This window comes from Parasteatoda tepidariorum, chromosome 2 (genome assembly GCF_982258835.1).
Source record: "Parasteatoda tepidariorum strain Cologne lab strain chromosome 2, Ptep-v5.0, whole genome shotgun sequence".
Taxonomy (NCBI): domain Eukaryota; kingdom Metazoa; phylum Arthropoda; class Arachnida; order Araneae; family Theridiidae; genus Parasteatoda; species Parasteatoda tepidariorum.
The window spans coordinates 76,942,965-77,077,641 of NC_141756.1; the positions used below are offsets into that span (position 1 = coordinate 76,942,965).

General features: G+C 27.7%; 7 protein-coding genes across 7 annotated transcripts; all 7 read left to right on the top strand.

Annotated features, from left to right (window-relative positions):
• Positions 1-13,987: 13,987 nt before the first annotated feature.
• LOC107454125 (uncharacterized) lies at positions 13,988-20,068 on the top strand. Its single transcript, XM_016071195.4, has 5 exons — positions 13,988-14,440; positions 15,834-15,963; positions 17,147-17,292; positions 18,297-18,432; positions 19,739-20,068. Exons 1-5 carry the CDS (start codon positions 14,404-14,406, stop codon positions 19,989-19,991), a joined length of 702 nt encoding a protein of 233 aa, XP_015926681.1. The 5' UTR covers positions 13,988-14,403; the 3' UTR covers positions 19,992-20,068.
• Positions 20,069-33,349: 13,281 nt separating this feature from the next.
• On the top strand, positions 33,350-43,645 carry LOC107454122 (uncharacterized). The gene is made up of 5 exons (XM_087156080.1): positions 33,350-33,478; positions 35,801-35,936; positions 39,323-39,489; positions 40,961-41,081; positions 43,347-43,645. The coding sequence occupies exons 1-5, from the start codon at positions 33,439-33,441 to the stop codon at positions 43,528-43,530; spliced, it is 648 nt and encodes a 215-aa protein (XP_087012206.1). The 5' UTR covers positions 33,350-33,438; the 3' UTR covers positions 43,531-43,645.
• Positions 43,646-55,722: 12,077 nt separating this feature from the next.
• Positions 55,723-61,043, top strand: LOC107454126 (uncharacterized). Its single transcript, XM_021145706.4, has 5 exons — positions 55,723-55,780; positions 56,893-57,019; positions 58,154-58,296; positions 59,092-59,227; positions 60,568-61,043. The coding sequence occupies exons 1-5, from the start codon at positions 55,744-55,746 to the stop codon at positions 60,815-60,817; spliced, it is 693 nt and encodes a 230-aa protein (XP_021001365.1). The 5' UTR covers positions 55,723-55,743; the 3' UTR covers positions 60,818-61,043.
• Positions 61,044-73,131: 12,088 nt separating this feature from the next.
• LOC107454127 (uncharacterized) lies at positions 73,132-81,630 on the top strand. Its single transcript, XM_016071197.4, has 5 exons — positions 73,132-73,416; positions 75,857-75,995; positions 78,135-78,280; positions 79,826-79,961; positions 81,308-81,630. The coding sequence occupies exons 1-5, from the start codon at positions 73,377-73,379 to the stop codon at positions 81,567-81,569; spliced, it is 723 nt and encodes a 240-aa protein (XP_015926683.1). The 5' UTR covers positions 73,132-73,376; the 3' UTR covers positions 81,570-81,630.
• Positions 81,631-86,124: 4,494 nt separating this feature from the next.
• Positions 86,125-87,216, top strand: LOC107454121 (uncharacterized). The gene is made up of 2 exons (XM_016071192.3): positions 86,125-86,340; positions 86,575-87,216. The coding sequence occupies exons 1-2, from the start codon at positions 86,125-86,127 to the stop codon at positions 87,214-87,216; spliced, it is 858 nt and encodes a 285-aa protein (XP_015926678.3).
• Positions 87,217-91,429: 4,213 nt separating this feature from the next.
• LOC107454129 (uncharacterized) lies at positions 91,430-99,716 on the top strand. Its single transcript, XM_016071200.3, has 5 exons — positions 91,430-91,521; positions 93,338-93,476; positions 94,897-95,042; positions 98,051-98,186; positions 99,383-99,716. The coding sequence occupies exons 1-5, from the start codon at positions 91,488-91,490 to the stop codon at positions 99,636-99,638; spliced, it is 711 nt and encodes a 236-aa protein (XP_015926686.1). The 5' UTR covers positions 91,430-91,487; the 3' UTR covers positions 99,639-99,716.
• A 10,948-nt stretch (positions 99,717-110,664) lies between these two features.
• On the top strand, positions 110,665-121,037 carry LOC107454128 (uncharacterized). Its single transcript, XM_016071199.4, has 5 exons — positions 110,665-110,925; positions 116,147-116,291; positions 117,633-117,778; positions 119,228-119,363; positions 120,696-121,037. The coding sequence occupies exons 1-5, from the start codon at positions 110,889-110,891 to the stop codon at positions 120,949-120,951; spliced, it is 720 nt and encodes a 239-aa protein (XP_015926685.1). The 5' UTR covers positions 110,665-110,888; the 3' UTR covers positions 120,952-121,037.
• Positions 121,038-134,677: the final 13,640 nt, after the last annotated feature.

Below are 134,677 nucleotides of genomic sequence, written 5' to 3' on the forward strand. Positions count from 1 at the left end.
CTTCTTAAAATTCGATAATAATTAAAAATAATTTGGTAGGATGCAAAATCAAACATTTTGCACCATACCAAAACTCACAATGGGAAATCAAGCGGTTAAACGGTTTCTTAGAATGAAGAAAAATTTAAATACTATTTAAATTAAGAAATGTAATGTTAAACGTTTTAGAATCTTTTAAAGTTCTTAATTTTTGAATTTCAAATTAAGCCCATTAGATGCAAAATTAGAACTTAATACTTCTTAGTACTTATTTATCATTTAAGATTTCATTAATCTAATTCGTTTTATTAATTTTATATTCTTTATTTCGACATTGTTTATCTGTATCATTTTTATATTTTCTTTTTCTTATTTCTTGCATTATTTTATTGCTTCATATCTGAGTTTTTACTTAATCCTAACATTACTAAATTATTGAAAGATTTTTAAAATTGTGACAAGCATTTTTTTAGCTTTTAAATTATTATATTAACTTTAAACAGCAATGTCACCGTATTATTTTATTCCTTCTATACATTGAAATCATTTTATTTTAATACATAAGCGCAAAAATTATTTTCGTAATTGAATTGAAAGTGCAATGCTCAAATTATTCGTGGTGACATCTAGGAATAAAGATATGTACTAAATAAAATGTTTAAATTTAATGAAACAATATTTCTTCGTTATTCTCATAATTTATTAATTTAAATTAAAAATAGGAATATTGCAACGATAATAACGCGATGATATTGTAGTAATGACTTAAAATAATCAACATTATAAAACAGTAAACAGTTTTTAAACAGTACTGTCGGAAAGAGTAGTATTTTCTGCCAAAAAAAACAGTCTAAATAAAAACTCCCGGAAATTTACATCGTCCGAAATTGAACTTTTCAAAAATTTATTGCCCTTATTTGTCGGTGTAAATATTGTATTTTTAAATGGCTGTGAAAAAATAACTGTAATTAGTACCAGGAAAAAAAAATAAAAAATAAAAATAAAAACTTTGAAAAATAACTGATTGCCCAGTTGAGTAGATTTTCATTGAGTAGATATTCTTTTTGCTTTGGAATGCATAAGCATTTAAGTTTATTATTACTGCGTATACTGTGTAAGAATTGTGTTTTGTACAGCACTAGCTTTCAAATGTGTTCAACATATCAATTATTCTTTTATAACAACACTATCCGTAAAACACTACATAGAAAATAAAAACTATACGCAAAATACAGAAAAAAGCTTAATGTTAGGATCACGCCATGTTACGAGAAGTCCGTGTTAATACACTGTTCTACCGTAAAGTGCTCGACTTCGCGTGCGGGCTACCGAAGCTGGGGTGCTATCCCCTCTGCAGAGGATCAAAATTGTGATGGCATGACTTCGGATCATCCTAAGGGATGTTTCCCGGACAGTCGCCAATAGCCCATTGTGCAGCTCTAGGGTGACGTAACTGAGCTAGAACCACAACAACAACCGCGTTAATACGACAAGTTATCAAACCACCGTTAAAATGTTCATATTAAAGATACAAAAATTCCACGCTTAGATCGATTTAAAATAGCCGCTTTTGTGACAATAGGTTTTTTTCAACTTGAGAAGAAGTGAAGAGATTATGATTAACCATGTGACTCAAATCAGATTTAATTAAACCAGTAAGCGACGTCATGCGCATGTGTTGAACCTGATTTAATCTGACAAATATCACGATTTACCTACGATGACGTCACTTGTTTGCAGGGCTCGAAAAACCTCAGAAATTTTACCCGTCCACGAGGACAATTATTGCACAATGAATTAGTAGTTACTAGGATTACATTATACAGTAATAAAAGAAATGCAAGGTTGCTAATAGTAATCTACTATTTCTTTCATGAAATGATTTACTTCTTTTATGAAATAATTTAAATGACAAAGGTCAAATTATCTGGAATGTCAATTTATCCGAGAGTACTGCTTTTTTTAAATGAATCAAATAATAACGTTTGTCAGTTTCACAATCAAGCCAATGATTTACAAAGGTTTCTGCTCAGAAATCTGAAAGGGGTTTTCCATTTAGGTAGATGCTCATAATTGCATTTAACGCTTCTTGTTTCAGACCAGTACGCAATGTGTGTGTTTTTTTTCCTGTAAGTTCATTGCTGAAAAGCCCCTTTCGACAGCTGCAGTACTCCCAGACTGAGAAACATCAATTCCACCATGCGCAGAATGTTGCTGTATTTCTAGATTAGAGGTTCATTTTAGAAGTGTGGCGCTAGACTCTTGTAAGATAACAAAAATTGAAAATATATCACGACCATTAACGGGAAAATGGCCGTCCGCGCGGACGTCGGATTCGAGAAATTCGTTGTCCGCTAGGAATTTTTGACCGCCGAGGACGGGCGGACGGGTTGTTTTTCGAGCCCTGCTTGCTTGTACTCAGTTTCTCTTATGGATGTTTTTATTTTATTTTTTTCTATTTAAATATAATATTTTTCAAAAAAAGAAAAACTGGAAATTATCTTTTAATTTCTTCCATTTTTTATTGTTATTTAAACATTAAATAAGTATGCCTGCTTATAACGACCAGATCACTATAATGACTATTCTATATACTGTGAACAATGTTTTGTAACGAAAATTTATCGTAATCATATTATTATACTCATCATAACATAATTGCTTGAAAAACTTGAATAAAAGCTTGAAAAAGCTTTTATTAAAGAGTTACTCCTGAATTTGTAAATTTTAACTCAGTTTTTGCTTTACTCGTATAGTCCTATATTTCAATGCTAAAGAGTCAGCTTCATTAAAATATTTTTTTTTCATGCATTCTTTGTAAAAAAAAAAAGACCGTTTTACGTAACAAATTCCCTTATTTAAATACATGAATAACATTCTTAATATATGCTATTTATTTCAAAATGTAAAAAAACAATACTCAGAATTGAGATCTTGAAATAAAGTATATTATCTAAATAAAAAAAAATATTTATACATACATAAAGAATAAAAATATTAAAAGCTTTTGAAATAGATATCTAAAGAGATACCTAAATTTATGGACCAGAATAACATGATACTAAATTGAAATACCATTATTTTTTTTTTCTTCTTGGATATTGTATATTTTTTTGTTTGATTCTCTCAAGTAATTTAACGAGCTCAAACGACCTCTGTGTTTAAATGACAGGTGATTATAGTTATTTAAAATGAAAGAAATAAAACTTTAATGAAACAAATTGACCTTGTATACTTTCCGGTTATAATAGTTTTATTTTGTTCTTTATTAACTTTCGAATCGTGACTAACAATTTAAACGAAGTGAAATAAATTTAACGCTTTCATGTCGCCATCTATCTTAGGAAATAGAAACTATTTCTGTGCATGCATTCAAAGTTTTTTCTCGATTGAAAAGAAATAAATTTAACAAAATAAATATTAAAAAAAAGGCGAGAAATAATTTTTTTCTGATTTTTTTTTATGGAATAAATACAGCAAATGCTATTGGATAAATTAAATAAAAGATGGTACTATTCTGCTGTACTACTCACTAATTTTACGGAAGAAATTTAAATTTATCACACGAAAATCATTTTTAATTAATCCGACATTAATCTATCCAATAATATATTATTAACCTTTAAATTATAATTTTTAAGTAAAAGAATGCATTCAAATTGCTTTTTGTGAATTATTTAGCCTCCAGAATTCGCACTTTTCCAGTGAAAAAATTTTATTGAATTAAATAAATAAAATACTTTATATTTTCTTGATAAGTTTAGCTGCGAAAAAATGAAATTGATGTCAGTTTTAATGCGGACCCAGAAATTTAATGTGACAGTACAAATAGAATTGATTTAAACAATTAGTGCTTCTTATATATTTCTTAAAAACAATTTTTTCTAATTTTATTAATAATTTTTTAATTGGGTGAATAATAAATAATTTGTAACTTGGGTGAAATTATAAAGTCAATTATAACTAATATCTTATTAAAAATGTAAATGCAGTTTCTATCGTGTATTCCGAACATTGAACCACAATAACGTGAAAAATTGTTAATTATAATAATGCATTGTTAATAATTTCTTCTTAAACTTAACTTGAACAGGCATGTTAACAAATTATAGTGTTTTTAATTATCAATTTCCATCGAAGTTGTAGCAAAGTAGAGAAGAAGTAAAACATTGTGAGATGCTTAATATTTTAAAACACGAAAAGCACTCGGTAAAAGAAAAAATTTCAAAAAATGACAATAATAATAACAATACCAGAAGTCATCAATAGGGGAAATATAGACTATTTAAGCGTAGCTTGTATAATACATATTTGTGAACTCTGTAACAATGAATAACTTTTTAAGCATAAACTTTGAAGCAGTATTTCGACTAAACGGAGATTTTTGGAGATTTTGTGTTTTGTTAGTATTATTATTTTTAAGAATTGAAATACCATGCTCAGCTTAACATGTTCTAATTTTTATTCATTTATTTGACTTGCCTTTTCCACACAAAGTAAATCACGTATAGTTGGTTTAGAACTTTTTTTATTTATGCATTATTAATACGCTGTATCATTAAACAACTTATGTTATTTTATATGAACACTGCGTTACTAATTTTTATTAAATTTGAAGTAATTGTTCACACTCTAACAAATCTCCGTAAAATTCGGAGATTTGACATTTAATTTATACAGCCATCTCCTTTTTTTTTCTTCTTTTTTTTTTCCTTGACAAAAAAGCGCAGTGTACACGTATTTGTAAACCCTTGCACGAGAGAGTACACCCTTTTTCCATAGAACATCAAGCTACTGTGATAAAGGTCTCGGGTTCAAACCCAGTCTGTACCAAATAATTTTTCTCTCGCATTCTTTCGACATTGATGTTCCCGTATAGCGAAAACACAAATATCTAACTCCTTGACAGACGACAGCACCGCACTAATTCACATTATTGCACAATCCGCCTTGATTCGACAAGCAAGTCTCAAAGAACTACAAGAACCAAACTTAATATACCTTTTGCGGGCATAACGTTAATTTATAGTCAGTAGTCATGCATTTTACTAGAAGAAAACTTAACGATCAGTTAAGTATTTTATTAATGGTGATTTTCATTAGAGGAGAATTTTGTTTCGATGTTATATTTTAAACACAAATATTGTAATTTATTGCTAAATTCATTTTTCTGAGAATTTTTGTTATACTGTTAAATCTTAAGCATGTGTGTGTGTTCCATGCATATATGCTTAGTTTAGAGAATTTAAAATTACACAGAAGCTTTTGTTTCACTCTTAGATGATATTTTTAGAAAATTGTAATGCCAGGTATGATATAACTACGGGTTTAAATCCTTTCACAACGAAAATTAATTAGTTTTTAGCTTTAAAATTTAATAGATTAGATTCTTACAAAATTAAAATTTAACCTAGGTCAGAGACAGGATATTGAAAAATTTAAGCTTAAAAAAGATTACGTCACAGATAATGTTGATTGATTCCGTAAATGTTTAAATTTTGTGAAAGTGCTAGGTAGAAGTCTTGGAAGAACAATTTATGTCGGGAAATGTTTATAATTATTATTTTTTTATTGAATACTTAAAAAAAAGTAATTATGTTCTAAATGTCACAGTGATTTAAACAAGATTCATTGTAAAATTTGATTCGTCCTTGCAACAATCAGATTATTTGATAAATTAAATTTGATTCATTGTGACATCTGACTCATCTCTGTCTAATCAAAGAATGAAACTGATTTACACAAATTTAGAAAAAGACAAAATAAGTAAATAACATTTAAAATAATAAATCAAAATGGAGAAGAGCTAGAAGCAGCTAAAACCAAGTTTTTCTTATTTTAATTTAGAAAGTCAGAAATACGAAGAATGTTTTAAGATATGTGTGTTAGCAAGACAGCACTTCATCAGGGGACAAACTGCCTGCCAACACACAGGAGCCATTTTGTCGTCAGTGGTAATACTGAAAACTGGCAGTGAACCCCGTAATGGATAAACAAATAAGAAAAGCAAACAAACACAATTTAAAAATACACTGAGTAAGACTTACTAATGATACGCTCACATATAAGAAAAATAAGCGAAGATAAAGTTACAGTTAGACTAACCAAATCAAAATAAAATATAAATTGCCAAACCATTAAAAAACTTTTGAAATAAATCAAGTGCTAAACCCTTTTGAAAATCTTGAAAAAAAGCAAAAAACATTCAATGAGTAAAATTTCTAAAAAGGTGCTGTCATGTATATGCTCCAGGAACAGAAAATACTAAATTTAACTGCATAGGCTTATTTATGCGGGCTTCAATATCGGCCTAATTATTTGAATGTCTTTAAAATATTTTGAATTAAAATATCATAATTGCAGTAATTAAAAGGAAAATTATTTTTCTCTAATGTAATTTTGTAATTCCCGATAGCTGATAGAAAATCTGTTTTATTATTATAAATAAATTTAAATCTAATAATTTAACCAATTAAAATATTCTTAAGAATCATAAAGTATAGGTTGGAATTAAAATGTGCTTAACTAATAGCATTGAATGTAAAATATCTTCTTTTATCGTATAATCCGACGAAAATTTTTTGGATATCTTTTTAATGGTATTTGTTTTTACAGACAAATTCAAGGTATCTCAATAGGAAATTGTTATTCAAGTGCATTTGCTAATATTTTCTTACATTTTTATGAACCAAAATCTTTACAACATAATTTTTTTTTATGTTCAGATTTATTAATGATTTAATTTTGTTTTATTGTAATGATTTTCATTTAATTAAAGATATTTATCCTAAAGAACTAAATTTAATAAAAACTCATCCAGATGAAACTGGTGCTTATTTTTTAGATCTTGATATTAAACTTCATAGCCAAAAAATTCTCATCGGATTATATAATAAAAGAAGATATTTTAAGTTCATTGCTATTAGTTTAACACATTTTAATTCCAACCTATACTTTAAGATTTTTAATAATATTTAAATTGGTTAAATTATTAGGTTTACATTTATTTGTAATAATGAAACAGATTTTCTTTCAGCTATCGGAATTATATTAGAGAATAATAATTCTTCCTTGAATTACCGTAATTATGATATTTTAATTCAAAATATTTTAAAGACGTTCAAATAAATAGTCCGCTATTGAAGCTCGCATAAATTGGCCTATGCTGTGAAATTCAGGATTTTTTGTTCCTAAAGCATATAGATGGCAGCACCTTTTTAGAAATTTTACTCATTGAATGTTTTTTTTTCCCTTTGAAGGTTTTAAAAAGAGATCAGCACTTGATTTATTTCTAAAGTTTTCTTAATGATTTGTCAATTTATATTTTATTTTGAATTCTATCAGTAACTTTATCTTTATTTATTTTTCTTATGCGTGGGCATTTCATTATTAAGTCTTATACCCTGTGTGCTTTTAAATTGTGTTTGTTTATCATTAATTTTTCATTGCTTTTACATTTCAATTTTCTAATTGCTTTTTCTTACTGGTTTATTCATTATGGGGCGTGTCAGTTTTGGTATTACCACTGACGACAGAAAGGATCCTGTGTGCTGGCAAGCAGTATGTCCCCTGATGAAGTGCTGTCCTGCTAACACACAGATCTTAAAATATTCTTCGTATTTCTGACTTTCATCTTTGTCACAATAGCATCGATTCATAATCAAATTTGTGACATTTTCCTTCTGACAATTACTATAAATCAAATGTGATTGTTTGTAATTATCTCAAAATTTTCTGAGACAATTACAATGTATTAATCAAATACACTCTATAACAAAAAAAATCGACGCACCAAAAAGAAATCATCCGATTGCTTTGAAATTTCGTATGCATGAAAGTTTTGAACAGATCAGGCTGGAATGATGCCGACTGGGGACGTATAGTCTTTAGCGACGAATCCCGCTTCCAACTGTGTCCTGACGATAATCGAAGACGTGTTTGGAGACGCACAGGGCAGAGGGGGGATCCTGACTTCACTATTGCACACCACACCGGCCCTCAACAAGGCATTATGGTCTGGGGTGCCATTTCCTTTGACAGTCGGACCCCTTTCGTCGACATTAGAGGTACACTTACTGCACAGCGGTACGTCGACGACAGCCTAAGACCTGTTTTGCTACCGTTCCTTTTGCAGCGCCCTGGGCTGATTTTTTAGCAGGACAATGCCAGACCACATATGGCAAGTGTTGCTATGAACTATCTGCAAGCTTGTCAAACTCTTCCTTGGCCTGCTAGATCACAAGATCTCTCTCCCATCGAGCATGTCTGGGATATGATGGGAAGGCGATTGCATCTGGCACGGAATGTTGATGACCTCATTCGACAATTGGATCGAATTTGGCAGGAAATACCGCAAGAGACCATCCGGGAGCTTTATCGGTGTATGCCACGCCGTGTGGCAGCTTGTATCCAGGCTAGAGGCGGGTCAACACCTTATTGAACTTGTTACTGTAACTCTGCAATAAATTATTCAATTGTTCTGAAATTTTAATCATTTACTATTCTGTACATTGTCTTCCTATCCACCAATTTTCGTTTCAATCGGACAACTCTTTCTTGGTGCGTCTGTTATAGAGTGTTACAGAGTTTTCGTTATAGAGTGTATTTTGTTTTCTATTTAAATTTGAGGTTTACTCTGTATACAAAATATAAATTAATATACTAACATTCTAACAAAATCTAAGTTGAGAACTTTTAAAAAAAGTCTTCGTTGTTGTCGTTTTTGTTACACGGTGTATTTTTAATTATTTATAATTTTTTTTGACCTAACTATTGTAAGATATGATTATAACATTGCTAAATACACGTGAATTCTGATACTAACTATAATTATTAATATATTAATGTACTTGTTTAATGCATTGTAACATACATACATTACATTTGGCCCGATTGCTATAATAAGTTACAGTTTTTTTGAAACTAAATTTTAAAGGTGTTGTATCCAATAATTTGAATTTTTTAACTAATTTCTAAACTGGATTCAATATATATCTTGTTTCCGAAGCAAATCGATGCAAACAGTAAATTTCTTTGAATCCGTACTTCTACATTTTTTTTAATTCTTAATTCAACATTCCTTTTTGAGATACATTGTTAAAAACGCAATTACGATTTATATCTTAGTCTCCAGATTACAAAAATATTATCTTCATTAAAAAAACTGGGATATTTTTGTATCGTGGTCTGACACACCAACTACAATCACTAAGGTACCAAATGGATTTTTAACTTGCTTTTTTGAAAAATAAAGGAAACGAAAAAAAAAACCTATAAAGGTTAATGTTTTCATTAGGGTAGCTACGTATTATACCCTTCGAATTGGTTCCTTTCTGTGAAACTTTTTTAAGTTTTTTTGCGGGGGCTGCTGCCCGGAATTTGCTATGACTTGGCGATTATTCTGACCCTGATTTAGATACGTAAATCTTTCCTCAAAAACAATAACGTTATTTCTTCGCAAAATTCTGATGATTTCTTTTAAATTTCAACAATTTTTAGCCTGATTAAGAAAATACCACGTGAGCACTCCCTATTATTGATTAACTTTGGTATTCAGATGTACGGCATTAATAACTTCAAAGGAAAAATAATTGGAAATTCTGAAATAAATAATTACTAACCTATACCTAAATAAATCAGACAAAATCACATTTCTAAGATAACGCCATTCTTTCAAACAACGGAGAAATAGTTTTTAAACTTTTTTTTAACTTTTCACTACTGTCCTTGAAAAATGATGATTCATTTATCTAATTAATATATTTAAGTAAGAAAAACAAAATACATGTTAGTCACCTACTCAAAAACGTGACTACAGGGACAGCGTACTTAGCGAAATCACGTGTAAAGTCTTCCATTGATCGACATAGTCTAGTCACATCTGCTTGCATGAATTCATAATTAATTGAAATTGTTATTAAAATAATTCTATGCCGGTAAAAATGGATAATACAAATGTTGTTTGACGAATTTTTCCTGATTAGCATATACGTTGCATCGAATTATCAGAAAAAGTTTGAATGGTATGAAATTTGTTACCGTCTTTTAAGAGGACCTTGAAAAAAACCAGTTCATCCACCAAATCTCTAGATGTTTCTGGTTTCTATTCTGTAGAAAGTCGTTGACGAAATAAATAAACAAGCATACAGGAGGAAAAAGGCCAACAGAAATATTCAAATATGATCTTCCTTTTGAAAACAAGTTTTGTTTTCATCATCAGATAAGCCCTTTCATTTGAGAATTAATGTTTTGAAAGACATAGTTAAGTAATGGATACCTTCTGAAAAACAAGGAGTAGCATTTATTAAAATGCCTTTGGTTGAGAAGGTTTGTTAGGTCTTCAACTCTTACAATTCAACGCGCTTTCAGTTCGAATTGAATGAGCGTTAATTTTGAATTTGAGGATTGACAGTTTGAATAAATTAATAGTTCGTTAACCTTAAACTCAACGACAGCTTAGCTATGAATATGTACGTTTTGTCTTAATAATCAAGGCAGACGAAATACTGTATTTTTACCTTTTTTTTCCTAAAACACCAAACTATTAATTTATTGACTGATTTTCGAAAATTATCATATAGTTTTTATTAGAATAATGCTGCTGATTTTATTTAAGTACTTTTCATGCCATTGTAATGCAATTTATGCAAAAAAGAAAAGAAAAAAAAAGATGTAATAAAATTTTCTTATTGGCACACGTAAAAAATACTGTATTTTCACTTTTTTTTTTATAAAATACCACATTATTAATTTATTGGCTAATTTTCAAAAGTCATTATAAACTTTTTATCTGAATAATTCCGTTGTTTTTAATTTTCTGTTGAATTTGTTTATATTTTACGTCATTGTAATGCAATGTATGTAAAAAAAATAATCTTACATAGTTTTGTCACACTTTATGTATATTTCCACATTCTAAGTTCAGAAAATATTTGAAAGTATGCATTATTTTCTTATTCTTATAACATATGAGAATAAGAAATTGATACATACTCTCATGTATCATTTTCTACTTTTTATAATAATGCTTTAAAGAATATTCTCTTTTTCATCAATGAAACATTTATTTACGTTCCAATTGTTGATACATATTTTTATTTGTCTCACACTTTTTTTTTTTACAAATTTTCAGTTGTATTGATTTAAAATAATAAACTTGTTGCAAATACATAAAGGAATTTGAGCCACTTCAGGATATAGTTTATTCGGAGAAGTTTTATTTTCTAGACAAACTGCCAAAAAGATAAATATTTTTTTGTTGTATTTTTGATGTATAAGAAACAAAATAATGAAATCTAAACTTTTTTTCTAATTAAGTTAAGGCAGAGCAAACGTCATGACTAAAATATCTGCTACAGTCAAGGAATTGAAATAACATCCTAACACCTAAAGGATATCACCCCACCTAGATATTAACGATTTTTTTTTACAATCCTGACATTAGGATTCTTTTTTTTTCTTCTTATTTTAAAGGAAGAAAAAAGAAACACAATATTACTCTCCGTCTGTGTGATTATATATTAAGAGAAATAATAATTTACACTTCAACAATATAAAAACTTTTTTTTCTGATTAATACAAGAGTTTGTGAATATATATTTGGTTGTTAACTAATAAGAGCAATTACACCAATAGCTGTTATAATTTTTTTCTGTAATTATTTTTATCTCTTGATGTAAACCATCGATTCTATTTTTAATTTTTCTAATTTTTTATAAAATTTATTCTTCTGATTTTAATTTCATTATTATTTTTAAAGCTATTTAATCCCAAATCCAATTATTTTCTCTCTTTGGTATGTTATCATGCTTGAGACTTCGCTTGCGCTACCGTAGTAATGGTGCAAATAGCCTGACGAGCGTGTGGAAAGATGGTTGAGGTTCAATCGTGAGTAAGACCAAAAATTCGGAGTAAATCGTGTATATGAATCAAGATGATCTCTAAATTATTTTTACGTGTTTTAGATTGAATTGAAAGGCAGAGATGACTGGGTTAATGATCAAGTTGTTTGTTCATGAAAAAAATATGAGCATCTAGTCCTGAATTTAAAAAGTGTCATGTGTGAGTGGTCAGGATGCTCGCAAATTACCTAATTCTTTAAAAGATTAGAACTCTACAAGAAAACTGCATTTCGGTGAAATGTTTAGATCTGTTTAAGCACTGTGTCAATATTGTTAGTGGTTAATATTATTAGCTGTAAAAACAGAATTTTTAATTAATTTGTTTGCTAAGATAAGGAATCAAAGTCCTAATAGAACTGAATGCCATTTTGTTAGGTTAATATTATTAGTTGTAAAAACAGAATTTTTAATTAATTTGTTTGCTAAGATAAGGAATCAAAGTCCTAATAGAACTGAATGCCATTTTGTTAGGTTAATATTATTAGTTGTAAAAACAGAATTTTTAATTAATTTGTTTGCTAAGATAAGGAATCAAAGTCCTAATAGAACTGAATGCCATTTTGTTAGGTTAATATTATTAGTTGTAAAAGCACAATTTTTAATTAATTTGTTTGCTAAGATAAATAATCAAAGTCCTAATGGAACTGAATGCCATTTTGTTAGGCTAAAATAGATCTATCATCTACAAACGAAGACCAAAATAATTTCATCTAGCCTGTTTAGGCTTAAAATAATAAATATTATTCAGAATACTAAGTACTTATGTTCTGTATTTTAAATTCCAAATATAGAACCTTTTTTTTAATCAGAGTTTTGCGATTTTTCGCTTTTGTATAGTATTTTATTATTAAATTTTGCATTTATTATCAAATTACAATTTTATTAAATATTTATAAAAATAAATGACATCCATGAGTTTACTATTGAAACTAAACAGTTTCCATATTTACATATTTTAAATAATATATAAAGAATAGAAAAATATATTTTAAATATTGCAATATTATTTGACTAAGATCTCTTCGAAATTGCGCCCACATAAAGTAAGTGAGAAATCAACTCGATGAGTAAAAATAAGTATTTTTATTTTTGCGCATTACGTTTTTACTTTCTAAGTTACTTAATTCTAATTATAGTCATGAAGATTGGATTAATAACTTTTGTCGAACAAAAGAAAAGGCTTAAAAAGGGTTATGAAAAAAATATTTCAGGATTAAAGATAGTAAAGAATAAAAACAAACGTTAAAAAAATGATGTTAGTACTTATGTTGTTTTGCATTTGTTTTGCTATTGTTTCTATGCTAAAGACATTTTAGAACTATAATCATTTCAAATTTTAAGATTTCTTAAAAATTGATGGAAAAATAATATTTTTAGTAATTTTCACACTGTGGCACATTTAACCATGAGGCATATTTAACCATGAACCACTTACTATACAGTAAGATATATTTTAAGACAAAACGTACATTTTTACTTTTATATTTAAGGATGATAATCATAAGAAATTCAACCAAAAATGGTAACAGGGTAATTATTGTAATAAATATCAAAAAATAACAATGTCTGAAATAATAAAGTGTCTTTAGACCTTTCATTTTCACAAATTTAAAATCAGGAGCATTTTTTTTTTGTATAAACTTCAATTTATCTAATTGTATGATTACATACATAGTATAAATCATAAAACACTAATCATGTTAAGTTACCGAATCTGACTTTTTAATACGAATTGTTTTGCTGACTTAATTCACAGTTCTGAATCGACTTTAGAATAGTTTATGATTAGATATCAAGACTTAAAACTTGAGATAATGAACTCAATTATCCATTCAAGCATGAAATTCAACCATTAATTACTTGATTATTCAAGGCGTTAACATCTGACGTGAATTGGAAGCCAAAAAGTCTCTCCAATATGTGTATAAATTAACCTTCAAATCATGGAATAATTGGTTATTTCTTCAATGAAGTGCAACAAGAGGTAAAACAAATTTTAAAAAAAAAACTATCTACAAGGAAACGAAATTATGTAATAGGTCATTTCGGGTTTCTGATCAAAAAATGCTGCATTTTTACATAACAATTAAATAGGTTGTTTAGTTATAGTGAATATTCTTAATTTTCTGTTAGTCCATGACGTATTCGTAACTCTAAATATTAAATTTAAAAAAGAAAAAACTTAAATTTTTAAATCAATCATTTTTTAATCGTAAAATTAGACCCACACACTAACACTGATAAATGTCTGATTACCTTTACGCTTCGTTAAATTCTTTCAAATAATTTATTTCTTTAACAGGAAAGGCAAAGGCAAAAAAAAAAGTAAATTTTTCCCTTTTTCTACTGTCAATCTTTGTTTGGAAGAATGAAACAAAGAAATATCACGTGACACGTGACGATTTCATTTAGATGACCATTTGATGCAACTGCAAGAAAATTTCCTTATGCAAGTCATAAAAAGGCTTGAGGGTTAAACTTTTAAATAAGAAGACCCTTTTAGTTCCCTCAATAGCCTATCAACATGTTGCTCTTTCTTACGGGTTTCGTGTGTATTTTGGGTAAGTTGATAGAATAATTAATTAAACAATTATGTTGTAAATAAGTGGAATAATTATAAGTAAATTAATTAAAATGAAGTTTTTTGATATACAATAGAACAAAAATACATTTTATATAAAATCTAACTTGTCTTTTTAAAAAATAATTATAATCAAAATTACCTGCTTAGCATTTAATAAAAGAAAATTATATTAGCATATATGTTTAGTTTTAAATGTCATTTTTAATTTGCAAAATGTTCCATATTATTTTTATCACTAGTTAAGCTTTGTAATTATTTTTTTATTTAATTAATTCTTATGTGATCAATTAAAAACATTGAACTGTAATAAAACAATAGCATTTTATATGATCTAATGATATGATCTAAAATAATAACAATCTGAATTACTAGCTAAATATTCAATTACAGAAAATTATAAGAGGTAAAATTTAATATTAAATACAAATGGCAATAGAAAAAAGATATTTATCATTTATATTAAAAGATATATTTATTTTTTGCAAATTACTTTGAAATATATTAATTTAAAGTTTAATAAACCAAACTATATTTTGCATGAAATCAAATTCATAATTTTAAAATTAATTATGATCTTAATTATAAGTTAAACATTCAGTGAAGGAAAATTGTAAGAGTTTATACCTGAAATTAAAAATTAATTATAATAAAAATCATTTTTATTCAACTTCATTATTTATTTTTATAGCTTTAACGCAACCTACATATGTATCACTGGTTAATTTTAATAAGATTTTTTTTATTAGAAAACAGGTTACGTTCATGAACAAATTTCCAACGCAGCTGATTAAAACATGTTTTTTGCAAATTTGAAGTTCAGTGTAAATCTCAAAACAACAAAGTTACTCATAACTAAATTTGAACCAGCTACGTCTTTCTGCCATCATTTGGAATTCAGAAATCACGTCATATAAAAGTTGAAATTTTAAATCAATTTTTAATTTCTTTGCTGTAATATGTAATATGAATTAGTTACATTATTTTAAAGTTATTGATTCATTAAATTTACAGTAAACATTTATTTGCAGTTAAAATGACTTTAAACATCAAATATATTTAATTAATTTTCTTGGTTTAAAGTTCAAAAGTTTGTAAATTTTTCATATTGTCTCGGATACTATGTATTTTGTTTAAATAATCCAATGAAAGCTACAAAGTTTAAATAAATTTTTACTGTTGATAAAAGTTCAAATGACTTTATAGCTTTCAAGAAAATTATTATAGACTCTTTAAAACGACAAATAAAAAGAAAAAAAAACACAATATTAGATCCCCCAATGTATTCAATGGGAAGTAAATTATTAAAAAAAAAATTAAATACATATTCATCATCAACCATCTGTAACTTTTATTTCTTAATTTTTTTATAGGGGTTACCCTTCAAACTACAGACGCTGCTAGTTGCCATTTGAGAGAAGTAGATCTTTGTTTAGCTACTGTTTTACTATCAGCTACAGAAGGAGTACCTGGAAATGATGATGATCTTGACAGAATTTGCGAGTAAGTCTCTGTCATTAAATTGCATAAGAAAAATACTTTAGTTAAAGATTATTGACCCTTATACTTAAAATAATACCTATTTTAATTGAAACAATGTCTATTTTAGTGCAATGATATTCCCTTGTATTTTACCACGGAATATTCTGCGTATTTAGCAATTATATCAGGTGTAAGTCTCAACTTTATCATTAGTCTACATCTTTGAGAAAATAGTTTGCTAAAAATATTGAAATTTAAATTTTAATGAAACAAAAATGTTATTTTTAGTGTTATAATATGAACCTCAAAAAGTTTTGCAAGATTTAATACAATAATTTTAGTTAATATTTCTTAGCATTGTGAACTAAAATTTTGTTGGTTAAAACGCTAAACTAGTAATTGAGGTAAAGGCTGAATGATATTGTATTTATATAACTTGAAAAATCACATCTCTATGACAACTTAATTGGTATTTTAAAAGTATATGTTGTTTATAGAAAAAAATTCTCTAACGATATTTTTTATTTTATTATATACGATTATTAATTTTTTTCTTAACAAAAATACTATGCTGTTAATATTTTAAATTACTTTAGGATTTAAAGACATCTTTAAATCGTAAAACATACTTTTGAATCTTATAATATTACCCTGAAATTTAAATTATTCGTCTTGAGTTTTATATAACTTGCTATAGGTTTATAACATTGTCAGCTAATGTAATATTACCTTGAAATTTATAATGTTCACTTTAATTGGTTTTGGGCAATCGAAAATTATTCGAACGTTCAAGTCAATTGAGTTCTTTCAGTGCATTAAGTCTGCTCTTATCTCAATTAGCAATGTATTTTAGTTTATTTTTTATTATATATTTTTCAATATGCAAAATAATTTTATTAAATTAAATATTAAATAACATCTTATTAACGTCGTCGAAACAGAAAAAAACATAAACATATCCTTTTAATTTATTATTTTTTTCATTTAATAAAACATAAATCTAACACACATTTCAACTTTCCTTTTAAATTAGTTGATGAAAAAATACGAATTTGTTCTGATATAGTAATTTTTTTTTGCAGTTTATTTAAGACAAAATTGTCGACTTGTACTATTTTAACTGAACTTACTGCAAAATTACAGTATAGTACAGAATAATACAGTAACTTAGATGAAATCTAAAATTTAAACTTCCCTTTACTAGGCCAGTTCAGGAGGGTATGGAATGTATGGGTAATTATTCCGCCTCTTGTTTTACACCATTACTCCAAGAAGTCTACGACATGCTAATGGCAGAACCCAAGAAATATCAAAATTCAATTTGCTCAAGAGGAACTGATGAGCGAGCACGTGAGTTTATTTTTCTATTTATACATATTCATACAATTATTTCCAATCTTAATGCACACCATTAATACAGCTATTTCTAAAACTGTTTATACATATGAATACTTACTATATAAAATGTATATAAAGAAACTACTTACAAAATGTATTGCCTCAAGGAATGTTTCTCCTTTTCCCTCTTTGTGATAATAAATAAATTCATCAAAATTATTTTTTAAATACACTTGAAATTTATTTATTACAAATTCCATTAAAAAAATTTTTTCTGTAATTAGAGGAGAGCGAAAAGCCTTAAGACAGTTCAATTTTATGTTATATTTATGCACTGTAAAATTATATTGAATGTAGTCATAGCATGAAAAAAATTTAAATTATGGAAATTAAGCAATTTCAATTTGTAACTGCATTCATAAAAATATACAATGGTTGATGAAAGAAACAATTAAGTTATTTTTGCAATAATTGATCAGGAATGGCGAGAAATTAGCCCGTTTAAAAATCAAAAATTTGAGAGAAAAATAAGAAACTGATCTTTTTGGAAAAAAAGTGATGTATAACTATATTGCTCCAAACTTTCAATGGCAATGAATACTAAATAATTTCTTTAAATGCTTAAATTTTAAACTCAAACGATTAACAAAAGTAATTGGAAATACTAATGACTTACTGTTCTATGCGGTTATTATTTTTGCAATATAATTGCATAAATGGTGCCTCAATGTTTTGTGAACGTTACATAATTCAAACCTTGATTCACGTTCGTCTGAAATTAGCGTCAGATTTTTATGAAAAAGACAAATTAATTTCCATTAATATCACGATATTAAGGTGTGTACTTAGAATTTTTATGAAGTTATTTATTTGCAACGATATATTTAAAAACTCAAGTTTGAATTTCAGTTTTAGTGATCTTATTTTGATACTATGATACTGAATTATAAAGGAATAATGAATAGTAAAATAACAGTCTCAATATTTTTTAATTTTTTTTTCCTTTTCCATTTCAGTATATCTAAAACATGCACCTTGCTTCCAAAAGGCTCTTTCAACCGATAATGTAAAACCACATTTAGAAGATTTAATGGCTGCTCTTGAAGCTGCTGCAGAAGCGAAATTCCAACAAAGAGTCCCCACTATGTGTTGGTATGTATCTTTACAAAATCGTAAAAACTACTTACAAATAATGTAGTTGAAAGAAACTATTCAAAACTATTCAGTCGAAAGAAACTATTGAAAACACTCTAATAAATTGTTATTTTTATGAACATGCAAACAGCTGTTTAAAACTAATTTCTGAAACAAGTAATGAGTATAGCTGGAAGCCACCAAGTTAGTGTTAACAAAAAATTCTGTAAAGTCAATTGATTTTATAATAATTAATTAGTAACGTCTGTTTCTATCTAAAACAATTTACTGTCTAGATAGCATTGCTTTAGTTGTTTTAATATAAATAATATAAAATTCTTACAGTTTGTTGAATTTCCTCTTTTGTACTTAATCAATTTTTTAAGATTAAAAATGGTGTATTAAAAAGCAAAAATGATGAAAAGAAACTTTATTTAGTTTTCAACAACTTATATGTATGTCACAAAAATGTAAATAACAAAAAATTTATAAATAAGTTGCACAATTCTGCTATTTTTTGAAAAAAAAATATTATTCATAGAAGATTCTCAGAAATCAGTGTACAAGATAATAAGTAATTTGATGCTGAAAAAGTAAAGCAATCTAAAATCATTCGAAAGAGTTTGTATTATTTATGAGCAACGTTTTATTTAAATGCATAAATATTTTTACAAAAATTTTCTGTGAAATGTATAAAAGTGCAATTTATAGAGATCAGAGATAATTATGAAAGTTTGTAAAATTTTCCTTTTTGACAGTATGGTCTCCCAGAACATTTTTTTTTCGTTTCAAAAACCAATAAACTTAGATGTTTCAGAAACCTTTATATACAGATGTATTTTAAATGAATAATCTTACGTAGCGCTAGATAAAAATGAAAAGTAGTAAACACCATGTTTTTCATGACAAAATTAATTTTTTGCAAGGTTCATTTTGAACTTGAGAGCCCTACAATAAACTCTCTAACAATACCATCAATGCGGATCTATTTTAAGAAGACGGGATTATTATTGTTACTTTTTTTTTCTTTTGCATTTAGGAACAATATCGTACTTGAAACTTGCACAATTAATACTTTAAAAGCCACAGATTGCTTTTCCCAATTACATGAGAACTTGTATATGTTTTTATTTATTTAAAAAGCAAAAATATTTGCTAAATACAGTGCTGATTATTTATTATAGGCATGCAAACTCCATACACTGCTTTTCCCAAACAAGTTGTTTTTATTTGTGATTATTTACTTTATTGTATCGAACTTTATTGTAAACTCTTGCACATTTCTTTAAACTTATCTGAACTAACTATAAATTCGTTTTTTCAGTGGTCTACAACGATTGTACAATAACATGCTTGGTATAGTGAAATCAAACTGTGGAGATGAAGTTCTGAAAGAAGGCGACAAGCTGATTGGCATGTCAGTTTCTAGCTTGTCAGATATATTCTGCAGAGGTTATGAACCCGATTCTCCAAAATGCAATGGTATCCTTCCTCCCTCAGGCACACCTTCAAAAGGCGGAGAGTCTAAAGTTCAGATCATCCAGTTTATGAATACCGCCATAGCCAACTGGCAATAAAAACCTTTTTTTAAAAAGAGAAACTGTGATTTTTTTTTCCAATCTTGAACAAATAAAAAATTGTTTTGTTTTTTCTATATGATTGTGTTATTCTAATTTAATTTACATAGCACCTGGTACACATTCAAAAGACGGAGAGTCTGAAACTCAGATCATCTAGTTTGAAAATATCGCCAACATAGCCAACTGGCAATAAAAACCATTTTTTTAAAAAAAAGAGAAACTGTGGTTTTTTGATCAAAAAAGAATTTGTTAATGAATAAAAAGATTCTTGAACAAATAAAACGTTTTTTTTCTATGTAATATTTCATTATTTTAATTTAATTTACATAAAAATATTTCTGACATTTTTTATTATACTTCACTACATTAATATTTTCTTCTGTTTAATGATTTGATGAAACTTATAATATTCATAATAATTTAAAATGCTGTAGCAATTTTTGTTTTTCATGAGAAATAAATAAATGAATTCTAATTAAGTTAATAATTCCCCAAAGGATAGTTTTGCGGAAGTCTTAGGTGAATAGTTAAAGTTACTTTGGTTTTACCCAATATTTGCTTTATAGTGCAGTTATTGTTAGAAACAGTTTTAATATTGTCTTAAAAGTAAGCATTTGATTAGTTTTGAAAATGTTTAGAAAAAACTAAGTTAAGATTAACTAAACTCAATTTATTTTGAAAAAATTTTCAATTCAGACATCTCATTCATTTTTAATTTTTAACTAAAAAATGGTAAAATATTGTACATAACACAAATTACTGCAATACAGTAACTAAAATAAATGTGCACTGAACATAAATTAGAGAACATTTTTTTTCTTATACAATTTTTTAAATTTTTAATTTTAAATGACGTTTTCAATGAAATTCAGTTCAAAATTACGGTAGAAAAACGAGAAAGTATATAGAAAAAGTTTTCTCAACTTAGTCGATTTTCAAAACCATCATTATATGAAGTAAAATAAAATAGTTGCTTATATGCTTGAATCTCAGCTTACTCTTTCAATTTGACAAAATTTTTGATAAGTTGCATGATCCGAAAAAATAATTAATACTGTAAGTAAAGAGCAAAGTGCAGGCTCAAAAATTTATAACCTCCCTATTTTTTTTTTTTAATGAAGTTTTAGAAAAGCTGTATTTTTTGAAACAGTTTTTTGGGCAAAATCGCAATTTAAGCCCAAATAATTTAAAAGGGCAGTTATTAGTTTGTTAAAAAGCATCGTAAATTTCTGTTTCACTAATAAACCAAAGTAATAAATTTATGTTTATTTTTTTCGTACATTTATAACGTTAACATGATAATGTTTTTTTTATTTTTTATTTCGCTGAAATTATTTTTCATATAAATAATATATTCATAATCGTATTAATAATTTATTTTTCCTATTTTTTATTTTCATACCGAAAAATAAACTATAATAAATATCAAATTTAAAAAAAAGGTAAATTTAATTAACTGAGAAAATTCAATCAATTTTTTTTTTTTTTTAACTTTCGAAACAAAAAATAAATTTTTTACGTTTTAATTCATTGAACATTAGCTTACGAATACATAATTGATAAGGCATGATACTCTTTTCTAAATGCTAACTAAGGCTTTTCAATGTTAGTCAATCTTTTTTACTACAAATGTTACCAAAATATTAAAAACGAAGGTTATAAAAATGTAACAAGTGATATAAAGCAAACAAGCGTGTCACGATTCACACTGCGAAGATCTATTGGGAAATCTTTAAAAAGACTCTTCACTGATTTTAATTCAGTTCACTAATTTTAATTTAGTTTAATTTAATATGAATAAATTTTGGTTCAGTTATAATTATTTGCAAGGCTCAGTACCAGATAGAAAAAAGAGCCTGACTCTCAATAAGGTGACGTAGGCTCGAATCCCAGCTGTAACTGGTAGATTCAAATCTGATCCTGACACATACTTACCACAGTGCAAATGTTAAATATCCTCAATAATAGACGAATCATAGGTTAGAAACTCATTGCCATTGAACTATAATGTGAAACTTTCTTGAGAATTTAGCCACCGTATAACTTTTGTGAGTTAATACTTATTTATTAAATCTGTTATGCGAAGTTTTGTCCCTTTTAAGCCAATGCAGCTGATTATAAAAAAAGGAGCGAAATTATGCAAATGAGTTAAAACTATTAGTACAATCTATCTCTTAAAAACATACACAAATTAAGAGGGACATATTTATATTGTACCTTTGAAATATGAGTTTCAATAAATGGTACGAGAGTGTAAAATTAGAAGCACATTCTGCCGTTAAATTTTAAAGGAACATTGTACCTTTTAAATACGGAGACAAATACGTAACACTTTCATCTCTTAAATCAGGGATACTGTTTTTAGGGAGTACGCACCTGAACATTGATAAACTTATACCCATTGAGAGACTTTTTTTTTCTTCCAATGCCCACCTGGATAATGACCTAGGTCATACAGGCACCTGAAGTGCAGATTTGTTGGCCACTCTTTCAGGGGCACCGTATTAGGTGGGTGAATATTGCTCCCACAGTAAGGACAGATAGTACAGAGAAGGAAGGAACATCCATGCCTTGTCCGGGATTCGAACCCAGAACCCAGAACCTTTCTGATGCAAGGGCAGTTCCCTAACCCCTACACAGGCCGGTCTGCCCTATTGAGAGACTTAAACCCATAATTTCGAAGCACTGAGTCATATATGAATCTACAGATATAAAATTAACCAGAGGTGCTAGCAAAGATTTTGAAATTCATTATTTATATTTTGAAAAAAGACCCAAATGTAGTTTATTATTTTTTTTAATTTTTCATCTTAGAGAAATTTTGTAAACGCGAATTTGTAAATAATTGTTATAAATGTAAATAAATTTTGAGTTCTTTCCATAAGGCTAGTATTTCAAGGCAATTACGTTAGGTAATTAACATGATGCTTGAAAAACATTTATCACGATATGAAGTTCTTAAAACCTTAATTATGCAACTTCATAATTATTTATAAACAACAGCGGAAAGTTATTTATAAAACCAGAGTAGTTTCACAATTTTTATAGAACCACAAGGGAAAAAAAATATTTTTTTTAACAATTATTTAATTATTTTGCAAAGTTCTAAAAATTATTTGGATTTGGTGATCTCCAAAACCTAGTTTTCAAACGTTTTAATTTAACAATCAAATTAGAGATCGTTCATTTTTGTTAAAAAATTTTTTTAAATATATAATAAAGTATATAGATTTATTTCCGACTGATTAAAATTTTTAATGAAATTTATTCGTACGGCTTACAGTAAATAATATAGAGTTTTAAAAATACCATATTATTGTAGTTTTAAAAACTTCGTAAATGCCGTCTGCGTACTATGTGTCTGGCTCTATAGGAACATAAAGAAATCGACAATTCTTACCTAAGTGCTTTAGTAATGATTTTAATAATAAGATATGGTTTTATAATCTGGGAAAAAATTTGGTAAATGTGGGAAAATTTGATCATTTTGTATCGCTATTACCATGATACCACAGGGAGCGGCGCAAAAACCATTTATTCGGTTAAATTTAATTTTCAGCTTCGTACTTTATACTAAAGTTGTGAAAATATGCAGTATAATTTTCAAAGGCTGAATTTTCGATATACCGTTACCATATGAACGGAAAAGAAACTACCGAAACGGAATAAAATGGTTTAAAAACTGTACATTTTAGTTTTATTAACCAAAATTATGATTTTTATTTACTTATTTATTTATTTATTTTACCAGAAATGCACTTACTATACAGTGCGGTAATTTTTCTAGAATTTTTCTGTGAAGGCACTGATGCATTTTATTGTGTGTTCAAATAATTATCCCCATGTTTATAAAAAATAAAATTTAGTCAACATTCGTGTTTTTTACTAATTTTTCTATGTTGCACGCCAAATAACAATTCAATATTGTGAAATTTGATACATAAATCGAAAGATTTGCACAGAATACAAGGAAAAAAATGATATGATTATTTGCTGAATAAACATTCTGTGAAAACTTATCATAAATATCTCAAAAGAGAAGGCGTCTCAATAACTAGAATAATTTTGTGAAATTATTTATGAGAGAATATTCTTCGATGATTCTTCAGATGAGGCAGAATATTCAAAATAATCAAATAGTTTCTGAATAAAATACATACTACATAATTTTAGATTTGAGAAAAATAAAAATTTTGATGACAGTATAATTTATGAGTAAGATATCTTCAATCAAATATATCAATATTATGTATATCAATGGTACATCTGTTTAAGCAATAATATATCTCTCATACTTTAAGAGATATATTTTCTCACACTCAACTAAAAATAAAATCCATCTCACTGGCTAAGCCGCAAAGTTACCCCAGTTTATTAAAGCTATATTGAGCTCCAGTGAGCAAAGTCTAATGTTAAGACAACTTAAGATATAAAAACAAGAGGAAGAAAATAACAAAAGGAAAAAAATGAATGAAACACCAAGATACACCGGTATTTTAATTATATAAAGCGAATGAAACATTTGATGATAACATATAAACATTGATTAAAAATATGCACAAATAATTTTTTTTCAATATAAAATTTTTCACTTGCTTTAGTTCTTTTGTTTGCTAACTTTTCTTCCTTATAATAAATTCAAATTTAATACTAATATTTAATAATACATTTTGCTCCCAAATTAGAGAAAATTATTCTGAAAAGAATAAAACTATACATACATACATATATATATATATATATATATATATATATATATATATATATATATATATATATATATATATATATATATATATATATATATATATATATATATATATATATATATATATATATATATATATATATATATATATTTCATTACAGACTCCATTTTTTTACCATAAAATATTATACCGGGATTTTTCCAGTAATAACATTTTTAATATTCAGTGATTTTAACGGTATTTCATACTTGAAAAATTACGGTAAATCAGATTTTTTGTTCCCAAATACGCCCAGGGAAAAATATTTTTTACCTAAAAAAGTACTGCCTCTCAAGTACCGTAATTTAATCCCGAATGTTTTACAATGAGTCTTGAATTTCTTCCAATGTGTTTTTACAATTGTGGATTTTTTACAATGTGTCTTCTTAATTTTAAGGCAACCATCAAATAAGCTAATCATACGTATATACATGCGTAGTTTTATTATTGGATTAAACATTTTGGTGAAGTTTTGTATACAATTTTATTAATCATTTCTAAAAACTATTAAGTGTGATTTATTAAAAATAACATAAAATTTGTTTAAAAAGTAGCATGCCGAGGTCCGCGTGATTTTAATAACCTTGGTAATAGACAAGCAATAGCCACTCCAGGAAATTTAAAGCGGCAATAGTTGATTCATCCCTAATCAAAAAAGCTGTTCAAACATTACTTTTCCTCTACAGACGGAAAATGAAGTATTGAAAAATAAATTTTTTGATTTTAAATTATCTAATTTCCTTATTGGATTGCTTTTTAAACAGAATATTTAATGAGTGGAAAATGGAACAACAAAAGGATAGATTTTTGTACTTTGTTTGCCTAGTTTAAAAAGAAATCCAAATGATTTCAAACTTTTAATCTTAACTACAGGAACAAATTTAACATATTTAAGAAATGATTGCACATTCACAAAACCTTGTAATGTAGGAGAATTGATAATTGTAATTACACTGTTAAAATTTTCATTCGAAAATTATTGGAAAATAAATGGTAGCTGTCTGCCCATCCGATTACCCGTAAAGTTCACGGTAAAGAACATTTTTTTCCTTCATGGTTTCGAAACCATTTACTAAAAATATGGTTATAGAACCATGAATAAAAATCTATACTGTTTTTTTAACCATTTACAACTAGCAATTTTCAAAAACGTAATTTTTTTTATTTTATTTATTTAGAAATAGGAGCTCAGCTTTTCGTAAAGTAATGAGCATTGGAGAGTGCTGGGCACTGGAAATTCTTCATGTGTACAAGAGAATGGAGGAAATATTGTGGTGTCAACACTAGGACTCGAACTCCAGTTCTGACTGTCATGAGATTGACAGATAAGCCCGCTCCGCTTTGACATGCACACAGTTGCAAGGAACTAAGTAGCTTCATTAGTTGGTGCGATAGAATTCTGGTTGTTTAACCGTATTAGGTGAAAGCAGTTATCAACAGTTTTTCTCAAACTTTACAGTTTGATAACCATTTTATTTATGATTATTTGACTGTTTTTATTAAATATGGTAAAGTAACCATTCAATAAATTGCTATTTAACCATTTTTCGTCCCGCAGTGGACTGATCGTTAAGACACGGTTCTCAGCAGATCACCGAAGTCAAGCATCACTGGCTACGGTCAGTGTGCGGGTGGGTGACCACTTGGATCAGTCTGCGTAGGGACCGAGGGTGTGCGGTATTGGTCCTCGTTAAACTGTGCTACCGTAAAGTGCTCGACTTCGCGCGCAGGTCGTCGGGCTACCGAAGCAGGGGTGCCATCCCCTCCGCAGAGGATCAAAATTGTGATGGCATGTCTTCGGATCATCCTCCGGGATGTTTCCCAGACCGTCGCCAATAGCCCATTGTGCAGCTCTAGTGCGACGTAAATTAACAACAACAACAACAACAATAACCATTTTTCTCGAGAAATTTCTAACAGTATAGATGATAAGAAAAAAGATGATCTTTGTAAATGGCATTTTTTGCACTATTTAATAGCCGCACTAATAAAAAAGTTAATAAATAAATGCATAAAAGGGTACTTCTAAATATATGATTTGAAGTAATAATATTCATTTTTGTGTCTTCAAACTTTCAATTACAATACCCAAAGTAACTATGTAAAAACTATTGAAAAGCTAGCATACGATGCATTCCGAAAATAAGTTTTGATTAACATTCAATTTGACCAGTATAAATGAAAAAAAAAACTCTATAGGTATAACAGGATTATTATGAACACTTTCTTTTGAACAGATCATTGCACTTCAAAAAATGTTTCAACAGAAATGTGTCAAAATAGCTCCTAAACAAATATTAGTCGAATATGAAAACTCCATGTAGTCAACTTGGAAATAACATGTAAAATACTTTTATTCAAAAATGGATATTTTTGAAACAAAAGTGAGTGGGGAGGGGGAAATAAGTAGTAGAGACGAACGTTGGCTGACTGCAGGTTTCGAACCACGTACCTCTATGTTCGAATAGAATGCTGTAAGGTTGGTCACGTCAGTTCAGAACGAGTTAGATGGCTATAGTTGCCACTGCAGAGACTCATTTTGACATACGTTCCATCCGCTTAAGATTTAAGATATAGCGAAGTAATCAAAAAGTGAAATGAAAAAAAATATCCTGTTTAATCTATAGGGACCATGTTTACAAAATTAAAGCCCTTTGAACAATTGAAATTGGAAATAAATGCGTCTCTTGATGCAATGTTGCGGTAGCCTCATTAGGAAACTTCCTAATTCTCACTGGATTGAGGTGTACAATGTTGAATACATGCGGTTTTCAAATTCGATTGTTATTTGTTTCGAAGCTATTTTCACCACATTTTTGGTTATTTTTAGAAATCCTTTTTTTCCAGTATATAGTTTAAATTGGTATAGTGTGAGAAACCGGTATAATGATTGGTGTTTATGGGAGGCAATTCAATTGGAACCCTCGAATTAAACTGAGTCAATATTCGGGGCACTAATACCAATTTTTAAAAACTGAAGGGATAAAAAAAAAACTTAACTTCTCTTCAGCTGCTGTGTGCGATTAAAAATATTATCCATTAAATAAAGGATGGGGGATTCTAAATTAGAAAATAAAGGTTTTAAACTAGAATCAAAATATTTTATTAAATGATATTTTTTTATTAGTTTTCGCTCTGTAAACAAAATGAGTTTCAGTATAAGTACCCTAAAATATTCCAAAAACTTAATTTTGCGTAAGAAAAAATATTAATGGGATTTTAATTAGAGCTAAGCTGGAAATGGGATGTACCTTGAAAGAATAGCAAGAAAAAGCATTCATTGCAAAAATCATTTTTGTAACAGACATTCTGAGTAAATATTTTATACTGCTATTAAAAGAAAAGGAGCATTCGCAAGAATATATTTTTTTTAAATATTTTTTTTTTACATTTCATTTGTTTCATTCTTAATTTCTTTCTGTTCTTTCTTAGTTTAATTCAGTTATTTATTAGGATTAAAAAAATATAATTTCTTTTGCGCTTTTCCTTTTTTATTATTTGAGTTAAAGAAGATGCAAATATTTATGATGATAAGTTTAATTAATATAAATTTTAAAGTAAAATTTGAGTAATTGTAGAGAAGCTGAAAGCAAAAAGAACTATAAGCACTTGCGCATTTAAATTTGTTTTTTTAACTGTATTTCAATTTCGTATGGGTGGTTCAACAGCGTAAAATATTTGAATTTGAAGCAATATTAAGTCAAATATTAATAAGTCACATAAGGAATTTTATAAGGCAAATAACTATATTACATTAAATTCATCTGGTGAGAATTGCATTTTTTTAAAAATGGAACAAACTATGTATAACTCATAATTCAATTATATTTTTATCTATTTTAAACTAAATAATAACTAAATAAGTGTTTACTAATATAATATATTTAAGTAAAAAGGCTTTATATCGATATCAATGAGGACAATTTTTTAAATAAAGGAAATTTATAAAAGCAGATATGACCAATAATGAACAGAATAATATTACCCACATGAGCATTTATGGATGAAAAGACGCCAGACAGAGCAAAAGTAGGAAAAATGCAGAAATATAGGGGAAAATAGGGAAAGACAGGGTATTTAAGATTCGCAGACCTGCTGGAGCTAAACTGTTCGACCTAAAAATTATCAGATTCAATCATGGTATACATTATTTAGTTGTGTGCAATATATTCCTTGAAATTTCTAGATATACACAGCTTTCTTAAGAAATTTTCTTCGTAAAAAAATTCAAATCTTCTTCTCTTACCCAGCTAATGGGGTAACACCGGATACACATATTAATTCTATGGAAAATATAGAAATAAGAGATTTTCAGTAAAAGAAGTAGCAGGTATTCCTCTTTTATATGACAATTTAAGAAAATTATGCATGTAATTTATATGTGATGCACTCAAAAGAGAGATAGTTCTCAATGGGACAGTACTCGAAAGTGGCTGTAAAAGAGAAATGGGGTATTCTCCCGAGGCCCAGGATTGCTTAGGGCCGTACCAAAAATTTTACAAAAAATAGTTTTTATTAATTGGTTCTCTTAAAAGAAAATTGCAGAGAATTTCGTTAAATCTATATAAAAACTTTAATTTTATATGAAGGGTCTTCAAAAATTCTACAAATATAAAAAATATAATAAAACTTTTGTGCTTTGAGGAAGGATCCCACAGTAACTTTTGCTTTTGTTCAGACTTGGATGTGGTTATATTCTTCCTTTACTGTATTGTATTTTTCGTAAGCCTAGCATTGTGTGTGTGTGTGGGGGGAAACCGGGCAGCTTCCGGTCTAGCAGAGTTTATCGAAATGTAACAGAAAAGTACTAATATTGAACAAAATTCTTTTTATTTGTTAAGGTATTAATCTTAAGCAATCATGTCCAATAAGCTGATCGAAAAATAATTTTTTAACTGTGACGAACAATAAATAAGAAGTCAGAAGCAACGAAACATTAGAGAGCTCGCAAATTAAAAAAAATTTATCTATCCAGATGTCATGAATTAGTCAACAACAATACTCCAATGCCGTAGGTCCTTCTTTTTTTATTGATAAAGTGAAATTAAGAGTTTATCCGTTAGAAAAAAAATTTATTTCGAGGCAATTGAGGTACCCGGTCTAACCTCCCGGACCACCGACAATCTTTATTTTTTTCTGAAATTAATGTTAACTCATAATATATAAAACATCTTTGCATTTTGTTAGAAATGCCTTATGATATGTTGATGTTTTCTGAATAAATAAACAAATATAATACTTTTCGTTATTTAAGAAAGCATTTAAGTTCATAGAAGTTCGTTGGTTTTACATATAAAAATCAATTTTTTTGAAAAAAAGTTTCGGACAATTGCAAAATTTGTAATGAATTTCGGGCATTATTTACTTTTTGAAATATTCTCAACGTTTATACGACAGGAACTTTTGTCAAAAAAGAAAACAAAAACTACATTAGAATATGTCATATTTATGATAATGAAGATTGTTTAGTTGTCAATATTTTAGAAGCAAACTGTCAAAACGTATTTCGAAATAACTAAAAACAACTGCGTACTGAGATTTACTTTTCATTTAGTAAACGTTTTAATCTGTTATGTTCATTTCGAAATCAAAAGCTATTTGCATTTACGTTGATACGAAAGCATTATAAGGTAAAAAATTATAATTTATTAATTAACTCAAAATTTTTTTTAAAATTATTCGCCCATTGCGAATTACATTAAAAGGAAGCAAAATTGTTCATACTTTACATGTCATTATTGAAATTATTTTTTATCTATATACAGAAAAGTAGTGAATTATTATTGCTTTTCATTTGCTTTCACAAGAAATAGTATTTTTTTCCCTTTCCAATGCCAACCACATTTGGCAACATATATCATTGCAGTACTAAGTTGTCGGTAAAGTAGATCTCTTTTTCATGGCACCCCATAGGTAGACCTACGTCATCCCATCAATATAGGAAAGAGACATATGACAAAGGGAAATTGCATCCATGCCAGTTGGGATACGAACCCGCTGAAGCTTTTTGACATGAGATCAGCCCTCTGACCATATAAGAGGCCAGTCGACTGTTAGAAAATATAACTTCACCTATAAGAGAGAGTTTTTGAGATTTGAATAATTTTTTCTAGAAATACACGAGACCTTCACTAATCAAAACGTTTCTGACAAAGTAAAACCTACACAAATGAAAAAACAACTTTTAAATAGTTAATTTTTCAATCAAGAAGTTAAATACTTCACGCAGTTAACTTGTATAGTTATCATAAAAAAATAAAACAAAGTTCGGAAAATTTTTCTATTCTAAATGATTTAAGGAAGAAAAAAAAACTATCGTACTCAAATTTAAGCAAAACTATTCGATGTAAATGCGAAATAATTATTAAGTTGAAACCTTAAGTAGAATAAAATCAAAACATGCAAAAAACTCAAATTTTTAGGAATAAAATATTTAAGGAAGATTTTTAAGAGAGAAATGATTCCACATAGTTAAAATTTCAGAACTAATTTTAAGGGGTAAAAAATACAATATTAAATTATAAGCAAAAAATGGCAATGTATTTGAGTTGCATTGAGAAAGTTTGAAGGTTTTAAAATAAAGTGGGCGTTGGAGTCACAGGTGATAAAAATAAAAAGAGGACCCATAAATAACTTTGCCCAGAGCAACTAATAACGTATAAAAGTTCATTTATAAATTATGAAACGACGTAAATGACAGACACTGTAAGAAATTCTGGATCAAATTATGGTTTAAAGTACCGGCACTTTAGGTACATCATTCGTAAAAACTATCTCAACATAAATTCCATTTTAACCATAAAAAAATTATACCTTAAATTTTGCAGTAATATTTATTTAATTAGACATACTCAGTGATTTTTTGTTGATTAATTACTATAAAAATTCCGATGTATTAGACGGTTGCGGTTTACTGAATTTTGAAAACAATTTTAGAAATTTATTTCTTTATTTAACTGGAAGAGATCTGTAAAATTCTTAACTGAATTAAAATGGATGTTAAAAATTTTTATAATAAATATTGCTGAAGTTTTAAAATTTCGTAGTAGATTATAAGCTTTGGTTTTCGTCTAAAACCCAGGACTTTCCTTTCATTCATAAGAAAGCAATGTAACTATATTGAAACATTTTCTGAATACTAATTTACAAATTTATTGAAATAACAGTGAAAATTTTCAAACAATCCCAGGCACTTTAAGAATTTCTGCAATTTTTGAAATTCTACGGTTTAGAAATTTCATTTTTAAAATTTAAAAAAAGAAACTTTTTTCGCCGGTTGGTTTAAAAGTTTGAAGGAAAAAAAACTTTCATAGACGAATCGTAAAAAAATAATTGGTCAAAATTTAAAATATATATATAACTTTAAAGTTATATATATATTTGACTTTATATACATATATATATAACTGATGACATAATCAAACATTTTCTGAATAGTAATTTAGAAATTTATTGAAATAAGTAGTGAAAATTTTCAAACAAACCCAGGCACTCTAGAAATTTCTGAAATTTTTGAGTTTTTATGGTTTGGAAATTTCATTTTTAAAATAAAAAAATAAAAATAAACTTTTTTCGCCGGTAGGTTTAAAAGTTTGAAAAAAAAAGCTTTCATCGAGGAATCGTAAAAAAATAATTGTTCAAAGTTTAAAATATCTGTATAACTTTAAAGCTAAAAAAGAAATTGAAATGTTACTGATCTGCATAAATTTCAAAGTTCTATAATTAGAATTTTATAAACAAAAAAGTGACATCCATCTGTCTAGAATATATTTATATAACTAGCATATTTGAGATCAACACCTCGAACTATCAAGATCTAATCCTAGAGCATGAAGATTCGATCATTAGATCAAAATTTGTTGTGTTAAGAGTGAGATTGTTTTGTTCACTGTACATCAATTGATTTTTAAAAAATAATCAAACATAAGAAATAAGTGCTAAAAATTTAAATAAAATATAACTATTGTTGAACATGACAAAATATAATTGACATATGGGCAATATCAATGTAATTGCATTATCAAAATATTGATGCACATTTAATAGTGGAGAAAAAAAATTTATTAGGGTAAAAAAATACATACATATATATAATTTTGTTTTTTACTCTCAAAAACATCACAATTCCCTTGATTGGTTTCCTTCCCTATCATAAATTCTCATACTCCAATTTTATAATTGCATATACTCCTATTTCCCACATTCATTTAATCAAATTCCTACAGTCTCTTCACTTAAAAAAATATTTTTTAAACTTTAAAAAAATTCTAAATGTCTTGATTGTAAATTAGTTTTTCTATCTTTTTGTAGATTTGAAGTAATAATGTGGAACTAAATTGTTATTGAGAGGCAAGATCTATATTTAGAATAGTGAAAGGAAAAGTTTTTTATTCTAATTCCTTCCGTTTTTTCACGAAATAAATGATAATCTATCTTGATAATAAAGGCCTTTATATTTGACTACGATATTTTTATAATGTCACGCAATATATTCCTATTATGTTGAAAGCAAAAATTCATGCTATATGAATAGCACATGCAAATTTTTTTGTTTCATTCAGTAGAAAAAAAGGAGCCTACATTTTACATTGAGCAGCTAAACAAATTTTAGAAAATTTTTGACTATAAAAATCAAGAAATTTCTCAAAAAAGATACACTTTATTTGATATTTCTTTAGAAATACCATACCTCAAACATGAATTCTTTATTCAATGTAATTTTGCTCACTGCTTTTGGTAAGACTATATTCTTCCAAATATTTATTTCATGTTGATTACTATTGTACTATAATTAAGAGTTTCCCATAAAATACAAAATTTAATACTGAAATTAATAGGACTATAACGTTATAATAGATTATAATATGTACTATTAATACTACTACAGATGGTATAATTATGAAAAATTAATTGCTTGGCATTTTGTTTAGTTTTTTCGAAATTAAAAAAAAAAAAACAAATTTTCCTTAGATTTCATAAACTAATGTAAACAGAAAGAAAAGCTTAAAAATATTATATACTGAGTTATGTATTAATATTCGTAACTGAAAATATTACTTAATGTGATATTTTGGGAAGCTAATGATGTTAATGAAGTTAAATTCAGTAGTAATCTTTTCATTTGGGATATTAAAAATAACTTTTTAAAAATTTCGTGAAATTTCCCAATGTTATTTATAACTTTCAACGTGTTTATGATAAAATATGAATTAACACTGCATTTTATATTATTAATTATCTACATTATTAATTAATTTTAGATCCTTATTTAATTATTAATTTTTTGTTTATAACTTTTTTTTTGAGAAAAAGCATAAATAATTACGTTTATTTATGAGGTATTAAAAAATGACAAATTTAAGAATATAAAACTAATAAAAATATATTTAAACTTATCTTAATATGACTGTTCAATTGCATTTGATCTTATTTGATTAGTGACCCAACTACATGCCTGAATACATTAGCTTCACTTTCACACAAATCTTTGCCTCTTCAGCTTATTTTTGCTCCCAAGAAAAGATAACAAATCAAATACGATAAAAAAAAAACATTTTATTAATTTAAGTTAAAGAGTGTTCTTTGAAAGTTGTGTCTTAACATGAAATAACGCGTTTTGGCGAATATGCTTTTTTTTACATCAGCTGCAAGTTTGCAACAGCTGTTCACAACTGTTTGGTCTAGTTTAGTTCATCCATGACCCAGCATCTTATGTTTATTCTGAAAATGGTGCAAAACGTTAATACGAAGAAAAGTTACAGTTTGATGAAAATAAAAATTGCGTTTTTGATCTAACTTTTAGTATCAAGTTACTCCAGCGTTACATGATCCAGGCACACAAAAAATTTACAAAACTGAATTATTATTCATTGATTTCATTAATTCCGGATGGAAAAATTTCTCCAAATTTGCATTTTTTAATATTCAATTACTTGTAAATATTTAAGCTATTTGTCTGTTTTAAAGCCCACATAATTCTTAGCGGCAAAATTTTTTTATCTATAACTTTAAATTATAGCTTTTACTTGGCTAAATAACATCGAAACACAATGTTGACATTATGTTTTACGAAATGACAGCAGGTGATGTTGTACCGTTTTGGAATACCATTAGAAAGAATATCATAACATATTAAATTCATTAAAAACATCGCATGTTATTTTTAATAGTCTATTTAATATTAATTTCCTATTTTTTGTACTGAGACATAAATAAAATTTAATTCAATGAGGCCCAAAGGATTTTTGTTTGGAAGATCTTCTTAAAAAAAAATTATTGATCTGAAGCGTGGTTTTCTGCGAGATTTTCTAAAGTTATTCAAATAAACCTTCAGCGCATTTAAGGAAAGTAATTTATAATTATTAGGATATTTTCAAAAAAGAAATATTTTATAAGTATTTACTAAAAAACGCTTTTATTAAATTTATAAAGTAACTGTTATTATTTTTAAAAGTAGTTTAAAAAAAATTTTAAGAACTTCATGAAATCACTTTGTTATAACTTATTAAAGTTTAAAAAAAATGTTACATTCAAAAGTAGATTTAAGTTGTTCTGAGAAATGGTATTAAGAAAATGTTATGTAGACTAAAAAATTGCCTAGGTAATACGTTCTGCAAAAATATTATTACAAACAGATATTGCATCATCATCTCCCAAATATGACCAAGCACATAACCCAATAATCAGGACTTTATCATGGCCATGGTTAGGACGTTACGTTATTTTGATCATTTTCAGACGACGTGGACAGTGCCTAAACTGGTACTCCTCTCTCCAAACTTCCACACCACAGCTGACGTTAGAACTCGCAGCCACGACATATTTAATCTGCAACCTGCTGCGTATAACACTGGCTGTTTTGTCAACCACTAGGATCGAACTCACTACCAGCTGTGTGAGATATTATTCAACCAAATGCGCACTTTTATTATGTCATTACAACTTCAATATTCTTTAAAAAAAACAACTTTTAAAGTCAGGATATAATATTTTAATTTTATTTTAATATTACAAAAATGAGTGAAATAATTTAATGTTATGCTTTGTGTATTTTCTTAGTCATCAGTTCTGTTCAAAGCTGTAATTGGCATGAAGCTCGAGACTGCATGATGAATGATCCAATGATGCAAGACCTAAAGGATTGCGGTTCACCGGAAGAATTCATGAAGAAACTTAGTGATATGGACATATGCAAGTAAGTTGAAAATTAAATTTTAATATATTAAGGTTCTGAATGCTTTTTATCCTATGCTATATATTTCTTGGAAAAGAACTTAGCTTGAGCTAATTTTTGCCTGAATGCCTTGTTTAAGAGCAGAAAAGTTGGTACTAAAAACTTAGTAAACTTCAAGAATAAACTAATAAAGACCTAATAAGACCTAAAAATAAGCACTCAGCATGTGTAGAATCAGTTAAAGCAACCCATCACTTATTCTATCGTTTTTTTTTTTAAATAATAAAACGTTTAATGATCTTAATACACCAATGCAAAAAGACTCTGGAAAAAGGAATCTCTCCTTTCAAAACTTTGATCCTTCAGAATCCAGCAATTTGTCAGACTTGATATCTGATATTCAACTATATTGTTAGTAAAAATAATCAATCAACACATAAAAAAACAAGTAAATGTAAACACAGAAAAAAAGAAATTTAATAAATAAAAATAAATTAAATTGAAATAGCTTTTTCCCAATCTTCAATAAGTAAACAAAATATGTTTTAAAAAAAATTTAAGTTATTATTTAAGAAAGAGTGTCTCTGATAAAATTATTTTATTAAATAAATGAACAATTTATGTTAACAATATCCAATAACATTTATCAATAACTAGGAACTCTAAATATTTCACTTTTCTATGCACTGCTAAAAAGTTTCCTTAATACGTAAAGTTTCATTTATCGCTTTCATGCAAAGACGTAAGCAACCTTCAACTTCCCGCTATTTTAGTTTTAAGTTCGCTGAACAATTGCTTTCCTTTTTCTACCTATCATCATCACTTTAAAAGTATAGTATCATTCGTATGGTCAATCCATCTCAATTAAAATACGAGATAAAAATTGGTTCCATTTTATTCCCATATTAAAGTTAAAATTATATTAAAATGACAAATGCTATTTTTTTCTTTCAATTATGAAGCAATAGACGTCATAACCAATAAAAAATAACTGTTTGAAATTTGATGAATACTTTTATTCAAAGTAAGTTATGTAATTTTAGTATCGAAGCATAATATTTTCAGGTGCATCAAAATCTAAAAACGTCTTTTTTTTAAAAAAAAAGGGGGTTTTTTCATTCTTTTTTATACGAAATTTTATTTTGAGTGTTAGAAATTCGCCTTACTTAATGAATGCAATAACAGTTTTTAAAAAAAATGTGTTACTTTTTAAAAATACAAACAAGTATTCCTTTAAAATTAAGTCTCTAATGAAGATTCAGAGCTATTTTAAATGGGCTATTTTTTACTTTGGCTTCCAAAATGTAAATATATAATATAAAGCAAACAGGGTAGAAATTATTGAAAAGAATTATTGGTGGAAATTATTGAAATAAAAAGTAGATTATTTAAAAACTACTGTATACACAAACTTTATTCAACGTGTAACTGTTGCCACGAATATTCAGATTCGGGATTTAGGTTACAACATTTGATATGAATGCCAAAATTGGGTTTGGTGTGGTTTCATACGTATAGCAAAATTTTGCATCACTCGCTGAAGTGTCGAAACATAAATGCTGTCTTTAGGCTCCTGAGTGGCAGTTTTCAGCTTAAAAATGGTTTTGCATTTATTTCTGTACACATTGTCGTTAATATAGCTCCACAAAAATGAGTCACATGTGTTCAGATCAGGAGAATAGGACGAACAAGTGAGTTCCATTTTAGTGGTCTGTGAATACCTTAGCACCAGAATACGGTCCCAAAAGTGTGCTCCTCCAGATCGCAAACAATCTTTTGGTCTGATGAGTTTGAACTCCGTCTTCAGAAAACTAAATCTTAAATCAGGGGTGCTTACGATAACGGGGATGGAAACCTTCCTTCCAAAACCTTCACGTATCATTCAGTTGTCACTATGCTGTCAACGAATATCGTATAGATTATTCCATGATTAGATATTGCGCACCACACAGTCACGCGTTGCGATTTCATGATCGTGAAACGCGGATTCTCCCAAATGCGTTGATTTTGCTTATGGATTGTATTATTACAATTGATTTTGCAAATTTGCTTTTGCTTATTTGCTTACTGATGTATTATTTTTACATCCAAATTTACTTGGGCGTAGTCACTAAACCGAACCATATTCACATCAAATTCCTATTCGTTAATTCTCTTGACAGCAGTGTTCGCAAAACATAACCGCAGTTCTATGATCATGAGCTTAAATGGCTGATAGGTTTGAATTTTGTCTTGAAAGAAATTGAGCTCTTCTGCTACAATGTGTCGCAGGGTATCCCGGTTTATTGTCACCAGTAGTGCAGCTCGTCTGATCGAATTCCTTGGTCTATTTTGAAACATGGATCGTGTCTTCTTGATATTTTCAGGTGCTTTGGCACTTGCATGCCGAACGACTTTTCCAACACTTTCGTCACAAACACTACCAATTCTCTCAAGCTGCGAATTAAATTATTGATTGTTAGAGCACTTGAACCAGACGTCTTCAGCTTTTATACGGTTTCAAACTTCCTTTGAGCCGCAATCGGGCTTATTGCTCACATGGTAGGCCTTCACAAGCGATATACGCTTTAGCAAACCTTATCGTGACATTTCCCCATGAAAATGGTCGACAACAGCAAGTTGGTTGAGTGCGTATGAGCAAACTTATTCCCAGCATGCCCTGCGTCAAACCACAAAGTTAGAAGATCATCGCGCAAGCCGCTCAGAAGTTATGGCTGTTTTATTTCATGAAGTTCAATAATTGTCAAAGATTTGATATTTAAATAAAATAGCTTCGAGAATGTTCTATAGAAACATATGTTAAACAATCGTATTGTTAATCATATTTAAAAATAATTACCATTAAAAACGATGCATTTTTTTAAATTGAGATTATTAATTGCTAATGTGGAAATTTATTCTTTATAGCCTCTCAAATTTTATCTAAAAATGCATTCTCGAAGAAAATTAGAGCATAAATTTCAATTTCAAAACATGCCGGTTTATATTATTTATTAATGAAGTATTAATATTTAAAAATATAACAAATTCAAAAAAAAAAAATACAAAATAAATAAAATTGAAGGACTTACTTGAATGGTGATCAAATTCTACTTATCGCAAAATAAAGTTCACCTTGCTTTGATATTCATAAAGCTAGTAGAAAAAAGTTTGGTACAATTTCCGTACTTGTATGGTAATGATATTTCAAGTAAAAAAAATCATAAGACAAAACAGAATTTATGGTATTTAAACCATTCATTCGTTAATTTCTTTCGTCGTGGTGACAATTTGATGGAAATTCAATTGGGAATGGGAATTGATTAAAAAAAATTGTGTTTGTTCAGCAAATATATTATAGTAAAATTACAGCACTTTTAGTTCGTACATTTCTTAACAATACATAATATTTACATATTATTTTATAGCGCTGTCCATAATCTCCATCCCTGCCTTAAGAATATGGAAAAAGGATGTATCGATGCCATGCCAGAAGGTCCAAAAAAACTAATACTTTCGATATTGGAAGAGGAAGATATTAAGAATATGTTGACAGATGAGCAATCGTGCGCATTACTTGAAATATTCACACAAAGTATGTCATTTGGTGTCACATTTGGTTTCGCTTAATTCTCTTGCATTGGAATTGTTAGGCTAAAATTAAGGTAAAGCAACAGACAGTAGTCTGTTTATCCAATTAACTATAAAGTTGACGGTAAAGATCATATTTTACCTTTACGGTTTTGAAAACGTTTACAACTAGTATGGTTAGAAAAGCATGAATACAAAATTACACGGTTTTTTTAGCCATTTGCAACTTATTAACCGTATTCAGTGATTTATAACTTATTAACCGTATTCAGCTATTTACAACTTAATGAACTGTAAAGAAAGAAATCTAACTGAACATAGGACCTAGGCTTTTTGTTAGGTAATGGGCATTGGAGTTTTGCGGTTAAGTTGTGTTTTATCAAATGAATCGTGGACTGTAGGTTTAATTGGCTTATCCGCTAAAAGACACCTCGGTTTTTGTATAACTTCTTTATAAAAAGGAAAGCTTTAACAAATGCATTTATCGTCTCAAATTAACTGAAACGCATTCAGTCCTGCATGTTTCTTTAAGAGAGCGTTTATTGGCAAACCCATACTAGGATGTTATAATTAACATTGCTTTGCCTGCTTTTTTTTAGTGTGTTTTCTCTAGTAAATTGAGCAAGTTTGGGTGGTTTAAAGCACACAAGTCATTTTTTCCTCATATTTTTTTTAAAAAAAAAATGGTATACAATGTTATTTTTATATCATACACGATTTTGTTGTAGATAGATAACTAGTGTTAATCATAATTAATATCTATTTCATAGCCACAGCATTTATTGTCTTCTTATTTTGAGGCGGATATCTGTTTTCCAACTTTTTCCTAATAGTCTGTAAAAAACTTTTTTTTTTCGTAAATAACGTTATTTTCATAGCATATACTATTTTGTTGCAGATAGAACATAATAATTATAAAATAATTCTTAGTTCTTTTTCTTGTTATTTCCAGTTATATCTAGTATAGACAGTAGTAGTAGAATAGCAACTTTTTTTTTTGTAAATGACGTTATTTCATAAAAAAAAAAATTTTTCATAACATATACTATTTTGTTGTAGATAGAACAAAACAGCTATAAAATAATTCTAAGTTCATTTTCTTGTTATTTCTAGTAGTAAAATTCACTTTATACTTTAAAAGGTATGTTATATTCATAACATAAACAATTCACATTACATTATAAATTTATGGTAATAAAAGCTCTAGCTATCAGTTTTCGTAGCTATAACATTTACTTTTCTTCTTAATTCTAGGACATAGACAAATATTTGCCTATTATCTTGTAAAGAAAAAAACCTGGCTATTTTTATAAAATGCAACATACAATGCTATTTTTATAACAGTTCCGATTTTATTGTAGACACACAATAATACTTATGAAACATTACTATTTACATATTTATAAAATATTACTAATATTGAAAAAAACATTACTATTATAGAGCCATAATAGTTACTTTCTTCTTATTTCAAGGTGCAAAGCCACTAATGGATTGCGTCATGGAAGTTAAGAAAAAAGAAGAGTACAAAGAGGCAGAAAAATTAGAAAGGTTTATCATACAAACACTAGAAGACGCCTATGTACCAATATGTTGGTAAGTTAAATACATTGGGTACGCTGTCATACATTATTCTATCGGAAGTAAACTACTATTTTTTCCCTTTTTTGCGCAATGCATTGCAGCATTTAACAATGGCACCCACAAGGATATAATTTCCCCTCTTACTTATCGTTGGTTTTTATTCATTAACTCGTACCTATAGGTCTGGTTTCTTAGGACAAGCGCCTTATCTGAGCGTCAGCGGGACGTCAACGTCCCGCTGACGCCAACAAAATACTGGTTTGTTAGCTCAAGGCCTGGTTTCTTAGAACTAGCGCCTTATCTGGGCGTCAGCGGAAAGTTGACGTAGATCTGACGCCATAAAAATACTTTTTTGTTAGCTCAGCGTGAGCAGTCGGTCCAACGCAGACATTATTTCTAATTGCGCATGCGTTAATAACGTAAACAAATATTTATTTTGAATTTGTATTGATTTTGTTATTGTCGACCAGTGTTTTAGAGAACAAATAATGACTTCGTCCAAGAAAAAACACATTATAGCTGAGTTAAATGAAGAGTGCTATGTTTAATAAAGAAGCTATGTATAATGTCAAAATCAAAATCTTGGCTGATTTCAATGTGCTGTTGGATGTTGTCCGCCATTACTTCTGTGGTTAACGTCACGCTGTAATCCAACTGCAGTTGAGTTGGACGGCAATTGTAGTTCAAGATGAGCGTTCGATGACGTATACTATCAAACTCACAAATGGACCAATCAGAGGTTAGCGCTGATTTCCAGCTGACGGCGTCCTGTCCTAAGAAACCAGGCCTTATAATAGGTTTTTAATGCTTCTGTGTGTCCTTAAAGGAATACAAAGTAAACAGTAACGTAAGGGCTTGTTTAAGCATTACGTATTAACATAATACAGTTTTTGTCTTTTCAATCGCCCGTGGTAGCCACCCGAGTTAAATAAGGCAATTGAATTGCTCTGTATATATTCTTCTTTTTTGAGTTGCTTTAAACCTTTAAAACGTTCAATACCAAAATCAAATAAAACTACTTCACCTGGCAGTCAAAAATGCCATATAAGTATGCATAAGTAATTTGAAATGTGCTATATATATATAGTATATATATAATGAAGAAATATTGCTCGTTATTTAATTTATAATAGATTTCTGCACTCTCAGAAATAAAGCCCTTACTTTTGATGATTCAACAATCCTTGAGCTGCATTTCATAATTTCTGAGAATCATTTCGTCCCGAAATTTCGTAATTTAAGAAAACGCAAACTCTCAAATATATTATAAAAATGTATTCTCAACTCGAAAATTTATCACAGTGCATTGTGATAAATTGTTAACTAGAATGAAAAACAGAATGAAACTAGAACGTGCGAAGCAAACCGACCGGCTGTATGGTAGTCAAGGAGTGTGTTTTGTAGCGGAAAGATCCCGTGTTCAAATTCTCCTTCATTCGCTGGTGTTATTTCTCTCTCTATTCTATCTATCCTTGTGTTGTTGGTGTAACATTGATTCACCTGTATGGTATCCTCAGAAAAGTGATCAACAGTACTATGATACTATGTTAATAGTTAAATACCATGAGGTACTATGAGTGCCGCATGATGTTATTACCTATTATCAAAATGGGCGTTGCTTTGGGTTGATGGCGTGCGCATCTCATTTGGACGTCATCACACTTTTTAATCGTGCTCAAGAGTAATAATAAAAAGATCACATGCGTCGTCATTCCATGCGTTGCTATGGCGACTGTTGCTGTTTGATAATTTTTTTAGAATTATTTATTTTTTTCACTATCGATTTTGTTCTACATTAAGCTGGTGAGTTTATTTATTTTCTTTTGAAAACTATATAATGACGAAATATTTTTTTTTTACTTTTGACGAAATTCCTTTCCTCAAAGCAGTGACTATAGTTATTTCGTCAATCTGACGAAACGTTCGTTCGGAGCATATACCGGGAAACTTTTTTGCTGTGAAATTTGTGTATTCATTTTCCACAGTGTTTGTACTTTATAGCCTCACATCATTTAGATAAAATGCACCCCCAAGTATACAAAATATAGATTAAAATCGCATCGTTATCAGAAAGCCTGGGAGTTTCGTTGCAATGAAAATTATGGTTAGTCATACTTCAAAACTCTTCTACACAGTTAAATTAATTGGATTCAAAATTAGAAGGTCTCAGTGTTAAAAACTTATATAAATACATTTCTGTTATGAGAATCTAGTGTTCATTGCTGACAATGAAATAAAATCCATGCTAATGATTGACATCTTGTCTGATATTTTCAGCGCCCTTTCAAAATTGTCAAAATGTGATGAGAAAGACAAACTGATAGAAGACTGCGATCAGATGTCTCAAACTATCCTTATGTCAGTTGACGAAATTGGAAAGAAAATGGTACAAGGTTTTTGTGGCCCAATAGATTCTGATATGGATGTGTGCCAGCAATGTCTAGCTGAAATGGAAGATTAACTTTAAACTGTCACAAGAACAATACAGTGTAAAAACTGAACTGTGCAGCAAGCTGTTAAAAATATATATGAAGTGAATAGTCAATAAATGTTTTTGAATAAAAGTTTTCAGTTGATGTTTTAAGTTACTTGTTTTGTGCATACACAATTAAAATTAAAAGTGAAGTTTTCAACCCTTTTTTATTGAAAAAAATATACATAACACTACTCGGATAAAAAAAACATGCTTTATGGTAATGACATTTCTTTAAATCATAATTCTGATGAATAAAACCATAATATAAGGTATTTAAACCATTGGAATGGCAAATTTTCCGTTCAAATGGTAATGATTTATCTTAATTCGGCTTTCAAAATTATTATTCTTATTACCCCATTTTTAGTAAAATCTTGATAACTGAAAAAGTTCGTTAAATTTTACCCAAGTTTTTGGTGTTACCGAAGTTTTAGAAACACATTTTATTTTGGCAAATTTCCCCGTACTTTCCTTTTTCATTGTAGGAAATATATGTTATTTGGACCTGTTATTTCAAATCCTGTTATCACGCTATACAGAATTAAATGCTATCGGTATTATTATTTTTAACTTGGGCTCTATTGTTTGTTGATTGAAACTCCTTAGAAACTATGTAGTTTAAATTAATTGTTCTTATTTTTGTAGTAATATGACTATATAATCTAAATTGACTGAATAATCTTCCAATTATTAATTTTCATCTCTTGTTTCATCTAATATATAAATGTCAGATACTTTTCAAGCATGATCGAAGTATTTTATTTTATTGTTTTTTTTACAATAAAAACAAAAATGGTATAATATTCACCTCATATTTCTCCATTAACATAAATTGCATGAAAAATACAAAATGTCATTTCTGTAGTTTTCTGTATAAAATGACCACGATGTTTCCCAATTATCCACAAATTATTAATCAGCCATCCTCTCTTCCCTCTATGATAATCACTTTTCGATAATTGTATGGTCCTAATATTGATTTGAATGAAAGAAAAATTTGTAATTTTGCACGAAGAAAAAAAATTCTGGTAAAACTACCGTTCTATATTTTTGACATTAATAGCCAAAAGATACAGTATTAAAACCGCTTTTTGTAATTTTTCAGTTCATGTGGTAACGGTTTGATGGAAATTTAGGTTTTTAAGATAATGCTTATTTTTACCAAACATTTAGCAAAAAATACAAAACAGAAAATTTAATACAATTAAATAAATGGTTTTAGATAATGATAAAATTTCTACATTTGTTATATTTTATCAAATATTATATAACTATATTTTATGTTTAATTAAACCGAAATCATTACTGGTAAAAATTACCGAGCTTTCTGATGTTGGAGTAGAGCCAGAAATATAGCAAATTGAACTATTTTCTAGTGGTTTTAACAACACTCTTTTTTTTGGCACACCAAATTCATACAAGAATCAAGAGGAGATATTGAAAGGTTTAAAAATAATATTTCTGAAGCATTGCACTCATAAATTGTGAAAAAAAGTCATTAAAATGAGTGTTGTTTGGGTTTTTTTTTTAAATTTTCGAACTTAATTTTTACAACTTACTGTTGCATACCAGCTTTCATTCCCTAAATACCCTCTGATAAAAAAATATTTAGCAACAATTGTCGAAAATAAGGTTGAGAATCAGAAAATTGTAGAACAGTGAATCATTCAAACTTTCTCGGAAAGGTTTCGAGAATTTTCCATCCTCACCATTATTTAGTCGAAACTGCTACTAAATATTTCTTGTTTACGGTTGGAGATTGGTTTGCAAAAAAAAAGGACTACACATTTTGAATGTCTAAAAAAAATTAAAAATTGCAGAAGCAAAAAACAGGAATTATTAGTCATAGTAATTCCCCCTTCCCCCTCAAATCTAAAGACAAAAGACAAATCCTCTCAAAATCTGTTCACTTGCAAAAATGTGATGCTTTCAATTTTTCTTCACCACAGAAAATTTTAATATTACAAATAATCATTTTAATTTCAACAATTATTTTATATAATTGTTAATTTTGCATTTTCAGTTAAATAATAATAAAAATTGATAGTTAAAATAATCGTTTAATACTTAAAACAAACCAAGAGCTTTCACGCGGAATGCTTGGAAGATTCATTGTAAGAAGGCTTCCTGACCCCTCATCCCTGCTTTTAGCCAAAATTATTGTCTTTTTGTTATTTGAGGATATATGGGAAAGAATGGAGATTCTGCAATCTAAAATTAGCAGTCAATTATTTTAAAAGTTGCGAAAAAATCCAAGAAGAAACGGTTATTTATAAAAGCTTTTAACCGCTCTTACTCCTCTGAGAAGAATAATGCGAAGTTTTTTTTCCTTCCTTCAAATCAAATTCGTGTCGGTGAAATAATCAAAAACATGGGTTGGTCCCAAAAAATGGAGCTTTATAAGGAGAAATGGGGCTTATATTTAGATTCCGAATGCAATTTTGCCTAAAAATCAGCTACTGTTGGATTTTTTTTCCTTGCAGCTCAGTGTACAAAAAATACAAAACCCTGTGCAATTCAGAATATAATTTTGCGTAATTCCTCTACCTTAGTTCTAGAGATATTCAGATTTTCATTTGCTTCACCAAATACAATAATCTTTGATGAAAAACAGCATATCATTAAAAGATTTGATACAAGTATTTTTTTCGTACTCTTAAAATTTAATTTCTGAGAAACTATTCCACCGATTTCACTCAAATTTTGTATTTTGCCATTCAAAATTGCACCTCTAAAATGGGGCAGAAAATTGTATACCATGAAATTGAAACATTTTTCGACAAATAATAAATATTTACTAAAAGTTATATTTAATAACGAAATATCTTTGGGCATACAAACTTTATAATTTCGTGCAAGAAATTTTCGATTCGTTTAAAAATTTCTCGAGTTGTGGTGAAATACGCAAAAAGTAAAATTAACATTAAGGAATCCAAATCATATTTCCCAGATTGCGGCCATATTTTGGGTGTCATAAATCCAAATCTGTCGAAAATAAGGCATATTTATTCAGAGAAAGTAGTACGTTTTTGTTTCTGATTTCGTAACCTGAAATATCTTCTGAACTAATTAATTAGCATATTTGAGGTCACCTTTTTCGAACCATTAAGATTGAGTCTGAAAACGTGAAGATCCGATTTTTAGATCAAAAGTTATTCAGTGTGGCCCATTTTTTTTTAATTTCGCCTACTGAACAATTTGAAACAATGATATTGTTATCTTGAACCATAATGAGACGTCGGATTTCTGCAACTTAATAAAGTGTTAAGTTGAACCATACTTTGATTCATGCTATGCTTCACTTACCCAAGTTAGCAAAACTTTTGAACAGTAGTTAATTTTAACATTAAAAAAATGTCTATTCGTGTATAATAAAAAATACTGTACCTAAATATTTTTTTGCTCACTGTTAATTCAGTAATCAACTGGCAATTTGTTTTTAATGAATATTATTTTGTTACTATGCACTTCCTTTTTTTTAAAACTATATACACGTCTGTAATATATAATAATAATGTACTCCGTCTAGAAACATCAGAGGCAGCAAAATAATGAATGGGTCACCTGTAGTGATAAGGCAGAAGGTTAAATTGTAAATGACGTAGAAAGAAGGCTACAATGCGACGTTTTAATGCTACTTAAGAATTCAGTAAAAGGTTTAGAAAAAAAATATGAATGGGAACTCCCAATATGTAATTTTCAACCCGAGGCTGTTTATTTCTTTTTTTTTAATTTAGAGATTCCTATGTCGTGCAGATTTTGAAAATATGAATGACAATATGGTATAGGGAGCACTCAAAAATTGCAATTAGTGGTTGTTGGGCAAAATTTCAACTACTGAATCTAAATCACTTCCCCATTCCTTAGCAATTTTAAACACTTTTTCATTTCTCTGGAAATTTATAAATAAAGACCAACATTTTATTGATCAGAAAAGCTTTAAAAATTCTTCTTAAATGTTATTGATTTCACGTCTATTTTATCTTAGGAAAATATGAATGACAATAAGGTTTAAGAAGCACTCAAAAACTGCGATAGGTGAGTGTGGGGTAAAATTTCAAGGATTGAATCTAATTCATTTTCCCATTCTTCAATGTTTAACTCTTAATTCAAAAAATAAATTAAAGAAGCATTTTATAAGTCAGAAAAACAAACAATAAAATTAAAAAAAAAATTTTTAGATTTTCTGCCTAAGGTACTTAAACTAGGTAATTAAACTAATTATATTTTATACTGGATTGAGTTTTCATTTTTTGGAATTAAAAAAAAATTGAATGCTACAAAAAATAAAAATAAAATTTTGACTTCAAAAATTTGTCTTTAAAAATATTTCACCTATTCCATCGCCTAAGTAGTAATTTTTCGAAAAATAAAGGATTTGTTAATTAGTTCTTGATGTCAAACTGCATAATTAAGCAATTGTTGTCAGAAATAATTTAGAATAAAGTACATAACTTTTTCAATTAAAATTTTTAATACAGATTGAAAATTTACTACTTTTTTATTCAGTTTCTTCATTACTACTTTTCATATTTTGGTTAATTATTTTACATTTATGTTTTGGCATGCGCACCCATTCGTTGTTTTCCTGATTCTGTCGTTCGCAAGGAATGGTCCCTAGAGAAAGTTCGATTGTTTTTGTTTCATTTTGTGCTTATAATAAAGTAATGTCAATAAAAAACAACTTGTAAAATAAAATGAATATTTTTACAGCCCTATTAAGCAGATAGTCTTCTTTTAGATATCAGAATATACAAAACAAAGCACCCACCAGATCCTTTTTCCCTCAGCTATTTGTATTTTTTTTTTATTAAATATAAGATTTCGTTGAATTCGATTTCTTATGAGCTATTCGGCCGACTTCGCTCAACTTTTGTATTTTGCCATTTCAAATTAATTTTTTTTTTAACAGATTGTAAAAAATTGAATACCTTACAATTCAAAATATTTTTGACTATTATCAAATAAAGTAATGAACAATAATAAATACTTACAAATAATTATTTTTGCATGGAATTATCATTATCTCCGGATAATTGAATTTTAAAATTAAATGCAAATTTTTTTCAATTCTCTTAAAAATTTCCTGAGATATGGAGAAATACGCAAAAAGTAAAATTATCATTAAGAGGTCCAAACTTTGGATTCTCTTGTCTAATGGGTCCATATATTGCAGACTGCTGCTACACCCTATACGTTCGGGGTTAGAAAACGGCATCCGTCTAAAAAAATGCTAATACTGAAAATGTACAGTCCGCAAAAAAAAAAAAAGATATCACCCTGAATAACTTTCGTTCTAATGATCCGATTTTCACGAACTAAGTGTCAATCTTAATGGTTCCTGGGGGTGACCTCAAATATGCTAATTAATTAGTGCTAACTATTAATTATGTTACGAAATCAGACACAAAAACGTACTTTCTCTGAATAAACATATAATTTTTTTTACATATTTGGAATCTAGACACTTGAATTAGGGGGGGTAGACAAAATTTTGAAACAATTGGGTCGTAAATTGGGTTGCAATAAAGGTTTATATATTTGGCGATAGTCCAGAAAACCGCCAAAAAAAGTCGCCTGCGCAAATAAATATTTTAAGATAACCTATCGACTGATTCAAAAGAGAAACGCTTAATTTTACTAGGTTGCTAGGCAACCAATTTCTGACTGTAAAAAAATTGAAATAATGTTTTGTGATTGCTCTGAGAGGTTTAATTAATAGTTAATAGAAAACATCTCGAAGTTTCTAGGCAATAGACAATTTTTAAGTTTATTTATGTCCAAAAAGCAAAAAAAAAAAAAAAAAAAAAATTTTTTTTAATCTCCTTTGAAAAGAAAATTTGAATCGATTTATAAGTTTTTAGAATTTAAATACATGAACTTTTTATCTGATATTATTTAGATTATGCTGTTTTTGCTATGTTTATTCGAGGATTTCATACTAAAATCAAATTAACGTAACTTATAATAGCTATATACAAAATTTTAGGGATAGAGATTTTTACAGCTTTAATCGAGTCTTCTAGGCATGAAAGTTTGAAGGAAAAAAAAAGTGCTTGAAAAATAAAATGTAGATTGTATAGTAATTCTAATGCACATTCACAAGGTTTTCTAGAATTTACGATATTTCTTTTTTCTATAACTCAATGAATTGCTGAATGTTTAGTGGCATTTTAAAAACATTGAAATATGTTATGTTTAAGAATAAGATATTGAAATAATATGTTGCATATTGTATGATTCATTGTTTAAAAAATTGCTTCATTTTGCTAGATATTTACGTTACATGGTTTTCTTTGGATAAAGATGATTAGCAAATAGCATCCACATGTTTCGATACATTCTGAAACTTACGTTCGCAAATTCACCATAAAATGTCGCACAGCATATTCTTCAATTACGATAAGCTACATTTACCACCAAATACTGCTACTATGATTATTTTTGTTTTCTTATATATATATATATATATCTGATATGATACTCTCTTTTTAAACAGAGCTCGTTAGGCCTTTAAGATACTGAAAGGGGGGGGGGGCACGAAAACTTAAAAGATTTTTTTTTCCTAATGCCCGCCTGTGTTAACAGCCGTCAATTCAGGCATCTACAGGGCGACAGATATCTGTGTGGCCTAAGGATTCCTAACGAGCATCAAACATTCTCAAAATTAAGTGTTCATTCACTGGAAAATTTAGTGTTTATTCAATTTAAGAACTGTTCCTTCACTTGGTTATCTTACTACTTATTATTTAAACCACCAAAAGCTTAAAACAATATTATGTAAGTTATCTAAATTTTTTTTACATAATTTGCATTTAATAACAAATATGTCGGCATGCATTTAATAACAAATACGTCATTCAGCTAAAATTACAAATTTTGAAATTTTTATGATTTTTTTTTAAAGACAAGCTAAGCTTAAGTATTCCTTCACTGGTTAGTTTACCCTATAAGATTTTGAGAAATTTGCGATGGTGTGAGAGATGCTTAAAAATGTTGACTACGTACTTTTATTAATATTCATGAAATATATATTCAAGAAATTGATGAATATTTTATTCCAAATTTATTCATTCGTATGTATATTATTGAAATTTTATCAGTTATTGAGAAAAAAAAAACTAAAAAATAAAAAAATAATCACATTAAAGAAGCACAATCTGTTGTATAATCATATTCTATCAGAAGCATGCTTTTATAAAACTCCACATTCTCTGAATAAAATGTATTTTATTCAATAAAATGTTTTATTCAATAGAATTTTAGACGACTAAAAAAGAAACATCGTATTTTATAGCTTAAAAAAATAAAAATGAAAAGATAAGCAAACGATTATTAGCGAAAAAAATATGAATGAAATTTTATGCTAAGCGCGCGAAGTCAAGTTCCTCGCAAGTTTATCACATTTTAATATTAATCGCCCCATTTAATCATTTCTTCACTGTCGCCAAATTATTTTTTTAAAAATAATTAATTTTAATTTTTCTCAGCTTCTAATAAATAAAAACAGTTGAAACTTTAGATTTTTCAATTGAAAAATATGTAGATTAATATGGTATAAAAAAATTCATACCTTATAATTCAATATTTTTTCATCCTCACTTTAATTAAGTAATAAAAAATAATTAACAATTATTAAAAATTATTAAAAATTATTTTTTTCGTGAAATTATCTTTTGGTAAATGAGTTTTATGACTGGGTGAAATTTTCTTCGAATTGCTTTATTAGTTTTTAAAATATGACTAAAAACGTAAAAAGTGAAATTAACTTTAAGGGGTACGAACTTTGGATCGCTCTCCTGACCAAACTATGGGGACCATATTTCCCAGATTGTGGCTACCCCCTATATTTTGAAGGTTAAGAATCCAAATATGTAAGAAAAAATATATGTTTATTCAGAGAAAGTACGTTTTTGTGTCTGATTTCGTAACTTAATTAATAGTTAGCACTAATTAATTAGCATATTTCAGGTCACCCCCAGGAACCATTAAGATTAACACTTAGTTCGTGAAAATCTGATCATTAGAACGAAAGTTATTCAGGGTGATATCTTTTTTTTTTTTTGCGGACTGTACGTGTTTCTGATTTTGAAATTTAAATTATCGTTTGCATTAATTTATCATCATAGCATATTAGAGGGTACTACCGCAAACCATGAAGACTGAGTCCAAAAACGTGAAGATCCGATCATTAGATTAAAAGTGATTTCTGGTGGACCATTAATTGTTTTGTACACTCTACAAGAGCCAAAAAAACAGACCATCCTGAATAATTTTTGATCTAATGATCAGATCATCGCGTTATAGGACTCATTTTTAATGGTTCGAGAGGATGACCTCAAATATGCCAATTAACCAGCGCAAACAATATTTTAGGTTACGAAATCAGACACAAAAACGTACTTTCTCTAAATAAAAATTTTTTTTTTTTTGACGGACTCGGATTTCGGATTCTACAAAATATAGGGGAGGCCGCAATCTGAGAAATATAGTCACCCTAGTTTGGTCAGGAGAGCAATCCAAAACTTGGACCCTTTAGTGTTAATATTACTTTTTGCGTATTTCGCTATGTCTCAAAAACTTTTCAAGTAAATTGAAATTTTTTCGTCCATAGTTATGAAATTCGTTTATCCAAAGATAATTCCAAGCTAAAAATTTTTTATTCAGTATTAGTTGATTTAAGCATATAGTATTTCCATCAAATGATTATATTTTCCATCAAATTATTATAAATTTAGATAAATATCATTAAATGTAAACTTAAACTGAATTACTGAAATTGCCAATGAAATACCGTCAATTTCAGTAGTTCAAGTGATTCCTAGCTATCTGAGTTATCTAAATAACAATATCATAATAAAAATTCACTTAAAAGAAAATGCTTTGCTCATTTAAAATGAATAGGAATTTTAGTTTCAAAACTAAATGAAACACTTTTTTATTACCACTTTTCAAGTTGCTTATTTCTTTTATCGTTTTCGAAATGCTTCATCATAAAAGTGTGAAAGACATCTTAAATGCTACATTTTCAATAATGTAAACATTTTATTAAAATTTATACCAGATACTGACACTAAAAAACTGTTGCTAAAATGCAGTGTGGATTGAGATAAAAAAAGTTATAGAAATATGTTAGATGCGTAGGGTGGTAGACATTTATTTCAGAAAATCCTAAGAAAAGAAATTTTTAAGAGGGTTATTTTTCAGAAATTTTTAAGATAATATTTTATTTGTGTCAGTCCTTTTGTGTGTAAAGTTAAACTCTCGTGTCTGAATTATAAACACAACTGACATGAAAAATTTTTATTTCCCTATGATCTTATTATTCAAAGAGATATGTAAGTGCTCCTGAAAGTTGGAATGACTATTTTGAGATCTTGAATAATTTTTTTTAAAAATATAATAATTTCTGTTTCATCCCGTTGATTATTTTCGTTAGCATTTTCGAAATTTAATGTTACATAGTAATTGATCATAAAGAAATAGCTAACATACAAATATAATTTATTGTATGAAAAATGAAGAAATATTTAAATTTGTGCAACTTCCAAATATTGCTTATTATTTTTATACTTTTCTATATTGTTTTTATACTATATTGGTTTTATACTTTTTCAGAAGATTTTACTTTCAAATGAACAAACATAAAGCATTTTACAGCCTATTTGGCTGTGTTTTTCTTAAAAATGCTTAATTTTTAATACAGTTTAACAAATTGCAAAATTTGAAAGCTAGTTAGATTATGGGTTTAATCTGGCATATATTATTGTTATTAAAAAAAAGAAAGCATTAAGTTAAATCAAACACAATTTCGAGATTTGTGAGTTAATTTATGATCCAGAAATAGATAATTTTTATTTTTATCATAATTATTGAATGATGCAAATTTTCTTTTTATTTTAAAATTCAAGCACTGTTTCAATCACGTTCAGTTATGTTGAAATTTAAACAAAATTAAGAATAAAATTGTCAAGTTGAAACCATAATATAATGTAATTTAATCGCGATTAAATTAAATTGCTCATACTATGGCTTAATTTCAAATTAAGAAAATATTTAATTTGACCAGCAATTAAGGTTGCAGTCAATTTTCATATTATTACTTGTAAGTTTGTTGATATACAAGTATCTAATTACTTGTATATCTGGATTCAATGGAATCTTATTTTTAATAGTAGTCTTCACCTTTAATCAATAACGTTGGATTCTGTCTTCTGGTGTCAGATAAATTATCCGATTTACCTGATATTATTCATGATATAATTAATAAAAAATATTTGCAACGTGGTTTTCAATTTTTTCAATAATACAAGGAATGTTAAATTCTGGTCAATTACCGTACTATGTGCTAATGACATTTCTGGTAAAAGAAACCGTAATTCTGGGAATAAAAGATAACACATACAGCATTTAAACCATCAATTTTGCAGTTTTTTCGGTTCACTACAAATTCTGGTTTTCAGAATAATAGTTCTTATTAACACATTTAGTACAAAGTACACAACAAAAAAGTAACTTCAACCAAATAAATGGTATCTAAGCCATGCTTTTAGATAGCATGATAAGATTAAGAAACTTTACCCCTAATTACCATATTTTATCATACATTGCAAAACCATATGTTACTATTAAATTTACAAAAATCAATACCAAAGCTCTTTGGCAAAAATTGCCGAGTCTTCTGGTTCCTCCATAGAATTAAAAACATGGTAAATTTTATCATATCAGGTAGTTTTGACCATACTTTTTTCTCATTTACACTATTGCTTTAAAAAATATCTATAAGGTAAATCTCTTAAATTATTTTTTTAAAGGAAAAAAACTATTTTCAGAAGTTGTTTGCAAGGAGAATTGGAGAATCGATATATGCAGGTGTTTAACTCTATATTTTTCTTTATACTCCATACAAAACAAAACATTTAAAAACGATATTCCACTATGATGTTACAAGAAGGAACTTGATTTTATTCGCATAACTATAATTCCTTTGCGTAAAAAAACTGAGATGCACCAGATGGACAATAACTATGATTGCAAATAAGATTTAATTAATTTTTCCGTACTCTAGGTATGCAAAATTAATTAATTTGAGGCATAAATAGTTCAAAAAAGATCTTTATTTACTCGTGGGACTTAACAGATGGTCATTTTCTATCTGACATTAATAAATATTTTTCTTGGTAAACATTTTTATTTCATAATTGGTTTTAACTTTCACCACAGTTGTTTATTTATATCCTTAAACATCTAATTATTTCTTCCAAAACTATTCATAAAATAGGTCGATTCGTTTTTAATAACATTAGAAAGTGTTGTGTAATAAGTTTAATTAATTCTTACTATAAATAATTAGAACATAACTGACTTTAGAATTAAAGGAGTACATAATACTAATTAAATTTTGCAGAGATTTTTAAACTCTTACTAAATTAATTCATTAGCAATAAAATGAGTTCATATGACATTTTTTTAAAATTAAAACTCTAATGGCATTCAACCAGCATTTCACAACATGCATTTATTTCATTAAATGCCCAATTTGGCTCATTTTCTAACAAAAACTCATCTTTAGAGGACATCATTAAAATTATGAGGCCATACTTTGAAACTAATGTTTAAATCTTCAATGTCAATGATAAAGACATGTCTCTTACAAGAAATCCAATTCTTTTTTTAGCTGTAATCTACCTGAAACACAATCACCTTTTAAGTATGACGAAAGTCAAAAGTCTCGCCTAATGTACCAACCTAAGAACAGTGCAAGTATTTGGAAGGTCAACCCCTTTACTAACAGAAGATCAGATGTGCTATCTTCAACTTTCTCAAGGTCCAGGGCCTAAGGCCAAGAAACAATTTATTTTTTGATCCAAGCAATCGTTATATTTCTTGACATTTGCGCAACGTATGGGAGGGGCAGTAGAGTATGTACTGCATATACATGGTGGCCAACAGGGATCAAAGGGAGACTTATTTGTCAGTTTTTTTCTAACTTTTCAAAAAGTGACGAATCATAACAGCTTGTGACGTTGATAGCTTGCACGAATTTTTTTTATTTTATATTAATTGCTTTACTTTCTTAGGTGAAATTTTCTGACGTATTGAATAAATAAATAGAATAACATCTAAGAAAGAGTATAAAAGCGGCTGGCTGGAATTTCAGAATCATCATTTTCGGATAACTGATCTAATTATTTAAAGATGAAGTTATTTATTTTAGGAATTCTTTTGGCCGTTGGTAAGTTTTGAATCTTTCGTAGCTAGATGAAAAATGCTAGTATGCCTATTTAAGAATATCTTTAACAGATTTTCAGCATTTTTTTTAAAAATAAGGAATATTATTTATTTTGCTTACGTGTAACATTTGCTCTGTTTAACATTTTCAAAAATATTTTGACAGTTTGTAAATTAATTTTATATTTTAAATGAAACCACTTTTAATCGCTGTTAAATAATTTGTTTACAGAAAAATTTTAGCATCGAATTTTTGCAACGTTACAATATTTAAAAACATTCATTTTGTTAATAATAGGGTAAAACAAAAAAATTTCTTTTCCAAGCATCTAGACTTTTCAACGTAATATACTATATATGCTAACATTTTACATATTTTGGTAGCTAGTTTAGCTTCAAAAAGCAAAGAAAAAATTTAAAATATTTCAATATATAAATTTTATTGTCAAAAAAATTCGACGATCCAGCATTTACAAAAATTATATTCCATAGTTAGTTGGCTTCAAAAACATAATTTTGGATGCAAATTATTGACTTAAAACATTGGATATTTTAAAAATATAGAGAGGAATACATGAGATATGAGATAGATAGGATAAGTTAAAATTTTAACGATAAGATGCTGAATTCTATTTTATCCTTAAACTAGCTTTTGTAATATTTTAACCAGGAATTATCATTCAAATAACGTTTTACACAATGAATATTCATTCGAATGCTCGTTAAAAATTAAATTATTAACTCGATATAATTACTAAAGTTTTTAGTCTTCTCTGAAGTTTTAAGAACTTCCGTAAGGCATATTTTATCATTTTTTGGAGATATTTGAGTTACACCATAATTATGTGACATACGAAACGTAACTATTATATTTAACAATTCACAGATCAGCATAGAGAGAAATTGTATTTTTCAATCTTTAATTTTGAACAATGTTTTTTTCCTGATAAATGTTCATTTTCTAAATAAATTTGTTATTCTAAAAAAAAATCGCAATTTAAAGGAAGACAAAAATGCTATTATGGTATAAAAGCTTAAACTTTTGGAACATTATTTAAGAAATCGTTAAATTAAATTAATCTCTTGCAAGACTGAAAATGAAATAATTTTTTCCAGCTGCCACAGAAGTCTATTCCCAAGCATGTCATATGCGGGAAGTGGATCTATGTATGGCCATAGGTATGTTCCATTATCAAAGCAATGGAGTCCCAGCTGATGAAGAAAAAGTTAACGAATGGTGCGAGTGAGTATCTTTTAAAAATCTTAGAAACTTATTCCTAATTCCTATTCCTATCTTGAACTAATTTCCACTTATTTTTTTTTTACTTCCTGGCATTGTTCCTTAGAAACTATTTAAAAATGTATCAAACAGTTATCACAAATATTTTAACAGTATTTTTTATTATTAATATTGTATGAACTGTTTCATTGATCAAGCAGCAAAAAATGTTGCCTTATTTTATCTTCAGTCAGTACTAGTTGTATACTTTTTAAAAGTCCTTAGTTTCGTATGGCCAAAAATTAGTATTTTTAAAAAACTCGAAAGATATCTCGTGTGTCTGAAATTTCATATTATGTTGTTGCTCTTCTAATAACAACAACAAAAGAAATTTCCATTTAATAAGTTTAAAAAACGAAAGTAAATACAAATTAAACAAAATAGAATAATTATACAAAGTAACACTCTAAATCGCTTAGGACATGCGTCATCAAATTTATTAACTCAAAGGCAATGCTTTAAAATAATATCGCCAACCAAAATAGATTATTTCCGAATTCCCTTATGTTATTTATTTAAGTTAAAAATAAATATATATAAGTTATAAGCTACTTAAATTTTTAAATCTAGGAATCTGTTTTTGGGAAGAAAAATTAATAATATTTTAATTCTTACACAAAATACACATTTTTTTGATTTTGCAATATTTTTTTTTCACACTGAGGTAAAAAAGTATGGTCAAAACTACCTGAATACTATGGAATTTACTGTCTCTATGAGAGCTCGGTATATTTCACCGAAGCGCTTTGGTAATGGATTTTGTAAAGTTAACAATTAAATATGGATTTATAATAAGAGAAAAAATTAGACAAATGTAGTAAAATTTGATACTTTTATCTTGATACCTTAGCGCTTGGCATAAAATCCATTTATTTAGTGCAATTTACTTATCAGTGTTGTATTTTTTACTACATGTGTAGTAATAAGATCTATAATTTCGAAAACCAGAATTTTCGGTAAACTTTTGAACAACAAATTTACCAAATTATTTTCTCTATGTACATACTTTGAATTCTTCATTATTTTAAGCCTTTTATGTATAACTAATTTTATAAGTGAAAAATGAATACATATATGAATATATATTTTATATTTTAGAACCATGCAGGAAGTTACAGAATGTATGGGAAATTTCTCAGCCAAATGCTTGTCTCCAGTCCAAAGAGAATTAATCAGTCTTTTAGCCGGATCAGAAGAGCCAGCTAAGAAATTATGTATTGCCGGATCAGAAGAAAGAACAAGTATGAATATTTTTATAGAAATATATCATTAATAGTATTCTTTTAATTAAATATTTCATTTATTATTTTTTTCAATAATTTTCATTAATTCGTTCAAAGTTTTACAAATAAAACCTAGTATTTTTATTATAAAGTTTTTCTTAAAAAACTTTTTATTAACGGTATTACTCGAAATGTTACACACTGCAAAAAATTCCGCATGAAATTAAGTACCTGCACTTTAGGTGCATGAAACTATTTTTATCGTAAAATATTACAGAATTAATTTTTACCGTAATATTTATACAATAAAAGTGATTCAGTGATTTTACGGTAATCATTACTGTAAAACCTACTAAAACTAATTTTTTTGGCTCTGTAAAATGTTTCGGAAAATAAATTTTATAGTAAAAAGTACCGGCATTCTGAGTGCTGGTACTTTTACAGTAATTTTATCCGGGTTTATTTTTCTACAGTGCATATGTCATTTTATTTCTCAATTTTCGAAGTATATCTAATTATAATTTAACGAATATATTATAATTTTTTTGGAACAATTTTAAATATAGTTTTAAAAATAATACATATTAACTTTTTAATTATATAGTGATTTAAAATATCATTTCTGTAAAAGATTTGATGACCAATCTGTTAAATAGGTTATTATTATTTTTTCAATTTACTGTTAAGTTATTCTATGATCACGAGTATAATAACTTAAGTAAAAAATTAAAGTAGAGAAAAAAGAAGCCATTACCCGCACGTGTCAATAGTTTCTGAAACTAATTTAAATGACGCCCATTTTTTCACTTTCAGGTTACTTAGCTCATGCTGAATGCCTTGCTGATGGAGCTGAAAAAGACGATTTCAAGACTCAAGTCAGAGATTTACAAGTTATGGTTGAACAATTGTTCGATGTTCCTTTCAAACAGAGGTTCCAATTGATGTGCTGGTAAGAGAATATCTTAGCTTATTCAAATTAAACTGCAAAAGAAATTAGCTGCAGGAGCTAAAGTTGCTTTATATTTGTATTTTAAAGCACCCATAATCTTTTCACCACATTATCGGCCCATTGCATAGAAAAAAAAAACTGTTAAATTGTTTTCATATTTACTGATCACGTTTCTGAAAAATAATTAAAAAGTTAGGACTTGAAATTAACGACTCTTTACTTTATTGTTTTTCTAAAATCGTAATTATTTTATTTCTGATAAAAAAAAACATGAATTTTTAAATTTAGATTCATGTGCAGCTATTTGATTAGATAGAACAACCATTAGACATAAATATTTTAAATATCGAAATTGAGGATTTATTTTCTTATTGCTGAAGTTCCTTTCTTCCTGGATTTTTTTTTGCACAAACATTGATTTTTTTAAATTTTATAAAATTACCAATATTTTAATTAAACATGGTACTTATATAACTTAATTCTTACTATATGTAACTCTCATCTTAACTTAATTGCCTTAGTACAAAACAATCGGTGGCACTGATTAATTTAGAAATAAGGTATTTCATTTTTTGATTGCCTTGTGCTACTGATGAATAAATTTTATAGTAAAAAGTAAGCTTTCAGCTTAGAACTTGTCACTTTGAACATGCTTCGTAACTTAACAGTTAATTCTCTTCAGAATGGATTTGGCTTATTTCAATCTTGAAGTTTATAACAATAATTTAAAATAGCAGGAGTTGATACTTAAAATATTGCTTGGTACTTCAGAGTTCAAAATTTGCCACTGTTCTCTGTTGTCAACATTTTTTCTTATTAAAAACACCATAAAATAGTTTTTTCAAAAAAACTTACTAATAAGTAAATTTGTGTAGATATAGAAAAATTTAATATTGAACTAGATGTATTAGTAACAATAATACTTTTGCAAACGAACTGAAATATCACATAGTTCACTTAGACAGAGGATCGTAAATTTATTAAAAAGAACAACACGTATAATAATTACTAAAAATATTATAGTAAACTATTTTTCTGCATTTTTTTTAAAAAAAGAGTGTTAAATAGTTTTATGATATCGGATATCGTAAATAAACAAAATATTTGGAGTCCAGGAAAAAAAGCATTAGACATTTTGATTAAAAGAAACCTAAATTGAAATCATATATTTGTACCTCGTTTCCTTAAAATTACAATTAAATTACGAAACAGTAGCAGGTTATTATTTTACCTTGACTGTATTGAAAATAACATTTAATATTTTAAATGATTTGTAAAATATGATAAGAATTTTATAGATTTTATTTTTTTTACTAAATCATTTCTATTTTTTTTTCCAGCTCTTTCCATCGATTCCACAAAAATATTGATGCCAATACTGAGAGAGACTGCGGAAAAGATGCTGTTCTGATGGTTAAGAACCTCATGAAAAGTGTAACCACCGACCTACCCGACATTGTCTGCCAACAATTCGATTCAGAAAGCGATCAATGCAAAGCTATTTTGAAGCCCAGTGGCACCACACCAAAGGGTGGAGAAAGCAAGTCCCAAATCGCCAAACTTTTGGATACCGTCCTCGGAAATATATAAGAATCTGTGATTGATATCAGAGACAATAAGTAACAATTATCGTATGGAAGGAAACTCAGAAGTCATTGATCGAAGTTTATGATAGTGATAGTTGTTCTCTTTTGTTGAAACTGATATTTCTGTTTTTAAATTGATCATTGCTCAGTTTGTAAATAGTAAGCATTCTGTTACATTCAAATTTAGTCATAGTTGCATTGATTTTATAAATAAACTCATAATTTTTAAATTTGTTTTTAATTTTTTTCTTAGAAATAATTTCCTTACTTACATTTCCAGTCTTATGAAGTTTTCATGTATAGTGCAAAGTTTTGAGTATTATTAAGTGAGCTGATGTGAACAAAATCCTTTTCTACAGTGCTTTTTCGAAAAAATTATAATTCAAACGGATAATGATTTCATCTATTTTCTTAAAGACAAAAAACAGAAAATTTTCAATTAAGAGTAGGAATTTAAGTTCACCTAATATCTTGAAAGACAAAGTTTTTAATTTTTTATAAAATAAATATTCATTTAGACGCGTGTATAATACTTTAAACATGGTATGAAAACTAAAAAAATATGAAAAAAAAATATATTCAAAAAATTCAGGGGAAAAACTAATAAAAAAAGACCAAAAATTGACTTTTTTTTCAAAATCATGAAACATTGTTCAATTTTTTTCATTATTCCAGCTTCACAATACTTATAAACTCAAAACTTAGGGAATAGACGAAGCATTATACACAATATTTGCATTTAGATAATTTAAAGCATACATCGAAATTTATTTAACAGAAAAGGCTAAAAAATGCGATTAATTACTTTTACATTAGCTATAAAACATAAAATAATAGTTTAATTTATTAGTCCGTAATCCCTAGACTTATGTAAAGAAAGCATTCAGGAAAAATTCCAAATAATTTGAACTAAAATATTTTAAGATATTGCACTTAAAATGAAGGAAGATAACTAAAAAAATAGTTCTAAGAAATATCTAAAAAAAAAGACATAGTATCAATTTAATAATTAATATAAATGTTCTTTCTTTTAAATGATCATAATTTTTGTTCCATTTCACGTAGAAAGAAAACTCAAATGTTTTTGAAAGAGATAGGTCCATAGCTTTATTTTATCTCGAAAGCAAAACGAAATTGACATTTCAGTCAAAATTGGTTTTGAAAAGGCTGTCGGTTACTTAAAGCTATGAATATTTATGCTTAATAGTTCGTTAAAAAGTACTCAAATACTTCATTAAATAGTTAAGTTCTTTTACCTTCTGGGTTTATTTCGAATATTTTTTCATGTGTGCAACGTCTTTCGTCCAAGGGTACAAATATTGAGCATGAATATAAAATCTTCTGCGTCAAAGGCAAATATATTTATTAGTTCATATACTTAAATTTTCTAAATTATTGTTATAATATTTTCGCCTTCTAAAAACCAATTTTTTACGAAAACACTCGTGTCTAAACTTCTTAAAGTAATATGGTTCAATGGAAATTTCTCAAAAGAAGAAATTAAATATTACGTCTTTTTTTAATAAATATCTAATGTCTAACTTCTCCGTTAAACTAAACGTTTAGACTAACCACATCAAACTTCTCCGTATCTTCTGACAAAAATCTGAAAGCTACTTCTTTATTATGTTATTATTTTTGTGCATGTTTATTAAATCAACTTTATGGGAATGATTTTTTTCCTTAGAAATATCAGTCGCGTTAATGGGGCAACAGTTCCAAGCATTCAGTCAAAAAGAGCATGCAATAAATGACAAAGAAAACAAAAGCTTTGAGCCTATTTCTATTATTTTAATATATCATTAATTTTTAACAAATAAATATTTGTATCCCGTAAAATATTTTACAAAATATAATAATATGATTTTTAAACACATTTAATAACGAAGTTTTGGGACTTAAAATTATAAAAAGAAAACTTCATCTATGAAATCAAAAACAAACGTTCTTTAGATAATTAAAAAGAAAAGAAAGTATGCACTTAGAAATTGCTATTTCTTATCATAGAATAACTTACCTATACATTTGTATAAAAATGAATTTAGAGTATAGAGTTAGATTTTTAAAAATATGCATCATTAGTTATTTTGCAATCACATATTACTGTAAATTAAATTTGTTTAATGAAGGTATATTCACAGAAAATTATTTTTAACGTTACTATATTGATAATTCTGTTCAGATTCCAATGAAAAATTATAAACACACATAATAGTAAATACTGCGATATTCATACAATAAGGATGCAATTATTTTACGTCAAAAAAAGAGATCAATTCTTTTATTTAAAAAAATGTTCATTCGCATTTTTTTGTTATAGGTATTGAATACATCGCATGAGATATTAAAAAACAGTTATAATTATAAATTAATATTATAATAAATGAGATGTAATAAAATTTATAAATCTTAGAATAAATCGCTGAAACAGTTATAGAATTCCTAAACTTATTATGTATTTAGTATATAAGATATATTAAATAATTATTTTGATGCTATAAATAGCCTATGATTATAAGACATGAGTAGACTTTTATGGAACTGCACTTTGGCAATAAGTAGGATCAAAACAACCAGAATATGATAAAATTAGCCACGTTACTGGCTCTATGGGAACACCAAAACTTTGGTAGTTTTAATCAATGCGTTTTGGTAGAGATTTTGATAAAAGTGAAAAATAAAATATGGTTACATAATGTGTGATAAAATTTGGTAACTTTATCGTGATAGTTTAGAGAATAGCATAGAATCCATTTATTTGGTTAAAAAATTTCCTCACTCTTGTTTTTTTTTTTTTACCAAAAGTGTGGTAATAAAAACAAACATTTTTAATACCAGAGTTTCCGGCAAATTATAACCATATTAAGGGAAAAAATATAAAAATAAATTTAAATGCAGTTTTATTATCCACAAATACTATGGTTTTATTGACCAAAATTATCCTTTTTTTCTTAACCAAAGCTGCCATTAACATACAGCGATATTTTAAGTTACTAATTCAGGAACGAAAATGCTCCTTCTCAGAATAAACATAAATTTTTTTTCAATGAATTCGGATTTCTGACCCCCAAAATGTAGGAGAAAGCCGCCATCTGGGAAATATGGTCCCAATAGTTAGGTCAGAAGAGCGGTTTAAGGTTTGGACCCCTTAATGTTAATTTTATTTTTTTGCGTATTTCACTACACCTCAAGATTTTTTAAGCGAATTGAAAACGTTTTACACACAATTATAAAATTTGTTCATCCAAATATAATTTCCGGCAAAAAAAAAGTTTTAGTAAATGTTTTTTTTTTATTATTTTAATTAGGAATGGTCGAAGAAATTTTGAATTACTCGGTATCATTTTAAAGAATGCAATTTTACTTGGCAAGATACAAAATTTGAGCAAAATCAGTCGGTGCATGGAATTACCTTTGTGTAAACAAATTTTATAATTTTGTGTAAAAAGTTTTCAATGCGCTTTAACACAGCTCGAGATATAGAGAAATATGGAAAAGTAAAATTAACATTAGGGGGCCCAAACTTTGAAGCTCTCTTCTGAACAAATTATTATGACCATATTTATCAGATTGCGGCTACCTTCTATATTATATAGGTCAGAAATCGGAACCGTCAAAAAAAATTATTTTTGTTTGAAGAAAGTACATTTTTGTGTCTTTTTTTGTAACTTAAAATATTGTCTTCAGTTATGAATAAACATACTTGAAGTCACCCCCTTGAGCCATTAAGATTGAGTCCTAGAACGGGAAAAACCAATCATTAGATCAAAAGTTATTCAGGGTCGTCAATTTTTTTTTACGCACTGTATATTTGTTTGTACCATTTTAAAATATAAAGAAAGATTTAAAAAATAAGGAAACTGAAAATAAAAATTTAGAATAAGAATTTACTTTAAAAAATACGTCTTTTTATTGCATGAAAGTAATGATTTTTTTCACGCCTTGAACTTAAAAGCATCACTTTAAAATATCACATTCATCAGGGGCATCACTTTCACAATTTTAAAATTATATTATATTGACAACAAAATTTAAGTTCATATTTATATTTCTTAAGTTAAAAAAAAATTCTAGTCGGATAATTTTTCGAAATCATTTCAACAAATTAAAAACAGCGCGCGAAACGAGAAAGCAATGAAAGTCCTGAATAACTTTTGGTCTAACGATCGGATTTTTACGTACTGCAGTGTGCGAAAAAGTATAACAGCATTAAATTAAATGATTTTTTTTATTTAATCTATATGAAATTTTTATTTGTTTGACTTCAGTTACATAATTTTGGATTAACACTAATAGTGCATAAAAAATAAAATTTGGCTTTGAAATATGAATTTTACAAAAATTAACACGAAAGGGAATATGGAAAAAGGACATATTCAAAACTACATCGATAATCAAGAAAACTTTTTCAATCACTTAAATAAGCTGCGTTTTCATGAATCCTGAAAGATTTCTAATACCGTCCACAGAATTTTTTCCCACGTGTCTTTGACATCGTAGACAAAATCCTGTTTGCATTGATATTGGGTGCCATTTTTACAAACGTCTAAAGAGATTGGATTACGATCGGGTCTCCTAGCCGGCCTATCAATTAAATTTACAGAACAAGCTTCAAACCAGTGTTTCGCGCTCTTAGAAACGTGTATCGCAGCATTATCCTGCTGAAAAATATAGTCCTCTGAAGTAATTAGTGGCTCTTTTGGTAACAAAGTTTCGCATAGCATATATGTTGGAATTAATTTTACTTTTGATAAATACTATTAAAGAGGTTCCATTTGCCACAAAAGCGCCTCAAACCATCACTGAACCGCCATCATATTTAAGTTTGGAAAATGCTTCTTTGGACTAAACTAAAAGTAATAAAAATCATCAACCAGGTTTCATCAGAAAAAAAATGACATCAGTCCAGTTTTGACGGAGAGAAATGTATTTTTTTAGCAAAGTAAACTCATCTCTTATGTTGATTTGTAAGAAGTGACGTGATACTAATTTTCCATACAAAAGGATGAGGATGTTTATTTAAAACATTTTGAACAGTCCTTGATGAGCATGGAAAATTCAAATTTTGTCTAACCTCATTTGCAGTTTATTATTTTTTTTTCTGGCAAGCTCTCCTGGCAAACATTCTTTACTGTTGATGAGTGCAAATTTCTGGTCTTTTTGATCGAAGAAAATTATAAACTACTGCTTTATATCTCTTGATTTTTCTTTGAAATTTCAGATCCACTTAATCCACATTTTTGAGGTTCACAATTTTTCTTTTTCCTTTCCATATCACAAAGATAAGTTCCTTTGGGCATCACTCAAATGACAAGTTGAAAGTTGACGAGGACAAATTTTTTTCACAAACCAATTATTTAATCTTGATTGCCATTTGCTATTTTCAAATATGCAATTTTTTTTCAGTAATTAGGGCAGAAAAACGATATCCTTATGCTTTTTTCCCACATCATTTGGATTTAAAAATCTGAAGGTAATTTTAAACTAGGTTCATATTTGGAAATTTTAATTAGTTTATACAAGAAACAGTTTAATTTTACTCTTTTTTAACTAATTGGTATATTTTTATTTTATAAAGATTTGCCCACGATTCCGTAAATAAAACATTTTGAATTGGTGATTTTCCGCATGCCCTTATATTTTTTTCTTGCTCACTATACGATGGATACTTTATTGGCTCGAGAATCAATCACAAAATATTATAATTAATTAGCTAAACTCATATTTGTGTTAACATTTATTTAAAGCTAATCCCATGTAAAAATATTTCTAATTATTTATTAATATTTATTATTTTATTTACACTAGTCGAAAAATGCTTGATCCTAAAGGTATACAAATTTTTACATCACTTTAAAGAATGTAAGTTTCGAGGCAAAATAAAAAGCTTGAACGAAATAGTCGAATCGCATTCGAGTAGCATTAACTATACCATTTTTTTAAAAAATAAAATAACTCAGTAACTGTGCGACAGATAGACCCAAATTTTGTATTTTGGCATTTAAATTTAATTTCTGTTAAATTATGAAATTGTTTTTATTTTACAATTCAAATTTTTTTTGGCATTTATAAAATAAATTATTAAATACAATGATACTTGCAAATAATTATGTTTTGCATACAATTATCTCTGGATCAACAAATTGTTTTATTATGTGCAAAAATGCTTTCATTCGCTTAAAAATATTTCGACATTCAGCGAGATACTTAAAAAATAAATTTAACGTTAAATATCCAATCTTTCTACCCTCTTTTGACCAAACTATTAATGTCTCATTTTCTATATTACATCTTTATATCTAGATTACATATTTTCTAGATGACGTATTTTGAAGGACAAGTACCCAAAACCGACGAAAAATAGACAAGAAATCAAGAAAAATTTATCAAGAGAATCAAGATCATTTATCAAGAAAAATTCCTTTTTTGTGTTTAATTTCGTAATTTAAAGTATCGCCTGCTCTAATTGATTATCATACTTAAGGTAGTCTCTTGAATTAATTAGAGTAAGTCACTATTTTCCCCCCGAACACAATTGCACTATTCTTTTTAAAGTGATTACTTTCATGCATTTGAATGCAAGTACACTAAATTTGTATACAAATCGATTCAAAATTGCACGTTAGTATAATGTGAACTTGCAAACAATTCTTCCATTTTCTGTTTACAAATAAACATAGATGTAATAAGTAATGCACAATTGTGTAAATATGTGGTTTATTGATTGTTATTTTCCCCATTGCGAAGAATGAATATTCAGCTAATTAATATATATATATATATATATATATATATATATATATATATATATATATATATTAAATAAGCCTTTTTATTATATTTACTTCTCAATTTTGTACAATATTTTTGTTGTGCATGGAGATTAAGGAGTATGATGTGTTAGAGCTAATCGAATGCTTTGCTATTAGATGAGATTATTAAATTATTCAATATATCAGTCTTAAATATAATTATCAAACAACCAATTATTAGACTTAAGTATTATTTTTTTATACCAAGTATGAAAACCTAGTTAGCAAATATGATCTTCGTTGACACCCAACATTTATTTTAAAATTTATTTTTCTTTAAAATATTTCAACACTTTACATTTCCTGCAAATTTAATGAGATATCTCGTATATTATTTATTAAATTTTAAATATTTAAATCCCAATTCTGTCCTTAAAAGGAATTATGAATTATTCATATGATAGTATTAACGATTAGATTGAGAAAATTTTACCCCCAGCAGGTTTTTCTCTCTACTTATCCATTCATTTTTCTTTCTTCGCGATAAGCAGTTTGAAATAATAAAATTAGCAAAAATTATATTCCTAACTTATTTATGACATCCGAATCTATTGGGACCAGATTTAAAAATAATCATACACTTGACTACATTTGAAAATCCATCGATAAACTTAGTTTGAAATCCTATAGCACAGGAAAGACAAAAAGAAAATTTAAAAAATTAGCAATCAGTTTTATTTCTGAAGCATAAGTTGAAAGTGCATAGAACTTACAAAATAAGTGGAAAAATAAACTTATATTTATGTAAATAGGTATTTTAAGACATTATAATAAATCTATAAAAACTTGTTAACTGTAAGAAAGAGTCTAACATTGGTTTGTTTTTATTACGTTCGTTTATAATACAGTATGTTTATAATTTATAATATAGTAAAGTACTCTATTTTCATTTAAACCCGTCTAATAATTTAAAAGGATTGAATGAAAACTTATTAATTTAAAACATATATTTGCACAATATTTTTTAAATCTTTGAGAGTTATTGTCCTTTTTGTTTTCATTTTATTTCTTGCAATTAGATAGTTATATAAGATTAAATAATATGAAGTAATAAAAATATCGACTATTTTTAAAAAAAAATTGCAATAGTAAGCAATATTATTTTAGAAGATAGGTATCGATAGTATAAATGAGCGAATTGTGTCTGTGAGAATATCAAATAAATTATAGCTCACTTTTCATACCATTATTATTAACGATTATTTTTCTTACGATGTCTGTTGTTTCTTCATTTAAACTGTAATTGGATACCACAGTTAAGTGACACAAATGAAAAATAATATCAAAGATCATCAAATTGACTCATGGTCAGACAAAAACATCACAATTTACGAAAAAAAGAAAAAGACCACTTTTCGTCACTTTTCCTTCTTAGTAGGCAATCCGAAGGGACAAAGAGGTCAAAAGATTTAAGGACTTTTGGTTAAGCACCTTGAATCAGTCAAAGGAAGGTCACTTTGCAGGAAGAAAACTAGAATATGATTAACTCACCAAAAGATTTAGTGATTAAGAATATTGTCTATACAACGAAAGTTGCAGTTAAGCATCATGTGTTTCGGTTTCTGTAGAATGTTCTTTTGTTTCGGACATAGATGTCTTACCTGGAACCATTTTTCCCCATTGCCTTTTTGACACTTGTTATAATTCTCATCTCGTGATGGTATGAAACAGGTTTTCGACCGGACAACAATTTTCAAGGGCGGTTACTGTAACTTAAAGTTGTTTTTTATCTCTCAATAAGGTGCTGTGATTTATTAAGTCTTTTTCCTTACCTTTTCATTGAACACAGATAAAACAAAAATGCATTTTTCTAGTATCACAACGATTGAATGAATAGGTACTAGAACCACCATCGGGGTTCAATTTGACCCTAGCAAAGAATTAACATCATTCCCAAGTAAATGATACTTTATATGAGGGGTGTAGTTGACAATACAATATGTAAGAGTTTATAGAGATTAATTTTTGTTCTCACTTTTTTATTATTGTAATGTCAATATATTGTAATATTGTATTTCAAGTTATTCTTTCGCAGGAAAGAAAACTGTCAGAAAACTAACAATAGATACAAATGAAAGTAAAACACACTAATACACAACGTGTTTTAGATTGAGAAGTTCCATTATTAAGGGGGTACGCATGGAAACGAATTGTTATTCGAGAAAATCTTTCTTTTATGTCAATTTACAGTGTTTGTGTAAATATGTTATAAATATTTCAATTTTTCGTCAATTTTACGGTTTTTCCATGAATATTTTAGGAATATTTATGCGTTTGTTATGTGTTTTTGTCTGTTGTAAACTTACTTTATCGCCGTAATTTTTTATCTTCTGTAATTTTTTAAATTTATTATTTTTTTGTTTATTACTGTGCAGTTATATATTTATTTGCACCCCTGAAGATGATTAAAAAGTAAAAATTTTGTGAGTGCTACCATTATTTGCTCTTTTCTTATTCAGCACTAAATTTTGTTTTGAATTTAAAGAAGATTTCAAAATATTTACATTTTTTTAAAAGTAGTTAGATATAATTTTGAAAATTTTAAATCCAATACAAAAAATAATAAAAAAATTTACATTTTATTTTATTGTATTTTATTACAATAAAACATTGGTTTTTTTTAATATTTCTCCACTGAAAATGTAACCACTACAACACTGGAAAGATTTTTTCCCCTTCTTGACCAAATTCAACTGTCTAAAGGGTTTGATTAGAAAACAAATACATTAAAACTTCCACAAATGAATTGATAGTTTCTATTTCGTTTCCACGGCTATATCTTTCGAAAAATGCATAGTACATAGTTGTTACCGAATCCAAACCGAAAATTTTAATGTTAATCAGAAATTTTTGGTATTTTAGTATTTTATCAGATTTATGGTTCAACGAAATTATTATAAAACAATTTATAGCAAAATTTCAATTTCATTAATTTGTCTAAATTAAAATTTCTTACAAAATACTATCGCGCAGCTTAATTTGCGTTAAGAAAGATTTTAGTTTGATTCAAAACTGATTTTGACAGTTTAAACAAAAAATGCAAATTTTTAAAAATTGAAATGCAGAAAAATGGGGGTTACAAAACTACCTGTCCATAGCTACTAATCACTTAATTTTGCAACAATAAATTTTGGTGAAAAATCCGTAGGAACTGTAAAAATTATTAAATGCCAGTGCACCCAATCCAAAAAAGTGAATCCTTTATTTTTCACATGTATCGAAAAGTATCAAACTTTCATACGACATACTAATAATAAAAGTTTGTTAAAAACAATAAAACATCTAAAAAACTAAAATCAAAGATTTAACCTGTCATCTGTGAGATGGCGAGAAAAGAGGACTCTTAGTAGAAATATAATACCATCAGAATTTTCTGATAAGCTGTTTTAGTATGAAACATTCACATTTTTAGTGAGGGTTTAGCCAATGTAGCATTTATATCAGAATATGATAACAGTCATTTTTATATTATTAGTATGACAAAAATTATCAAATATTAAATTGTTAATTTTTGTCTAACTATGAGCTAACCTAAAACCTAAGAAAGCCGGAAAAGATGGATCTCAACAATATCATAATCTGAGAAATGAAATTCTTAGGCAGCAAACTATCTTAAGATGTGACGGTATACATCAAAATAATTATTGGGTAGTCAGGGAAACATTTTTATTACTGCTTTGTTTGCTTATTAACTTTTTGTTTACGACTGGTGCAGCAAGTGAATCAAAATGACTGGCTAAGTGCTGTAAGCGAAAGGTATGTTTAATTTTAAAATTATTTAATAAGCAAAAATAGATGATATATAAAATAAATAAACATATATAGGCCTCAAATTTATCAATTAAAACAATACATAATGGTCCCTATTTACTGAGTTTGCCAAAAATTCTCCTTTTAATATTCACCCTTTTTCAAAATGGAAATTAAGGTTGCGAGTCTGAAAGCAACGTCAAGAAATAATGTTAAGTTATTTTTATTTTTCTTAAAAAAGTTTTGAGTAAATATCGGTTTAAAATTCTGCTACTCAGATATTTAATTTTTAAATTTATTTCAAGCAATTTAAATAACAATTATCATAATTTTATCATGAAATGAAAAGGAAAAACACAATATTTCTTAATATTTTTTTTTTAAAGTATCTGCTTTCGAATGCTGTAAGTTTCCTGATTTCCATACCATATCACGAGACTTATTTTCCTTTTCCAATATTTTTATCTACTAGCTATTGTATGAAAATGTTTCTTAAAAAATAAGTCAATTTAGTTAAGTTATTACGCTAAGTTTGCAATAAAAAACAATGATTTTTATCTAGTTTTCCTTTAGTGATATTTAAGCATAACGGAAAAAAAATTAAGATTTTGTTTATTTCAACTATCTTTATTCTTTCTGACATTCATTTATGAAACTTATGGCCTTCGAATTATTATATTTTATTTTGGGTATTTTGCTATAACATTTTTCCAGCAAATGCGATGAAATACTATTATCATTTAGAGATCAATACTTTAAAAAAGGCGCAATTTTAAAAGCACTTTTTATAAAATTATGATCATATCTATCATGTGTTTTGCCCTTATCGTAGGTTTTAAAATGCTATTATGTTTTTTTTCCTTAATAAACGAATATGTTATTTAATGAGAAAAGAAAGATAAAAGCCATGTTAGAAAAATGCATCAAAAATGTTCAGAAAATGATCATCAACTGATGAAAACACTCAAATTGACTCTGAACCTGACTAAATAGAAATATGGATAGTTGTTTAAATGTACATATATTATAATTGTGTATATTTAAATAAATATTTCATGTTAAACACATAGATAATTGTGTTTAATTATCTTAAATATCATCATATATTTGTTTAAATATATGGTGATATGTTGAGATAATGTGGATACAGATGCTTAAAAAATTAAATAGATTATCGAGATACAATCAAATACGGAATAAAAAATTTCTTATTTACTAACTGATGAGAAGTAATCTTAATATAATTACATTATTTAAATATTTTCTCAATATACATGTCCATATAGCTGATTTAGAAACATATACCAAATCCAATTAGTAATTCATTTCAGTTGTTATTTTTTAATGTATAATTATTAAAATTTATTCTAAAACATTAGCAATTCATGTGTTGACCGGTAGTTAAACAATAAAATAGTAATATTTTTCTAATGTTAGGAAATTTAATAATAATCTTCTGAAAAATTACCGTTGCTCAGATGCAATATAATGTACAAACGCAGCCCTTTTTATATAAATTTTAATCGTAATAAAAAAAATAAAACTACATTGAAAAAGCAAATAAACATCTTGACGTCAGTAACAAAGAGATAGAATAATTTCAATAAATGTTAATAATTGCAACACCTAGCAAAAGAAAAAAAAATGCCCATCAAAATAATTGACAGGGGACATTTAAAGTAATATTTAAACAACAGCATTCATTAACGCTGAAATTGCGCAATCATCTACTAACTGAATATTGCCTCACGTGGTCATACTAAGGAAAATCCTGTCGACTTTAAGACCTGCGGGCGTTACTCCTTTTATTGAAATTTCGTGTAGATTATAACAAAAGACAATCACTCTTTTCCTCAAACAGAATCTAACAAAAAACATGGCTGTCTTTTTTTTTTTTTAATTTGCCTTAATGATATCATCCCCATCCATTGCTTAAAAGTTATATAAATGTTACTGAAGCATTAGAATAGTAGTTCAGTAGTTTACTTCTTTAGGATCAATATGAAACTTTTAATACTCCAGGTTTTGTTTATTGGCCTTGGTAAGTTATAATCAAAGATTATCGATTAGATGAATGATTAAGAAATTATTATAATTAGTCCTTGTTATATTTTATTAAAAGTTTTAGAAATTAAAAAAGATTTTAATTATAAAACACATAATTATAAATATTAAGAAACATTTTAGATATCAAATATTAAATATTGTTTAAAGAAACAGGATTTATTTACATTTCTTTCACAATACATTTAATTCCAAAGTTTCAAATTTACAAATCCTTTAAACTACAATGTATGCATAATTTGACGTAAAAATTACTGATGTTTTCTAGATAATGTCAAACTTGAGAATAATTTGAATGACTGTTTTCCCCAAAATAATCAAATCAAATTATTGCAAGTTAATTTCATGTCATATAATTTAATAAAATAGTCTGATAATCTTACTTATTTTTAATTGCAATAGGTATTTTCGATTATAAAGTAATATTCCGTTGTAGCCAAATATTGAATTTTAACATTCTTCATAATTCTATGCCCACACCTGGCCCGAAAGGGTTAGCAAAAAATATTCCGTTTGAAATTATTTTGTCCTATTTGAAATAGATAAAAAGAAAAGTAAATTTTAAGACTCAATATCATGCCTGAAAAATTAGTCACAACCTAAAATCACGGAAGATTTCATAGTAAAAACAATAATTAACATAGGTAAATAGACATAGGTAAAATAAGCAATAATTCCTTAATCTTGAGATTTTTCTTTTTCATGTTTTTAAAAAAAAAATTTGATTCAGAAATAAGAAAAGCTGCATCATTAACGAAACTCCTGGCTCATAGTAAAATTTAAATCCTTCCGATGATAAAATTTAAACGGATAAAATAGTTTAAAAAAATTATGTAAAGTTCTCTTAAAACATATTTTATGTAACCACCAATTAACAGTGATTTGTATAACCTAATAATTATGAAAAATGTCACATGCTGTATTTTCATTTATATTTAATCGATAGTTTCACAAATTATTTTTGTACTCATGTATCAAATGTTTATCTCTGACTCCCTCTTAGAACTATTTCGCAAAAGACATTAAAAAAATTTGAAATAAATTTTTTAAAGTGAATTTTTGAATTAGAAACAAACTTCAAAACAGTAAATGATCGATAAATTTGGCATCATTAAAACATGTGATATAAATGATTTTTTTAAACTTTCTATTTAACTCTAAAATAATCAATGAAGTAATATCTAATTTTTGACATTTTAGCATTCCTCTAATTATTTTTACTATTTTTGAAAATATTTTTGTTGCGTAATTATGTTAGTTTTAATGAAACACAAGCTCTTAAATATTTTATAAAATTGCTTTTACGCTCTAGAGTCATCTGAGCGCATTTAGGGTGTTTCAGAACTTTTTTAAACCATTTACTTTGTATGATAGTTTGATACAGGTTTGTGATCGGTTTCAATTTCTGAAAATGAAAAAATATTAATTTAAGCACACTTCTTTATTTTAATATTATATTTCCTCATTAAGTAATTCCGCCTTGAACTGATAGTAAGGACATGGTTCCCAGTAAAATAACGTAGTCAAACATCATTGGCTGAGGGTCAGTGAGTGCCAAGGGGATCACGGGGATCACTTTGATCAGCTTGCATAGGATCCGAGGTATGGGTCCACGTTAAACTGCTCTACTGTAAAGTGCATAATTTCGCGAACTGATCTTTTCGCACTACCAAAGAGGGGAAACGATTTTCTCTGCTGATCACCAAAATTGTGATGGCATGTCTTCCGATCATCCTGATGGATGTTTCCAAGACCGTCGCCAATAGCCCATTGTGCAGCTCTAGTGCGAAGTCCCTACCTACCTCCTCATGAAGTGTGTTAATCGATATGTTCCATTAAGCTTTTATCTTTTAACAAAATTCATAAAATTAATCCAGTAAATACGGTAGTTTCTTAAATTTGACAAATAGTTCTCTTGAAATAAGAAAGTAATTTTGCTTGAAATTAACCACAAAAAAAAGTTTTGTAAATTGCGTAAAAAAATTCATCGATTTCGAATGTCAAATTGTTGATTTGATTCTTTTTCAAGCATGCCGTCAAATGTAATATTATGTATAACTAATTCACTAGTCTCATGTTGAGTATTGACAATTGATAATATTAGAAAAACTATTTAAAAAATTAAAATGTAAAGTTGACATCACAAACATTTGAAGGATTCAGCTATAAAATACTTTTAAAAAAATCCCGAAATTAATAATGAAACATTATATTCACATTATAAAACTTCTTATTGAAAGACTTGACAAACTAAATGTTCCAACTTTCCAGTGGCACATAGCATATTAATAAGCCCGGGAAACAAGCTTTTTTTTAAAAAAAAATTTGCTTATCATGATCTATTTCTAGATTAGTGACTAAGATTTTTATTTTGTATAAAATTTTTAAAAAAATGTGTTTCTTAAATTTTTTTTCAGCTGCCAAGACACTTGGAGCGGCCATTGAAAAATGCCATTCGTCGGTGTTAGCAGCATGTGGAGACCCTATATCAGACTTCCGTAAAAAGATGGGAACAAGTTTCCCTCTTGACAATGCCCAAGTCAATGAATTATGCAGGTATCTATAATAAAATAGCTATAAAAAATAGCTCAAAATAGCACTGTAGCAAAAAACTAAAATTTAATATCTGAATAAGCATGGAATCATTCATCAAATAATAAATTTCAATTTATTCTTCTGTTACTTTTTTAATTTGTTTCAGAAAACGCGATGAAGAAAGGGTTTCAAAAACTACACATTTCTTTTAAAATCTTATAATATGTAAAATAGTTTAACAAAAAGAGAAATTTTCAAGAAGTTTCAGTGCACAATACATGCTTGTGCTGGAGAAAGTTTACTGGGAGAGGAAAAATATTTAGATTGTAATTTAAAAGTAATTAGAAATATTCAATTTATTTAACTTTAGTCACGCACAAAACACCTGAATAAAAGTCAAAACATTTCCATAACCAATTTTTTGGAAGATAAAAAACAGTTTTGAAACACCAAAAAAATTATGTTTGATGTCCTTTTAGGTCATACAGATAGAATATATTTTTATAACACTTTTTAACTTATTAATGTTACTCATATAACTTTAATCCAATTTTTTAATGATGCACTTTAGGAGTTCTACAATCTGACAAGAATGTAACTCATTATGCAATACGCATAACAAAAAACAGTTTGAAATTTCGAAACATGAGGTATTTGCAAAAATTCAAGATAACTACGAAACACTCCTAAGACAAAGTTTAAGTATCCGAAATGTCTACATAAATGTAATTTTAACCATAAATACCAGGTTAATTTCGAGTAAAAAAAGTTTATATCCTCATTTGATGCTAAAATGAAATATGTAAGAGCATCCCAAATATCTGCTTGTTCAATTGTCGAGGGCTTAAAAAAACATTTTTGGAAAATTACTGGCTTATTGAAGGTATTGAAGGCAATTTGTCTGGGAAAACCAAAATCTTGTAAATGCATCGAATGTATTTTTGTTTCAATCGAAATGTATTTTTCTTTAAATCATTTACTTCTCTGTTTTTTCTTTAAATCATTTACTTCTCTGTTACACTTTAAAAAATATTAAAATTTGTATAATTCATTATTTTTTAAATAAATATATAGTTTAATTTGAAACAAATCATTGATTTTCCTGTTCAACACAGAAAAAAATTTAAATATGAATTAAAAATATTCTTGTTTTAGACATGCGCAGTAGATCTTGAAAAAACATTGAAAAATATGCAAAAAATAAACATTAATGTGAAAACAATAAATTACTAACTGTTTATAATTCTTTTAGAAGAATATCCGTAGCTTGAAATCTTGCTTAATTTGCAACACAAGGAACAACAGCATGAAAAAGTACAATTTATAGTACAAATGGAAGTAAAATGAAAGACAAAGAATCAAATTTAATTTATTTTCCCAAATTTTAAAATTTATTTTTCAGCACCAAAAAAATATTTTATTACCTGTCGTTTTTTTTGTAATTCTTTGTTTTCCTTAAATTATAAATATTGAAAACTTTCATTATTACCTTTCAAAATTAATGTCAAAAACAACGTCTTCTGTTAGTGAAATTTACGACTCCTTGGATTTCGTAAGACTGTCAGTTTTTGTTTTAAGATGAGCTACGGGACATATTAGTGAGTATAAAAGAGCGCAGATCTTGCTTTTGCAACACAATCGAAGGAAAGTATCTGATATTTTAAAATTACTGGAAATATCAAGCAGAAGCGTAACAGTAGGTAATACTAACAAAAACTAACAATAGCTTTAAAGTTTCAATGTCAAGGTAACATAGAGCCAGGAAAATGTCGAACTTGTTGAGTAAAAAAATGAAGCTGAAACGATTGACAACTCTGCAAATTACGAAAGAATTCAAGGTAAACTAAAAATGAATCTAAGATATCTCTTTAAACAATTCAAGTAGAAGTTTAATTTCTTTGGATTGAAAATCAATATAGCGTAAAAGGTAAATTAAAAGACAAAATATTTAATCATTAAGCTGCTCTTAAAATATCCCTAAATCTGTTGGTTGAAAGAAATTCTTGATTCACAATTTATTTATAAGAATAAGCATGATTCACTTTTGATTTAAAATAGTAAAATATTATAAATAAATAAATATAATAGATAGATTTTTTGGGGGCGATTTATTTTTAATGTCTAGTTAAAAATAAGTTATTTGTTTTCCTATTTCAACAGTGCAATCGAACAATCAAAGACATGTGCAGAAGATTTTCAAAAGAAATGCATGACACCAATGCAAATTCAGACTATGAGTTTCTTGACCGAAGGATCTCTTGAAGTATATAAGGACTTCTGTACAGAAGGATCAGAAATTAGAACTGGTGAGATATTTCATTAGTATTTAGAAGCTATAAATTTAACTTTTCTATTTTAAATATCAAATACTTAATATGTTAAATGGAGGAATCAATTTTTTCGTTCTATTTATTTATTAATTCTTTTTTTTACAATATTGTTTAGCTATTGAGAGCATGGTTGATTTAATTAATTTTATTCCAACTCAGTCGGATGTGCAGATTCATTCAGAAAATCAGCAGAGTATATTCAGAAATTTAAACAAGAGCATACACACAAAAAAAAAAACTCTAGTAGGTGGAGCAGTAGAGTATTATGTGGACCTTAATGATATGCAATTTGGGCATCTAAAGTGGTATATCATGCACCCGAGGTTGGGATACCCTGCTTTTACCCATTTAATTTCTAGTTGAGAGAATAAAAGATCCAGGCTACAGATAATAACCTACACTATCTTCCTACTTGAAGCATGGCTTAGGTCTTTTTCTTCTGACACCTCATTTGCTTAGACAATATAGCAGATCATTACCATACTATTTAGTGAGTACAAAATGCATGTTTCCAAAGCATGGGAAAGTACCACATCTCTAGGCAATCAACAAAAAAGTGAGTTATAATTCTCAGTTAAAGTGATCCTCCAGTTTCAAGAGGGTCAAATGGCATATTAAGCATATTCACAAGTAAATCAACAAATAAACAGTCAAGAAAAGTTAAAAGTAAGCAGTTCAAGTTATCCGAAATCAGTAAAGTTAAGAAATATTCTGGTATTTAATTAAGTTATAGGATTTTTTTTTCAACTTCAGTAACATTGAAAGTTTCCTACTTTCAAAATAACCTCTAGACAAAAAATTTTTAAAAAAATGAAATGCAGTGGTATTGTATCTCTTGCATTTCATGAAATTAATTTAATGCCCTCTCACTTAAAAGTGAAAAAACAATACAATCTAAAATTTTGATAATTAAAAGTTTTTGAAGTTTCTGAATAATATTTCGCAATCCCAACTTCACAATTTGGACCATTTGCAGCTATAAATAAGAAAAATATTTTTAGCAATAGAAAGATTTTTGCATCGAATAATGAAACTATTAATAGTTATAATTAATTAATTAGCCCGAGTACATGCTCATAAAATTTCTGAAATCCAAAGTCCTCCGTTCTATTGAAAGTCATGTGTTGTACAGGAATGAGAAAATTTTCATTATCTTCAGATCTATGTTTGAATTGATGAAATGACCTGACAAATGAGTAGTGCTGCCAAATATCAATTGGATTCTGTGCTAAAGCATACTTTCACCCTTGTGGTGCTCTCTTGTCAAACGGAAAGAGCACCTTTTTGTCCTAATTCACAAAATGATGATGACTGGCGAGCTTGGTTTATCCATGTGATATTAGAAAGAGCACAACATTAATTAATTGGAATATTTCAAGAATTTCTCGTTCTTTTCGAGCATTAATATTACTCTTTAGTGAGTGGAAATCTAAATAATGAAAATTTATGATAAAAATCAGTAATTAATTTTTCCAAAATGATTTTTAAAAGAAATTTACCCTTAAATATCCGTGTTAACAGATTATCTGAAGAATGCACCATGCATTGACGAATCTTCAAAGACACCGGAAGCAAAGGAACATTCCAAATACGTGGAAGCAACTTTGGAGGAAATGTCAGTGAAGGCCCCTCAGGATCGACTTCCTACAATCTGCTGGTAAGATTTTTGTTTTAATTACCAAGCACGTGTTGCAAATATTTAAAATTATTTAAAAATATATTATTTTTTTAAATTTTATGAATTTATGCCCGGTTTAAACTTCGGTTGATTTTCCAAGTTAAAATGAGGTAACACACTGAAATCATTTGACATCCATAATAAAAAACTGTAAAACCGTCATTGGATAAAGTTTTTAATTAATTTAAAATTTCATCCAATTTAAAAAGCAAGAAAAATCTGAAACGTAAGGAACTTCTAACCACGAAAAAATTAGTTTATAGTAATGAATATTATTTTTCTTAAAAATATTCTTTTCTTCAAATGAATATGGGTTCATATAAACCAAACAAAACAAAATCCTATTTTCATTTTCGTAAGTTTAGTTCCGATTCGGTTTCGTCTGTCAGATTACGTAACAACATTTAGAACTTCCTATCTAAAATTCAGAGATAAAATTATTTAAGGGTTTTTGAAAGCCCATTGATTGGTTTTGAAGATTAAAAATATATAAAAAAACAAAACGATTTTTTATTAGATTTCCATCCAATCGGAAACCTTTAAAATTACTCTTTACGAGGATTTAAGCGATTTCAAGACATAAAATGATTTTATGCATAAAAATATTGCTATTATTTAAAAATAGTTTTTAATTGCCATTCCCACTATAATCTCCTCACAGGAAAAAAATAAAAATCTTTCTATTTTATTTTCTTTCTCTATGAAAAAAATTAGTTTGCAATAATCACACAGGAGAAATTCTAATCTTTAGCGTAAAACTTTCCTATATTTTTTTTTCCTTTCATTTTTAATTTCATAATGCACACACAATCATTTTCTCCAAAAAAATAAAATGAAAAATTAACAAGCCTCGGAGTGAGGAAGATTAATTAATTAAAATATTCTCTAACGAATATGTAACAATGGCAACATCATTAGCCTTAGATAAAATAGATTAAGAGGTGCTAATTTTAATGAGAAGCATATTTAATAATTTTAACCATTTAGCAAAATTTTAGTCGTTGCGATTATAAAAAATTTATTAAAAATGTATTATACCAAGCAAAGCCTCTTTCTTATCCTTAATGAAATTATTATTAGTTTATAGTTATAAAATAATAGGACATTAAACATTTAATTCAAAATAAAAATTTATACATAGTGTTATATGAGTTAAAATGAAATTATATAGCTATAAATTTGTATAAAAATTTATAAATTTATATACTTACCGTAGCAATGAGAAATATCCACAAGCAGTAACTTATAACAGCTGAAACACACAGTTGTTTGTATTGAGTTATTTTAAATCTGTTGCATTTGAAAAAACATTTTTTTCTGTCTAGTGCGTATGCTCTTATGACTGAAAAATCAAGAGAATTTGGTGAAGCAAAGTGTGGAAAAGGAGCTGTTGATTCTTTCCATAAGGTTGTAGAAATGGCTGTCTCAACTCTTCCAAATGTACTGTGTTCCGGATTCGATCCTGAGGGAGATACTTGCAAGGCTGTTCTTCCACCTCCAGGAACACAACCGAAAGGAACTCTCAAGAACTCACACATTGCACAGTCATTTGTTTCTATGTACCTAAACGATATCACAGAAATTTGAGTTTTGTGACATCCTTTACTAAGCTATTGTGATTAAACTGTTTTTTGTTATTTTTTTCTAACATTTACGTATTCTTTGTTACTATAAGGGGTTCAAAATAACAAGGGCAAAGTAAAGATGTAAAGCAACCATACAGAAATAAAAAACGACATGCAAACAGGGAATCACAAACTTCTGTTGGAACTGGTTACACTTTTTACATTGAATTTTTCCTATTTAATTAAAACATCTTGAATATCATAGTTAAATTTAATGTAAAAGTTAAAAGTGGTTGTTAAATCATTACACATTGCATGAGTTAAGGCTCAAATCTTTTTTTTTGAAAACTATTTAATTAACTGCAAAATAATAATAGCATTTTTAATAGACTTAAAAACACGACTTTTTTAAGAAAAAATTTCTCAGAAACAATTCGTCCGATTCCATTTAAACTCTGTATTTTATCATATAAAATTACATTGTTTAAAATAATGTAAAAAAATGTATATTTTACAAGACAAAATAATTTTGCCGAATATGAAATAAAATTATGAAGTATAATAAATATTTACTAAAAGCTATTTTTTGCATAGGTTTATCTTTGTGTAAACGAATTTTATAGCTGCGTGCGAAAGTATTTCAGTTTGCTTAAAATGTTCTCGATATTTAACAAAAAACGTGAACATATAATTATCATTAAGGGGTCAAAACTTTCGACCTCTCTCCTAAAAAACTACTGGAATTCTACGTCCCAGATCACAGATACCCATTACATTTTGGGAGTCAAAAATCCAAATCCATTGAAAAAAAGTATGTTTATTCAGAGTACGCGTTTGTGTTTGACTTCGTTACTTAAAATATTGTATGCATTAATTGATTAACATATTTAAAATTACCTCTTCGAACCATGAGTTCTAAAACGTCGTTAAATCAAAAGTTATTCGGGGTGGTCCGCTTATTTTTTTCAATATTGTACATTTATAGGAGATAAATAATAATAGTTAAAATAGATTAATGCTAGCCTGCTCATTGTATAAAACTGCTATGCATTTAAATTCGATATAATATTCTCATTTTAAAAAAAAAAAACATTATTTAGTTTATTTTAACCCATGTAATCTTTCATATAACAATATCATCAATGAAGCACTGTGACAATAGTTTTTTGAAAGATTGCTGGTGTCTGGTAGTTTGAAATGCGCCTCAATCTTGCCAACAACTTATATATTTAAGAGGTGGGTAATTAAAAGTAATCACACTGTAAAAAATGAAAACTCAAATTTCAGGAAACTTCTTTGGCTTTTGACGAAACCGTTTCTTGGTATATGCTTCAAGTGAATATTTCCACAAAATGACGAAATAACTATCGTCTCTTATTTGAGGAAAAGAATTTCGTCAATAGTAAAATAATATTTCACCTTTCTATTTTTTTTTTTTCAAAAAAAAAATACCTCCTTTTTTATGATTAATATATCTGAAATTTCTATTGATAACTCTATCGTGAGTACCATATAGCAGAGTCAATAATATTTAAAAATAACAAATTAATCCCTTAACCGAAGGGGAATTTGTGCCCGGGAACTTTCTAATACGAGGCCAACTCCTAGACCACCATACATTCACCATTTAATTCGTTACTTAAATTTCGGTTGTCTAATCTTCATCTAGTTTCGTCATTCCAGTTAACAATCTTCCACAATCCACAATGATGAGGTTTTGAGACGAAGAAATATTTTCGTCATAGATTGGAAAACTCCTATTTCGTTACGAATCACGTGAATTCTTGAAAACAGCGAAATTTAGCTTAGAATTGTCGAATTTTCATTTTTTTCCGAGAGGACATGCGAATCAGCGAAAAATACTAACATGGGTGGAACTTCTTAGAATTAAAACAGGCTACAGAATTACAAAAACAGTAGTAGAATAATTTAAAGATATATTTATATATATAATGTGGCAAACTATTAAGTAAGTAGTAAAAGAAATTTAGTACTCTTTCTTTTTTTCGTGGAAACAGTTATTAGTTTACGTACGTTAATCGTACGTTAAGTACGTACGATTTGTTAAGTTTTGATAAGAAATACGTAGAGCGATAAAAAAAACGATTATGAAAAAGTTGTTTTGAAATCCCTATATGATTACAGTGACAAATGTAATATACCAGCATTTAATATACTAAACAGAGTATTTTCATTATTTATTTTTTCAAAATGCATTTCAGAAAGTGTGGCAGATATGCCTTTTATAAAGTTTTAGTGGAAACGAATGCAAAACACATGGACTGAGTAAATTAAAGGTATCATCAAACAACAGTGCTAATTTACAGGCAAACAGTAAAATGAATGTTTGACGAAATTTTGACAAATGGCTCTATTAAAGTCAATATCCCAATACTTAACGAACACAGCAAGTTTTGAAGTAAACAAATACTGAATTACATATGAGTAATGCATTATATCATTAAATATTATTGTAACGGTGGCAAAACTATGAAATATTAAACGTGATGTAAAGCAGAAAAATCTGAGATAATTGATATTATTTTTAAGGAACTTATAAGGAATGATATTTTACAGGTTAAAAAAAAACATAGGGTGCTGGGAAAAATTACAATTGAGCATAATTTAAGGCTGAAGTGTAAATGTTATCTTTTAGCTGGCACAGAAAAAAATCTCATTTTTTGTGTTCTAGCCAGGCACATACAAGATATCCTATGTACCAAAACTAAAAAAAAGAAGATAAAAACAATTAAGATGACTCTATACCATGTGAAAATTTTTTTATTGCAAAGTCCCTTTTATCTCCATAAGTAATTGAAAAGTTATAGTATATAAAAAAGGGAATTCAGAAAAACTAAGAGTAAGATTTAAAGTTTCAAATACTGAAAAGAAATTTTCAAAATATCAAAATGTAAAAAAAAAAGTTATGAGAAGATAGCTTAGTATTATACAATGTAGAAGTTCTCTCTCGGTAATTTGTCTGCCTTTTGATAGTTTTAGTTTATTTTTCAGCAATTGAAATTTCATGACGAACTGTAGGTTTGCCTGAACTCATTTTTTTATGTTTTAAATTTTAAATTACTTCTGGGGGTGAAATTGCCATGAAAAGTTTCTCCCATAGTATGACACCCTCTCAAGGGGATATTATTCAAAACATGATTTTATAAGTAAACAGGTATTTGTTGCACTTTTTCAAGTATAATTCCAAATTTGTAGTAAGATAATTGAAAAGAATTACAAGGGTGATGTTTCAAGTACAACATAACTATAAGGGTGAAATATAAATTTTATCTTTCTATCGGCACTAAAAAAATACATCTTTTGTACCAAAATTAATCTTTTCTCTAAATAAATCAAATCATAGCATTATTTCCAAAATCGAACTGACCACTTATTTGCAACGATTAATTTGCAAACCAATAAATTATATCTTTTTTTTTCTAAAAGGAAACTGCTATAATTTTTTTCTAAGTTAAAAGAATGCACAATACCTTTCAAAGCAAAAACTAAGCATTAATGGCGCTGTTTAGAAACTGAAAGAAAGTATAGCCAAATTAATCAATATTTACGTTAAAAAGTTAAAATCCGTCTTTACATATATTTGACACATTTAACTGATTGAAAAATGGATTTCAACATGTCAACCAATTGCATTTAATTTTTTTAAGCCTAGGAAAAAGATTTCTGCTAACAAGAACTTTCTTTTTCTTAATATTGATACCCAGGATTCTTGAGATTTAAACTAAGTCTTAAATGTGTGTACTCAAATATATAATATATAATATATGAATATATATAATATACAATATAATAATATATAATACATAATATAATATATAAAATAATATATATATATATATATATATATATATATATATATATATATATATATATATATATATATATATATATATATATATATATATATATATATATATATATATATATATATATATATATATAGATGTGAGATCAACCAGACATATTTTTTCATAGGGGTGTAAAGTAGCAGGCCACCTCGTTGATGCACCCTGGGTTACGCAAAATCTGCTACAGCTATGCCGCTTGCCAATGGCTCCTAGAAATCCTTCAAACTGTCCTTCTAAGAACAAACAGCGCTTAGTAATAGTCCAATGGAATGCGGGTGGATTTTCTCGATAAAAGATAACGCAGCTTATGACTGAATTAAATGGCCGACAAATAGATGTATTTCTTATTTTTGAGGCAAATTTATTTACAGAAACTGTAAAGTACTTCATGTTTGATAATTACTATTTACAATTTTTGCATAAATCAAGAAGAATCGCTAGTGGAATCTTGGTTGGTATTAAAAAGAACTTGACATCCAAATTCAACATTGTCAATGATTTAGCCTCTCTTATTGGGGCTGAGCTGGTCAAAATCGACGTTAGAAACAAAAATCTTATTTCACCATCTATGCTTGTTATAGCCCACCTAACAATAATAAATTAAATTGTCAGGGCCTGTCCTTCCTTAATAAAGTTATCCTCTGTGGTGATTTTAATGCTCACAGCCCTCGATAGAATTATAATGATTATAACCATGCAGGGAGGATAATGGAAGACTTGATCAACTCAAGCAGAATAGAAATAATTTTCCAGAACACGGATATTCCTTCATATATTCATTATAATGGAAATGGTACAAATTCCGATCTGATATTAGTCGCTGCTGATTTAACTGGAGATGCAAGAAGAGAGGTCATCTATGATCCAGGTTCTGGACATCGCATGATTACGACCAGCTTTGGATTACAGTCCTGTTTCCCTTTAGTAAATAAAGTCAGAAATAGGTGAAATTTTTGGAAAGTAAACTGGGAAAACTTTTGCTTGGAGCTTGAGGCTATCCTTTTGCAGGCACCCAAATTTCTAGATCCTGAGATGAGCGTCGATAAATCATTCTCTGGTTTTTCTGAATTGATTTTAACAATCGCCAAGAAGTGGATGCCAAGAGGTAAACAAACAGGGTTCAGAGCTTTCTGAAATGATAGATTGACTGAATTAAAGAGCGTATCCATTAAATCTCGAAATGTTGCTGAACAAACTAAAAATTCTAAAGACGTCCAAACATGGAGAAGAGATGTAGCTATCCTTAGAAGAGAAGTTACTGCGGCAAAGAAAAAGTGTTTTACTGATTTCATTAATAATATGGATTATAGAAAGGAGGGAAAAAGGATTTATAATTTTGTCAATGAAGTGAAAAGGGAGGAGAGTGGTGTGAGAAGAGAACCTATGAAAGTGGGCTCAAAAATACTGACGGATGACATGAACATTGCCTATGCTTTTAACTCCCTTTATTGCAAAAGACAACGCTTGAGAAGCGATCTAAAGAAGAGTCAGAAGACCCTTAGGAAAACAATCATCAGGGAATTTTCTTCATGCCCTCAGAGACATTTAGTTTTTAATAGATATTTCACTATTTCAGAATTACGGGGAGCTATCGGACAAATGAAAGGCAAAAAAAGTTCAGGTCCAGACAATATCCACCCCGAGTTTTTAAAGAATATTGGTGTAAACACCCTGGATGTACTCCTTAAGCTCTATAATAAGAGTTGGAACTCGACTGTTCCTGTTGTCTGGAAAAAGGTCATCTTGACTCCAATTGTCAAGGAAAACACACCAAAGCAGGAGTTAGACCAATTGCTTTGACCGGTGTGTTGTCAAAGTTAATGGAGAGAATGATAATTGCCCGTCTTAAATGGTACTTGGAAACCAATGGCCTCATATCTCCCAAACTAGCGGGATTTAGAAATTACCATTCTACAAGCCAACAAGTCGTATCCTTAAGCCAGTCTATTAAAGATGCACTTGATGAACGAAATTCGGTACTGGATGTTTATGTGGATTTCAAAGCTGCGTATGATAAAGTTTGGAGGTTAAAAGCAGTCAGAAAGCTTCAAACATTGGGTGTTGGAGGAAAAATGTTCCTTTGGATAAAACATTTCATGACCCAACGTTTGTGTGCTACTCGTTATGGCACCAGTACTTCAAAATATAAACAAGTTGAGACTGGTTTGCCTCAGGGCACAGTTATTAGTCCCCATTCATTTTAACATTTTTATCAACAATTTACCAGACATCTTAGAATCAGAGGGGCTCGTAAACACCACCCTTTTTTCCGATGACCTTGTAGTATGGGCCAGAGCTTCTAAAAAAGAACAAGACGGTTTAAACCAAACCTTAAACTCTGCGCTCCAGAGACTAGAGAAGTGGTGTTCCACTAACAATATGAGAGTGAATCAAGGGAAAACCACGCGTCAGTTTTTCACTCTTAACAGACAAAGCTTTACTCCAAGTGTAATGTATAAGAATTCGGTTCTACTGCAGACGGGTGGTGCTACCTATCTTGGCTGTATTTTTGACATGCGTTTAAGCTGGAGAAGGCATGCAGAGCATGTTGTTTCTAAGGCTGAACGTATGCTACCTATTCTTAAACGCTTAGCAGGCGTCAAGTGGGGATGTGATAGAGAGACTCTGAACACTACGTATAAAATGTATATTCGACCAATATTAAATTATTGCTGTGAGATATTGATCTCGGAAACGGGAGATGTGATATAACGTCTGGGGGTATTTCAAAATCAGGCATTGCACATTATAACCGGAGTTGTTAAAACTACTCCCATTTTGGCAATGCAGTTGCTTTCGGCAAACCAACCAATGATCAACCTAATTCAGAAAAATGCTTTTGTCCTTCAGAGACTTATTCGGTTGCCAAGTAATTCTATTTGGAGGAATTATGATAATAATAGACAAAGAAATTTGAAGACGCAAAATGGTTTCCTGCAGTGTGTCTCTCGCATTGAACAATACAATGTCATAAGATCACTGAAAACGGCACTGCTGTTTTTGGCAAACCATTTGGACTATAGCTTTCTTGATGTGGAGTTGGACCACCTGAATATAAAAGTAGATAAGAAAGAAATGAGTCCAGAGCAAATAAAAGCTATTGTGTTTGAAACAATTTAGCAGCGATTTCCTGCTGAGGAATAGATACATATATACACGGATGGTTCTCTGACCCTTAGGGACCAAGGGGCAAACAAAGGAATTTTTAGCAAACTTTCCTGTTTCTACTTACCCGTAGGAGCTTACTCCACGCATTTTGATCGGGAAATGAAAGCCCTCCAGATGGCTCTTCAACAACTATCATTGATACAGAACTCTTTCAAGAAAACAGTTATCCTTTCAGATTTAACTTCAGCAATGCAGGCCATCTCCTCTTTTTTATTGTCGTATGCCTGTTTAAGCAGTGGGGGTGCGATTGTTCCTGTTTTTCAGTGGCGCCATCTATGGCCAGGAATTCGACTTCTGCCACGCTATTTACACAACCACAACCCGTTTATAGGGCGGGTCACATTCACACACAAAGGAGAAAGGACATATAACACAGGGAGAGAAGAAGAAACATTCATGCCTTTCCCGGGATTCGAACCCAGGACCTTTCTGATGCAAGGATAGTTCCCTGCCCCCTACACAGGCCGGTCGGCCCCGTATCCTCTTATCAAGAGTGTAAGAACATGTTAGTCAAGCAGTGCCAAGAAATCATAAAAGGACTTTCCCACAAGATATCTTTTCAATGGGTGCCCACACACTGCGGTATTTATGGAAATGAGATGGCAGATATGCTTGCCAAAAGAGGAGCTGCAGTTCTCCAATAGCCCAAAACTAAAGCAAGCCTCCATTCCATTAAACTGCTGACATCACTCATATATCAAATGACTTTTAGAAATTTTGCCACTCGGGCTTGCGCTGGCAAGCCTTGGAGTGTTCTTTTAACAAACTCATCTTTTATTCCTGACCACCCGCGATCAGTTGAGGTTGCATCTTTTAGACTATTAACGGGGCATGACTGTCTACAGAATCATTTATTTCGCATTGGACTAGCCGATTCACCTTTGCGTGTTATATGTGATAGTGGACGGCCAATAACGGCAGAACATTTGGACGAGTGTGAAGCACTGACAGAATTTTCTTGTATATTCCAACGCTATTGGCAAGCAAGAAGTTTAATGGCCTAACGGCTAATGTAACTGGCAGTTGACAATTAAAAAAATAGAAATATTTTTTCATATAAGATAAATGTAAGCAACTACATTATTTTATATTTATGGGAGCCTTATGAATCCGTAGAATTTTATAAACGATATCAGAATGCTGGAATATGTTCAATGAGATGACTGTTTTAGAAGGAGTAATGATGCTATGAAAAGTGTGATGAAAATTTTGTTAATTTTCGGTTTCCACGAACACATCCAAGGGAAAAAAAAAGAAAAACTTAAAGTTTCAAAGTTAGAAACTTTTGAATATTATTTAAAGAGGCAAAGATCCTCTGATGAAAACCTCAATGAGGAAAAAGAACGATAGAATAAAAAACTTCTGCCTTTCGATGCTTTAATAGGCTATTATTTTAAACAAACATAGTTTTTTAACAGTTGTGATGCTCTACTCAATTGCATTTCAATTTCTTAATACTTGTTTTTTTACTAAGTATTTCTAAAGTTTTACCATTTATTCTACCTAGGACAATTTTGATTTTTTTATTTATACCAAAAAAGAAAAAAAAAATTCAGTTTTTCTTTTTTTCACTGCTATTGTAATTCAAATATTCTAATTCTATATCACATTCAATTATTATTTTTAATTTACTTGCTTTAAAATTTCCTCAAATTATAAAATTGTGTTTCACAAATTTGCTTGATAACACTAGAGAACAAATTGTTTGTTGCATTTATCTGAATAATTATTCTTACCTAATTCGGGAGTGAGTATTTAAAACTACAATTGGTTTTGCTCATGAAGCTATAGTTTTTAATAAAGTGATTTATTTAGTCCATTTTTTTCTCGAAATGTGCAAGTTTAACCCACAGATGGCTCTGCACATAAAAAGTTGTATTTTAAACTTCAGTTTTCTCCGCATAACAAACCTTGTTTTTCCATGTACTCTGATAGAGAAATAATGTATAGGGGAGAAATATTCTCCCAATTAGAGCCCTTTCGCTAAAACGTCAGTGGGTAAAAAGGTTTATATATAACAGGTGGTTAAAAGTTTATATATAATGTAAATGGTGCAGCAGGTTATAACAGGTTAAAAATTATAACAGGTTAATGTTATAACAGGAAGTTAAAAGTTTATATGTAACGTAAATGTTGCAACAAACTTCTAGAGGTTAGAATGCATTACTAGGAATAAAATTACCTAGGAACCCATGTCCAATAATGTCATCGTTCGCAGATACTTTTCTATTGTGATCTAATCAGAAGCATACGAAAAAACAGTTTATAATAGGGAAAGGCCGTCAGTGGCTTATGATAACTTTTCCGTGCATAAATTTATTTGTAATTTTATTCCTAATGACGTGCCCTAACTCCCCTAGAAGTTTGTCGCAACATTCATGCTACCCCTTGTAATATATAACGTTTTTATGTTGTGCATTTTGAAAAATTGGACTTAAAATGTCATTAAAGTGCTAATTGGAGAGAGAAACCAATCAGAATTTGCAATCAATGATACGAAAGTATCTAAGATTTATAAAATAATCTCATGAAACATTAAAAAAAAAGCTTCTCTTGTGTAATTTCTCAAATTTGTTTGTCTGGACTTTAGAGACATTAAAAATTAAGACAAAGGATGGAATCGTAACGAACAATTTTGAAGTTTTGAGTAAAATAACAAGGAAAAAAAGAAATCAAGGTAGTATTTTGATTCAAATATGACTAATAAGATAAAATATGATATTCACTTTTCAAATTTTCAATGCATGAATGATTTTTCAAATAACATGATTGTATCAAATGATGTATCAAATGATATTTTCGCCAATTTTGCAATTAAATGATATTTACGCGAAATACATATAAAAACCATCTTTCTCATTTTAATAATCAATTATTTGGTAAAAATTTCTCGTTGTATAAGCATGAAACTGTTCTTAATTTTAGGAATTGCAATAGGTATGTATTTTAAGCAGATTTTTTTTAATCTTTGCATCCTTTTGTATAATGAATTGCTTCAAATTTTAAATTCCTTCTTACATATGATATTATTTATTTTGCGAAGTAATCATTTTACAGATTAAAAATTTTGCAAAGACATTTAGTTTAATTTTTATTTGAGGATATCACATATAAATTGCTTGAAATTTGCATAATTTCTGAATATAAAGGGTTTTTGTAAAAAGTATAATGTACGGTTTGTTTTTAGTTAGAAAAAAACACATAATTGCTCACTATGAAAAATATAATTCTCATTATGTCATTATAAAATACATCACCGCAACAAATGCTTATTACTTAATAAACATTCAATAATAAGCTTTAAAAATATGTTTATTTAATTGCTTGTATCATTCAACAGTTCATGATCACATATTATTTAATAGTAAAAATATTTTATTTTCGATATCATTTAGAAAACAGTTATTATAATTAGGTGAGGTATATGGATTTTTCAATTGTCGTACAGTGAAAGAGAAAGGGATTAAATGCAAAGTTAAGTCGTACGATGACCAAAATCGAGTATACTGCTCTAAATGTGTACGTTAATAGATACTTAAAAGGGAAAAAAAGGAATAAAACTATATAATAAAGTCAGCTATCAATCTAAAATTTTAGTACTGCATTGTTGCTGGTCAATCTCGCTGCTGACCAACTAAAAAAGATTCAGCAAATATCTCTTAAACATTTTCTTCTCAAATAACACGCACATATACTATTCTATTTTTTTACGTATTTAATGATTTTGAAACAGCAACGAAAATGATTTCAAACGTTCAATAAACCAATTTAATAAAACATTTTGTAAATTTTTTCTTTAACTTTTTAGGTAGTTTAAAATGCACTAATTGAAAATATGATTCAATGCGATGTAATTAAAATATAAAATTAAATCATACGTCTCTCTCCAATTAAGAAAAAAACATTTCTTCAAAGTGGAAGATAAATCATTTTTTTTTTAAAAAAATGAAAAGCGTTAATTGAATGTAAGACTTAAATGTGCCATACCTCTTCCCCACAAATGAACTGAAACTAGTTTCATGTAATCACAATAAGCTGAAAAATTTTATTCAAAATCAAATATTAAGTGGCTAATTAACTGAAGAAAGTAGAAAAATGCTTACTCAAAATCAAAAGTTCCAACATTGAATAATTGAACTAGAAAAAAAGTTGAAAGTATCGAAAAAAATGCAGTCAATGTGACTGCCTGACCTTTTTTCGTAATTTGATCCGAGTTTATTAAATATTAAGTAAAATATTATAAATATAATATTGTATGCTTATTATATATAATTTTATATTGTAGTTCCATGTATAAAATGCAATATTATAAGTCTAATTCCTATAGAAAATACAATATAAGCAAAACTTATTATAGTACAATAACAGTATTGTAGATTTCCCTAACTTTATTTTCATAAGCACCACTTTAATTTTTCCTTAAGTCAAGCTTCCTAAATTTTTTTTTCTTTATCCTTTGTTTAAATTCATTCCATGATTCAATTTTTTGGAACCTAGAAACTACTTTCTTTTTCTAAGAATTAGATAAAATTGGAATTTTCCTTATTGATATTTGATTTTGTTGATTTTGTTGAAACATAGCTGAATTCACAGCAAAAACTCCTTCTCTCAAATCACTAGAAGACCAATCTCCAGGGAGCTTAATATTTCAAAACTATATTTGATATAATATTTGATTCATTGCATTGAACACTTAAAAAGTAACTTTTCAATATTATGACTGTCTACATGTATATATTCTTAAATTTTGCAGCATTTCCTTGTTTGGTATTGTCTGATAACTGTCATTCAAGTGAATTCTGCAAATGCGTAGATATAGCACTTGATTGGTTAGACACACTTGATAAAGGATCCATACCCGTAACTGAAAATGAGGTTGAAACAATGTGCACGTAAGTTGATTTAAAAAATCTGATTCTAATACTCGTATATCACAGATAAAATAGAAAACTTCAACAACAATTCATTTGACAAAATTAAAATTATAATATAAGTCATGTATTTAAATATATGAATAAATTGACAAAATTATATAAATAGACAAGCGAAAACGAAAGAGAAAATCAAGCAAAAGGCAATATTTATCAGTCTATGAGTATATTCTTCTTAATTGATAATAATTTGATACAAATTCATTCTTAAGTTATTCTTTCTTAATTTCAGAAAAGTGTCCAGTTTTGCTGCATGCTTTAAATTATGTCACTGATATCGTAAATTAAATGTATCTTTCAAAATTGTATCTTTCAAAAAATAGCGTAAAAAACAAAAGATGTAATTATTGCTCATTTACTTTAATATTTATAGAATAAAACTTTTACTAAAACAAATATTTTTCTATATATAATTATATGAGCCTGGGTACCAGGACAAAAAGTTATATTTTTATCTATATACACTATTAAATGTAATTTCTTTTAATCGCAGGATTAGTTCGTTAAGTTTTTAATTTTGAATAAGTGGATAAACAGCTTAATGATAACTCGTCAATTTTTAATTTTTGATTCTTCAATTTGTTAGAGTAACTAACAATTACCTCTGACCTATTATTATGAGTCAATTCTTTTTTGTGGCATAATTTGTCAAAATATGGTGAGTAGAAAAATTTTACTCTCACTTTAAGTTTTAATCATTTAGTTTTTCAAACTAAAATTGCCTTCTTTTAAGTTGAATAACATCAATTTCCTCATAACGAAATTTTTGTTTCAGAATGTCAAATAACAATTCACCGGAACTCATTTTTTTAATTAGCATTGCATACAGTAAACAAAAAACCTGAGTAACTTTAGATTGTATTGTTGTGTCAACAAACCTCTTTTTCTTTGAAGAAATATTTTACTATATTAATTAATCAGTTCAATTATTTTATCAATCAAAGAAAAATGTGATCCATTATTGTTACTTTTATATTCATGTTTATCATATGTTTGCTAACAAATAATTGAAAGATAAATTATGCATAATTAAAAACTAATATTTATAAAAAATTGTTAATTTTTTTTGTTTTTTGTTTACATAATTATGTAATGTCAATAGAAGTAGTATGAATTTTGAACTATGAAATTTTCCAAATTAGATAAAAAAAATATCCTTGGGAAAATAATTTTTTTAATGAAATAAACTGATACAATTTTTTTTCTAAGTATGTGCTAAGTATGTACAAAATCGTTCCCAGATAAATTAAACAAATATATATGTATAGAAAAAAAATTACATAGTACTTATTAATGACAAAAAAAAAACCATTGCCATAAATTTCTAATTATTTCTGTTACAGTCATTTTGATAAAATAAAACAACTAAAATTTTTAATAGCGAACTTGAAAAGGCTTTTACTTGTGCGGATAAGTTCATTGATGCGTGCGTAACACCATTACAAAAAGAATTAATCGCTCTGACAACTGAAGGTTTGCAAGACTTTAGGCATAAATTCTGTGCAAAGGGCTCTCCTCTGGCTGCAAGTAAGCTTCAAAATCTTTTATTATTGTATTTAATTTCTATTATTGTATTTAACTTTATGTAATTGAATTTTTTAATAAATTTCCTTGTGTTTATAAATTATAACATTTATGAATCTTAACTTTGAGTAAAGTGATTCTTTTGAGAGAAGTGATTAAGTATTTCCTAGCCAATAATATTATTCTTTGACATTTTTTTATAGATTGAAGCATATTGTTTTTTCATTGAAAAATAAACATAATTTAGAAAAACATATTGCAAAATGAAAACAATTATTTTTTCTAGTCTGAATTACGATGGTATTTATGGATATGGGCTCTTGCGCAATTTTAATCCTGGTGATTAGCCTTATCTCCGCATGAAGTTAGTCGCAATATTTACTCTTTCAACTTTTTAACTTTCATGAGGTGGCAGAGGTGGTAACAACAATGATTCAATAAACAGCAAGAAACTATAATTTGGAAATCATTATGATTGATTCGTAATTCTTCACTGCATTTTCTTCGGAAAAACGCCCATGCTCTCGAAAGCTTGAAACTGACTCCATGAACAAAAAAGGGTTGACCAATATTTCGAATCAGTAATAAATTCCCATACTTAAATGATATTTCCTTTGACTTCTAAAGCTTTGAACTTACTATAAATAACAACAATAAAGGACAACCCAAGAAATTTTCAGAAATATTTAAATTCACACATTGTTTCACCAGATGTTTCTTGCCCTTCTTGTTTTTTGCTTCTTCAGCTGAGAACTTTATCATGATTGGGAAGTTCTGTGCATGATCCGTGCAATTTCGTCTAAATTATACATGTAGCATAATTTAAATTTATCTCCTGCAATCTATGTCTACGTCTTTACTTCTAAAAACTCCATCACATTTAATTTCTGTAATAGCGTAACGTGTAAGTATCTGAGATTTCTTGATTTATGTTTATGAAATCCAAAAACTCAACCTTTACAATCTTTTTTTTTCTTAATTATCAGGTAGCTAATTTTTTACCTTCTAGTCCAATGGTAGCATTTGTACCATTGATCTAAATCTAGTTTGGTCGCAAAGTTTTTTAAATGCAAATATCACATTGTTTTGTAACTATACAGCTAATACTGGTAAATATAGACTGTTTACGCTATATTCAGTGAAAACTTCAAAGATACTTCAGTTTCTTCGCTTAGTAAAGCATATTTTCTAAACTTTTTACACCTACTTTAAATAACATGCTTACAATTCATGCAGTAAGCAAAGGCTCTTGTTCTCTCCATCCAAAACATTCTTAAAAGTTTTCTTATGTCAGTTTCATCAAAATTGCCTTTTAAACATCTTTACTTGATTTCTAGGCATTTTATTACATAATAAATTGCATAATAAATACAGCAATTTATACTAAATACATATTAAATGCAATAAAAAGTATTCTTAACTATGCAATTTCCTTTACTGTTACAGTTTAAAAAATTATAAAAAGTTTAAACAATAAACCATTCTTTTCATTTTTTTATTTTTTTCTTATATTAATCATCTAATTTCCCATTATTACAGCTAATTTCAAATTTCCCATGATCACAAAATGCATGTTTCGATTTTTCCATTTCCTCTTCGAAAATAAGTTAATTTTATTAAAGAAAACTATTATTCGGTTTTTTTCACTGGATTTATATTTACCCATAAAATTTTATTTCAAATGAATATATTCATCTGGAAATGTTTTTCATTATACCCAGGGGAAATTAACTTGGTAAAAAAGTTGCTTTCCAAGATTTGATATTTTTTTTAATTCTGGTTTTGGATGCATGTATATAATAACAGTAAAATTGAAATGTATACAAAAAAATATCATTATATTTAACGATAAGAAAAAAACGAAAATTTTTGAAAATGAAACATACTTCCAATGGAAGTAAGTTAATCTTAATTTGCTACTTATGTAAAGAGACGGATACATGAATATCTAACCAGCACCTAGAAAATGAAGTCGAAAGACGCATATCAAAACTGCAAAAAATCTTTGAGTGATTTTAGACTGTATGTTTCATCGATTCCCATGTTTCATTAAGCACCATTTGCCCCTAGATTATAGCATTAGGTTCGCTTTAGTTGATAAAGAAATGTTAACACACTTGAAATAATTTTAAGTTAGATTTCACTTTGCATTTGAAGTCTATACATTCATCTTCAAAGAGGAAATAGTATCAATGATCATAAAAAAAAATGTTTTTAACTAATCTATATTTCTCACAGATTTTTCATAGCGTGAAATTGAAATGACGCAATTAAAAAAATATATCAAAAACGTAACAGAAAAATATATTCAAAAATATTTTTAATTCTAATCTTTAAGTGTCAGTACAAACGTTAAGCGTTTGTTGAGAATATGCTTTAAAAATAAAAATAAAATAAACTTTCTTGGAAAGAACTTTTTTTTTGTTCAAACTAAAATTTTGTTAATGTATTCTAGTCTGGGCCGGGATAGCCTGGTCGGAAGGGCGCTGGGCCCATATCCAAGAGGTCGTGGGTTCGATCCTCGCCGGCCGAAGACTTCACGGGTAGTAAATGGTGACTGATGCACGTTAAATCTGTCGAGTCTCAAAGTCCTCCATGTGCCCACAACAAATCAATACCTTTGGGGGTACTGATCCAAGAGTTTCCTTGTCTTCTGGATTGGTTCAAAATTACAAGGCTACGGAGTTGAACGTAAGTAGTCGTAAACCCATGGAATTGGGTCGGCTGTTCAACGACGGTTATAAAATAAAAATGTATTCTAGTCTGTGCACTATGAAAAAAAGATGGAAAGCAATAAAATAATGAAATATCTCCAATTTTTTATTTCTATTTCCGTCAACCACATTTTTCAATAAATCATATTTTCTTTTGTAGCTCCATAACAATAAAAAGTATATTTTAAATACAATTGTTAATAAATTTTATTTGCTACATTTTAGACTAAGTTTTAATTACAATGCAAAAAGCTTAGTTACTTAACATACTATAATACTTAATACATCTATTGACAGAATACATAGCTCATGCACCATGCCTCAATAAGGTGTCTCAAATGAAAGAAGTGAGAGAGGGCATGCTGTATCTCCTAGCAGCCGTTGAGAAATTTAAAGAAGTCCCTGATGATAAAAAAGTAACTTATGCATGCTGGTAAGTTAAAAACACTTCTTATTTGTATGTTACCATAATGAAAGAAATACGGAAATACGGTAAATCTATTTTTAGCCGAAAAAAGTTACGTAACAAAAAATCTGTATATATATATATATATATATATATATATATATATATATATATATATATATATATATATATATATATATATATATATATATATATATATATATGATTTTTTTAAATAAAGAAAAATAAATGCCAAAACTAGTTTTGAATGTAACGAATCACGATGTACCGTTCCACTTTTCTAACTAGGTTTCAATTTATTATTTTGTGCTCAAAATGGATTTTATAGACTTAATTCATTCATTCATTGGATCACTAAATCATCTGATTGAAATAGATTTAAAAAATACTTTTTGTGAAAACCTAGTTACTCTATATGATTTCAGGTGATGCTAAACTGCTAAATATCTGAAAATATTTGCTGTTCCATTGAAGGACAACAATAAAAAAAATCTTTTAAAAAGCTTGAATATATGAAGAAATGTATGAATGATATACAAAATTCTTTTCAAAAATTGCAATAAATAGGTTTCAAGTGGTAAGGTTTTAGGATTGATGAGTTATATAATTAAAAAATGCATCTCTCAATTACATGAAGTCATTTTCTCAATATCAAGCATTTTGAAAATAATGGTGATATACTTAAATTACTCAATCAACACTGTAAAAATACCCGCTCAAACTACGGTAAAAAGTAACTTGGTATGATAAAAGTAAAAGCATCAGCACTCAGGGTTCTGGTAGATTTTACTATAAAATCCATTTTCCCCGGATCATGTTACGAAACAAAAAAAAAAATTGGTGTACATAATACTACTTTTAAACTAGTAATAATCGTAACATCACTGAATCACTCTATATTACCACTCTATATTACTGTGAAAATTGTGGAATAATATATAACGATACCGTGAATTTAACGGTATAATAGATTTTAAGGATAATTTAAGTATCGGATGACTAAAAGTATTGGTAATTTATACTGAAGTTTGATTCGGAATTTTTATAGCAGTGCACAGTTTTAAAAATTAACACGTTTTTTTTCAACGTATTTCTAATAAAATGTTATAAAAATTATTAATGTTATGTTTAATCATCTTATGACTTGTAGCTAAATTGCGTGTTTATAGAGTCTCAGCTTCAACTGTTCTTATATATTTTAGTGCTTATGGAAAAATACACCACGATAGCCTAGACCTGTTGAAAAATAATTGTGACGAAGCAACAGTACAAACAGACAAGGAGTTTACTGAAATGATATTTGGTCAATTGCCTGAAGTCATATGCAATGGATTTACTGGAAAAGAAGAAAAATGTAAAGCCGTTTTACCACCACCTGGATCTACGCCATCGGAAAGCCTGAAAGGAACAGAAGTATATACTCTACTAAAAAGAGTTTTCAGAAACTGGATTGAATGAAATTTACTACCCACTATCAAATTGTTTTAGAAGATTCTATTGATGTTACAAAAGATAAAATATAGTTTAATGTCAATATTTTTTGCATTTCTCTCATTCGAATTGTAATTAAACACTCTATTCAATAAATCAATTTAAGAAACACATAAAATAAAAAATAAAAATTATAAAATATTGCGGAGACAAACAAACATTGGCTAAACTGTAATGAATTAAGCATCAGATTACGATAAAAGGCACCAGTTTTCAGGAAGCTGGTACTTTCTTCCACAAAATTCATTTTTAAGCGAACATGTTACGGATCAAACAATCTTATGTAGTTTAATTTTTACAGTAATAATTACCATAAAATCACAGAATGACTCTAATGAAAAAAATATTACTGTAAAATTTTACGTATTATATTTTACACCTATTCATAGATTATTAAAATGGAAATGGAATTACAGTCAAAATGCAATTTAGATTGAAATGGCTTTCACAGATACACTCAAAGTGTCGATACCTTATACCGTGATTATTTTTAACAGTTTAGAATTAAAAAATTTGCACTATTTGTATTCAATTGTTAATCAAGACAATTAGCCAATGAATATACAAAAGACATGTTATACGCAGAAAAAAAAACGAAAACAACTAATACAATGAACATAAAAACGAAAAAGCTATTCTACGAATAGTTGCTCATCTTTATATCATTAATTTTATGTTTTGTGGTCTTATAGAATATCGGAGTCCAAATAATTTTACAAAACAAGATTATGGTCTGCCAATTGAAAAGCATAATTGTATAAAAAAAGTCTCACTCTAATTATTATATTGTATCAACATACATAATAAGAAAAAAATGCAGTCGTTAAAGGATGATGATGTTAGAGGCAAATCTTTATTTGGCTTAGAAAACATTTAAGCTCCCTATAAGCCAATGATAAAAGCATTTAAATTTAATGATTCGTAACTTCATAAATCTTTTGTGTGATCCTCAATGTGATATTTATTTTGTGCAATAAGATGTAAAGAGCGCTTTAACGAGAGTACTTAGTGAAAAATGAATAGAATTTATGATATCGAAATGAAATATTGTTCAAGAATAAAATATCACTAGCATTTATGAAGGCTTATATTCTTCTCTTTACTCAATTTATCAAAATTTTTATTACTTAGTTTCTCAAAAACCAATTATAACTATTACTCATATTTTCTTTTTTTAGTATTACTATTATTATTCATTTAAAAATTATATTTACGTGAATATATAATCAAACAAAGTATGTGTTGACGAATTAAGAAGCAGTATTTTCTAGGATTGAAGTAAAAGAGTGCGATTACTTTTTAAAAATATATTATTAAATGATTGATGAGATGAAAAATGCACTAAGATTCATATTTTAGGTATAATCAAAGAGATAAAAGAATGAAACCTGCAGTATTTAATTATATATCATTAGAAGCTGATTTATCAGACATTCGTTTGATTTTAAATAATTTCTTTCCTAGTTTGTTATCAGCAATCTATTTATAAGGAAAAAAGTAAATTACTGAAGATAACAAAGTTTCTTTCTAGAAGCTGTGACTTTTGAATGGTATATATCTTCAAATATAAAGCAAGACAATAATCATTAAAAATAGAATTTCAGCATGAAATTTATCTGTCGCATTAAACAAATATATTTAGAAAAATGACAAATCAGAGAAAATCCGTTTGTCAAATTATGATTTATGAAGGTTTATCAATAATAAAATGAAAATTGATGAACGAGTTATTCACAAAAAAAATCACTGTTTCAGTATAAAAATAAATGTCGCATTAAACAAATATATTTAGAAAAATGACAAATCAGAGAGAATCCGTTTGTCAAATTATGATTTATGAAGGTTTATCAATAATAAAATGAAAATTGATGAACGAGTTATTCACAAAAAAAAATCACTGTTTCAGTATAAAAATATGATTTATGAAGGTTTATCAATAATAAAATGAAAATTGATGAATGAGTTATTCACAAAAAAAAATCCACTGTTTCAGTATAGAAATACAATGTATATACAGGAGAACAAAATTTAAAAAAAATCATTTTTACAGAAAAACTTATGGTCACAAAAGTAGAGATGAACAAATACAGAGAACAAAATAAAAAAAACAGACCATTCTGAATAACTTTTGTTTTAATGATAGGATCTTAACGTTCTAGGACTCAATCTTAATGATTCAAGAGGGGGACAAATATGCTATTTATTTAGCGCAGACGATATTTTGAGTTACGAAATCAGACACAAAACGCATTTTTTCTGGAACATAGATTTTTTTTTCAACAAATTCGGATTTCTGACTCCCAAAATATAGAGGGTAGCCGCAATCTAGGATATATGGTGCCCATACTTTGGTCAGAAGAGCGGTCCAAAGTTTGAACCACTGAATGTTATTTTTATTTTCTGCATATATCACCATAATTTGAGAACTTTTAAAGCGAATTCTAAAACAAATATAAAATTCTTCTACCCAAAGATAATTTCATGAAAAATATAACCCTTAATGCATATTTATAATTTTTTATTATTTTATTTCATTATAATCGAAAACATTTTAAATTGAAAGATTTATATCTTTTACATCGTTTTAACAAATGTGATTTCGCATGAAAAAAAAGCAAAATTTGAGTCAAATCGGTCGAATAGTTCCTGAGAAATATAAATACGGCTTTTTTAAAATTCGATTTCTCAGGTACTATTCAACCAATTTCCATCAAATTTTTTTTTCGTGTGAAATTACATCCTTTAAAATGATGTACAAAATCTTGAACCTCACAATTTAAATTTTCTTCGACTGTTGTTAAACAAAATAATAAAAAATCATAAATATTTACTAAAAGTTATAAATTGCATAGAATTATTTTTGGTTAAACGGTTTTATTAATTGAGTGCAAAAATTTTTGAATTCGCATAGAGAGTTCATCAGCTATGACGTAATACGAAAAATTTAAATTAACATTAAACAGTCTGCTCGACTGACCAAACTATGGGGACCATATTTTCCTGACTGCGGTTACACCCTATATTTTGGAGGTCAAAAATCCGAATCCGTCAAAAATAAAGTATGTTTAATCAGAAAAAAAATACATCTTTACGTCTGAATTCGTAACTTTATCGTGGATACTATTTGATTAGCATATTTGAGGTCACCCTTTCAAATCTGCAAGACTGAGTACTAAAACGCGAAATTCCAAACATTAGATCAAAAGACATTCATTCAGTGTAGTCCATTTTTTTATTTTGCACTATGTACATGAGACGCGGTACCAATAAATTGAACAAACACTAGATTGAAACTGAAACTCAGATTTTAATAGAATTTTGACGTAAATTATTCTTAATTAATTTTAAAAATTGAAATACAAACTTTAAAAAATATTAGTTAAAAAGTTTAAAAAAATTCAGAAAATACAATTTTTTAAAAAGCGAAATCGTTGTACCATGATGGATTAGTGGTTCAGGCACTGAGCTGTCATTGTGAAAGATTTAAGTTTTATACTCAGTGATGATTTGAAACCCACCCAGCTTCGGATTGATGGGTACCAAATTGTCTAGAAAATAGAAAAAGCGTGCGCAATGCTGACCCCACTGCTAATGGTTACAAAATTGTGGAAACTTAACTTCCATAAAGCGTTTCGAATTTTATGTTTCAGACTTCAAAACTACATAGTAAAAATAATGTCAAAATTCCATTAAGTAATGTAAAATCCCGCTTCCTTGCATTCTTTTTGTTTTGTTCTTTTGCCTAATTCATTTTAAGACAAAGCTGCATTTAGCAAGTGTATTTTATGTTCGCATGTGCAATAGTGAAATAATCTATCTTGTTATACTTTCATTCAAGTTTTGCACATTTTCCCTTAGAACAAGCAACACGCCTTTGAACAAGCAACACAAATAAATTAACTTTTGACTGAACTTATTTAGGGTAAACCAACCAGTGAAGGAACATTTCATATATATTGATTAAAAATAAGAATTTGAAAGTTTTTCTTTAGATTGATTGGTAACAATAGCTTACTGTCAAACAATAGGAAGTCATCTAGCAATGTTTTGGATTACCTGGTCAAATAGACTTCTCTGGAAAAATTTTTGAATTTGTTATTATCTCTGCAACACCTTGCTTCTTTGAAAAAATTATAAGGTGAGTTTTTGTATTTATATGTTTGAAGGGGAATTAATTGCATGCAATAGTTTTATTTTTCTCAGCGTGAAAAAGAGAATTCAAAATATAGTTATTGAAGTTACGTTTTATTTTTTTAAGCATGTTAACATAATAAAGTACTGAGATAAGGGGGTGTTTATTCACTGGATCACCAAACGATGAAAAACCAGTGAAGGAACAAGTGTTCCTTTACTGGTTTTTTTTCTAAGTTAATGAAAATAAAAGATAAACTTTAATTTTCTTGTACCTTTAGTGATGTTCCGCATCAAAAGTATGTTAAAAATACGAAAAAAAACTTCTAACCAGTGAGGGAACAGGCATGTTCCTATAATGGGCATAGATTTCCCAGTGAATGAACAGTATGTGTTAATATGTTGACACTTTAATTTTCATTTCATGATTACAAAAAAAGTTTGCATTTTCCAAGTATTTATATGTTATAATTTCAAGAATAGGCTTGTTTTTAAATATTTGTATGGCTTTTATAAATTCATAAAGAGCATTAAAAAATAACCAAAATTAAGTGTTCCTTTACTGGGTGTTCATTCACGGGTAAGAGCTGTTCCTTCACTTGGTCTTCTTACTACTTGCTATTTGAACCTCCAAAATTTTAAAACAATATTATTAGTAAGTTCTCTACAATTTTTTTACGTAATTTGTAATTAGTAACAAACATGCTGATATTGTTATTTAACTAAAATTACGAATTTTGAAATTAATATGATTTATTTAAAAGGAAAACGAAGCTTAAATGTTCCTTCACTGGTTAGTTTACCCTGCGTAAGATTTTACAATTTGTTTTATGAATGAAATTAAGATTTATTTATAAATAAACCCATAGATAAATATTGAGTTTACTTTTTGCTTCGTATGTTTTGAGAATTGATCCAGAAATGGACTTCGTGTATTATTAAAACATTTTTTTTAACATTTTGTGATCTTTTAATGCAAAACTTATAGTTTTTAGGAAATATCCAGTAGAATTTTATACTTGTTAGAAGCCCTAACAACAATTTTACCTTGGCCCCAGTTGGGCACAATATGGTTCCCCTAAGAACGTGAACCGAGAGGCCGAATATTGGGATGTCTAGATTTTTTAATATAGGTCCTAGAATATCTGACAAATGGCTAATATAGGGCTTATATTAGCTGAATAATGAACATGTTGATTACTCTTTATAAGGTCGATATCGGTTGTAAAGTGACTGTAAAATATCAGATGAATCTGACAATTCTGTTAAGGGCCAATATAAGAAAAATAACGACCCTTTGAAACTTTATTTAGCCAAGTTTCTTAAATATGGGTCCAATGAGGGTCCAAGTTATTTCGTTGCTAGGGAACTTATAATTTTTCAGCAACTATAAATTTAGCCGAAATAGAGGATTATTTTTTTTTCGACAATGAATTCATAGATATTGGTAATAAACTATAGTTAAATAATGGTATTATCTGCATCTTATAAATCATGAAGAAGGAAAATATAAATTATTTAATTTTAAACAATTAGGATCTCTTTAATTGTAAACTATGTTAAAATTGATTTAATATAATACTGAGAAAAATTATGAATTTCTCTTTTTTAACGTATGCAAAAATAAGCCTATAATCATTCTGTTGTTGAACTGTAGATATTAGCATTATCCACTGCACGAACATTTTGCGAAAACATGAGTCAGACAACAAATTTTAAATGCAACAAGTAAATTTAATTTGAACAATTTTAAAAAAAGTACAAACATATAAATTTTTACATTTGCTTATAAAAGAGAATCAGTCATAAAACTTCCACAATATTTCAATTAAATGTTATATTTTATTCATAAAATAGTTTTCTTAATAAATTTTATAAAAGACTATAAATTTTAAAAACGCAAGTTTTCTAAAAATAATGCTTATTCGTGGCATGAACAAAACATTTATTTTCCTAGTAGCTTAAGTAAATGGATTAATCACTGGATAATCTAATTTTTTTACATTATATGCGTGATTATACATTATTCTTCAGAACTTAATTATTATTTTTTTTAAAATATCACCTCATGATCAGATTCTTCAAGCCTCGTGTAACAAAAATTAAATAAAACTATAATTTTTTCTCGGACATGAATTATCAGAATAATTTTTTAAATTCGATAAGGGCGTGTCTACTGATTTTAGGAATTACTTCAGGCAACACGGAAAAATATATTCTGATAAAATTAAAGTTCTTTATGGCAATGGCTTTACTGGTAAAAATAAACAATAATTCTAGTTAATAAATACAAGGTATTTAAACCATTCATTTGGTAATTTTTCCCTTCAGATATTAACAGATTATAGGAATTTCTGGTTTTCAAAATTACAGTTCTTATTAAAACACATTTGGTAAATGATTTTAACTAAATTAATGGTTTTTATACCATGCTAAAAGGTATCATAACAAAATTACCAAAATGATTGCCATTATATATATATATATATATATATATATATATATATATATATATATATATATATATATATATATATATATATATATATATATATATATATATATATATATATATATATATATATATATATATATATATATATATATATATATATATATATATCAGAGTTGGCCAAAAATGTAATCGATTACATTTTTTGATTACAGTAATCAATTACTTGTAATCATGATTACAATTTTCAAAAATTTTGATTACAGCTGTAATCATGATTACAATATTGATTACAGTAATCAATTACTTGTAATCGTGATTACAAAGTTTGATTACAGCTGTAATCATGATTACATTGTCGATTACAGTAATCAATTACTTGTAATCATGATTACAATTTTCAAAAATTTTTGATTACAGCTGTAATCATGATTACAATTTTGATTACAGTAATCAATTACTTGTAATCATGATTCCAAGTAATTGCGATTACAAGTAATCACATCAAAAACGATTACGAGTAATTATGATTACAAGTAATCAAAATATATGATTACATGTAATTTGATTACATGTAATTATGATTACATGTAATCTAATTACACGATTACAAGACTATTGTATTCTTATAAATGATTATATTTTACAGTAGATAGTAGAATGTATTTTATAATGATACATTTTGCACGTATTTGTATACGTACAAATGAATGTAACTAAAATGTATGTACATATGATTTTATCTAGTGCATATGTTCAGACATTTTAGTTCCAGACACATGTACATACACTTATACTGTAGGTATAAAATATATGTACGCATGTATATAGATAATAATTACGTATGTATGTGCAAACAATGTAGGCATGTACATTACACACAATGAATATATGCATTTTATGCAAATATTTGTGTATGTAAAATGTATGTTCATGTACGCATGTATATACAAGTACTTGTGTTTGTACGAACATACATACATTGTCTGTACAATGTATGCCCCATGCATGTATATGCAATTTATTTATGAACAGTACAATATATGTATGCATGTACAATATAGGTATATCTGTAGGACGTACAATATATGTATGTATACATGTACATGATATGCATGTCCAGTGTATTTATGTACAGGTACATAATATGTTCATGCTCAATGTAAGTATCCAAATATGCATAATACATTTGTGTACGATTGTACGTACATTGGGCGTATTTATATTTCACATATATTCATACATGCATTCGACATGCATAACGTACGTACATACACACATTTGAGATGCATATATTGTACAGATGTATATACATATAGCGTACAGATGTATATACATATAGCGTACAGATGTATATACATATAGCGTACAGATGTATATTCATATAATGTACATATGATGAAATGAACATATAATGTTCATATAATGTACATATGTGTGTATATATACAGTACATATGAGCATAAATATATTGGGCATAATTCTTTCGTACAAATTTTACATGTGTACATGCATGCTATCCCTATCTATGCATATAGTGCAATGTATATATGTCCAATGAATGTATCCACACATGTACAATACATGTATGTTCCATGTATGCATATCCATATGTACTATACATGCACGTACAATACATGAATGTATGTACATACATTGTACATGCGTATTGCATAAATGTAATGTACATATGTATACATTACAGGTATACATATGTACATTACATTTATGTCTAAATATGTGTACAATGCAATAAATAAAATGCATGTAAGTTAACTTTTAATGACTCAAGCAAGTTAAATGACAAAATCAAACGATATTTAAATTTAGTTTTCAGCTTTAATTGTTCTATATCATTTTGAAATTCTCTGAATAAAAGATTATTTTCAGGTATTTTCATGAAATGTTTGACAATACAGATTTATTTTTTTTATAACATAATGCATGATTCATAGAAATTTTTTAAATGGTAAGAAAAACGGTAAATTTTATGTGAGGAATTAATATTTAGAAATTCCAAATAAAATTATCGTTTGCTTTCTAAAAAATATGAGATCGAGTTTCATATGCCTGAGAATAAATTTTAAAACAAATTTTTAAAAACTTTACTCATATAAATTTTTTTAATGTATGCACAATGTATGTGTATATTGTAATTACATATATTTAAATATACGCATGTATTTGTACATTACTTGTAATTATGTACATGTATACGTTGTATGCACATGCATACATTGTGCATATAACTATTTTTTTGTACATCCATGCATTACATGCGCATAAGTATTAACGAAGTATGTAGTTATACAAGTACATTCGTAAGTTGTACATAAGTACATACTTTGCGTGCACATATATCGATGTACATATAAATATGCATGTATACATGTACGCATTTTATTTACGCAACTATGTGCATATATTGTACCTTTAATTAACATTCTTACATATTGTACGCAAATACGTACAATTTTATATACAAACGTACATTGTATATACGTGCTATTATCGTAAATTTATACAATATATGCACTTAAGTACATAAAAGCATGCAAACGCATAAACATTATTTTCATATACGTTCATACATACATCGTCTATGTATACAAAGATACAAAACATTGCCTTTTTGTACAAACTAACATAACTAAATGCATACTAACTAAATGCATAATTATATGTACTAAGCATATGCGCATTGCATTAAGTATATTACAATATAATTATGAATATTGTACGTACAAACAACGTTTGTGCATACATTGTATGTATAGGAATCGCAAATTGTTAGTTCATGCGTGCGTACATTCTATGTACATAAAAATATGTAAACACATGAATACTTACATAAAAAATTTAACTATAGTATACAATCGTAATAACTTGTAATCGTATAGTTTGATTACAAGTAATCACAATTACATGTAATCAAATTACATGTAATCATGATTACATGTAATCATATATTTTGATTACTTGTAATCATAATTACTTGTAATCGTTTTTGTTGTGATTACTTGTAATCGCAATTACTTGTAATCATGATTACAAGTAATTGATTACTGTAATCAAACTTGTAATCATGATTACAGCTGTAATCAAAATTTTTTGAAAGTTGTAATCACGATTACAAGTAATTGATTACTTGTAATCGCGATTACAAGTAATTGATTACTGTAATCAAAATTGTAATCATGATTACAGCTGTAATCAAAATTTTTTGAAAGTTGTAATCACGATTACAAGTAATTGATTACTTGTAATCGTGATTACAAGTAATTGATTACATAGCTGTAATTATCTGTAATCAATTACAGTTGTAATCGATTACTGTAATCAACGGCCAACTCTGATATATATATATATATATGGTACTTTTTTCAGTTACTGTGCTATCCTCTTGTTTTACGACTGACATAGAATTTGCATTCAGTTCACTCCCCATTTCTTAGTTTTATACTGTTATTGGTTCAGAATGTTACACAAATTTTTTCTTTAAGTTCTTGCACTGTGCCCGAAATAAGTTATTCATAACCAGTGTTTTTGAGATCTCGGGATCTTATACTCTACGATTTTTTTTAAACTAGTTGACTAGATTTTTATAAACTATTAAATGAATGTGGAACTTGCAATCGAAAAAATGGCAAAGAGTATTGTTAACTCATTCTCAATGTTAAAATTCAAAATTTGCTTAGCACTAAGAAAAAAACATAGGCAAAACTACCAGAATATGGTAAAATTCTTCATATTTATGGTTCTATGGGAAGAATTGGAAATAATTTTAAAATTTGTAAAACGTGGTAAAGGAAGGTAAATGTGAAAAAATTTGGTATTTTTGCCATGATGCCTTTGAGCATGGCTTAAAATCATTTATCGGTAAAATTTATTTTTTCAGTTATGTCTTTTAATTAAATATCTATGTGTGGTAAAAAGAAATATAATTTTGAAAACCAGATTATTCAATAAACCAACACCATATAAATGAAAAAAATTTCAAATACGATATATTTAGGCTTTATAGACCAGGGTTATGATTTTTTTTAACCAAAAATGTCATTACCATACAGTACGATAATTTTTCCAGATTTTTTTTCTCAGGGAACGAACTTGATCACAAAATATATAAAGGAAAAAGTGTCACTGGTGAATCATTTTAGCTAAAGAAAAAAGAGGTACAATTTTATTTTCATGTGCAAATTATCGTAATAAGCTTAGAGTTTCAAAAATGCATTTATATTTAAAATCTGCTAAATCCGCATAACACTAATTCTTTTAATCTTAGTTTTTTAAAACCTTTCCAAAATTGTTGATTGCTCCATCCCATTAATCTTAAAAACGCGAATTTCTCATGAATTTCTTAATAGTTACATGAGCAAGAAACTAATTCTTTCTACTTTAAAGCAAATCAGTGGCTCTTATTTATATAAAGATAATCAGATGTCGAAATTTCAAGACAATAGTAGCAAGCAAATTCATATCTTTGAAATGCATCAGTGATTCTACAAAAGGAAACTATATGGCCAAAAATTTTCCTTCCCGTTTCTTGAGAAAAAAGTTAAGTCACTACAACCATATAAAAACCAGCATCTTTATTTGACCATCAGTGATTTCAGGATAGTTTACTAACCAAAATGAGGGGGCTACTACTGATCGTAGGAATAACTATAGGTAGGTCAACTTATTTATTAACAAAAATATTCTTAGTATATATTATGGATAAATAAATTATAATAATTAATTAAAAGTTTGTTTACAAACCCCAAATACATTGCTACAACATCTTAATAAGAATTTTTCCCAATAAGAAGTATACCCTATTAAGCTATTATATCCTAATTAGAATTCATTAAAATATCATTAACTATTTCTTTCTCTAAAATAACAACAGGGTTTTTTTTTTAATAGTCAATGAGTTACTAAATCAAAACTTTCTTAAATATTATTGAAAAAAATTCATTTTAAAACTTTTTTGTTTCAGGATGACTGACCATAATCATAAATATTTTCTAAATTATAAATAAAATTTAGTTATTAGTTAATCTTGTAAAAGTTCCTTTGTGTAAAAAAATATCTAGAAGAAGTATATATATGTAACACGACTTAATATAATTATTTGATGTATGTATAATTATAATTTATCTCGTTACAAAAAATCGCTGTCCGCACTATTGGTAAAAAAAGCAATATCACTATTTATTTAAAACTTTATTTATGAAACAGCTTTTAATTTTTTGAAAGCTTTTTTTCAATCCATTCTTATCAGTGCGTGGAGTGCACCAATTGTTGTTTTCGCAATCAATAAAATTTTGGTTGCTATATTTTGCAACAACTTCGCAACGTTGCAGAAGATAAAGTAAATTCGTTAATGCAGAATCTTTGATGCATTTTTTCAAACTTTTTTATTATTTTTAATTATTTTATTTATTTTTTTTTATTTACTATTTATTTTTTTATTATTACTTTTTTTATTACTAGCATTAAATAATTTATAGTTATGAAATACAGCGTGAAACAAAGATGCCTTTTTCTAAGAGTGCAAAATATTCCAGACACGGCTCACTTCCAAAGAATAATTTACCTACCTTGCATTTATTTGCAATTATTTTGAACTAAGAGAAAAAGTTATTCATAACTGAAATTTCTGTAATTAACAAAATCAATTATTGATAATTTATTTGAATAATAATTCAAACTACATTTTTTTTATTTTATTTTTAATACAAGTGTAATTTCATTAACCATATTTATAGAAAATATCAGACTGTTTTCATAACAAAAAAATTCCAAAATATATTTTTGGTTGAATTAGAGTGCCAGAAAAAAGAGATACAAAAGGGACAACCAGTTTCCCATCCAACTTAGTAATTTTTTTTATCTTACTGTACGTATTTTAATTATTTTATCATGTACAAATACAAAATTTTGAAATAACATGATGTTTATAACTTGTTTTTTTTTGTTAATTTTCCATACATTCCTGTACTCATGAATTAAAAAATGCATTCAAATTTACTTCCGTTTTAATTTTTTTAAACTACATGCATGTAGTTTTCGTTGCACGTAGATTTTAAAACAAAATTCCCAAAAGGGCGGAAATTCGAAAGATGATAGGAAATAAGTTACATTTTTGTAGATTACTCAAAATCAATCAATCTAATGAAAACATCTCTGGTTGGAGCGAAATCTATATTTATTGTGAACATTTTGTCAAAATTTGAAGTAAATCGGCTGAAAATTGTACTGGCTTGATACATTTAGTAAAATAAATGTTATGAGTAAATTGCGTTTATAGGTTTTAAACTATAGTCCATGTAAATAAATGAAATTTTACATCTACCTGTAATGTATCAGAATGTTATGAAACATGGAATTTTGACGATTATTGTTTGAAAGTTGCTACTATCCAAAAGCCACATGGTTCTGTTAGCAGTGGTGGCATTAATGTGTGAGATCGGAGACTTATTGAGTAGTGTGTTATGATAAAAAAAAATCGAAATTTTCGACTAAAATGTCAAATTTTATCATAGTACCTTATACCGTTTAATGTGGTTTTATTACCAGAATTATGATTTTTTTTTTGCTAAAATGCCAATACCATACAAATATGGTAAATTTACCGGAATTTTTCCTTCGTGTAGTATCCCTGAACTTTAAATCAGAAAAAATTCAAATAAACTTTGAGCAACCATTATTTAACCAATGAGCTTCTCCTTAAGATGAAAATTTTAATAACTTTAATCAAGGAAAGTTCTTTATCATTTGGTTATTACATAACTATATTATCGATAATATTAACTATATTTGTTTTTATGTTTTTTTCATTATTATTTTGTAGTTAAGCCTCAATTTTAAGCAACATTTGTAATAAACAAGAAATCTCTTTTTGCTCAATCTATCCTCTCTATGTAAGAGACATTTCGCACGTGGATAGTTCATTACCAATACTATAATTAGATCATTTACGATAATAGTTACATTTAGAGGAATTTTTTATAATGCTTTTGTAAAAAAATGTACTAGTTCAATTGTGTTAAGTTGCTCTGTTGGAGTAATTTTTGCTGAAATAGACTGGAAACCTTTAAGTAGTTGCTAAACATCATTAGTCCTTTTGTTGAATCTCCTGAGCATTGTGTAATCTCTGATAGCTTAGAAACAATGCTTCAATTTTTTTCTAAGTGGACAGCGTAGAAAAACTTCCATTTGAGAGGAGGAATTGTTCAGCATTTTATTTAATGATTAGAGATGCCAATTGCTCCGGACCATCTTACTGTACTCCCTTCCCCGTTGTGTTTTACTACTCCGACAACGCAATCTATCCGCCATTACCTTATAATTTTCTTTTTTTACAAAAGTATTTTCGTCTTTAAAAAAATATGATCTTAAAAAAACATTGTGTACTCTTGATTGATTCAAATTTAAGTGAATTATTTTTAATTATAGATACAAAAATGTATATTTTAACTAATATGGAAAACAATGGTAAAGCAATAGTTTGCCTCATAGTTAAAAATATCGCATTTAATTACTTTACTTTATATTTTTATCAATAGAATAATGAAAAAGATCTTATGCAAATTTTAAGTACTTTTTATCATATTTAATATGTTGATATATTTAAATATAATTTTAATATATTTAAAAAATTAACTGCTTGTGAAAAAGCAAGTTAATAAATAAAAAAATTTGAATTACGTTAAATGCTAGGCATAAATAAGGAGAAATACTTGTAGGAATTTTGAAAATAAATTTATTTAATATGTTCCGCACAGAATTCAAAAAAATCAGTTATCTATCAAAAAAATCATTTATTAAAATAAAAGTTATGAGTTAACTACGAAAAAAAGTACAAACATGACATATTTTTTTTTAATAAATAACTGATTTTTTTTTATACTGTGGGAAAGATAATTGAAATCATTTTCAAAATTTCTACCAATATTTCCTTTATACGTAGTCTCACAGTTTAACGTCATTCTAAATCTTTTATTTATTAGCTTTCTTTCGAAGAAACGAAGTATTATTACGACAAAAGAAGCAATAATTGAGGTAATTCTCATGTATGACATTGAAAAGTTAGGAGTTGACATTCAAAACCTGTTTTAATGATTATTGTTATAATCTATCCCATTAAATTAAATCTAGAAAACAAAACATTGATCGTAAAAGAATATTTAAGGATTTAATGCAAAAAAAATTTATTGTCATTCTAATGTTTGTAACTTACCTAATGTTTGTAAGGTACTTTATTTTGGTGCAAAAACATGCTAGTTCTTAATCAGCTTCATTAAAACCACTGTCATGGCACATGCACACTATAGCACAGATCACGGTGTCGTGTAAACTAAAATTAAAAACAAAGTATTTAATTATATTATTAAGTTTGTTTCGAACAAATCGTTAAACGAAAACAACAGAATTAGATGTACATACTATTTTTGAAGTAAATGAATAGCTGTTTCCCTTTTGGGGCAAATAATAAATTTAAAAGTATTTATTACTATTGTAAAAAATATCACTTATATTACCAAATCAATTTATAAAAAAAAAAAACATTACAAGGTTTTGCTAAGAACATGTTTCGCTAGCGCTTTCCTATTTTCAACTTTAACTCTAATTTCTACTCAGTTCTTTTGCTGTATCCGTATTTATAGTTAACAGATTCATTTTGTATATTGGAAATAATAGACATTATTAATTGAAATTCTTATAACAGATTCCTCGCTAGCTTCACCTTTGACCAATTTCTATTCCAACCAAAAAATTAATACTATCTAAAAATTTTATATTTTTTACTTGACAATCCTGTTTTATTCAAACTTTTTTTAAAAAAGATTCAGTTATAGAAGTAAATTTTTGTACGAAATAATTGTTAAATTTCAAAGTGCTTGTCAATCTATTCTATGTATATTCAAGTATTTCCTTATTTTCAGCATTAGTTGGTTCTCATTATAATCGTAGTTGTAGCATTATTTTATTTTTAGTAATGTTATTTTTATAGCAATAAATTAAAGGGGTTTTACTGTTAAAAGGGTTGTACAAAGGGTTTAAAAGAACTTTACAATAAATTGAAAATAAATTATACATGATTAATTTAAAATTAGTACTTTTTAAAACATAACAAATAATTACATATCGATTTTAGGAGATATTACCTTGCTTCTGAAAGTTCTTAATAATACACAATAATAACTATCTAGATTAATACGAAAGGTGAAAAAATAAAATTCAATAGTAACTGTTTTTACCCCTAAAAATTAAACACGCATAAATAAAAGTTAAGAAATTAAAATCCCATAAATTATACAAAGGCCTAAAATAAGTTATCTGTAAGTGCAAATGATCCATATAACAGCAAAAACGCCAACCGAAAAAGCCTTGGAAGACTGAGGACAGTGAATACTACTCGCGTGTTATCATGTTTCTCGCTAAGCGTAACCAATTTCATCTACTCCGTCGACAGCGTAGTATTTCCAGTGATTCCAGTCAGAATTAATACAAAAATTAAAAATTTAATAAATCGATTCATGTTTCGGCAGGCCTTTTCGTGAAAAGGGTTCTGAAAATGAAAGCCTTCGAATTTACTTTTAATAGTATTAATCAGACTTAAAAAGTAATTTTTTTTTAAATTATTGTTTCCATGAATTTAATTTTATCTAAATTCTCCGCAAATGTTTTCAATACTTTAAAAAAATTATTTAGTTTTTTTATTTATTTATTTATTTTTAATTTTTATATTTTTATTTATTTTCTTCATTTAATTTTTGCTTACTATTTATTATATACATATATGTCGGTTATTAAAATCTTTTAAAAAACTCTTTTTAAGATTAGTAAATTATTCATTTGATTATTGAGAGATTATTTCAAATGTCAATTATTTATTTCATAGCTTTGCCATCCATGGCACTATCTGCTGCTATAAATTGCCATACAAGCGAAATAATGAAGTGTGTAGATTTGGGCGTAGATTGGTTTATTTCCTTACCCAAAAGATCCATACCAGTCACTGTCACCGATGTTGACAATATGTGCGAGTAAGCAATCACTTTTATTTATTTATTTATTTAATTATTTTTGCTTGCTTGATTTACTACAATACTATGTACATTTTTAGTATCCTAAATTATTTTTCCTGAGGAACCATTGTGACCAAACCAACTGATTATGCCGAGTTACAGACATAAGAACACTATGTATTATAATAAGGTGTTTCTTATGAGCTGTTAAGAAAATACAGTTTGAATAGAGATATCATTGATTGGCAATTCAATAGCTATCATTATCTCAGATTTCGAGAGGTACCTTAGACTTATGCAAAGAAATAGGGGTAATATAGGTTTAAAATCTGTAGGAAATGAAATCTGCTATGCTATTTATATATATATATATATATATATATATATATATATATATATATATATATATATTTATAGAGAGAGAGAGGATAGCAACACAAAAAAACGGACCGTAGTGAACAACTTTTGATTTGATGATCGGATCTTCATGTTCTAGGACTCAATCTCGAGGAATTGACCCAAAATATGCTAATGAATTAGTGCAGACGATATTTTAAACTACGAAATCAGACACAAAAGCATACTTTCTCTGATTAAACATATCCTTTTTCCAACGGATTCGAATTTCAGAACCCCAAAATATATGGGGTAGACACAATCAGAGAAATATGATTCCAATAGTTTGGTAAAGAGAGCGTACAAAATTTTGGACTCCTTACTAATAATTTTACTTTTAGCGTATTTCACTATATCTCGAAAATTTTTTAAGCGAAATGAAAATTTCTTATACAGAATTATAAAATTTGTCTATCTAAAGATAACTCCATGCGAAAAAATAGTCTTTATCATATATTTACTGTTTTTTATTTTTTTATTAATTAATGGTTGAAAAACTTCTTTGCATCGTTTTAAAGAATATAATTTTACATGGAAAAATACAAATTTTGAGCAAAAATTCATCGATTAGTTCCTGAGAGCTCGAATTTTAAATATCTGACTTATTTGAGATTCAATTTCTCGGGAACTATTCAACCGATTTTGCTCAAATTTTTTATTTTGATAAGTAAATTTAAATTTTCTTTAAAATTGTGCAAAAAATTGCATACCTTACGATTCAAATGTTTTTCTACCATTATTAAATAAAAATATAATCATAATAAATCAAAAATGTTTACTAGAAGTTATTTTTCGAAAGAAAAAGTTTTTTTTTTTAAAAATATCGTCTGCATTTATCATTTAAAATCATGGTTTCCTGAATATAGAACTCAATCAAAATATTTTTGCTTTAAAATTATGCAATGTTTTGTTATTTATCGTTTTCAAAATCTCCAGATAATATTATTTTATTATTGTTTACAGTAACCTCGAAAAAGCTTTTGAATGTGCTCATAAATACTTGGATACATGTTTAACTCCAATGCAAAAGGAAGTTGTTGATTTGGCTGTAGAAGGAGTTGAAGAATTTAGGTATCAATTTTGCTCTAAAGGATCACCACAACGATCTCGTAAGTTAGACATAGTTAATTTATTATAACTGGTAACAAAAAATTTTTTTTAGTTTAAAATTGCGTACAGTTCTGTGAATCATTGAGGGTGAAGTTAAATTTATAGTAGACACCTATATATACTATTTTTGAGAGTTTAAAAAAATACAAATATTCTTTTCCAAAGTTCGATCCATGACTACCTCCATAATTATTCGGGTAAAAAATGGAATTCAGATTTCGAATAAAAATGGGCTTAGCTCTAAATTATTTGATCATTGTTATATTCCACATGTAATAAAATTTCGCCACAAACAGTAATTTTAGTTAATCAAAATAAATAATAGAAGAATATGTATCAAGATGTCAGTTTTATACAAAAGAATTGCACGCATAATATAAAAATGACTAACTGTAAGTAACTGTAAATAATTGTTAAGAACTTAGAAACTGCAATTTTGAATGACAGCCCCTTACCATGGTAGAAGAAAGAAACCCATGAAGATGGAGATGTACTGGGACAGAACATGAAAATTTTATCTGGGAGAGCAATATCTGTCATAATAGTTGCTGCGATTGTATATAGATGATTCGATATATAGTTGAACAAAATTTGAATAATCAGATGATATTCTTTTACTATACAAAAACAGGAGAACTACTTCTTACTAACTTATTATGGTTGTAATTATTATTGTTTTAATTTTCGGGTGATAAAGAAATGATGGCTCAAAAAGAAAAAAAAAATACTAACTCGTCATTACGAGATTAAGCAACTTTATCCTCTTCAAAAGTATACGGATTGGAACATACGGCATGTTCCGAACGCTCAAAAATAGGCGTACATTTTCAAGACTTGCCAAACGTGAATGAGAAAAACAAAAGTGATTTGAAATGTAAAACGCAAAGTTGCCAACGAAAAATTGAAAATAAAGTTAAGAAACAAAACTAGAAAAACCTCAGTAGTCAAAAGAGAATAAAAATAAAGAAGAAAAAACCGAACTAGAAAAGCCACTGTGGCAGTGAGGGGGGGAACAGGTTTTGTTTCTAGTTTTGTTTCTCGACTTAATTTTTTTACTTTCGTTGGCTACGTTGGATTCGTTTTATTAATATATTCCAAATCACTTTTGTTGTTTCTTCTCATTCACGTATGACAAGTCATGAAAATGGGCGCTTATTTTTGAGCGTTTAAAATAAGTCGATTTTTTTTTTAAACCAATCTGTATATATTTGAAGCGGGCGAAGTTTTTTAATCAAATAATAATATCTTACGCGTCTGTTTCGTGGCATTATTTATTTAATATTAACTTGTTAGTTTGATTGCTTTGTATGGAAAAAGAACTTTTGTTTTAGAAGTCAGAAATCATTGAATATTGAATCATATATTTGTTTGCTTTTTTATTAAAAATGAAAATATCTTCCGAATAGTTCATAGTTTTTCAATGATTCAATTCATTGCCTTCGTTTTAGGTTACGAAGCCCACTCTGAATGTCTGAACCAAGTGGCTCAACTTGACGAAGTAAAAGATCATATAGAATATTTTCTTGCTGTCCTTGAAAATATTAACTCCATAGAAAACGAAAAGAAGCTTATGTATGGTTGCTGGTACGTAATTAAACGTCTTTAATTATTTTCTATTTGTTGAAGAATTTTGCCTCTTTTAAGAACATATTTCTTTTATAACCAAATTTAAAAAATTTACTAAAATGTAATTCTTTTCCTAAAAATGCCAATATAGAACGTTATTGGTCATAATGCGCACCAAAGCTTGTCATCAGATATATCAGATCATGTGAACGTGATTTAACTCGTGACTTTTATTTATTTTTATTTATTTATTTATTTTTTATTGCTTTAGAATGTCGCTGTATTTGCGCAGTTCAGGGGCGATGTAAGTTAGCAGGTGTTACTTTAAATGTTAGCGTATATTCTTCTTCCTCATAATAACTTTTGCAGTATTTTCTAAAAAGCATTCTAAAATTTAGTGAGTGAGTCCAAATTGAAATTATAAGAACTATTACGGATGTAGGAAACTGAAAGTACCTATTTTGAGAAAATTTAGACATAATTTGCGAAGAATTAAAAATTATATTAAAAAATCAACATAAAAATATGGTAAAAATATGGATTTATCGTTTATTAAGGGTTACAAAATAAAATTTCAATAAAAAGTATTTTGTGAAGCTACCGTTTTTCCTAAAGTTGAATTGTTGAAGGTGCCGCTAAACGGTAGTAAATTCGGCCTAGGCAGAACCCTGGAAATATATATTGAAAGAATTGAAATCTTTGAGAAAGAATCTTTGTGAAAGAATTTGGAATGTGACACTTAAGAGAATTGATACTTGACGGGCTTGGCTTACTCGAAATAAAATATAAAGAACAGTTGCTAACATAAACAAATGCCACATTTCAGCTACCCATCAGGATCGAGATACCCACACTATATCACTTGCAAGCGTCCCATTGCCACATTTTACCTACGATACTTGCAGGTATCCAATTAAAATTGGTTTCTCAAGATCGCTTTTTCTACCCTCGTCTCCTTGGTAACGATGAGACAGGCAGAAACGGTACTCCTTTTATTCACACTACAGTTGAGGAGTATCTATAAATCCTAACTGTATATTATTATAATCATATTATATTATTATTGTTATAATAACGTACTGATGTGAGGAAAAAATGGATAACAGGGTAACGGAGAGGGAAATGTCTGAGTGAAAAAGTAGAGAAATCACATAACCATGAAACGCTTTTTTTATTTACGTAGACTAAAGATCGTGAAAATCTTATCATTGAATCAATCTCATCAAGTTCGTCAGAGTGTTCTGTTTGACCTTCTTAATTTTACGCACCATTGACGATATCTACTTGATGCACTTAGTTAAAGTTAAAAGTACATTGTCTGTATTATTGAATGGAAATTTTGTATTTCAGTGGCTACGCAAAGGGATATAACATAATGCAAGACCTTGTGAAAAGTAAATGCGGAGAAGAAACAGCCCAAGCAGATAGAGAATTACTTGGAATGATATTTGCCCAGCTACCCGATGTCCTTTGCAATGGTTTTACTGGCAATGAAGACAGATGCAAGGCAGTTCTTCCACCAGACGGAACCAAACCAACTAACGCACTCAAGGGAACAGCACTTTATGATTACGTACGCCATGCATTGCAGAAATGGATAGATTAATATAAATTAAATCTATGTCTGTTTTTTTAAAAAAAATATTTATCCATGTTTGTTATTGAAGATAAATATACTTTTGTTGTACAATATTCTGTAGTTTAGTTGACACTTATATAGTACTATGCCATATTTGTTGTTTTCATTAGGAAACAAGAAATAACTCTCAAATCTGACAAAAGGTTAAAATCCTCAAAAAAGCATTAAAAAAATATCCGCGAAATTCTATAATAGAAAATACAAAAATATCTATAAGTCTTGTGGGCTATGATTTCCATTTTATTACATTTTTGCTACAGAAATTACTACAGAATTATGAGCCATACTTTTCATAAAGAGGAAAATTTTATATTAAATAGTACCTTAAAATTTATTCAAGATAGGCAATTCATTATATTCCAGAATTTTTTTGAGATAAGAGCACAAGGCACAGAATTATCTCATTATCTACGTAAAAATCACAGTATTTTTCGTTAAAAAATTATCTTTAAAAACGCTGCGAGGAAGAATTTGAAACTGTGGTAAGTCATATTACTTCCCCTAACCCATTATAAATAATATTGTAATGTACTTTTTATTGCAATTTTTTACGTTTCGATTAAGGCATCAAAATAAAAAAATGGACATTCAGTGCAACCAAGGAGAATTGTATTGCATTTAAATGTTTATTCGTTTACATTTAAGGACAAATTGTCATGTACCTAAATGTATGTTATGATATTACCTAAATCTATGTTAGGTGCAGATTTTACCAATCTGTTTCAATTTTACAAAATTATATTACTGCCAGAAAGCAAATCTCAAATTTCAGAAGAATCCCGTGAGTCAAAAACTTTTAAAAAAATCACAAAATACCTTCCCTTATATTGAGGCTTTAGTTGCTTTATGTATTGCATCTTTTGAATAAAAGGTTTACTAAAAAACTAAAAATACTTTATACAAATATATGTTGTTTTTGTAAAGATAACAGTCATATTTTAATTGGAAACCATTTTTAAAAGAAAAACAAATGTAAGGAAAATAAAAAAAAACATGCATTTTTAAAAATCAACACAAACAATAGGAAAAACAAAAAAATATATATATAATGTACAATGGAAGAAGATTTAATTAAGATTAATTGAGATCCGGAAGGATTTAATTATAGTCATAATTTAATCAGGTATACTTCAATTTATAAATGATAATTAACTTATAGATTGATGCATACCTGATACGTCTCGATAATACAACATTTTAGTGTACATTGCTCAGAAAAAAGAATTACTAACAATCTTATCTTCAAGTAATAGGACTCAATCTTAATGATTCGAAGAGGTGACCTCAAATACGCTAATTATTCAGTACAGACGGCATTTTAAATAACGAAATCAGACACAAAAATATATTACTGAATAAACATGCCTTTTTTTCAACGTATTTGGATTTCAGAACCTCAAAATGTTAAGGGGTTGTTGCAATATGGAAAATAAGGTCCTGATAGTTTGGTCAGGAAATGTTAAAACATTTTATACCTAATAATTGAAAAATTTTTAAACAATTGATTTCTAAAATACTAAAAAACAATAAATATTTACTAAGAATTATTTTTTGTCTCGAAGTTTCTTCAAATGAATTGTCAGCAAAAATTTTTCGATTCACCTAAGAAATTCTCGAGGCATACCAAAATACGAAAAAAGTAAAATTGACTATAGGGGATGAAAACTTTACACCGCTTTCCTGACCGAACTATTTAAGCCATTTTTCCCAGATTGCGAACACCCCCTATATTTTGAGAGTCAGATATCCAAATCTGTCTAAAATAATGCACGTTTAATCAGAGAAAGTAAGTTTTTGTGTTTGATTTCTAACTTAATATTGTCTGCAATAATAGCATATTTGAATTCACTCCCTCGAACCAGTCGAGTCTTAGTGCATGAAGATCCGAAAATTAGGTCAAAAGTTATTTATTCCTAGCAACTCAGCATGGCCAATCAGGGCAACAAACAATTGTTATGTAATTTGTTCGCAAACCCAGTATTACCTAATAAGTAGCCATTATTAATATGGTTCAATGAAGCTGATTTAAAATATTTTGTAACATTATTAGTAACCAACTATAGCGTTATTAACTTCACTGGTATCTATATGATTCGTTCAATTTTTCGTAATAAAATTCGTAATTTCTTATACGAAAACTTAGTTAAAACGCGGATCTACTCAAGGTAGATGGGGATTTTCTAATTGCATGAAATGTACTAAAGATTAAACAGAAAGAGCACCCTCTCTCAGTAACTCCAAAGTAGGGAACCGATTATCCGGAACGATCGGGACCATCGCTATTCCGGATAACTGATTTTTCCGGTTTTCTGAATCGCTACAAAAAGCCGTTTTTTTATTGTCAAACTCAACTAAAAAAAAAAAAAAATTCTTGGAAATAATCTTAAAAAGAAGAAAAAACAATGAATTAATACACTAATGATAATTTCCAAAATGATGGTAAGTTAACATCTTTCAAAAAAGAAAGAATTTTCCTGAAATCTTATGAGGAAAAAGAATTTTTCTTAAGAAAAATGGCAGGAAAATTTATCGAATTTCGTTCCGGTTTTTTGGTTTTCCAGTTTTCTGATTTCCGGATAACGGTTTCTGTACTGTAATAAAGATGGCCGGTCAAAGAAAATTGCCCAATGTTATTAGATTTCTAATATTTTTTTAGGAAAATATGCAGGGCAGGATTAAGACCTCTTGAGGCCCTAAGCACTGAAAATATTTTGGTGCCCCCTCCTCAACAAATCAAATATATCTAGTACTAAGTCACGAGTTAATTCAAAATATAAAATCAAAATTTTTTGTAAAAAAAAGTATTTATTCAAATTAAATAAAAAAATTAAAATAGAATCAATTGAAAACTTTTCAATTAATATTAAAAAAATAACTTATGTTTGTGTGTATGTACAATGTGTAAAAAAGCAAACACTTCGAATAACTTATGATCGAAAGTTTGAACTTTTATATACTAAGACTCAAAATACTTTAAATTAAAAAAACAGACAAGTACTTTTTCTAAAAAAAGCATGCCTTTTTTTTCGATTGATTCGAATTCTTGACTCTCGAAATAAATAGCCATATGTCGAGAATTTTTCAACCCAACTAAAACATTTTAGCTCACAATAATAAAATTCATTTACCTAAAAATAGTTCATTCTAAAAATAATTTTTAAGAAGTATTAATCATTTTATATTATTTTATTTATTAGCAGAATAGTCGAAAGAACTTTAAATTGAAAATTTGAACAAATGTCATTTTGAATGACAAAATACAAAATTTAATGTGTACTAAATCAATCAAATAAACCTTAATTATTCAATTTTAAAAAAGTTATATATTTGACATTTAATTTCTCAAGAACTTTTCGACAGATTTCGTTCAAATTTTATATTTTACCATTTAAATAAATATTCTTTAAAATTATATAAAAATTTGCATATTTTTAAATTAAAAATTATTCCGACCATTAATAATAAATAATTTTAAAAAAAACTATTTTTGACAGGGAATTATTTTTAGGTTAATGAATTTTATTAATAGTTGCAAAATTTTTTCAATTCGTTTCAAAAGTTCTCGGGACATGGCGAAATGCATGAAACCTGCAATTGAATAAAAGAGTCCAAACTTTCAACCTAAAAAAACTTTTGGGATCTTAATTTCCATATTGTAAATACCATCAATATTTTGAGAAGCAAATATCCAAATTCAACAACAACAACATATGTATATATGTAGGTAGAGGAAGCACGTTTGCCGGATTTCATAACTTAAAAAAAAACTTCTGCACCAACTAATTAACATATTTTAAGTTTGGCCCTCAAACCCTTTGAAATCTAGTAAGTTAAAATCCGATCATTAAATCAAGAGTTATTCAAGTTTTTTACTTTTATTTTATTTTACGCACTGTATATAATACAGCATAACTTTTACAAATAATAATGCTTTTCATTATTCCTTTTTCCTTATTAAACCTAATATATTAATAATGATAGGAAGGGGGGAAAAATAGTGATGAGCAATTTTATAAATACAACAATTATCTTTAATGATCCTATAAAATCTGGATTAAAAATCTGAAATGAACTTATTCCATAATAACAACTCACTCTAGATTTCATCTGTGGAAAACAGAACTAATTATCTAATAAAATTATTACTATTTTGTTCTATATTTTGGACATTCTCGTAGTTAGTTGACCTGTCAAAGTCAAAGGTACAGAGGAGCTTAAGAGTAATAAATTACTATCAATTAAATCTTAATTTGACTATTAAAAAAATGACCTTTTAGAAAAAATGATAGAAATCACTTAAAACTACTGCATTAAACCTGTACTTGAAATTCTCATAAGTGATAGCAGAAACTTAGGTCTGAAAATGCTGTTACAGTAAATAAACACTCTGTCCTCAATAAGTAAATAAATGCATTTAAGCAAAATACTTTAAATAACTATAAATTCAATGATCAGATTTTCATTTACAAATTCAGAACATTCGTGTTTTTATAATACAAAACAAAAACATAAATATAGCAACAATGAATATAATATAAAAACTGAACTTAAATAATATTCAGTAGAAAATAACAGACCATCATTTTTAATTTATTCACTTTTTTTGTGTTACGATATTTTTTACTCCTGTATGCATACGCGTACATAATACCACATAAGTTTTATAGAAAATAATTTCAGGTTTGGAAAAATATAATCATAAATGTAAATAATCATATGTATGTAATTTTATTAAACCAATATTTATCTTAAACCAACTAAAATCTACTTTGCCTACTAAAATTTTATGTACTAAATATTTTACATATTCTTTACAACATTTAAAGACAAATTCGTAAAATAAATCAAAATGAAATTTGTGTATTGTTACCTAAAATTTTTATTTTAAATCGAATAACTATTTTAATTATAACGTCATAGAATGAAATTTATTTCGATAAGATCATTCATTTAAAAAATTTAATTACTTCTTAAAACTTATAATACGGCAGCCCCTCTTAAAAAACATGTCACATTGTATTTTTAACAAAAGCTTGAAATTTGTTTTTATTGCTTTTGAGTATTATTGTGTAATAGAATGCTTAAATGTAAAAAAAATTATATAATTTTTAATAATTGTAATTTTATTTTTACACTTAAGTTTAATTTTTTATTATTAAAATATAATACTATAGGAAAATTAAACTCTTCGCTTATATTGATTTAGACAAAATCAATATTGATCGATAAATAATAATTATTGATAAAATTATTTGAAGGATTTAGCTACTACCTGAAGCAACATCAGTTTTACACTATTACAGCATGCTTTCAAAGGCAATAGTTTAGAATAATGTTTTAGTAGAATAAACTTTTTCTGTGCATTCATGTAGGATTCAGTGCACTCACGTTCTGTGCATTCACGTATACACGGGGGGGTGTAAATACGAGAAATTAGTTACTGATTGTAGCATAAATAATGTTATTGGTTAAAAATTATGTCAATCAAGAAACTTTTCTTTTCCTAGACCTCCCACTTTCTTCAATCTTATAAGTCACCATTTATTTGTTCCCCTCGAAAGGAAGACAATTTGAATTTTCTGAGATATGCACCCTTTTTTCGTTAGGAAAAAAAAAAAAAAAAAAAAGAAGGGGGAATGAGTCCCCTATAAAGATATCTGAGATGAAAGGATGTTCTCTGTCTGTAGTAAATCAATTGGTTACGCTTGTCTTATCCTTAAAGTGTTTCTTCTCAGAAAATTTAGCTTTGTATTCTAACACATATGTTGGTGACAATCACGGTGGTCCTTTTCAGGAACCTTCGAATTCATGGAATCGAATGCTGGCAACATACAGATTTTGTTGTTTTACTGGGTTGTTTGTTATAGGCAGAAAGCAAGATCAGGTTAAATTGAACCACGTTTCCCAGAAGTCTAATACTTATAATAAAATAACAGGGAACAACAATATTTTTCCCACTCGTTTATGCAGAATGACCAATTTTTATTTTAAGAAAAAATTAATGGATAATGGAAATACCTTAACTAATTATTTATTTATTTCAATCTGATTTACACATGAGCTACAAGTAAAAATTAAGCACAACTATTAAAAATTTTTTTAGTGACGGAAATAATATTATTATATTCAAAATATTTACATGTGCAAATTATCATCATAATAAAAGTTGATGAAATTACACACATATATTGTATATATATATAATCATTATCATTAAGGATTTTCCTTATTAGTTATTAAACATATTTTAAAATTCAATTAATAAAAATATCTTTCTTAAATTTGCTATTTATTTTTAATTTGAAATTTTCAGTACTTTTCTTATTTCTTAATTATAATTTTTACAAATTTCGTTATAAGATGCACAAAATATAGTTTACTTGCACTAAACAAAATTCAATGATTAAAAATTTTATTTTATTGCTACTTGTTTCTTACATTTGCATTTCGGAAGAAAAGTGAAACGGATTTTATTCTAAATTGCGTAATTCGAAGCTTTTTTCAAAATGCTAGAAATTCAAAATTAAATTAGTTCTAATGGGTACTCTTCTTAACGTATTTTTCAATGTCAACGATCATCCGGTTCACATTGAGAATTTACACATTTTTTGTGCTCAACTTTTATAACATTTGTATTTATACAAGACTCTAAGGACTAAGGAACCTATAATTGCCGTTTATAACTAAGACCATATTTGTTTTGGGCTGAATATAATTTTTTTTTTCAAAATGTGTTTATTCGTTAAATTTGCCTGTTGTCTCTAGAGATATATGAAAGAATTCAGAGAATATGGGGCTAATACTTAAAGATAAAATCAATTTCAAACGAATCCCCTCGGTGCGGAAATTAAAAATAATAGAAATAAACAGGAAAATATCTGCTAGGATTTGAAAATTGAAAACATACGCTGTTAAAATAATGATGAAATACCGTAAGAAAATGCAAAAATAAATTTTTTTATTTATTTATTTATAACCCTCAATTTTTTAAAAGTTATCAACTATGTTACTGGTTATCTATGAGCCCAGAGTGTCTGAACTTTAAATGTTTCGGAATAAGTAATTTTTTTTTTAAGTGACATACATTTTTCTGCTTTTCTATACATATTATAATACCAGTTCTATATAAGGCGTCCACACTGCAGAAAATTTTTTAAAAAAAGGAGGGGTGTTTTTGTTTTGTTTTTATAAACTCAAGAGTTTGCGTTTTCTTTTTTTTTTCTTTATTAAATACTTTTTCTTTCAAATTTTTGACAACTATTTCCTAACATAAATAGATATTTTCGAAAAATATAACCATCATATTTTGTTTAAATTAAGTTTTAAGCGAATCACTATGATGAGAAAAAATAAATAAACAATTGCAAAGAATCTACCACAATATCTGCACTCTGTAGTCTTCGGAACTTCGCCTATTTTAAATTAAATAAAATTCAAAAAAAAAAAAAAAAAATAGTCTATAATAGTCAAATATGAACTTTTCGAGAAAACGTGACGCATATTTTTAAGAGAATTCCTTTGAAGAAATCGGTTTTAAAAGAATCCCTCGTTGTAAAAAATTATTTAAAAAAAATCTCCAATTGTAAATTCTACTTTAATATTAACATAACGTCTCTAAAATTTACGTGTTTAGGATTAAATATTTTTTACCAACTTTTTATGATTATTTCTAATATATATGGGCATTTTCAGAAATTATGACTCTTATACATTTATATGAAATATGTTTCAATTCAAATCCGCATTCCTAAAAATAAAAAAGTTTCAAAATGTTTGACAGTTTACTAACATAATGCATCCTTAAGCCCTCACGTGTTTTGAATTAAATAGGATTTTATTGAAAATTGAAAATATTTCATGAAATTTGCAGATATTTTCCAAAATTAAACCACTCATATTTTACTGTGAAAATAAATTGATAAACTTTAAATCGAAGACACAATAAATAAAAATCTAAATATATATATCTATATTAAAAAAGGCAAAGGAGCATCCTTATTTAATCTTATATAGATTACCGATCTGCCATGTTTTTAATCAAAAGAGGCCATGTTTTTACTGAGTGATACGTTTCTATAAAAATTTCCTAAAACACATATATTGATTTTTATTTTTTATTCTTAAAATATTTATAAAAATTTATTTTTTTTAAAAAAATATGAATTGCCTTGAATAAAATTTTATAATTTTCTGTAAATTGATAGGTAATTTAAAAAATCATTACAAGCAGCATTCGTAGCAAATAATAACAACTCATCTGTTGTAAAATTAATAATAGTAATTAAACGCCTTGCTAGATGGCAGCACTATTCATTCCATCTTATATGTTTGGAATTAAATTCTAAAATATTTTAAACACAACGTATAGAAAAAAAAAATTGACTCTAAATTGTAAAGTTAGGATTCAGTTCTTTACATTAAAATTTACTCTTACTGTGAAGTTTAATGAATTTTTTTTTAAAACAGTTCAATTGTAAATGCATAACGAATTTCCATTGAATATATTTGATAAAAAATGTTTGGCGAAAAAAGTTTGGAATTAGAAATTAAACTTTTATGTTTTACATTTATCCTCTTGCAGACTGTCATTCGTATTCGAAAGTATATAAAATAGAAATCTACGGCGGATATGACGCAATAACTATGATAGTCTATACATATAATATGCTCCATTTGTATTTCTAGATTATCGAATTGAATCGTATTTCATTACAAAATTATTATACATTTTATTCTTTAATACTGTATAGAGAAAAGAAAAAGTACACATTATGAAGAAAGGAGAGTTTTTACAATTGAATTGTTATTGTTTATAAAGTTAGTTACTCAATATTATGAATTAAAAGGATATGTTTATGATAAAATAAAGTAAGTAAATAAATAACACAAATTCGTTAAAACTGAAATATTGAGAAAATGTGAATTTTTATTTATTTGTTTTCGCTAATACGAAGCACAAAAAGATAGTTTTGATGTGAAATTGAAAGTGTTGAAAAGTACTTTATTCTATTTATAACATTTACCTGTATTTCTTCGAAATACTCTTCCACTCCGTCAGCTTCCTTCGAAAGTTCATACACATTTTTGCCCTGTCCAATTTGTATTATCCGATATTTATAATATTTATTTATTTATTTTTCTTCGTTTTAAGATAAAAATAAAAAACACTCTTCCATACTTCGATACAGCAAACGAAATTCGTGTTATGTCGGCGGCATGTAAATGATGCCATCGCCAAAGTTTCAAATAGTTAATTTGAATGTGGCAGACGATTTTCTAAATGAATATAATTTGGAAGCGAGTTCATGGTAAAACTTTTTCTTTATTTAATTTACGCATTAAAAACAATTTTTGCATATTTATGGTTCAACCTTTCGGCTTTTCGAAATTTTAACGTTACATCATTATTCTTTATTAATTAATAATTATTTTATTAGTAGTTTATATAATTCTTTCAGTAAAACAAATTACTACCGAAAAAATTAAAATTTCAAAGAATAATAAAATTCAATTAACGGTTCATAATAGCTTAAGAACATTCTTCTTGGATCTAGTTCAACCGTAATCCTTAAGAACCAGTCTGTATATTTATTTGTAAATAGACTGCACCCAGATGTGTATTTAATTTAAATTTTTATTTCCATGAAAAATTTAAAATTTAAAAAGAAAGACAGCACTGTGTTGGAAAATATTTTCGATTAAAATTGAATTCTAATTCTATTCGCGATCGCAACGCTCGAGTACGCCGTCTAGCGGGAGCCTGTAAATATCGGACATTAATTTATCACGTTTTCATTTAGTTCCATCAAAGTCATTGACTGAATCAGACGCCATTTTTTAGCAGCAAATAAGAAACAAAATTTCCCCAAGGAAAAGGCCGAAGAACTTGAAAAAAATCTCCAGAATATTAGTAAATCTTTCAGGAACAGAACACGCCAAACATTTGAAGAAAAATTCCTCAATAATTTTTTATTTCTATTATCAACAAACTTGCAACTGATGACTTCCGATTTCGGATACTGCTACAGATGTGTGTATTAAGGTAAAATGCATTTCTTCTGTCTTCAATTCATTACGAATTAAAGTGAAGTCAACATTGCTTTCGTCATTCCAGTGAATAAATATGAATTCAGAACATACAGAATTGTAATAGTTATAGCATATTCTTCTTCGTTATAGAATAGTATATATTTCTGTATCCATATAATTCGGAAAACAACAATAAAAAATTATCCAAGTTACTTGAAATAGTGCCATTTGTGCTGATTCTTAATTAATTTAAATCGTTTTCTTGGTAAGTTTTTTTTAATTTTGAAAGAATAAGTTCAACTAGAATTCAGCTATTCTGTTTTTAGCTACATATTCAAATTCATATCAATTATAAAATTTTGCTGTGTAGTATGTTATCTAAAAGTAATGAAGGTATAAACTATGTATCTATTATTTGAGAATAAAGTTTTCAAACAAGGAACTTATCATTTTGGAATTCTCCGGGGATCATAAATCAGGTAAGTGCAATGATTTTTACAATAAAAAATTTGCTTGTAAATATTTTTTTTTCATTTGATGACGGTTCTCTACAGAATGGTTTTTTACGTCTGATTAAGAACTATAAGAATAATAAAAAAAGAAACAATATGAAAGTTTTTATTTCAATGTTAATAATTCTTAAAATCGTTTTTTTTATCCTAAGAATTCTTTATTTTCCGTTTTTTAGTTTATAATTTTTTGATAAAAATTGTTCTCAAAATACTTTTGAAAAATTAAATGGTATAACATTATGTGTTTATGTATACTTCTTGTATATTCCAATGTTTGAAATAATATGATTCAGAAAAGTATGGAATAAAAATTCGGTACTTACGACGTATTAACGCCACCGCCGCTACAGATTTGGCGGTTTTTAAGTGCCGCCAATCTACACTTAAAATTTTTGCGACAGTTCATAAAATAAAACACTTTATTTAAAATCAAAATAGTTAATTGGATTTCGGTGGAAAATGAGCCGATATAGAGTTTAGCATAGATTCAAAACAATCATATCGCCATATGAACTCTGATGAATAAGATTCCAAATGAAATAACAGTTCCAAAACGTACGTTTGCCAAGATAAAGTTTTATGTTGTGGGAATTGGTACATTTTCGTTTTTTCGGTAAAATATTTCCCTCCTGAAAAAATAAAATTGCATCTTGTTTTGTTTTTGGCAAATCCCAAAGACGAATATTCGTAGCACTAAAAATGGCGACAAAAAAGAATTGTTTTTGTTTCGTCAGCATTCTTTATTTTACGTTTCTTAGTTTCTAAATAATGATTTTTATTGAAACTAGAAATTTTTTGATAAAAATTGTTGTCAAAAAACGCTGTTTACAAAATTAAATTTCATAAAATTATGAGGCTTATGTATACTTTTTGTTCATTTTAATTTTTGAACTAATATGATTCTTAAAACTATAGAATGTAAAGTTTAAATGGGCCTTTCATGTTATATCATTAAATTTAGTAATACTATTTCTCGGGCATTAGGTTTTAACTCTTATCAGAATATACATATTTTTTTCTGTTAATGTACAAATATTTTTCCGATGTGTTTTGGATATTCCTTCTCTAATAAAAAGAGATACCATTTTGTTTTCGGTTGTACAAGAAAGAAGATCAAGCATTTTTCTTTTTTAAATTTAATAAGCCACATTAAAGAAGGAACGTTGCAATGCTACACGCTACATTAACGACGTCTCCAGAGTAACTGAATTACGGTTCATATGGAAATCGCAGGTAAGCGTCTCCTACAACAACGCCCCCTATAGTTCGTTGCGATCGCGAATTTGTTTTCAAAACATTTTGAATCATCACAAAATCGTTTGTTTATAACAAAGAGAGAAATAACTAAACTCTTTTCCCCAGATTAAAACTGATTACACTTTTTCTGTTTATTTTCGAACGGCAGCATCAAAGTGTATTTTAGAGTTCGCTCCAAAATCCAGTCATTAACCTCTCTGCGTCAGTCGATTTTATGTTAATGTATTAAACTTAGATTTTTTTATTAAATGTATAATTTGTTTCGAGCTTTTGTCCATGCATCATATTTCTATAAATACTTAATGTTAATTAGTCTTCTCTTATTAACGTGGCTTAGTCGTTCAATTTATTTATTTTTATTCATTTATTTACTTTTATCTGTTTATTTATACTCAGACATAAAAATTATATTTGCTCCAATAAAAATATTTCCAATGCAGATCATTTTTTTTTTCATAGACATACATTTTAAAAATTAATTCAGTATCTTCTAGGAAGGAATCGTGAGCATCTAGAAATTAACTCGAGCATATTTGCAGAGCTCCAATCCCGGGGACTTTCAATCTAGGAAAAGTGTTTATTTTTATTTCATGAGATCAATCCATCTAAAGCCCAGATTTGTCAGATGGATTCTTTTTTCAATTTATAGTGAAGTTAATAAAACTCTAACTAATGTCATCCTACATTAATAATTTCCCCCTGTTCAAAATAAATGAAAAAATGTATTATTTACTACCTATTGCTTAACAGTAAGACCTTAATATAAAAGGCTCAAGAAATCTGGAGACGACTTTTTTTTTCAATTTATAGAATTTAAAAGGCTCAAGAAATCTGGAGACGGCTTTGAAGTTAATGAAATTAAATAATAGCTCTGAATAATAAGTACCTTATTTTTTGACTGCCCGCCTTTGAGATTTTTTTTTATTTGTTTATTTACTTTGTTCATTAAAATGCCTTTAAAAGAAAAACTGGAAAAGTATACGCCCACTATTTATTGCAATTTATATAACAAAAAAACACGAAAGTTTTTTGACAAAGTCTGATAAATTATTTCCCGGAGGTCAGCTACACTGATGTTTGGATTAAAAGTATCAAAAATACTTTGTTTGATAACGCTTAAAAATGGAAAGGCAATTATTAAAAATGATATGTTTGTATTTATTTATTAAATATTTTATTAATTTCATTCTTCAGTACCACATTGCGCCATAACTTCACAAAAATGCACAATTTTTGTTAAATAAAAGTGATCTACTAAATTAAAGTGTACACAACGCTATCCATGTTAGAGTCAGCATTCAAACATCACAAAAATTAGACCATTTAATTAATAGAAAGGCATCCATAATGCTGTGATAAAAGATACTTTTTTGCACATTACTGTTGAGAGTAAAGCACGTAAGGTATGTGTAATTTTATAAGCTTCTATTAAGTCTGTATTAGATAACATTAAAATTATTTAATTTTTACTACATCTGTCTACTATATCCATTTTCTGCAGTTTTCAGACTAGTATTTACTGTTATCATAGTTTAACAGTTACTTTTAAACTATTGTATGATGATAAATTTTCCCTTACACTCTTGTTGCGTTCCGCGACAAAATTTAGCATTTAATTTTAAAAGCAAACATAGAAAATTTTATTTTCTAATTTTTGCATATTTTCTTAAAACCTACCTAACATAAACTTTCCAATGAAGAATAGCCTCATCAAGCATGTTTTCTCTTTTTAAAAATCATAAATTTCTCAATAGAGAACCACATTATAAACAACGTCATTAATCGCAAATTCTCAACAAAAAAAAAAAAAAAGTAAGCTGATTGACAACATATTTATTTATATTTTATTGTTTTGGCATTGTCATTGTTAAGTTATTTTGGTATTGGGTTACAAG

Coding starts and splice junctions, on each gene's coding strand:
- LOC107454121 (XM_016071192.3), top strand. CDS start 86,125: ATGGAAGACTTGATCAACTCAAGCAGAATAGAAATAATTTTCCAGAAC. Junction 86,341..86,574: donor TACAGTCCTGTTTCCCTTTA/GTAAATAAAGTC, acceptor ACTGAATTAAAG/AGCGTATCCATTAAATCTCG.
- LOC107454128 (XM_016071199.4), top strand. CDS start 110,889: ATGAGGGGGCTACTACTGATCGTAGGAATAACTATAG. Junction 117,779..119,227: donor AGGATCACCACAACGATCTC/GTAAGTTAGACA, acceptor CCTTCGTTTTAG/GTTACGAAGCCCACTCTGAA. Junction 119,364..120,695: donor AAGCTTATGTATGGTTGCTG/GTACGTAATTAA, acceptor TTTGTATTTCAG/TGGCTACGCAAAGGGATATA.
- LOC107454129 (XM_016071200.3), top strand. CDS start 91,488: ATGAAACTGTTCTTAATTTTAGGAATTGCAATAG. Junction 93,477..94,896: donor GAGGTTGAAACAATGTGCAC/GTAAGTTGATTT, acceptor AATTTTTAATAG/CGAACTTGAAAAGGCTTTTA. Junction 98,187..99,382: donor AAAGTAACTTATGCATGCTG/GTAAGTTAAAAA, acceptor TATATATTTTAG/TGCTTATGGAAAAATACACC.
- LOC107454125 (XM_016071195.4), top strand. CDS start 14,404: ATGTTGCTCTTTCTTACGGGTTTCGTGTGTATTTTGG. Junction 15,964..17,146: donor GATCTTGACAGAATTTGCGA/GTAAGTCTCTGT, acceptor TCCCTTTACTAG/GCCAGTTCAGGAGGGTATGG. Junction 18,433..19,738: donor AGAGTCCCCACTATGTGTTG/GTATGTATCTTT, acceptor TCGTTTTTTCAG/TGGTCTACAACGATTGTACA.
- LOC107454126 (XM_021145706.4), top strand. CDS start 55,744: ATGAAGTTATTTATTTTAGGAATTCTTTTGGCCGTTG. Junction 55,781..56,892: donor AGGAATTCTTTTGGCCGTTG/GTAAGTTTTGAA, acceptor AATTTTTTCCAG/CTGCCACAGAAGTCTATTCC. Junction 58,297..59,091: donor CGGATCAGAAGAAAGAACAA/GTATGAATATTT, acceptor TTTCACTTTCAG/GTTACTTAGCTCATGCTGAA.
- LOC107454127 (XM_016071197.4), top strand. CDS start 73,377: ATGAAACTTTTAATACTCCAGGTTTTGTTTATTGGCCTTG. Junction 75,996..78,134: donor CAAGTCAATGAATTATGCAG/GTATCTATAATA, acceptor CTATTTCAACAG/TGCAATCGAACAATCAAAGA. Junction 79,962..81,307: donor CGACTTCCTACAATCTGCTG/GTAAGATTTTTG, acceptor TTTTCTGTCTAG/TGCGTATGCTCTTATGACTG.
- LOC107454122 (XM_087156080.1), top strand. CDS start 33,439: ATGAATTCTTTATTCAATGTAATTTTGCTCACTGCTTTTG. Junction 39,490..40,960: donor ACTTGAAATATTCACACAAA/GTATGTCATTTG, acceptor TCTTATTTCAAG/GTGCAAAGCCACTAATGGAT. Junction 41,082..43,346: donor GCCTATGTACCAATATGTTG/GTAAGTTAAATA, acceptor TGATATTTTCAG/CGCCCTTTCAAAATTGTCAA.